The sequence below is a fragment of the Sinohyriopsis cumingii genome, chromosome 1 (assembly GCF_028554795.1).
Source record: "Sinohyriopsis cumingii isolate HCF-2022 chromosome 1, ASM2855479v2, whole genome shotgun sequence".
Lineage (NCBI taxonomy): Eukaryota > Metazoa > Mollusca > Bivalvia > Unionida > Unionidae > Sinohyriopsis > Sinohyriopsis cumingii.
In genome coordinates this window covers 138162113-138305936 of record NC_142961.1, presented here as the reverse complement: position 1 = coordinate 138305936, position 143824 = coordinate 138162113, and the positions used below count along the sequence as shown (strand labels likewise).

Genomic DNA, 143824 nt, shown 5'->3' with positions numbered 1-143824 from the left:
CCATGAGCATCACGTTATAACGGGTTTTACCTGTATATGATATTCTCTGGACTTGATTATCTAATTCAACATCTATCAGAACGTTTTAAATCAAGTTCAGAATGACATCAACTCGTCATGCAATGACAGACGTTTTCACTCGATATCCATTGATGCGAGAGAGAGAGAGAGAGAGAGAGAGAGAGAGAGAGAGAGAGAGAGAATAATATGTTATGGTGCATTTAGGGATGGTCAAGGTGGAAGGAAAATGGATTTCAGGGACCCATTTTTTAACACCTTGCACGGTACCGTCACGATAATTATAATATCGAATTCCTTCATGCAACATAGTAAAGGACAAAATCTTATAGGTGACATACGGTCTATAATGTATAAAATGTTAATAAAAGTGATTTACTTTTTAAAATGACGGGCTAGTAATCTCAAGATTTATGAAAGTTTATTTGCTTAGCTTCCAAATGTTGAAATTTGATACTTAGCTGCACGTTAGATATTGTGCATTACGTTTCTAAGCCCTATTAAGTAACTTTTAATCTCACTGAAAGCTACGTCACACTTCCGGTGCTCTTGAGACCGCAAATGACTGATTATCCGTCTTTTATGAAAGTGCAAAATCTCCGTTCTTTATTCCATGTTTTACAGTGCATGTAACATAAAGCATATTGCATGTAATATAATGCATATTGCATGTTGCGCAAGGCACGGTACACGTAATATAAGGCACAGGGCACGTAATATAATGCACAGGGCACGTAATATAATGCACAGTGCATGTACTATAAGGCACGGTGATGGTAATATAAGGAACAGTGCATGTACTCTAAGGAACAGCGCAAGTACTATAAGGCACAGTGCATGTAACAATGCACAGTGCATGCAATATAAGATACAGTGCACGTAATGTAAGGCACAAAGCATGCACTATAAGGCACAGTACATGCAATATAAGGCACAGTACATGTACTATAAGGTATCACGGTACCAATTGTTTTTCCATATACCTCAGTGCTAATGTTTTGTGAAATAAATATACTTTCTGTCCTACTTGGGCATGCATGTCACACGCTGTCATATAGAACAATGCTAGATTGTCAATTTGACAATGACATAACCAGGTACTCCATTGCATTTAAGAGAGATAACTCTACTGGAACTAGACAGGGGTAAGAGTTATCTAGTCACAACAAGCACATTTTCAGTCATGTGTACCATATTTTAAAAAAATCATAAAAAATACAAAATATGATCTAGATAGAAATTAACACAAACTCACATGTTGCCAAGAGGCTCAACTTTTTTTTAAGCCAAACAGAAAGTACAAGTCTTACATAATGCACCAATCACAGCTAGTTTTGTTCTTTAATTCTGAATACAATGTTCCATACACCTTAAGCTCCGCCCACCTGGACTTGCGCAATTGGTACCGTTATACCTATAGCAAACCTTAATTTTTCCAATAATCTGTGAAATAGTTCGGGACTGTATAAGTAACAAATATACTTAGTCTCACTTGTGAAAAACAATTTGATGAGGTACTAACCTATGTCTTATATGAATGTGTATAGAAATGTCATTGAGCTGTTTGAACTATTGTTTTCATACTTTTGCTTCACCATCAAAATCATCTTTTGAAATAAAATGAATTCTTTCAACTATGAGTTGTATCTTATTCATATCAGCAATTATTGAACTTCACATAGGTGATATGGGATAAATCACATTATATCATATTATGTAATAACTAGGTCAAAGGTCAATGTACCAAATAGTATGCACCTGTCCTACTTCAAAATGTACAATTCACCTAAAAGAAAGGAATTTATATTTGTTTGGTAGGTGCAGAACTTAACATCAGAGACAGGTGGACATGACCCAATCTTATTATAAAGTATAAGCTTTGACCACTTTACACTATCTACAGATACAAGAGGTCACTAACCACCAGTCCTCACACAAAGGTCCACCTACCCATCCTCTTTGTAACACAAATAGTAAGCTTTCCTCCTTTGTAATGTGAATAAAATTGTTTCAATAAGCCAGTCAGTCACCAAATATAGTAAATCGCAGCTTCTAAGTGGTTATGTTTGGATTGGGAGGTGAAATTAGGGGAATAAAATACAGAAAAATGCCAAATATAAACACTAAGTATAGCACATCAAATGGAGTTAAAAACAGGAGGAAAGTGTTTATCTAAAAGGGAGAGGTAGCTTATGATAAAGGAATTAAAGGTGGCAAAATCAGCAATGCGAAAAATGAGAAGTGAAAGTTTGATGACCTTACCTTGGACAAATATATGGGGCAGGGCCCAACAGGTCCAAGGACAGCCCAAAGGCAACTGTGCTATAACATCCCTTACAGGACCCAAATTTCAAGTGAAGTTGTGTTCATTTCCATCTAATATAAAAGGGTGAATAATTTAGATAATATAGATACATATAAAGTATATTTCTTCTACATAAGAATTTAATAATAATTGTCATAAGATAGAGAGAAACTTATCTCAGAGCCAAGCAGAACATACCTTATCAGTTTTTAAACTTGTAAACTTTACTGTGAGAAATTATCAAATTGCTTCTACTTACATTTGCATCAAGATTGAGGGCTAATATAATACTTCACAAATCTTCTCTTTATTTTCATAATCAGTCACTGAAAATGTGAGATTTTATTTCCTTGAAATGTTATGACTGGTGTAAGGGAGATAACTGAATGATATACATAAGGTGTGGTAACCTTGAATACATTATCCATGTAATATAGATGAGTTCATCAACAACCTGTATTAACTTCATTGCAATTAAATTATCTCAAAATACATTACTGACAAAGTGAGAACCTAACATTTAGACTCTTATGTTTAGTGGAGACCTCAAGAGTCATGTAATTTTAATTTCTAAGATGACGCAGCTCTTTCATATCACATAGTTCATATTTTCTACAATGCCGGCATGTAGAGTGCAGCCTTCCATAACCATGCAGATATCATCTCATGCCAATTTGGATTCTTGCGATGGGATGCAAAGTTTCAAGAACAGTGTGGATTTGAATGGAATGAATACGCACTGTGTGACTAAAATGGTTATCATTCTGTAATGTTGGACCAAACATGGAAATTCCACAGGAGCAGCTTGACAGAAAGAAATAGGATTAATTGAAAGTCAATAGTAGATTATAATTGGGCTTATACAAGTGCCAATGGGAAATGCTGACTTAAGGAAACTGTTCTTGTTTGTTGGTATTCACTGCTACTTCAACAAAAGGGAATGCAAGAGAACTGAACTAACTACATGAACAATTTCAAAGCAGGAGAGTGTAAAAAAAAAAGGGACAATTAGAGCAGGACAATTCAAATCAAAATGGGAAGGAATACCAAATCCTTAATAAATTACCTAAAAATTACTCATGCCAGAACATCCCACATGGTACAAGTGATCTATCTACAAGTGTACATAGAATGTTCTCTATCCTGGTTTATGGCATGCCTTACAAGAACAAGATAGTTGTTTTTGTACACATGATTTTTCATCTTTTGCAGGTACAATAGCCAATATTTGGCCAAAATCAACTATATTATGTTTACATAACTTATTTTGTTGCATGCATTCCAATCTAGGAGGTAACAGCACATACATAAAGGCATCAGGTAACACAAGTCTATATCTATCATAGCTATAGTTATCAAAAGTCCCCATCCAAAGCCATCTTGTGCTATTTTCTAAAGATTTCATACATTTTATTCTTAAAGAACTTTCAATATTTGACCAAAAGTGTTCAGCATACATTTGTTTTCCTACATCAAACTAGTATAGTTCATAAATGCCGCCCACATGTATGCGTTTCTATGGAGACACTGTGAGGCTATTCTTTCCTTTAGGTATCACGGTACCAATTGTTTTTCCATATACCTCAATGCTAATGTTTTGTGAAATAAATATACTTTCTGTCCTACTTGGGCATGCATGTCACACGCTGTCATATAGAACAATGCTAGATTGTCAATTTGACAATGACATAACCAGGTACTCCATTGCATTTAAGAGAGATAACTCTACTGGAACTAGACAGGGGTAAGAGTTATCTAGTCACAACAAGCACATTTTCAGTCATGTGTACCATATTTTAAAAAAATCATAAAAAATACAAAATATGATCTAGATAGAAATTAACACAAACTCACATGTTGCCAAGAGGCTCAACTTTTTTTTAAGCCAAACAGAAAGTACAAGTCTTACATAATGCACCAATCACAGCTAGTTTTGTTCTTTAATTCTGAATACAATGTTCCATACACCTTAAGCTCCGCCCACCTGGACTTGCGCAATTGGTACCGTTATACCATAAGGCACACTGCAGGTAACATAAGGCACATTACGTGCGATATAATGCAAAGTGCATATAACATAAAGTACTGGGCATGTTACATAAGGCACAATGCATGTAATATAAGGCACCGTGTGTGTAATATAAGGCACAGTTCATGTACTATAAGGCACAGTGCATGCAATATAAGGCACAGTGCATGCAATATAAAGTACAGTGCATGCAATATAAGGCACAGTACATGTAATATAAAGCACAGTGCACGTAATATAAGGCACAGTGCACGTAATATAAGGCACAGTGCATGCAATATAAGATACAGTGCACGTAATGTAAGGCACAAAGCATGCACTATAAGGCACAGTACATGCAATATAAGGCACAGTACATGTACTATAAGGCACGGTGCTTGCAATATAAGGCATAGTGCATGTACTATAAGGCACAGTGCATGTAACATAAGGCACATTACGTGCAATATAATGCAAAGTGCATATAACATAAAGTACTGGGCATGTTACATAAGGCACAATGCATGTAATATAAGGCACCGTGTGTGTAATATAAGGCACAGTTCATGTACTATAAGGCACAGTTCATGTACTATAAGGCACAGTGCATGCAATATAAAGTACAGTGCATGCAATATAAGGCACAGTACATGTAATATAAAGCACAGTGCACGTAATATAAGGCACAGTGCACGTAATATAAGGCATGGTGCTTGCAATATAAGGCATAGTGCATGTACTATAAGGCACAGTGCATGTAACATAAGGCACATTACGTGCAATATAATGCAAAGTGCATATAACATAAAGTACTGGGCATGTTACATAAGGCACAATGCATGTAATATAAGGCACCGTGTGTGTAATATAAGGCACAGTTCATGTACTATAAGGCACAGTGCATGCAATATAAAGTACAGTGCATGCAATATAAGGCACAGTACATGTAATATAAAGCACAGTGCACGTAATATAAGGCACAGTGCATGTAATATAAGGCACGGTGCTTGCAATATAAGGCATAGTGCATGTACTATAAGGCACAGTGCATGTAACATAAGGCACATTACGTGCAATATAATGCAAAGTGCATATAACATAAAGTACTGGGCATGTTACATAAGGCACAATGCATGTAATATAAGGCACCGTGTGTGTAATATAAGGCACAGTTCATGTACTATAAGGCACAGTGCATGCAATATAAGGCACAGTGCATGCAATATAAAGTACAGTGCATGCAATATAAGGCACAGTACATGTAATATAAAGCACAGTGCATGTAATATAAGGCACAGTGCACGTAATATAAGGCACAGTGCACGTAATATAAGGCACAGTGCACGTAATATAAGGCACAGTTCATGTACTATAAGGCACAGTTCATGTACTATAAGGCACAGTGCATGCAATATAAAGTACAGTGCATGCAATATAAGGCACAGTGCATGTAATATAAAGCACAGTGCATGTAATATAAGGCACAGTGCACGTAATATAAGGCACGGTGCTTGCAATATAAGGCATAGTGCATGTACTATAAGGCACAGTGCATGTAACATAAGGCACAATACATGCAATATAAGGCACGATGCATGCAGTATAAGACACAATGCATGCATTATAAGGCACAGTGCATGTAATATAAGGCTGAGTGCATGTACCATAAGGCAAGAGTGCATGCAATATAAGGCACAGTGCACATAAAATAAGGCACATTACATGCAATATAAGGCACAGTGCATGCAATATAAGGCACATTACATGCAATATAAAGCACAGAGCATGTATCATAAGGCACAGTACGTGCAATATAAGGCACAGTGCATGCAGTATAAGGCGCAGTGCACGTAATATAAGGCACATTACATGCAATATAAAGCACAGTGCATGTATCATAAGGCACAGTACATGTAACATATTGCAACCAATTACATGTAGTACTACCTTTTGTTCAATTTGCGATCGCAATAAAACAATAACAATTTAAAAATAATATCATCCTAGAATTATATCCCATCATTGCAATCAAGTGGTGAATAGATACTGATCGAAAACAAACCGCATAATTTTTACACATTTATTCCTTCCAAGAAAATGAATCTTTACATGAGTTATATGCTGGCGTTACCACTAAGAGGGAAAATCATAGTATCAGTCGGGGAAAAAATTGAAAATCACAAGAAATATCTTGCGCAATAAACTTTTGTGAAAGGATTAAGTAAGAATTTGAAAATTTAGATTTTAACCGAGTGACGAGGTTCTTTTAGGGGTAGGGTGGGGTAGGGGTGGGCGGGTTAGCATGAGTATTACTGTCCGCCAAAAATAACATTCTTAAAATCAGAAGCTGGAAAAGTATCAGTTATAGAGTAATCCAATTTTTCAGATTTTGCTTGTGGCGCTGACTCTGCGAAATGCTTGACATTTACTCAATAACCAATAGGTTCCTGATGGTATGACCACCCCAGTCAGCCAATCAGCTGTTACTGCGTCTTATCATTTCGAGAGCAATAAGTAGACCATTTCAAACTATAGTTCGTAAGCCCTACAGGATTTTGCAACACCATGATGTTCCACGTTCAATAGTTAATTAGTCAGGTATACCGAAAATATTATTTGGCAATTTAAAGGTTTCCATGCCCACGCTCTGAAATATCAATAAAGCATCAAGGGCAAATACCATATACATTTTCAGATAGTAAACAAGATCGTTTACTGGCTTATCTCTCTCTCTCTCTCTCTCTCTCTCTCTCTCTCTCTCTCTCTCTCTCTCTCGCCATATGGGACAAAACTAAATGGAAGTCAGTGGAATGAAAGGGAAAGAAGAAAGAACCGATAGAAACATTGAACTTGAACATGCACCAAGTAACTTAGAAGAACTCGAGTCTTTATAATAGAACTGCATTTTTCTTCAGTGTTCAGTTAAGTCTGCGCACAAAGTACCCGATTTATCGTGATCAATATATTGACTATCTATGTGTCAAGTAAAATTGATGGCTGTGAAGCAACCTGTCAACCTAAAGCACGTCGCGTCATGAGGAAAGCCCCAGCAAAGCCTTTTCAGTGAATATCCACAATAAGACCGGTGGGCTGATCTGGGTTGCTATGATATACGTCTGTTACTTGCAGTTAAGGGCTTAGCGAATAGACCCATGAGGAGCAGTAGACCATCCTTTACTCGAAATAAATCAACTAAATATAACTATTAATTTGCTTTAGAGCGTTGGTTCTTAACCTTTTCGGACGGCGACCCAGATTATGTGTGGTAATATAGCCTTGCCACCCATCAAACGCTAAAACCACTGCTTGGGTAAAACTTCAAATTATTAAGGTTGATCTCGGGGACCCACGCAAAACAGGACGCGATCTATGGGATAATAAAAAAACATCATAGTGTTAGAGGATAACATTAAACGATACTGCTTTAGACTTGAGTGGTCACTTTTAGAGTTCTCTAATTATTGTGCAAGTTTACTTATTGAGGGGTTAATTTTGTGCGCGCGCCCAATTCCTTTTTGCCTTTTGGATCTAATGGAGAGAACTGTCTATAAAGAAACTCAAAGGGACCATACATATGTGCCCATCATAGACGTATGTAGCGTTGCTACTGGTGGTGGTGTTGTGAGGTTATACCTTCTTACAACGTGTCTGCTTTATTTGGCTCTCGTTATCTAGAGGGTGATCGCCCTCGGTATTGTTGCCCGGATCGAGTAAATATTAAAATAAGGTGTGAAACTAATAGATGGAATAAAAAGAGATCTGAGCAGATATATAGAACAGAATGACACGAGTACCCGTACATGGAAAAAAAACAAAATTTAATCAATTACATCAACTTTTTTAAACTGTGATAATACATGACATTAGGAAGATGCACTTCTTTTTTAAATAAATCATATTGGGCGAAATTCAAACACAAATATATTTATATCAATAGCCGATCTGTTTTAAATGATAGAATTAGTTCATCATATAAATGAGTGAATGATCAAAGTTATTGCTTGTACAACTTCATAACCTGCTTATTCCAGACCACTCCAACTTCACTGTGGTGGTTCTTCTAGGTCCTTTCGCTTTTTTCTTTCCCCGGCCTCCCTACTGTCTCGCCTCTTTTCGGCCCTCAAACTTTGTGTTGGTAGGTTGATATGTATGTGTATATGTCAGTGGATACGTCCATGGAGATATTTCCCCTTTCAAAATAAACAGAGAAGCAACCTAAATCTTCTGTCAGTTGTCCAACTGGGAATAGGTAATTACTCCCCTCTTGTTATGTCAGATATAGTCCTATCGGAGTTCCAACAGATACCAAAGGCTATCTGGTCAAGCCAAACATGGCAGACCATAAACGAACCTAGTTTCATAAGATTAATGTATTTCCTAATGGCTATTTCATCAATGACTGAAATTGACAGCACATGAGACATAACAGTTCCGCTCTCGTCTCAATAACATAAATGAATGAATGAAATTCATTATTTGACTTAACTACGTTATTTTCAGCGAATAAACACGTTCAAGTCTTTATCATACGTGAAATCATCTAAGATATATGAATTCACACTTATTCTCGTAATTCATATCAACTAAAGGAATGTATAAAATTCTCTGATTCCTATAACAATCAGAGACATCGCTCACTCCTACCCTATTCCACTCCCTTACCATATTTTATGACCTTGCACAGGATGCAAACGTATGTAAAGAGGATCATTGTGCGAATTCAGATAGATGAACTCAACACAGTTACACTCATATCGAGAATATTGATCTACGAATTTAAACAAACAAATTCATGCAAATATAAGCAAATAAATTCAAGCAAATCATTATATTGGCATCAACGAATTACGTGAGATTGACGCAAATACCTTGTGCTTTCAAGCTTTGTTCGCTTCTACCGCCAGAATTGTGTCCATTAACTTTCCAGAAATACGGTCCCTTTCACAAATGTTTTACGAGAGAATTTCTTCCAAATTCAATCTCGGAGTCCCTTTATATTGTCACTCTTGCAGGAAAAATGCAGACTGACTAGATTTGTTTTCGATAAGGGCAATTTAACCGCAAGAAACTACGACAAGAGATCCTAATTCACCCAATGCGCAGACGAGATTAGTTGAAAATTCAAGATAGATAAAGATGATATATTTTACAAAACCAAAAACGTACATGTGCTAGCTTTAATTATCTATATCACCCACTCACACACCACTCCACTACCCTACCCCGTTGTATGACCCAGGACAGACACTACCCAATGCCACCCCACGCCACCTACCCCGTTGTATTACCCCACAGAGACATCGCTCACTCCTACCCTATTCCACTCCCTTACTATATTTTATGACCTTGCACAGGATACTTGCATGATAAAATGCTGAAGTTATCTCATTCCAGCATGTACCCAATTTCGCTAATGCATGTAGTAAATAATGCACAAGGTAGTAATTGAATTACTGTCCCCAATTTCGGTAATTCCTATCATGAGTGATGTACAAGGCAATACATTCAGTTACAGTCCTTAATTTCGCTAATTAATATCATCAATGATGTATAAGGCAATACATTCAATTACAGTCCCCAATTTCGCTAATTCATATCATCAATGATGTACAAGGCAATACATTAAATTACAGTCCCTAATTTCGCTAATTCGTATCACCAATGATGTACAAGGCAATACAATCAATTACAGTCCCTAATTTCGCTAATTCGTATCATCAATAATGTACAAAGCAATACATTCAATTACCGTCCCCAATTTCGCTAATTCGTATCATCTATGATGTACAAGGCAATACTTTCAATTACAAATAAACGCACATCCAAGAGCAGAGCGGTAGCATTCTAATAGCTGATTCTCTGCGCAAAGCACGAGAATGCAGTAAAAATCAACCGAAAGAACCTTTGTGTTTCGTTAAATTATGCTTTCCAATGTAATCCTAATGCAAATGTACCCTTTATTTTCGTACGCCAAGGCCAGGAGACTTTATTGCAATACACCAAGGCCTGGAGACTTTTATTTATTACACCAAGACCGGGAGACATTTATTGTCCTACACCAAGGCCAGGAGATCTGATTGTCTTACACCAAGACCGGGAGACCTTTATTGTCTTACACCAAAGCCAGGAGACCTTTATTGTCTTACACCAAGACCGAGAGACCTTTATTATAATACACCAAGCCCATGAGACCTTTATTGTCATACACCAAGGGCAGGAAATCTGATTGTCTTATACCAAGACTGGGAGACCTTTGTTGTCTTACACCAAAGCCAGGAGACCTTTAATGTCATGCACCAAGCCCAGGGGACCTTTATTGTTTTACACTATGGCCAGGGGACCTTTATTGTCCTACTCCAAGGCCAGGGGACCTTTATTGTCTTACACCAAGACCAGGGGACCTTTATTGCCTAACACAAAGTCCAGAAAACCTTTATTGTCTTACACCAAAGGGGACATTTATTGTCTTCCACGAAGGCCAAAAAACCTTTATCATCTTACACCAAGTCCAGGGGATCTTTATTCCGTACACCATAGCCAGGGGAGCTTTATTGTCTAACACCAAGGCCAGGGGACCTTTATTGTCTAACACCAAGGCCAGAAAACCTTTATTGTCTTACACCAAAGGGAACCTTTATTCCATACACCAAGGCCAGACGACCTTTAATTATGTTTTCTCATTCAATGTGCTTTGATGGTGATAGTTATAAGTGATTGACAAAGATATTATCCATTGAAAACTCCTTTCTAAATGCTACAAGAAGGCGAAGAACATCCACTAGTTCCCATAGACCCACACAACCGCTGATTGTAAAATGACTTCCAAAGAAAATATGATGGGTCAGGAATTAGATGAGTAGCTGTGTCTTGTAAACTTCAAATGGCAGCTGAAACATTATGAAATAGTTTTAGTTTTCTCATTACAATTTTCTATGAATAAATCGTACTTACAATTAGAATATACCTTTTCTTGTACATAAAATAAAATATGTCAAAAACTACTTGGGAAAAATGTTGAAAATATAAAACAGATCTTGTATTAATGGGCGTTTCTCCATTCATTCATTCATGCATTCATGCATTCACGCATTCGTCCATTCTTTCACTCATTCATTCACGCATTCGTCCATACTTTCACTCATTCATTCATGCATTCGTTCATTTATTCACTCATTCATTGATGCATTAGTTTATCATTCATTCATTTTTTCATTCGTTCGTTCGTTCGTTCGTTCATTCATTCATTCATTCATTCATTCATTCATTCATTCATTCGACCTTTATAAAGACTTTATAAAACATAACTAATGAAGATCCAGCATGAAAACCAAATAACCCTGCTTGCAGTGATTACTTGTATTCTTGACCCTTCCAGATGAACCCCTCTGAATTGAGGGGATGTCAAAATGCTATTACTGTCGTCAAAAGCGATTACATTCGAGTATGACCAAAGTTGAAAATGACATTCACTGTGTCAGTCTTGAAGGCCATAAATACGGACGCATGTACGAATGCAGCAAGGAGCACATGTGTCTAAGTGATTTACATGACGGAATCGCCACCGCAAAGATGAAAGTTTGAATGCAATCAAGACCGGAATGTATTCCTGGGCATGGCATTTTACTCCGACTGCCTTAGTAAGATATATCCGTTAACGTTTGTATGTAATGTTAAGCACCAAAGAAACAAACAGATGCATCACGTAGGAATGTGCAAGATAATTTTCATTCAATAACAACAACACCCCAACCACCAACCCATGAAATTATCCGCAATCAAATAACCTCTGCGTATGTCGATAAAGTTCAATTTTCGTGAATGATTGTATGTAAATATTTCATTGCCTGGCAAAAAATAGGAGGATCGTGTAGTTCGCGTGGAAAAGTTTTTTCGAGATATTGTATACTCTGTGCTATATTTGTGCTATTTTCTGACGGATGGGGGACGCCTTTTGAAGAAAGAAAAATAGAAACTATTTAAAATCATGTAGACCCATTGATTTCATAACATTTTTAACGGACTAGCATATTGTAATTAGCTTACATGTATATGCTTATTTCATAGTTTCAAGAGGAGCCTCTGCGACTCATGTTAACGTGTCGCACTGGATGCGGGTTTGAATCTGGCATCAGATAAGCTTAGGTCGACTATTGTGGGGTGTCCATATTGTGAGGTGTCCCTATTGTGGGGTATTCCTATTGTGCATTGTCCCTATGGCTGAGTGTCGCTTTGCAAGGCACTATATTTTAAGTGCCTTGTCACTAAATAACATCTGCCCCCTCCATTTGTCGGTGTGCCGTAAAACGCCAAACCAACTGCGAAAAGAAAAATGGCATGCCTATACATTTACATATTGTGCATATTTTAACCATGTCTCAGCTGATAAAAATATCTGCAATGTCCCAAAGTTAATAACTGATTAAAAACTGGAGATGCGTCCATTACAAAACGCTGAACAAAAAGACAAAAAAAAAAAAAAAAAAATAAAGAAAAGAAAAGAAATACCATTTGGCTGAATCTTGCACCTGAGCAGTAGCGTACTAACGGTGGATTGGGGCGGACGAGGCGGTTGCCTTGGTCGCCAGAAGTATTGAGGCATCAAAACCACGGGCGTCAGAGGTCTTGAGGCGCCAAACCCCTCTGGGCCATCATCGTCGTCCCGGGCGCCACTTACCCTTAGTACGCCACTGCCCCTGAGGGATGGACGACATACGACATATATAATGGTTGCTTCGTGTCCCTATATCACTTTCGTAACTTTCATGAAATGTGATACATACTGTATAAAAGTAAGATTGGTTTGAGGCCACAAATCAATCGGAATTCCACTCGGCTTTTCGTCTGACCCAAATCTAGCTCTTTCTGGTTTACGGATGGAGACGAGCTATGATAAACCGTACATTTGACATTATTTTCTACATGAAAAATATTGACACCCGCTGTGACTGCCTCAGACAGCTATCCAATAATTTGTCAATCTACAGTGTGTTAATTCCGCCAAGTAAGCCAAGTAAACAAGATAAGTTTTATCGGTCATATTCATGCTAATATATGTGGCATGTGTACTAGTTGCAGTGGGAAAATAATATTTGCTATAGTTTTGTTAATATTATCAACTTGACATAAGGTTTATTCGCAGTGGCTGATACAAACATATTCGGGGGATGGGGTTGGGCGGGCGGAAACAACAATTGAGAGGTCTGAGGAAAGAAGCCAGAGTATGATTTTAACCATCGAACCATCAAGAACACTATTCTGTTGGAAATGGTCTGGCTATTTCGCGATCATTGGTAAGGGCGTGAGGGAACTTCAGATTCCTCCGCCCCCTCCGCCTCTCTCACTGTTTTAATATAATTATATAATTTACAAGAGTACAAATAATTAAACAATGGTTAGAGAAGGATAACAGGGAGAAAATAAAATAAAACAAAATTAGTTTTAAGCAATTATAAGAAATCAGGTATTAGGTCATACATTTTATTTGAAATATGTTTGACCTTTGGCTGCGCTGAACATTTTAGTCGTCTTTCCAAGCATCATTTTGACACATTCTTATTATTATTATTATTATTATTATTATTATTTTTACCAATAATGTGGGCGTTGGATATTTTTCGCATTTTGTTTTTATTTTAGCTAAAACTTCAGAATTCGTTTCTTCATCTCTCTAAATATTATTGAGTCGTGTATTAATGGGTGAATATGCGTTTAAATATTACATATACCTACAACAAATTGTCATTATCAATCATTGTCCGTAAATAAAATAATATCACGATCAAACCAGTTATGGTTTTTTATTCGTAACCCTCATCATCTGAGATTTAGAGCGTAATTGTGTGATAGTATTGATTCCCAGTCCAAGGAAATGGATTGATTGAGGGATCGATAGACCGTGTGTTGAATTTTACACTGAAATGGTGACATTATCGTAATCCTCGGAAACCGTAAATGAGCTTGCGAGGATATAATGACGATTATTTAAACACGTGACTTTTGATCACGAAGGTGATAACTTCTACTGGTGGTATGGCGTTGCATCATAAATGAAACATTTTATCATGGCGCAGTGGTTAGAATGCCGGACTAGATCATATCAATGGGTGGTTGTTGGTTGAAATTATGCCCAGACTACATGGTGTTGGCTGCCGTGGCGTGTCTTACTGTCCTTTGCTTAGCACTTAATAGCCTTTCACGCACTGATATATCGTTAATCGCCTATCTATCAACAGAAAAACCAGGGTTAGGTTTTACTCTTTTGTCGCTAAATTTCTATTCAACTCAGACATTTTGTCCCAAATAGAAAAATAAAGATTGTGATAAAGCTGGTTCAGGACCAGTTGTGTAAATATATCCAGAAGACTGCATAAAGCGAAAAATAGCACCACTAACTGGTTCATAAAAGTTGAACAGTCAGTTCAATTCAAAAAAGCGAGTCGATTTTTTTTAAGTTAGATATCTGTCCGTAGTTCGTTGAGCTTTGAGTCGGCGCTCGCTAATCCGTTATCTTATATATCTGGCTTGATCTGATTACCATAAATTACTCTGATATCAATGGACATCTGCCGAGCATTCGCTCATGTGTATTCGATATCCAGTCTTTTCTTGACGATTTGATTAACGGCTAACAGTGTGGACAACAAACACGAAGATGGCACCAACGTTCTTATCTTAATATTCGGATAAATATTGAATGTTTAATTAAAGGTCTGTGTTTCTGATTAGGCATGTAATGATGCGTCAGGTACACAGTCATTTGTTCAGTCAGATATATCCATCATCAAACAGTTTTCAAATCATCTGAGATAATAATGACAAAGTCCATGAAATAAAATAGGATCATAGTCCATGGACTAATGTGGGTCAAAGTCCATGAACTAATGTGGGGTCAAAGTTCATTATTCTAAACTGGAGTCAACATTTTCTAAAACGAGTTGTAAGTAAAGTGTAAATGATGATAATAACATGTTAGAGGTGTGGGACAAAAATAAACCCCACCAGAAACCAAAGTGGACCCAAATCCATTTTTGTTTCTTCAAATTATTGTATTCAAAAGTCATCATCAATCGGAAATAAGGAAAGACAACAAAGAAAGTAGTGTTCCAAATCCTCACTTTTGAACTTGTTCGATTCCAGTTATATTTGAGATAAACCGATGTCTCTTGTTTGGTGTTTGAGATGTACCAATGTATAATGTTTAGTCAATGTCCATTTGTATTTTGTTCTAAATAAGTGTGTTTATAAGTCATCAGTAGTGCACAAACCTCATTTTGACAGATGACAGTAAATCCAATGTTACAGGGCGGCTGGTCATCCAACTTGTATGATATATTGAAGAGATCTATTCATGTGTTAGTTTTGATCTAAATATGTTAATATTTCTTTTAGTTATAATGCTCACAAACATTTGTTAACGAACGGACGGCAGACAATGGACGACTGACCATCAGATGGGCTCGAATGGCCTCACTGTCAACGAAACTTAACATTGTGCTAAGATGCAACACTTTTATTGTGACTGTTTCATATACCTACTTACAAATGTGCTAGATGTATCCATACACAAACTAAAAATTAACTAGACTGATCAAACTTTGGAGGTATGATACGAGTGGATAGGAGCCAATTTCCATCATCTTAGTAGGAAAAATGTTAGAGACGAAGGTGTGTGCAGGACAACTTGTTATATTAGTTTGGTAAAATATATATGGTATCCATCATTAACTTAGAGTCAGCTTTTCAGCAATGCAAGTTTATATTTAAATATAGAACAGCGTTTAATAATTAATAAATTGTAAAAGCATAAGGTTGTGCAGTTTACATCAACACTGATTATTGCCCTCCAATAGCCATACTGAACGAGTTACATCTTTGCCACCTTTATCCGTCTCGTGTTTGTTTATAAATAATCTGTCTCGCATGTGTTTATGGATGATCTGTCTCGCGTGTGTATGTAGATGATCTGTCTCGCATGTGTTTAATGCGGCAGGTCGTGGGTTCGATCCCCGGCCGAGTCATACCAAAGACTTACAAAAATGGTACTAACAGCTGCCTCGCTTGGCGCTCAGCATTAATAGGTTAGTGTTAGGACTGGTCGGCCTGGTGTCAGTATAATGTGACTGGGTGGGACATCATGCTACATTTCTGCGGCATGATAACCCAGTGCTAGACATCATGTGTTTACAGATTATCTGTCTCGCGTGTGTTTATATATGATCTGTCTCGCATGTATTTATAGATGATCTGTCTCTCACGTGTTTATAGATGATCTGTCTCATATATGTATATAGATGATCTGTTTCGCATGTATTTATAGATGATCTGTCTCGCATGTATTTATAGATGATCTGTCTCTCACGTATTTACAGATGATCTGTCTCGCATGTGTTTACACACGATGTGTCTGGCATTTGTTTATAAAGTATACGTTCAATACGTGGTTATTACTGATCCAAAGTGCAACATCTTCTTGGTGGTACAAATCTGTACACTCTGGGGTTTTATGTTCATTCTTCCACTCATTCTTTCACTCATTCTTTGTCTCATTGTTTCGCATGTCCTCATGTTCAATCTCTCTTCATCAGTACCTTGCTGACAAGTTCGTCAAGTAATTGTTCTTATGCACTTTAGGAAAACCACATTACCAAAACAGGGTTAATTGTGCATATGTACACTGTGATGTTTCGAAACTTGGATGGTAACGTCAGTGGTTTATTCTTAATTGAAGGAATCATACACGTAGCACACGAAGACATGTGAACATATCTAAAATGATACGATACGTGTTCTAAAAAGATAGCCGAGATAATGTTTCTTCTTATATTAATGAACATATTTTAGGAGACGCGTTTTCAAGTTACACTTGCAAATTAGAACATAATTCCACACAAATTCGATAACTTTAGTTACCCTATACAACTAATCTATACCAATGTGAAATTTTTTATATACAATTCCATACAAATATGACAAATATAAATCACACTATTCCATACAAAAGCGATAGAATATAAGGATAAAAAATATATAAAATCAGATGAAATCAAGTTACAGACCCAATCAGGTACTTTTTAGGCATGACAAAAGCTGTCAGTTTTAGACCTTCAAGTGCTTTCAAGTCGCAAGTAGCCGTGCACCAAAAGAACGTTTCTTGCGTCCTAATGGTAATCCCATCTAGTCATTGAAAACCATTTTCTTTACATTTAATGGCAGACTCGAAGTAATAAACTTACGTAAAAGGTATGACATAAGAAAAAACCTTTTATCAATTTCAATTTTATAAGAGCCATTTTCACGAATTCAGTTATAAAAATTACGTGTTCTACGTCTTAATTCTTTGACATCGTAATATTCACTGCGACTTTAAACCAGGAGAAATACTGTGCATACTTATTACAAAGTTATGACCCTTGTTATATTTGAATTTTGTTTTATTTTTAAAATAATACATTTTCAAAAAGTATGTAATTTAAAAAAAAGAGAGTGTACACCAGAGTGTTTCTTTGAGTCATTATCTTTTGTACGCCGGAGCTGTTACTGGAGTAGCACACTTTCTGAGGGTATTGTATAAAAAAAACATCGTCTGTCAATCTGTCAACTGAGTACAGAATGTACTCACGTATACATCGAGTCCAACTTAAATAAAACAAACATAAACCCTGATCTGCGGTCACATAATGAGCCGGCAGATCAGGGTTTGTGTTGTTTGTTCTGCTGATTATTCCCAACAAACTGTATAGATCTAGAAATGACGGCGTATTATACGTTAGCAGATCTGTGTGCTGTTTGCAGTTGGACTTGACTTCTAAGCGAGTATATACGATACATCAAAAATATTTCGCAAATACATTTAGCAGAGTCATTGCAGTGCACATCCACAATAAGATATGTGGCCTTTTACCTGGTTGCTGTGGTACAATACTATTTACAAGGCTTTAAAGCAATCAACTAGACATAACGTCAAGTAGCATCGAACATACAATTTAATAGCCCAAGTGCCTCAGGTAGTTACAGTGTAACTCTGAACCATGCCAATATTTTAGCAATAAAGAAATATGGAGGCGAGGGACAGTTCATTATTTTGATAACAATAAATTAAACAGTATTAGAATAGTTTTCATACATTATCTACAAAACCTAATTGATGCATATGGGAAACAGTTTTTGAAGCTTTATCCTAATTCATTGGTTAGGCAATAGTTACTAGTTTTACAAATTATTACTATTGGCAAATATAACTGAGCCAAAATTTGAATATTTGCATCATTTATTCAGAAGATTTTCTTTCCTGTACTCTTTTTTTGGGTATACTTCGAATTCCAATTAGAATCTTTACCTCTCTTTCTCTACAACCAGTTCTGATCTGATATTAACAGCCATATCGTTAAGTTAGAAAGTGGTCTCATCGAACGTTGACAGTGAGCACGTGTTATCCATGTGGATACTGTTGGCAACGAATCAAAAAATAGTTTAATGTATGACAACATTCCACATTTATCTTGTGGTAACTTACATCAAACAGACCAACCACAATGCACAGTGGTAATAAAACTTTGTTCGAGTCAGTTTATGTTAAGAAAATAGGAAAACAAAATAAAAAGTTAGGTTATAATAATAATACATCGGAATATATGAATAATGTATTTTTATATATAGTAATCAACATGAACAGTAACGATTTTTTTCCCACTCAGTAAATTGATAATGGGGTTGTTGTTGTTTTGTGTTTTTTTTTAAATTTTTTTATCTCTAGTTAGTCAAACATGGAACCGTGGGACCGCATCCACGCAGAAGTCTCAATGTCCAATCAGTGGTTTCAACGCCCAGTCAGCAGTCTCAACGCCCAATCAGCGGTCTCAATGCCCAATCAGCGGTCTCAACGCCCAATCAGCGGTCTCAGTGACCAATCAGCCGTCTCAATGCCCAATCAGCGGTCTCAATGCCCAATCAGCGGTCTCAGTGACCAATCAGCCGTCTCAATGCCCAGTCAGCGGTCTCAATGCCCTATCAGCGGTCTCAGTGACCAGTCAACCGTCTCAATGACCAATCAGCGGTCTCCGTACCCAATCAGTGGTCTCAGTGACCAATCAGCGGTCTCAATGCCCAATCAACGGTCTCAATGCCCAATCAGCGGTCTCAGTGACCAATCAGCCGTCTCAATGCCCAATCAGCGGTCTCAAAGCCCAATCAGCGGTCTCAGTGACCAATCAGCCGTCTCAACGCCCAATCAGCGGTCTCATTGACCAATCAGCCGTCTCAGTGACCAATCAGAGGTCTCAGTAACTAATCAGCGGCATATTTTATGTTTCTCATGAGGCTTTAATAAATAAATAAATAAATAAATAAACAACGCGACACATCGCGTCATGACGTGTACATTAGTTCATTGTTAGTTGCATATTCCGGCATACGCAAATGTTTATGGCCAAATAAAAGTTTCGCCGATATCAACGTCTAAGGATAACATTTTACTAAATTACTGACTTTAAAAAAGATTCATAACGTGAAATCCCAAACACTGTGTATGTTACACATTTTTGCATGTCCAACATTACACTTCTGGCTATTTTAATTGTCTTTCTTTCCGTCGTTGTGTACATTTTACTGAAAACAAATTACGAATTTTTGGTTAGTGATATCACTTGAGGATGCCGTTTTAATGTACGAAACTTTAGTCGATGATAGTACGTGAGGCCATCTTTGTTACTGTACGAATCGTTAGTCGATGATAGTACGTGAGGAAAAAGTTAAGATTTTTGGGGGATAAATTACTGCGCCGACATACATCTGAATCACATTTGTGTATCGCAGATATAATCGAGTTGGTCCGAATGTAAATTTAAAAAATAAAAAAGAGACCCGTGTTCCGATTGAGTGCTTCCCTGGTTGAGTTTTAATTTGAAGAAGTGTAACTCGTTGTAAGGGTTAAAAGCTACAGCACGCATATGATTTGTTTTAGCGGGAGGCTCGGGAAAATGGCTTTATATTTACATAATACGGAAATAGTATGGGCGAAACACTTTCACACACATACACACACACACACACACACACACACACACATATATATATATATATATATATATATATATATATATATATATATATATATATATATATATATATATATATATATATATATATATATATATATATATATATATATATCACATACATACAAGTCTAGAGATTTATCAAGAGCAAAACGGAACCGTCCCAAGTGCCACTTTCATCCTTTTGTTTCCTGTTATCATTATATGTTTACGTACAGTGTCGTCAAGCTATATGTTAATTTCATTAAAACATCCTTCATACCTTATTTCCCCATACAATGGTTGTAATAATCAATATTTGATATTGAGTGTGCTTATGATTTTAATATTTTTTTTTGCAATTGTGATATTAAACTGAGTTTAAGAATATATACTGATTTCACAACATCACTTGGTTTAATACAATATTGGCCTTTGTGTAGGAAAATAACCCACTTATATTTACGCAGTCTCTTGTACCCTGAAAATAGACCCATAGGCGCATTAACTGGGGAATGTTCCCAGTGTGACCCTTGTGCATGTATTTGTATGCTTGCATGTCTCTAAGTCTTGAACTTTTTTTTGTGTTAATCTTTCCCACTCTTTATTCAAGCAAAATCAAAAGCTGTAGAAAACTTAAATATATCTCTTTCACATTAAATGGGGATGGAGGTGGACAGATAGCATGATTCCCATTGCTACAGCATATTAGATAAACATTTATGGTTGGAAATGCTAGCTTGATGAGAAAGCGGGGATAACCAGCAGTTCAAGTGAATCACTCTCTTCCTCTAACTTCGTCAGATGGGGATTCTTGATTTTGCTTACCATCTCGACATAGTGGTGTCGTCACATATTCGTCAGCAAATTAAGATTGAAAATCAGTATTTATTATTTTCAATTTCTCAGGTTAATTATAGTATAAATGACTTGTCTACCCCACCCCCCCCACCCCCACCCCCGCTTTCTACAAGGTTATTGGTGAAAGTAAACCCATATCACGGTCGCTGTTTTTCACATGCATTACAACCAACGTATGGTCATATTTCTGAGCAGTGTAGGTTAATCCCTAACGGTGATAAATTTATACATGCAATAATTAGTGCAATGATATTATTATGATTGCTCCTTGTTATGAATTGTACGATTACTACGAGGGCATTGACACTGCCATTTAGATCCTTCGACTTAAATAAACTTCGAATTGTATGATCACTACGAGGGCATTGGCATTGACACTGCCATTTAGATCCTTCGACTTAAATAAGCTTCGAATTGTATGATTACTACGAAGGCATTGACACAGCCATTTAGATCCTTCGACTTAAATAAACTTCGAATTGTATGATTACTACGAGGGCATCAACACTGCCATTTAGATCCTTCGACTTAAATAAACTTCGAACGATTCTTGCTTAGAACATAATGCCACATTTTTTTCTTTGAACGAGGAATGCGGAACCTCTCTAAGTTTCTTGAGAAGGTAAGATTTGCACGGTACAAATATATTTGTTTTGGACATGTGTCATATTTCAGGAATATAAAGAATTTTACGAAAAATGTAAGGCACACCTTATCCTGGACATTCGAGGGTTATCAGCTACGTGTTACGATGGAGGAAACGTAGCTATCTTCATGATAGAATATATTTGCTATAATTTGATTAGAAGCAGCTGTTTGGGCAATTTGTTGTAAAAGCTACAAAATTGGAACGAGTTTCGGTGTTCCAGTTTTTAGATAGATTTGTTGCAACCTAGAATTATAAGCACATTAATTCTGATTAGTATATACCACTCAGAATTTCGTTCTAAAATTTCGTTCAGGAGGATACAAGAATTTGTTTTAAATCAGACATTTACTAGTCCAATAAGACTTGGATGTTTGGGGATGTGTCTGTTTATAATCTGCAGTAAGACAAGGAATCTGATGTAACTAGTTTACTCCATGTTTCAGTGACCTGTGACCTTTATGCTGACAAGCTGCAGTAAGAGACGAAAGTTGATTTAATAGTTTTCCTAATATTTCAATGACATATCACCTTATGTTGACAACCTGCTTTAAGAGATGAAAGTGGATATAGATATATTGCCTATAGATGACAAAGGAAAACTTACCACATCGTAATACCTATTATTAAGTGTTACAAAGTTTCAGAAACTGATGCATTTTACAAACGCATGCTTTTGAAACTATAAAAAATTGTTCAGACCTCATATTTGATGTGTTCGCATGCCGTATCATGCGCATGCCAGTTTTATTCGTAGAACAACACACATTTCCATTTACAACACACTTCTGTTTCCTTAATATTTGACCTTTGCTATAGGACTCAGGGTACTAATTCAGTTCTCATAGTAAACCTATGCAAACACCATGATATTAAAAATTCAATAATTTAAAATTTCTTAGTGCTCATGATCAAACCTATATTTATCAGTACAGATAAAACCTGAATGTCAGCTTCTGTGTCGAGGAAAGGATATGAGCCGCGGTATTTTATGGACTTGCGTGTGTTTGAAACATGTGCTTTCAATTCTGCACCAAAGAGTAAAGTACTAATTTTAGTAATGAGTGTTCCAAACTCGAGACTCTTAAAGGACTGAAATTCCATCAATAAAAAAAATGTCTCAATTTGTTTCACTTATAACTAGGATAAGCTCTCAAAAGATTGTTTTTCCCAAAAACATAACTTACGTTATTAACCAATCCTGGTCTGCCAAACCCATTTATACTCTATTTTATATTCACCCATTTCCAGGCTGGTTCCTATTTTTCCATACCATTTGTATCGTATAACCTATATCCACCCTTGATTGTCTTGACAGCCCTAGGAATAGTAGTTCAATGCATAAGCAAACAATGTGCATTGTTCTGCTTGTCAAAGATTACATTAGTGAACATTACATTATATTGCAAGTTCACGTTCACCTAAAGAGCAATGGTGCATTTCATGCAACATTTAAATTTTTCAGCTTTCTTTAAGAAAATCAGAAAAAATATTAAAATAAAGCTGTTTAAAAAGAATCATCATTTTAATATAACCATTTCTCGCTCTTCAATTTAATGCTGAAATATATTACCAGCCTTGTCATATTATGTAATTAATGAGTAAAAGATCAAGGTGACAATCTATATGCATATGTATTATTATAGAACATCGCTCGACCGTTTACGTCAAGTCGTGAAATATTTTTGATGTAGGTGTAGGAATACACATCAATTTGATGTGTTTGGTGATTGTCCTCTGGCGGGATGCACCACATATATTACGACAGGCGAGCCTAGATTAATCCGATTGTGACATTGTCATCGCCGTATATTTGCAAGTGAACAAAAGTAGTTCAGAATGTAGTTCTCAATGAGGATGAATTACATCCAAGGTTCTTTATCGACGAGACGAAAAATGCCGATGATGTACTGTATGGACAGACGTATGAAGCGTGGTCTTATGTACCTTTCCTATGTTTGATAAATGTTCCAGCTTGTTAATTAATATGACTGTTATAATTACATCTGCCGCTTACTTTTTACAAAACACTTCTTAAAATGCACACAAAAACTTGCTTTATGAAATATGCTTTATAAAAAGAATAACTGCATGCGGTAGTTGTGGCTAATGTTGGGAATATATGTGCTTGGTTTGCATTTTGGTTTAACGTCATTTTTCAGAACAGGATAGGTTATAAATGGCGGCCATTATATTTTGTGGAGGAAGAACAAGGGGAAGACCCCGGGAGGAACGACAGACCCACCGGAAGCCACTGGTAAGTTTACTCACATACCCACGTTTTCTGAGGTCGAAATTCGAACCTACGTGGAAAGGGGTGGGTGATATGTTAGTGATCAGTAAATGCGAGCTCCTCAAAATTTGCCACCCAGGGCCCGTTCCAAGATATTAGACTAAGGAAGGAACACAAAGTCATTAAATTCCAAATGCAAAAAAGGAGAATTAAGTTACCATTACAGAAAGAATTGCCTTGCCATGCATTTATCAAATGTCCACTCCTACCAGTATATATATATATATATATATATATATATATATATATATATATATATATATATATATATATATATATATATATATATATATATGTCGCATACATGTAGCGTGATGTCCCACCCAGTCACATTATCCTGACACCACTAACCTCGTAATGCTGAGCGCCAAGCGAGGAAGCTGTTAGTATCATTTTTGTAAGTCTTTGGTATGACTCGGCCGGGCATCAAACCCACGACCTCCTGCAACCGAGGCGGACGCTCTAACAACTAAGGCACAGGAGCGGAACTGTATGTATGTATGTATGTCTCTCTCTCTCTCTCTCTCTCTCTCTCTCTCTCTCTCTCTCTCTCTATATATATATATATATATATATATATATATATATATATATATATATATATATATATATATATATATATATTGGCAGGAGTGAGCATCTTTTTTTGTTGTCTCGAAATGAAATAGCTGAAATTCCTAAGAATCGTCAAAGGTAGTAATAAGACCTTTAGTTGAGCCTCCTTTCTTCGTCAGTATATTACATTTATGTAAATATGATGTTTGTTTTGTTCAGCTGATCAGTATATACTAATTGCTTTATCACCGACTCATACCTTATTCACCGACTTATACCTTAATCACTGGCTTACACCTTAGTCACCGATTTAATCAATGACTTATACGTTAATCACTGAATTATAACTTATTACTGACTTGTACCTTAATCACTCACTTATGGATTAATTACTGAAGTATAGTTTTATTACTTAGAATTTGGTTTTCTTAGTTTGTAATTGCTATCATTTATATTTCTTTATTGCATGACAATCGTATTCCTAATGCAAAAACTACAATCATAAGCAACTTTTGGGACATGTGACCTAGAAAAAGTATTCAGAACTAGCCCCTTTATTACCCATATTTTTTCCATAAGCCTTAAAGTACTAGAGATAATAGAACGCGAAATAGAAAAAAGAGCCCCTGCAGTAGGGACGTTACTGAATACATTTTGCAGATATTGAAAGTGCTGAGAATGCAGTTGAAGTGTAAATGCCAGCACTTATGTCAGATCTGGTTGTTCAGCACTTTTCTTTCGCCAAATCGATTTCAACGAAATGCTTTCTTAAGCCACGACAAATTGCTTCACTTTTCCTCTTTCAATATTAAATAAGTTTGCGCATTTAGTTCTTGATCCCAGATTAGCGGTAATCGCCAAAAGCGAATGTCTCTCGATTGTGTTCTTATTGGTTTCCATATTACATGAATTATCGATTGTTTCTCACATCTTCGATATCGAAGATACTGGGTGACAATAATTCCAACATGCGTAGCAGAACAAATTCGTTTGCAGTACATAAACGAATCCTATTCCCTCGATCGTAAGTGGGTTCGACCCATGACCTCATCAGCTGTTGGCAGTTATAAAGGATCTCGTATGATCGAGGAAAAGAGGCTCGTGTTGCAATACAGGCAGCTGCCTCGACAGACCCAGCTTACTTCAAGCAGCGTTAAGGGGTGAGTCATCGCTAATTTATATTATTCAGAGTTCCTCCTTTGTCTAAATTGTCTTTAAAACGTTGTATTTATTCTTGAAATGATTTCGTCAGGGTTTCTATTTGCAGATCAGAGAGTTTACCTTTTTTAATTAACTTTAATTCATTAATGTTATCTTTCTTTTTTTTCACACGCACCCACGCACACACAGAACAAAAAGAAATGCACAATTTTCTTATCCTGCAAGTTATCTGCGTTCAAATATTGTGCTACCCTGTGCATAGTTTTTGAATTCGCTCAAATTCGGCAGTGCTGTCTTTGCGTGTGTTCTTTAGTTAATATTTTAAAGAGACAAACTAGCTAGCAAGATAATTTGCAACCTTTCAATTGCATTCGGTTCATCATTATTTAAATTACTGAATAATTTATGGATCATTATTTAGAAAGATAGATCATTATTGAAAACAAACATAAAAACCAAACCTCAACAAAAAAAAACCTCAACTATCATCTTGATAGTCATTGTGATTGCTGCCGTCGTGAACCACCACTACAAGGGCCAAGAATTTATAGTGGATAGAAATGTCAGTACTAATATTTTGTTAGAATTCTAGAGACGACTGCACTAATAGACTTTCGTTTGGCAACCATTGCCAATATTCAATGAAGTACATACATACAAGGCAACGTAGAAGAGAGCATTCAAGAAAAAGTATCCAGAACTGTATTTTACTTTCCTTACCGTAAATCGATCTATATGAATTGCTTCCGTCGAAATCTCATTAATTTTAATATAGTAGTATAAATATAGATTGTGCAGTTCTTAATATAACAAAACTAGCATAAAAAGCATTCTAGCTCCCTTTGTTGAGTATCCTGAGTAATTTATGAGGCTGAGCATTAGTGCGGTTTTGACTGACAATATGGATTTATGGTCATCGTTTAGTATCGCTGCAGTTGGTTTAAAGATCGTCGGCATACTTGGACTCAGGTCACATTTATCCTCCCTTTATAGTTTCTTCATGTATTCATATGTCCTGTCCAGATCCTAATAAATAGCTGTTTTAAGGGGGATTAAACTAAACAAAAGTACGTGACTGAACCATGTTACTCACCGTGCACTGTAGCCAAAATACACACAGACAACCATACCGTAATGCTCCTATTCTAAAGAATAACAGTTTTCTTTGAATCAATACCAAGAACGCAATAATCTTAGCCAATGATAACCACCAAAAGAAAAGAGGGAAAACAAATCTATAAAATAGATTGGGGCTACATTGAGGGTACTGACCCGGAAGTAATAATGGTGACCTGAGTCTACATTTTACAAGTAGATCTCGATTGTAATCAGATTGATAATGCAATCCCAATTCTGTTATTATGGTAAAGCATTGATCACTTTTACTGAGATGACCATTTAATCGATTACGATATCTTTATTAGAATTTGTTCAAAATTCGGTTATTTGAAAACCTTAAGGGTAAAAACTCATCGATTATTATTATTGAAGAAATTGGCGACAATTTATCCGATCCCAATATAAAAGAAAGTCAGGATGCTTTTATTTGTTTTTTGTTTTTGTTATAAGATCACTGGAAACTCGGTGTTGTGAGTTTAGCGATGAATCACAGCAAATACGATGAAAATGACAGTTAAGTCGATTTGTGAAACTATTTCTAAGTATTTGCATTCCTTTAAATGTATATCATATGTTTTTGTTACTGACTTAAAAATAAAAATATTTTGAAAAATGATTCAACAACCTGATTTCTTATGAGTTATATTTGGCACAATCTCAGCCATGATATATATAAAAATATATATATTTACTCATCTTCAGTGCCTTACGTAAGCATTCACTACTTTGAACAGTTTGATTTTATTTATTTATTTACTGATTGATTGATTGATTGATTGATTGAAAGAGTTATATTACATCCCATGTACCACTCCTAATGAGCTTCCACTATATTCGGACCTTGTCGAAGTATATATAGACGGATGGATGGATTCTGCCTTCCCGATTTTCTTTCTTTATCAAGCAAAAATAAAATAATATTACTTTGGTATCTAAAGAGCGCTTAAGTCATTCATAATCACGCGTTCCTTCAAATTCCAGTCATGCGTTCCTGTTAATTTAAAAAAATAATATTTGCATTATCAGCATGATAGATACGAGGCTGTAAATTGTATGTATACACGAGACTATGGTGTTCATCCCATTACACGAATTTATGAGTTAGAACACACAATTCCGTCGAACTACATGGGCAAGAGTCTATGCAACGCAGAGGGTACCTTCGATGAAAGTAATAAGGAGGGCGTTTTGGAAGAAACATGCAGGCATATATTGTCCCAGAAGTGCTAGAGTATTTAAAGTAACTTTAGCTATTCGGTTGTCGTGGATACAAAAATTGCTGGAATATATGACGGTTGGTATGTATCGTTCTTAAAGCCATAAAATGAAGCTTTATTTGCACGAAATGAAAGGAATTATATCATAAAGTGCTAACAGTAACTGAAGAAAATGGGGTTATATTTTGTGTCCAACATAGTACACTATTACGAACCCTACTTTTATGAATTTGCGAATATAACGAAATCCCCCGTTGGACCGTATATCCAATTTTACATTTTCGAACTTTACCTTATAGCCGCTACTCTGCTGATGTACTGTGAAACGCTTCTATTATTACCTTCATGTAATGACATGTACGAAGTTCTCTGTACGGCAAATTGGCCATTGACTGAAGCGTATAATAATAATAATAATAATAATAATAATAGTCATTCGAATCCGATGAAGACGGGTTCCGTGCAATCATCTTTGGGTTCGTCGATTGCTCTGCAGTCCCAGTCTGTACTTGCATAATCGACGACAGAAGGGACATTGGAAGTCTGTTGTAGTTGCCGGGACGGACAGTGACCTGTGGCGACACTCCGGGATTTTCTGTATCTGGCTTAGGCATTAATTTTCAATGTTAATTGACCCTTTGCGATAAGAGCACGCCAGCTGGTTCGGTCCTTTGTTGTTCTTTCTAGATCCAATGGCTTAAGGCCGCACCACGTTAGGCTGTTTTTCAGTTATTATGTGTTGCTCTTGCGTCGTCGGCCTATGTTTCTTCGATCATGTGCCAGTTCCCAAAGAACATCTGATGACATGTCCTAATCAGCGACGTTGGGCCTTAATCAGTATTGCCTCGACATCTGTTGTCTTGGCTTTATCCATGATTTCGAAGTTGGTAACCTTGTTATCGGATCCCGAGGATAGATGGGAGAGCTCGCATATGGAATTTCTTCAGTTTTGGCTTGATGTGTCTGCGGTATATAGCCGAGGTCTCGCAGCCGTAGAGCAGAGAGGCGAAGACCACTGCGTTATACACCTTCAACTTTGTGGGTATGGAAACCTTGTGATGGTCAAGTAATCTGTTTTAAATCCTTGCGAGTAACTGGCCTGGTTTACTGATTCTTGCGGAGATATCCTTATCAAGCGAAGTATTGTGGGCGATGACACTAGCTAGGTGTTTGAAGCTGTCCACAATTTTCAGTTGAGCGACGTCAATGGTGATGTCTGACTGTGTCGCACTCGTGTTTAGGTCTGGTTGGAAAAGAACTTCAGTCTTCCCAAAGTTAACTGTAAGGCCGACTAACTTGGAGGTTTCTGAAAACTTGTTGAGCATTGTTTGCATGTCACTTATCTTGTGTACCGTGATGGTACAATCATTAGCAAACAGAGCTTCCTGGATGAGAACAGTTTTGCAGTGAGTCGTCACAGGTCGAAGAGTGAACCTCAAGATGGTATCTGATATACACTCCCTCTTGCAGCTCCAGGGTGGATATGTTGAGAATGTATGTAAAGAAGAGGTTGTAGAGGACTGGTGACAGGACACAGTCCTGTTTTCACCAATCGAGATCTCGAAGGGTTCGGATGGGTCGCCATTTGAGAGGACGTGTTCGTTCATGCCATCATGGAAGAGCCAGATGATCTGGACGAAAATTGCGCGGGAGGCCATTTCTGGCTAGTACAGACCAGAAAACAACGATGTTCTTATTGAAGGCCTTGGTGAGGTCGATTTTGCTCAATGCATTTGTCCTGGACCAGTCTGACAGTGAAGATGTTCACCATGCTTCGTTCTGGACGGAAACCACACTGGGTCCCAGGTAGGTGTGCCTCTGACTCAGTAATTATTCGGCTCAAGATGATTCGGGCAAATATCCTGCCAGAGTCGGGGAGGAAGGAGATGCCGCTGTAGTTGCTGACGTCAGCTTTGCTACCTTTATTCTTATATAAATGGTCAAAGTATTACGGAAATCTTCTTGCATTGTTTCCTGTTCCCAGATGCTGTGGATTATATCAAAGAAAACTTAGATTGCACTGGGTCCTGCTGTTTTGTAAACTTCCACTGGGAGTCCACCCTTTCCCAGAGCCCTGTCCGAGTTAATCTGGTGGGTGGACTTCTTTATTTCGTCAACGAAGATAGTTGATTAAGTTCCTTCAGGACTGACTTGAGATAGCTGTTCAAGAGCTTTGGAGATGACAGAGGATGGCATGTTTGGCAGCCCAGTGAAGTGGTCAGACCAGCGATTTTGCAACTGCTTCTGGTCTTTGATCTTCGTCGTTCCATTTGAGAGCAAGGGGGTGGATCCTATTCTTGAAGGCCGTAAAGTTTTCAATGAAATGTAGAACTTTTTAGAGTTGTGAATATCGAAATAGTGCTGTACTTACACAACCTTCTTGTGCCGCTACTTTTCTTTCATCTTGCGCAATTACTTTTGGACCTGTCCCTTGAGGTGTTTGAACTTATGTGCCTTGGAGGTGGAGCTTGGGTCATTTCCCATTCCACATTTGCTTTGTTCTTATCCTTGATAAGCTGAGTGATAAGTTCATTGTTTTCATCAAACCAATCCAAATGCATGCGTGTCTTCGGCTCCAGAATGACATTTCTGTTTCTTTAACACCGTTCTTGAATTTGTACCACTTTTCAGAACTAACATCAGCCAGTGATACTTTGGTCTTAAGATTATTGTCGAGTGCTTCTTTGAATTAGTTTCGATGGTACTGATTATCAGTCTCGCTGTGTTAAACGGTGCTCTAATGATCTCTGTACACATACAAAGAATGGGAGCAATGCTTACGTTAAGAATTGATCTGAACAGTCTGGGGTCGGTCCAACACTCAGCGCCTCGCATAACACATGTGCTTCTCACGTCTTGTAGATCCCTATGTCTGACAATGAAGTCTTCTTTCAGATGCCATTGTTTGGGCCATAATGATTTCAGGTTGTTTTGGACTTGTCATCTTGCAGAAATACAGTGTTGGTGATACACATCATGTCATCAGCACATTTGCTCAAAAAAGCAAACCGTTGGTGCTCATTTTCTCCACTCTGTGTGATCTAAATGAACCTTTCCAGTCACTTTTAGCTTTCCCAACTCTGACGTTGAAGTCGAACAAGGATATTCAGTTTGTCGCTGGTTGGTGAAGCCTAAGTCCTCATATCACTGTTTCTTTGTTTCTTCTGGTCACATATTCAGAGGGAAGCGCAGTTTCACGAGTCGCTCGTTGATGCCAACTGGGAGGGTGGGGATGTCCTTCATAATAATCATGCTGATTGCAAGCCCCATTCATGTGAACTTGATCCAATTCCAACATCACTGCTGCTTGTGTGCTTAGATCCAGTATTGCCTTCACTAACTGATGTTATTAATACCTCTCTCTCATCCGGGGAATTTCCATCATTTTTCAAAACGGCCATTGTAAAGCCTCTGCTGAGGAAACCAACACTCGAGCATAACGATTTAAAGAACTACCGCCCAGTTTATAATGCCCCATTCATATAAAAAAATCTTAGAAAAGGCTGTTCTATCCCAGCTTGTATCTCATCTGAATTCAAACAGTCTTTTTAGCCATGTACAATCTGCATATCGCCCTTGCCACAGTAATGAAACTAAAAGTAGTTCATGTAAAAGTAGTTAACGACATTCTCTCTGCTTTGGATAGCGGAAAGATTAAAGTCCTCACCCTCCTTGATTTGTCTGCAGCATTTGACACAATAGACCATGCTATGTTACTTCACCGTTTCCAACATGTATTTGGCATTCATGATACAACCTTACTGTGGTTCAAGTCCTACTTGGTCAACAGGACACAAATTGTGCCTGCAAATGAAATACATTCCAGCCCAGTTAATCTATGTTGTGGTGTTCTACAGGGGTCTGTTTTTGGATCTGTTATCTTCATTCTATACACTCAGACGCTCTCAAGTGGCATATATCATCATCCAGTGTCTCACCATTTGTACGCTGACGACACCCAAATATACAAATCTAGCCACCCAACTGAAGTTGATGCTACCATCCAATATGTAGAGAGGTGCATTTCTGATGTGAAATCATGGATGACATGTAACAAGCTGCAGATGAATGATGATAAAACTGAGGCCATTCTAATCACAACACAAAGACTTTCTGTCACATCCTTTACCTCAAACAATAAATATCAGTAACACCAGCAAATATCAGTAACACCAACATTGAATTCACATTCAATACGAAAACTGGGTGTCACTCTGGACAGTACTCTCACGTTCCACCATATCTTGAGCTGAGGCGCATCATCTCCATTCGCAAATATCTTTCAGTTGATAGAACTAAAACACTTGTATGTTCATTAGTACTTTCAAGACTGGACTATTGTAACTCAGTTATGTCTGGTTCATTTCAATATCTACTCCAGAAACTTTAAAAAGTTCAAAACACAGCTGCTCGGATCATACTTAGAGTACCACGATGAGAGCACACCTCCCCGCTGCTCTGTACCCTACACTGGCTATCCATTCGATCCAGAATCAAGCACACTCCAGTCCAACATACCTATCCGACCTCACACATATGTACACAACAGCAAGATACTTACGCTCCTCTTCTGACAATCGTATGCTCATTATTCACATTACGAAAACGAAGTCAAATGGACAACGTTCTTTTGCATACCAGGGCCCAGCAACGTGGAATGTATAACCCACTGAACGTAGACACAATGCCACAGTGATCCCATTCAAGAGTGCTCTTAAAACTCACTTATTTCGACTGCAAGAACTAACTTAAAGACCTAATAATGTTCCGTACCTTAAATATTTTCAGCATGTTATTTTATATTTAGGTTTCATGGTGTTTGTTGTTTGTAATAATATTATTATATATGTTTTGTATAATATAGGTGTTGTCTAATGTTGTAAAGAGCTTAGAGCTTCTAAATATTAGGCGCTATACAAAGTCCTCATTATTATTATTATTATTATTATTATTAATAATAATATTATTATTATTGTTATTATTATTATTATCATTATTATTATTATTATTCCGTGCAGCTTTGCCTCGGTTCTAGCTTTTCCATTCCAGAAAAATAGTGTATCATCCTCGGGCTTCCTTCAGCAAACCTTCATCTACGAGCCTTGTTTCACTTATTACAGCAAAATCAATGCGGTAGCGATCCAATGCCTTTGAGAAGAATTTTTCTCTCAGGTTTTGTGGTGGTGTCCCTGTTCAGAAATGTTCGGACGTTCCAAGTCCCGAATAAACCATTTTTTTTTTCTCCATAGTATATATTTGAACGCCGTCGGGATGAAGTACCAGCCACAGTAAGCTGGCCTGATGGTGTAAGGGAGGCATTGTTTGGGGCACCTGTTCTAGCACACTTACTCCTGTGAGGGTGGGCAGTGCTGTCCTCAAGAAGTTGCTAAGTCGCCCTGGATGCTGAAGAAAGCCTCCACTGTCCTGAGTATGATGACGAGCGACCACTACTGCAGGATTGTGATTACGACTGCCAGTGGTCATTTCCAGCTATCGCTTCGTCATGCCGCTTGAGGAAGAAGGAATGATTGCGCCGAAAACATGTACGTGGAAAGATTTTAAGTGGAAACGTCGTTGCACGTGGGCAATCCCACTCGCTTGGCCTCAGAAGCCTGGGTACGATGAAATGTGATGGCTGGAGACCTCCATGGCTGCAGTGGATGGCCATAACGTCTTTTGTGTTTTGTCATGCCCTTCGTTCTCAAGAAACCGGTGTAGAGCTGCATTTCCGGCCTTTGGATAATCCTAGTGACGTCATCCACCCAGTCCGCTGGAACTGTCTTCGCATGCTAGGATAGGCAAGTCTCTAAATCACAGAGGGTTTGAGACCCATAATCGTGTTTTAAATGGCTGTAATGCATAATTTATATGTTAAGAATAAGTAAAACATTCGAGTTAAGATGTGACCTAAATCGTTTTTAATTCGTGAACATTTTCAGGCGGTGATTAAGTTTAGATACTACGCAAAAGAGCGTATAACTTATAAATAATCCATTTTCTGTGCAATGGCAGAGAGCGAAGGAGAAAGTGGGGATTGATGTCATTCTCTTCCCTGATTTCTCTGCATACTTGTCTGTCTTGCCCTCCTCTCTCACTTCCTCCCGTTACTCTTTCTACTAGACAATCCACTTAAAGATATCTTGCCGATAGGTCGTATTCAGATAAACAATGTGTCTGGTTTGTTAAAGCTTAGCATTTTCTCCAGACTAGTTCATAGGGCGTTGGCTAGCTTGTAAGTTTTTGGACTCATGACCAGAAGATGCATTTCAAAAGAGTAACTCGGTCATATTTATCTCTCTTCAGTCAATGAAACTTATACTTACGTGTATCTAAAAGCATTCTAACCATACCAAAATCAAGTCACTGCGATCTAATATAAAAATATTATTTCTGAGCCTTGTGACCCCGTTTCCACACTTTGATAAGAATTACCACTCGAAAAAATCCTGGGGAATGGGAACCACTGGATTTGACGGTAAAGAGTTCGGATCCTATTTCGCTAAGACCAAATCAGCTCTCTCTCTCTCTCTCTCTCTCTCTCTCTCTCTCCAAGGTACTTAACTGATATCGCATGAGCATCAGCGTATCAGTCTATTGTGTTTTATTGGATCTATAATGTGTCGTTGGATCTCTAAACTGGTCGTTGGATCTCTAAATGTGTCGTTTGATCTGTCGTTGGATCCCTTATTTATCGTTGGATCTCTACAGCTGTCGCGGATCTCTCAATATGCCTTTGTTTGAGAGGGGGATTCACAATTGTGAGTCTTAAAATGAATTTAAATGAGAAGACAAAGGTTTTTCCAGTGATAAAGTGTGATGAGAGTATGAATTTATCTCAGAAAAGACAGGGAGCATTTCTGGAATAATAAATAGTGTATCACTTCTTCCGTGAATGGTTGCATTGTTATGGCTTAATGTGTTTTTCCAGTAAGAACTCAGTGTTTCACTTGCGTCGGTCTTTCTATTCTTTTATTTTTGGATTGGTCGTTTGCGCAGAAAGTTCATGTGCGCTGCAAGGTCCTACGTGGTCGGAATGCTTTTATTCACTTTGCTCACTCATCTCTCTTGTATCCATCTATCTATCTATCTATCTATCTATCTATCTATCTATCTATCTATCTGTAGATTCTGCCGTTTGAGATATCAGTTATATGCTTAAGAATTAAAACCGTCTTGCAACAGCAGCAGTGACAGCAATAATAATAATAATAATAACAGTTAAATACAAAACATAACACCATTCGTCAAATTTTCAATCGGAGCACCCTCCTCTACTCCAATCCAAATCAATGATATTATTATTATTATTATTAGTAGTAGTAGTAGTAGTAGTATTTCTTTTCTTCTCATTATTATCATTATTATTGTTGTTGTTGTTAATGTATTTATTTAATTGATTATTTTTATAACGCGTAGCTTAGAATAATTGTATGCACTAATTTGACATCATAATTCATTCTAACTGGTTGATAATTAGGATTTGAGTGTGTATTAATACATACATACACGAGTGATGTTGCTAAGCAGCACTGCATTCTATCCGTACAACGCAATCTCATATACACTCCAGTTCGTCGTGTAGCGTAGTATGCAATTTCATTTCATATGGAAACATTTAAGCCTCATGTTTGCATTTCGCTGATCAAAGGACTGAAAACTTCATTAAAAAATAATAAGTTAATAAGTAATCTCCACTGGTTCCAGGATCATTGCGAGGTAGAGTCAACACATCCCTTAACTACCATGAGAATTTCGTCTTTACTGTTTCAAACTTGTGCTTTTCAGTACCATCCTTTTAGTGCCTAGGTATGAAAATAAGCGCGTTGTACCAAAAGCTCCACTAGTAAAGAAAACACGCGAAAAACTGTGACCTTGATCATCACTGGAACGCATAGTCCGAGTTTCCTCTGACCTCTCCCATCCTATTTTAGAAATTTTTACATTTATATTTGGCAGTGGTGTTAGGAATTTTTTGACGTTTATGTTGCGGTGTTGGGTTCGAATTAATTGCCTATCGAAAAGTTGGCATTCGTCGCCTCCGGTAGTGGCTGCAAAGGTTAGCCGCTTGCTAGTTGACGTGGCAAAGTTAACGGTATGCCTGTTTTCCGCGACTGGCATTTCCGCGACATGCAATTACACGTCCCCGTTCCAGCTAATTGACATTTCCAATCACATGGGCAATATATTATAAAGATAAAAGATCTGTTGACAATCGAAACCTGAAATTTAATCTTAAGAAGGGCAGTAAGAAAGATTTAGAAGTGAAACAAAGAGCGAATGCAAAATTATGACTTAATAAAACTCAGACAAAGATATACAGTTAACATCATTGAATTTAAAGGTGTTATAAAGAAATTATATTTTTTATAATAGTACAAATTTCGAAAAATCAAGCCGCAATTTCCAAACTCAGAGTTAACTGGCCACTTAGAAGTCTGCTTCTTGTACTTCTTAACAGAGATTCATTAGCAATAATTATCAGGAATGTTTTCTGTTTACTTACTTTTAGTCTATTCATACTTTGCTTTATAATGTGACAGTTTTATTATGATGACTTTGATAATAATTATTCTGATGACTTTGATAATAATTATTGCACATTAAAAGGATGACTTTGATAATAATTATTATGATGACTTTGATAATAATTATTGCACATTATAAGGATGATTTTAATAATAATTATTGATGACTTAGATAATGATTATTGATGACTTTGATAATAATTATCATGATGACTTTGATAATAATTATTGCACATTATAGTGATGACTTTGATAATAATTATTGATGACTTTGATAATAATTATCGTAATGACTTTGATAATAATTATTGCACATTCTAAAGATGACATTGATAATAAGTACTGACGACTTTGATAATACTTATAGCACTAATTATAAGGATTTGTTACTTTACTCAATTGTCAAAATCTAGCTTTTATGTTTACGCATAAATTAGCAATGTTTACATTCTGCATTTGCAATATCCTCACACAATTAATCGCTGATTTAGCGGTCTCTGACAAACTTTGTGGACGGGGTAATAAAACAAGCCTATATGCATAAATGGAGCAGCCAGGTGTAATTTCAGCATATTGTCAATAAGTTTGAAATGTTCCATACATATACTGAAAGAAATTAAATAGTAGTCTTTTTAATACCAGAATCGAAGGATTTCAATGTAGAAATATTTGTAAAATGGTGTTTGCTTTTTACATCTGATATTTTCTTTGGATCATCCGCCATATTAGTTATATAATAACCACATCCGTTTTCAGCCTCGTTTTTATTCATAAGCCATATAAGGACATTGTGTTCGTAGTAAGGTTAGCGCAAAGATATCAATATAATTCACCTTGTATAGGCTTAATAAACGTTTTCATTAGACAAGTTTCCTGAAAAGAACAAAAACATAACTCTTACTCAAATCATCTTTTGGTCTTGAACAATAGTTTTATTTTCTCAATTGCAAGGCAAAGGATCACTTCGTAACATCGACACGACATTGTATCTAGGGTCCAATGCTCACGTGATATTAACCAAAAAAAATTCCTTTCCAACGTGGTTGTAGAAAAAGTTAGAAGATATTAAAATGAAGTCACTCAGTGTTTATTTCTTTATATAAAAAAACAACCAAAACCCACAAAAAGACATAATTCTGAACATCATTATTCTAATAACGACAAAGAACCTGTCCCTGTCGCAGCAGCTAGCCGGAAGCTAGATTCATGTAGCAGAGAGGACATGCCAGACGGTAGTCACTTGATACCAACAAAAACATCGTCGACATGTTTGTAGTGTTACAGGATGAAGCTAAATATTGTATACATACTGTTTTCAATATTAATGTCATGTATACGGCAAAATTTAGACTACGTGTTTGAAAACGTGGACCTACGCATTTTTATTTAAAGAATGCAGCTCCTTATTGGAAGGGTTTAATATCAACAACTTACGAGTCTAATGGTTATTTGTTTTAATTGTTTAATTCTGGCTTAGAAGACATCTCGAATATATGCATTTCATAAGGCTGGAGAACAAGCTGGAAGAGCCTACAAAATGAATATAAAGGAATTTATCATGTAATTGTCACACACAGATGATCATTTTTTTGTCGCTTTCCTCACGTGGCAGATTATTTTATTCGCTTTTGCCAGCCAGTGATGCAACTTATCATGTACAATATTTATTCATTTGGAGAAATCGTCTGGGGAAGTGGAAATAATATCCTATCAATATTCCCGCACTATGCTGATCGTCAAATTAGTGCCGATCGATACAAGACATGGCAGACAACATTTGTTTCAAGTTAGACACAACATCCTGCCTATTCCATCGCGTTTGAACGAATCCAACCGAAAGAAAAGATATCGATAACAGACATAACAGACAATAAACCTGTTGTAACCCAGCTTACATGCAGATTCTGTGCTTGGTTATTAAACCGAGTACAACCTTTCTCGCCTCCTTTCCCTCCCCGCTACCCTTCCCCATTGGCACATAACATAATTCTTACATATTAAAGAGTAAAGTTACATACTCGCCTACAAGTAGAGCCAACTGTAAACGGCACAGCCCCCGTTTATGTGGTCGACTAATTCGCCGGCAGATCAGGGTCAACACAATTTGCTGGAGTAATAGACAATATAGATCTAGATATGCTGGCAAATTGTGGGACCTTTGATTGGGATTTACATTGTTTGCAGTTGGCTGGTGATGATAATTACATGTATATAGAGAGATTGGTCTTAAAGTCATCGTATTATTTGTTGAGAAGTGGATTAATGTCATTTTGATCGCATAGCCAAGTGGATGACACATTCTTCCTAATGTTTTATTCCTCTCGCAATTTGTTTATAAAGCGATGATTAAAATTGCTTTATCTGATTGCTTCATGATGCTGCATAAATGTTTTAATTGTTCTTGTTGCAAAACTGGATTAAATCTGAAGATTAGAACCCTAACCCCAACAGTGAAAAACAATAAAAGCAATTATTTCGACACCGATAAAAAGTTGGGAACAATTATCTTTCCATATTGTGCATTGAATCAATATACCAGGACTAATAATAGACATTTTCTTTTTGTATTGTGTGTTAAATCAATGTAACAGGACTAATGATAGACATTTTCTTTTTGTATTGTGCATTGAATCAATATTACAGGACTAGTGACTGACATTTTTTGTATTGTGTATTGAATCAATATTACAGGACTAATGATAGACATTTTCTTTTGGTATTGTGCATTGAATCAATATTACGGGACCAATGATAGACATTTTCTTTTTGTATTGTGCATTGAATCAATATTACAGGACTAACGATTGACATTTTTTGTATTGTGTATTGAATCAATATTACAGGACTAATGATATACATTTTCTTTTGGTATTGTGTATTGAATCAATATAACAGAACTAATGATAGACATTTTCTTTTTGTATTGTGCATTGAATCAATATTACAGGACTAACGATTGACATTTTTTGTATTGTGTTTTGAATCAATATCACAGGACTAATGATATACATTTTCTTTTTGTATTGTGTGTTTAATCAATATTACAGGACTAATGATATACATTTTCTTTTTGTATTTGTGCTGACTCAGTATAAGAGGACTAATGATCGACATTTTTTTTATTGTGCATTGAATCAATATGACATCTTTTGTATTGTGTATTGAATCAATATTACAGGACTAATGATAGACATTTTCTTTTTGTATTGTGTGTTGACTCAATATAACAGGACTAATGATCGACATTTTTTTTTATTGTGCATTGAATCAATATTACGGGACTAATGATATACATTTTTTGTATTGTGTGTTGAATCAATATTACAGGACTAATGATAGACATTTTTTGTATTGTGTGTTGAATCAATATTATAGGACTAATGATAAACATTTTCTTTTTGTATTGTGTGTTGACTCAATATAACAGGACTAATGATAGACATTTTTTATATTGTGCATTGAATCAATATAATAGGACTAATGATAAGACATCTTTCGTATTGTGCATTGAATCAATATAACAGGACTAATGATAGACATTTTTTGTATTGTGCATTTAATCAATATAACAGGACTAATGATATACATTTTCTTTTTGTATTGTGCATTGAATCAATATTACAGGACTAATGATATACATTTTCTTTTGGTATTGTGTGTTGAATCAATATTATAGGACTAATGATAGACATTTTCTTTTTGTATTGTGTGTTGACTCAGTATAACAGGACTAATGATAGACATTTTTTGTATTGTGCATTGAATCAATATAACAGGACTAATGATAAACATTTTCTTTTGGTATGGTGAATCGAATTAATATTACAGGACTAATGATAGACATTTTTTGTATTGTGCATTGAATCAATATAACAGGACTAATGATAGACAATTTTTGTATTGTGCATTGAATCAATATAACAGGACTAATGATAGACATTTTCTTTTGGTATTGTGCATCGAATCAATATTACAGGACTAATGATAGACATTTTCTTTTTGTATTGTGCATTGAATCAATATTACAGGACTAATGATATACATTTTCTTTTGGCATTGTGTGTTGAATCAATATTATAGGACTAATGATATACATTTTTTATATTGTGTGTTGAATCAATATTACAGGACTAATGATAGACATTTTCTTTTGGTATTGTGTGTTGAATCAATATTATAGGACTAATGATAGACATTTTCTTTTTGTATTGTGTGTTGACTCAATATAACAGGACTAATGATAGACATTTTTTGTATTGTGCATTGAATCAATATAACAGGACTAATGATAGACATTTTTTGTATTGTGCATTGAATCAATATTACAGGACTAATGATAGACATTTTCTTTTGGTATTGTGCATCGAATCAATATTACAGGACTAATGATAGACATTTTCTTTTTGTGTTGTGCATTGAATCAATATTACAGGACTAATGATAAACATTTTCTTTTGGTATTGTGCATCGAATCAATATTACAGGACTAATGATAGACATTTTCTTTTTGTATTGTGCATTGAATCAATATTACAGGACTAATGATATACATTTTCTTTTGGTATTGTGTACTGAATCAATATTACAGGACTAATGAGAGACATTTTCTTTTTGCATTGTGTGTTGACTCAATATAACAGGACTAATGATCGACATTTGTTATTGTGCACTGAATCAGTATTACAGGACTAATGATATACATTTTTGTATTGTGTGTTGAATCAGTATTACAGTACTAATGATAGACATTTTCTTTTTGTATTGTGCATTGAATCAATATTACAGGACTAATTATATATATTTTTGTATTGTGTTTTGAATCATATTACAGGACTAATGAGAGACATTTTCTTTTTGTATTGTGCATTGAATCAATATTACAGGACTAACGACAGACATTTTTTTACATTGTGCATTGAATCAATATAACAGGACAAATGAGAGACTTCTTCTATATACTTCACCGGTTAATAACCCATTGTTTTCATTCTTATTAAAAACTTTTGTTATCAACGTTTATCTATAAAAATCAACACTGATTATTATTTTTATCAATAATATCTTAAGTTATTTGGAATGTAAACAGCACGTGTCACGTGCATGCTCTTGAAATCATGATTCCCACGGAGACTCTTGACCATCGATACTCAACCTGTTTATGGTCAAAGCCAAGAGGTGGTACGCATGTACGCATCTGTGGAAAAATACAGCAGTAAAGTCCCAGTACATTATTTAATAATAATAATAATAATAATAATAATAATGGTTTTTAAGGGGATACAATATTAAAGGGATACAATATTTAGTGATAAATGCTGACGTTATGTTTGTCACATGTTCAATTCACATTTAACCTGTATTACACACACACACACACACTGGATAAATAAATCAGAGCAAGATTATGTACCTTTCATGCCAATTGTGCAGCTCAGTAACATTCTGTTTTTAGTCGTAACATGTAAACCAAAATTAGAACATAACCACAACTATAGTCTATGTTGATATCTGCCGTTAAAATGTCTTTTGCATAAGTTGAGCCTTTGCAAACCGTAGATCGATCGTTCAGTTCACGTTATTGTTATACTTGTAAATTTAATTTAAGATACCATCTGTTGAATTCAGTAGAAATTACCAGCTGGATCGTTTTCTTTCTGCCGCATATAATTATTTCTTGAATGGTGCGGGACCCAATTTTACAAAAGTCTACTCCCCCACCCACCAGTAAGATTTTGTGCTTTCTAAGGAGCGATAGTAATGGTAATGCTCTGGGGGATAGTAGGGGGTAGGGTGAGTGTCTACGTTGTAGAGATAGTTGAAAATATTAATTTAAACTTTTAAAATTGCAATTTGTAACTAAAACGTTTTACCTCCGCTGTCCAATACTACTACTACTAATAATAATTTCAGTATTCCGTGAATTTTAAAAATCCTCAAGGTTTATTTAGAGAATATAAAATGATCATTTAAAGAGAAATAAAAAATGTAATCTATAGTTTCTGCTGTTAATTCATTCCAGTTTTTATCGTTGTTAAAAAGTTAGAAAAACTGAGTAGAAAACTTGCAATTCTTAGTGAATGAAAGGGACAGACTGGTCCATTTATGTAGGGATTTTGTTACTGAAATTAGAGACAGGCTGGTCCATTTTTGTCAAATTTCTTGTTAGCTAAATCAGGGACAGCTGGTCCATTTTTGCATTGATTTTGTTTGTGAAATTAGGGACAGAGTGGTCCATTGTTAAATCAGAGATAGGCTGGTTCATTGTTGTAGAGACTTTGTTAGTGAAATGTGGGACATCATGGTCAATTTTTGTAGTGATTTAGCTAGTAAAATCGGGAAAAGGCTGATCCATTGTGAAATTAAGGATATGCTGGCTCATTTTTAATGGGATTTTGGTAAGGAAATTAGGGACAGGCTGGTCCGCTTTTGCTGGAAATTTTTCAGCAATAGCTTTTCATGTAACAAGCTTTCCAGCTTACAGGAATCGCTATTATCTTGCGAAATGGAATAGTTGATCTTCAAGCAATCGACATTGTGTAGGAAGTTTGGCAGAATTTTACGTCTTTGCCCATGAAAATTGACAAGATATATTAAGCAGATCTTGCTTTGTTATATTCCCCGCAAAGATGCATCACACTATTCAAATGCGCATGAGCAACACGTTCTTATGAACGCATCGTCTATTCGATACATCATTATAATAGCTGTATTTCGGAGTACTTTTTAAACAGTGTCCACACAGCCAGGGTCCAATCTGATTAAAGGACAATGGAGATCTGATTTTAATCCGATTGCCCAGGGTCGGACTGTGAGATTTCCTTGGGGCTTCTAAGTGCCTGAAGACAGGTCAGGTATTTCCCTGAGAGTTCCTACATCGCCAGTCTGAACATGCGTGGAGCAATTCACACAGTACCAACGGTTGTTTTTCTTTTATTTTGTTCTTCTTGTTCTTGTCCATCCATCTCATCCTTCTTATTTTCCTCATCCTTTTCTATCTCGTATAATTCTTCACTTGGCTGTTTTGGGTTATTTTTGCGATAGCGCATTTAAAAAGCTTTTTTCAATACACAGTTATAATTTTTTTTTTAAAGTTGATACAAAGGCAAATGGCAAAGGTTTTGTTTTAGACCTATGTTATTACTTATATTAGAAAAGCAGTAGAGTAAGGACACGGTTATGGAATACATTAATACATCATTTACTAAAACTACAATTAAATCTTTCATCAGAAAACGAACTTCAATATGTTGGCCATATTTGCGTCTGCGAGTATGTGTTTTTCACACAACAGGAGTGATGAAATTTATAGTCTTTCCGTAACTTTGATATGTAATGGCATATTTTCCCCTCTTTTTGAAATTATTTTGTGGAAATATTAGAATTAGACATTGCATACTTTGGCCGTTACATACTGTTTACCGAGCAGACCTAACATCCACGTCATCGCTGAACATGAACTCTTCCAGCCACCGGAAAATGAGATTGAAAAGGAACCTTATTTACATTGAATACTTCTTTTTGGTTTTAAACGAGATAATGGCATGTCAGGGACTGCTTGTTCATAATCGAGTTAGAAATTATGAACTAATCAATAAAATGAGTAAGTTCTGTGCACTTTTTAAATCTTTGATGCTTTTGGATTTTATAATCGGTGTGGGGGATACAAGGTGCCATATTCAAAGTCAAAGAAAGGATTCGAAATACAATCCAAGAAAACTGCAGATGTCAAAGAGATGAAGTGTCATAGATTAATACTGGTGAAGGGATCTGTCGCAAATATCCACATTTTAGGGAAACGCAAATATCGACTTTGTTTTCTTTGCGAGGTTAGCTTGGATAATGTTGATTTCAGCCTTCAACCCCCAAATACGCGCCCAACACCCCAGCATCCATGCCATTCAGGAATTAAAACCCATGTCATATAATCATTCTTATAAAAGAATAAAGATTGCCCGTTCTCATTCGGTGTAGAGAATACTGATAGTTTGCAAAAGAACAACCTGACGTACGCATTATTCAGATTACATTATACTGGAAAAACTGCCTTACAAAATCGGTGTATGTTCGCATCGGCTTGACTTGCGTTGCCATTATTTCAGCATCTTTGGATACCGAGGGTTGCCCAACTACGATGCCCTACAGTCCTGCATATATTAGCTGGCAAAACCTCGATATGTATGAAAATCCAAGAAAGAACATGGAAAATGAATTGGCCAATCAGATTGTGCGCAGGAAACTCAACGATATTTGTTCATTGCTATAAGAAAAATGTTGCCGTGGTGTGTCTCAAAAGGAATCATAAATATATAAACGTACAAGTTAATGTTATTGTTTCATTTGCATTTATTTGCTAAATTCCTTTGGTGGTTCTCTTCATACTTCGGACAGGTCATTAGGAAGTTTAAACAATTCTTCTACATGCTCTCTCAACATTGTAACATTGGGGTTAAGGTATCATATTTGTGAACAATGCTTAGTGGGCCATGGCCTTCCTGTTTCAGTAATTGGAACCAAACAAATTAGAAGTTGAGATTTTCAAAGTTTATATGTTTTTCGAGCTCCACTTTATTCTCCTAAGTCAGGAATATGTCACAAGAATCTATATTGAACCATGATAAATTATCATTTTGGCTTAAGTTTCTTTGTGAACAGTAATAACGCAGCCATCTTCACAGAATGTCCTATGATATTGCCAAGTACATCGTCAGTCGGAGTTCTTATGGTCTGGCGCATCATTTTTTACAAAACTTTTTTTCTTGCCAAACAAAACAATGTTTTCTATTTCAAGTATACGATCCCACCCAGCTGCAGTGGAATCCTGTAGGAATTTTTGGCAAAGTAAAACCGTGTATAAAAAATCAATGCTTATATCTGCGCCTGTGGAGCTTTTATTTTCTTAATTATGTGTATGTATTGCGATCCTTATTTTCTGCCATACAGTTTAGATAGAATTTTCGAAGTTTGAATTGTGATAATCGTTCTTTTAACTTACTATTTAACGATCACATTAACGTGCCTTTTATTAAATCCTGTTGTAGTTTGCCTGACGTCTGGTGTGCTGCAATTTTTTTTGAAGAAAAAACCAAAAATTTATGACTTCAAAAATTTTCAAACTTGATCTCGAGAACTTTTATTCAAGGACACTGGAAGGTCTTTGGGCATGCGCACACTGAATCAAATATTACAGTTAATAACTAGCAGTACACATATACATGAGCACCAGCACATACTGGTAAGTATGTGTATGTGTGTGTGGGGGGTGAGGGGCGCATTTGCCCTATTCCCCCCGATTTCACCTCAAAACAAGTGCTGGCAACTACACATTTGTCATCTCCCTAAAAATAAAAAATAAAAAGTCAGCGGGCCCCCTGCAACGATGCAAAATTATTTGCAGTGTAAACAATGAGATTAACTCGAATGATTTGCTTGAGAATGATTTTTTTTCACGAGTACTTAGGTCATATATTTTATTTTCTGCACCATAAAAATGAACACATATTCACAGTTCAAACAATTTGAGTATGTTGATAGCAGTAACTAATTTATATGCGATCTACAAAAAAAAATACCTTTCGCTTAGTTACTTTCTGTGTGCCATTTTCCATTCAGATCTACAATAATCTGATATGCACTAACTTGGGTAGTCTTTGATAGCTGGTTTCGGCTTCCGAACAAAACGTGAACAGAAAATCTACTTGTAGAAGACAACGGTTGCAACAAATCACTCTGAGGGTTGTACACACGTGTACTCATGTACGGCAGAAAAAATACTGTGTCTTACTAATCTATGCTGGTGGACGACTGTTGAATGAATTTTTGTTTTATCAGCAAGTTAACCTTGTGTAGTCGTCCCATTTTGCATCATTCTCCACAGAAACTCTTGTTGATTGAGGAAGTTTATTGCCACTAATTAGTGGAAAGCGAGATTAGAGGAAGTTGATTGCCACTAATTAGTAGAAAGCGAGACACAGCAGAGCAGCCACTTTTCCCCATCATTGCCATCATCAGCAATTCACAAGATTTCGGTTAAAGTTGTCTCATTTTGCATTCTTCTTATCATCTCTAGCCATGGGTCGTCTATCCCATTCGCTCCACATCGACCCATAGCATATGTAACTTGCCGAAACAGTATATAGCGCATTTCTATATAATTGGATTCCACCGAAAGAAGCTGACCCAGTCCTATTGCACGTTACGTTTAATGAGGACGATAATGTAGTTCGGAAAATTCGTATGCACCCTATACACAACAATAGTCTCTCAAGTAAATTTCTCCAATTAAACATTTCACACGCAAGCTTTTCCTTCGACCCAAGGCGTAATGGCATCATGGAAATTGGCATGCTCGAATAACTACCAGAAAGACCTCGTGGAAGTCGGCATACTTGACTTATTACAAGCAAGGGCATCATGGACGTCGGTATACTTGAATAGCTATCAGTAATGAAATCATCATATTCGCTAGCCAAGGTTTGGATACTATATGATAACTCTATATAGTACGCCTTGTCGTATCGAGCAGATATTTCTGTGCAAGCCACCGCATCCATTCAAAATTATGTTTTTCAAATATGAACACTGTTCCTACATGATCGAGACGAGGGGAGCCCACAACTTGAATGAACTGATAGTGCCGGTCTGTGTTTGTACAAATACATTGCACTCAAATATACGTCTAATGGCTTCCCTCTGGTACATAGTCATGCTAAAATGTTAAACTTACAAAGTATCCCGTTTAAGTTAATTGCTTCCACAATGCACCTCTTTTTCACGCTGTTGGTTAGCTGGCATTACATACTAAGGAAGGCAACTCGTAAATCCAGTAGATGTCGCAAGGACAAAGCACTAAAATATCTGTTCGATCCGCCAAGGTGTAGATAGGGTTATCATATTAGAACCTAGGCTACAGAAGATGGGACATCATGGAAGTCGGCTTTCTTGAATAACTATCAGTAAGGACATAACGGAAGTCGGCATACTAGACTAATTACATGTAGGGACATCATGGAAGTCGGCATACTTGACTAATTACCAGTAGGGACATCATGGAAATCAGCATACTTGACTAATTACATGTAGGGACATCATGGAAGTCGGCATACTTGACTAATTACCAGTAGGGACATCATGGAAATCAGCATACTTGACTAATTACCAGTAGGGACATCATGGAAGTCAGCATACTTGACTAATTACCAGTAAGGACATCATGGAAGTCGGCATACTTGAATAACTATCTTGTAACGTTAACAGTTATCTTATTGCATGATACTCGCAGTAACTATTTTATCCGCTAGAGGGCATTAGTGGATCGACAGTTCTTGGCTAGCAAAATAATTTCCCTTGCTAGATTCTCGTCATACTTGACATGAATTACGAGCTTAAACAATTCTTTCAACTTCACGCTTCACCTTTGGGTCAAGGTTACAGTCATGAAAAAAGTGCGTTAATCGTTTGAATACATATTCATTTTCTTATAATTTGTTGAATCCCTTGATGGAGTCCTTACATTCTTTGGATGAGTTTTTATGAAGCTAAAAACAAATTATGTGCAGCATCAAAGATGACATCAAGTGACAAGTTTAAACAAAAGCACTGTAATAATTTAATAATTACGTAATATATAGATGTAATCTACAGTGTTTGAGTAGATATATGGAACTGAAGTTAAAGAACATCAATATAAACAGTCGTCTTTTTAATCCGTCTATAAAACTTTATTTAGAAATTATATCGTCCTTAATAGCTTGCGAAAAATCTGCTTACAAACCAGATGCCGTCTTTTATCTGTTATAATTTGAATACATAGAGTCAATGATAACTTTTGCTTTCTTACTCATGCTTTGCATGATAAACGCTCGCTTATTGACCTATATATCGACAGCAGAATTAAATACTGCACGATCAACAGTTATCACCTCCAATAGATTTGTATTGTTCCGCCTTGTTGTTTTAACTGTATTATTCTGATTCTTCTCATTGATTGTATTTTTCCACCTTGTTTTGGTAATCGTATAATTTTGATTTTTTGAGTATCTTTGTAATGTAATTTTTAAACTGTTAGTTGTTACACCTTATAATGTACATCCGAGTGTGTTATGTCAACTTACTATATGCAAAGAAACAAAGCTATTAAGTTTTGAAGTATGTCACTTGATGTGATATGTATGAATAGTTTGTTCATAGAAGTCATACACCATACACCCTATAATAGAAAACCCTTTCGACATCCATTCATTTGCTGTTGAATATATCGGCATTCCAAACTTACTGTAACCTCTTCTGCCTTTATAAAAAGTTAATATATAATTAGATATCATAAACGTGGGGTTACTAATGTAAAACACATAAGTCCGGATATAACGATATGTTATCATGCACAGAAACATTTTTTTTTGTTTCAGAGTAGCCCATTTCATACCGAATTTAAATGAGTTGCTCCGTAATTATCCGAATAACCTCCCGAGTTACTTTATACTCCAGCCAATCAAACGCTGGTGGGCACATGTACATAACAAAATGGCATCCATAACAAAATGGCGTCCATTGTTGTTTAGAAATATTTTTGAAATAAAATTAATTAAATGATTGAAATTTATATGCAAATTATCCACAGACTTTCAAAAACAAATCTGATAAACTCATATGAAACGCATTTTATTATAGTGACGTTTCGGATGCACAAAAATAGTTTGAACAACTTGATCTTTGCCTGTCAGGATTAAATTTGTTTACTTCGACACCGTTTCCTTACTTACATGTACATGTCCAGATGTAAACAGCTGAAAGCTACTCTCTCGTATGGGTTTGAAATCCGCCCTGGTTTCCAGAAAATAAGACAGGATGGTTCCAATATTAAATTTCGTCAATATCTGCGACAGCATCGCTGTTGAATATGCATTTTTCAACTCGATAAACGATGTTAAAGTAGTTACAGAAGTTGATGCTGATGCTGAAGCGTCCGCTATATTTTGCCCACCACCTATCGAGTGCCTATTACGGTCAGCTGACCACCCGCCACGTGATCAATATTCCAAGCAAATTACGAAGTTCACCGAAGTCTGCATGAAATGGGCTGTTCAAGGCTCAAACCATTGTTATTCCTTCTATGGCACTGGCACACGCGAAAATCATACATCTCTGAGAAGACTTATGGCAACAACACAGTGTGTCCCGATTTAGCAATGAAAAATGAAATGTATTGGAAAACAGCTAAGTGCGGCCCTCTATATTATCTTTCGTGGTCGAAAAACGGCCAGTAATGGGAAATTATGACCTCGTATATAATATTTTAAACCTAACCCTACAATGACTATAATAATAATAATGAGGACTTTGTATAGCGCCTAATCTCTAGAAGCTCTAAGCGCTTTACAACATTAGACAACACCTGTAAGATAAAAAACATATAATGATATGATTACAAAAACAAACACCATAAAATTAGAAAACATAAAAGACATACTGAGAATATTTAAGGTAGGAAACATTATTAGGTCTTTAAATTTGTTATTGCAGTCGAAATAAGTGAGTTTTGAGAGCACTCTTGAATGGGATCACTGTGTCTTTGTGACTAAGTTCAGTGGGCAATCCATTCCACATTGCTGGGCCCTGGTATGCAAAAGAACGTTGTCCATATGACTTTGTTTTCATAGTGGGAAAAATGAGTATACAATTGTCAGAAGAGGAGCGTAATTATCTTGCTGGTGTATACACATGGGTGAGGTTGGATAGGTATGTTGGGCTAGAGTCCGTCATTGAAACGTAGCACAAAGAACAACTTTTGTGTTTGATTCTGGATCGAATGGATAGCAAGTGTAGGGTGCAGAGCAACGGAGAGGTGTGCTCTGATCATGGTACTCTAAGTATGATCCGAGCAGCTGTGTTTTGAAGTTTCTGGAGTAGATATTGAGATGAACCAGACAGAAATGAGTTAAAATGGTCTAATCTTGAAAGTACGTATGAAGACACAAGTGTTTTAGTGACTTCAGCTGAAAGATATTTGCGAATTGAGCTGATGCGTCTCAGGTCAAGATATGCAGCCTTGCATATGTTCATGACATGTTGGTGCAATGTGAGAGTACTGTCCAGAGTAACACCTAGGTTTCGTACTGATTGTGTGAATTTAATGTTGGTTTTGCTGATATTTATTGTTTGAAGTAAAGGATGTGAATGAGAAACTCTTTGCATCCCTACCTCTTTTTGCGCCCATTTGTAGACATGTAAACGCAGATTGCCATCCTTGTTATATTTTGCAATCTTCCGCTTGTTAGAAACAAAACTGAATTTAAACTTATTTTCAAAGAGTATGATAATGAGTCTCATATCTTTATAACACTGATATGATATGTTACACATAAAAAAACAATTTTTACATGCTATTTTATTAAAATGTAACAATGAAAGACATAACAAAAGAAAAATGAATTACCTGGTAAGAAAACATACAGGTGTCAAGCCTTGTGGAGTGTTTATATAACAGCATACAATGCATGCACTTTGCAGCTGTGAAGTCTTACGGAGAAATCGTACAGTTATAATACCGTGTCCGGTTATTACTTGAGGCACAGCACCATCGTTCGTAAGGTATTTTAGATGTAAATAATCTATTATGTGGACTGACATGGGCATCCTGTTCCGAATGCTCAACTCGGGTTCTCTTTAAATTTAATTTAACTTAAATAGGAGTATTGTAACATAAATAAATAGAGGATAATTGCTTTTAAAAGGTGGAATAACGGATATCTTTCATCGAGTGGGTGAAAAACTGTATTTTCACGAGTCGCAAAGGAATGTGTGAAAAAAATTTCACCCCCGAGATAAAATGTATTTGTTGTTCACACACAGAAGCAAATTTTATTTTTTTATGCTCAAATGTTTCGGATAGCAATAGATTCCGTATAACAGGTTAAGTATCAGACTTCTTACCGAATCCCAGACGATGTCACCGACTTACCGTGTATGTTCTCCTGTGTTCTGTTATTATTCACACAAAATATTTAAACAGCTAAACAATCCTCCTTCTCAATTCAAATTAAAATAGCACATTAAGAGAAGAAAAAAATCACGCCTTACTGGATTTGAACTTCGAGTCGTATTTAATGGAAGGAGTCAATATTGACCAATCCGCCACGTAAGCGACAAAGAATAACTTCGAATTTAGAGCTATTTTGTTATCGACCCGTCGGTCAAATTATCTAACGTATATCACTCCAATGAATAAGTATTTTACGCAGAAAATCCAGTTATGCACAGCCTAGCACAAAATAAGGCAAGTAATTATTAGTAGCAAATTAGTCATATTCTATGCATACTAATTAGTAACAAATTAGTCATATTCTACGCATACTAATTGGTAACAAATTCGTCATATTCTAGGTATCAATCATGCTTTAACTGCCATTTGTTATCGGTATAGATGCGCAATAATGGAGGTAGGTGGGAGGGTGGGTGAATGGGTATGAATGTATCGGTTTCAGTGTATATAAATATAAATTTCAAATTATTTTGTATAAAGGTTTTATTTTTCATCGTGTCAAGCTTTCTTCCTTTTGCAGCAAACAAAACTTTCGACTCACGAGTCGTTTAATTCACCACCATCTAAATCGCATGCTGTGGTAATTGGTGATATAATCTGTCTGAAAGCTAGAAATGTTTATCTATTAAAAACGAAATGGGTTTTCAAAGGGCAACAATTGGGAATTTCACTGGCTATGTTTAATCTTTGTCTCTCACACAAGCTTGCTTCATGCATTCAGTAAATTTGTGATATTACGAAATGCTTATTCTTGCAGGCTATTTAAGTTGCTTGAACGGTTGTCATTTTATCCTATTAGCTGTTTCGACCCTTTCGAGCCTCACGTGTCACTTAATTTCTTTTTTGCTGATTTATTATATACTCGATTTAGGTCATGTGACACGAGCAGTAGAGATATGTAAAGTTAGGGATATGCAAAGCCAGGTGTGAAACGATTCACTTTTCTTTACATCACATTGCCTAGCCCTGAATAATATTTGTTAACTTTCTTTGATCTTCGTACGGCATTAACGTTGCAACTTTGTTTTGAGGTGGCTCCTCTGACTGATTGGTCGTAACACAGCCAATATATCCCAGCGTTGTTTTGATTGTTCGTAACACAGCCAATGCATCACAGCGTTGTTTTGATTGTTCGTAACACAGCCAATGCATCACAGCGTTGTTTTGATTGGTCGTAACACATCCAATGTATCCCAGCGTTGAAGAGTTATGTTGATGAAACGGCCCTATCAACAACGGTCAATCAGTTGCTACTTCTAGGTGATGCCACTTAATGCTTAACATTATTACTCAGCTGACCAGATGCAAACTGTCAGATCTGATAATGCGCTTGGCCAATCAGCGCATGTTTAAGCGTCACACATCCAGCCGCTTGACGATGTGTCATTTTCCTCCTACAATATTTTGGTATACAGTACGTGGATTTATGTTTTTTTTTTTTTGTTTTTTTTTTTTACCGCGTTTTCAACGAGAAGAACGTTACAGAACAGAACAAAACTTGAATTAGTGAAAGCAAATCTCAGGCCACACATCGGTGGCACAGGAGAATGCCACAACTGCTACAATACTGTAAGGTGACATCACTAACAGATGGGCACACAAATCACATAATAAGTCAACATCATTGCAAGACTAGTCATTCGGTCATAATGTGAGATCATATGGTTACATAAATATAACATTGTTTTGGCAGAGCCCACAAAATTACATCATTGCGAAGTATGGTTAATTTACGCTTCCACGGGTAGCATAATGTTTATATATTGTTTTATTATTACAGCAATACATTAGGCAAAATTTGGAGAAATTTGCTATTAATGGTGGCAAATAAGGTTTGTAACTTTCAAAAACATGGTTTGCGGTAATAGAACGGTGTCATAATCATACCCCTTTCTTTGTGAAATTTGGGACAAATAAAAAGATAATGGTACTCGTACCCGAGACAGTGTTTATCCAATTATTCATTTTCGTTCCTCAAACGGGGTATTGTCCCAAGGACCGATAACTTGTGCAAATGACACAAATATGACTCGTCAGCCTTTGTCATGCAGGCTCCACAGACTGTATTGTTGCTGGTGTGAAATTTATTGCTGTCCCCAAACATCGCCTAATCACTGATTTGGATCAAAGCTTGCGGTTGTTCCCGTGATCATTTGTTTGTATTTACGAATAATCCATTCAAAACAACAGAGAACAATGTACTTAAAATAAAGCTCTATACGTGCATTTTTTTATACTTAATAAGTACGATTTATTTAATCCATTAGTTTGTTTGGTGTTTAGCAACAAAACTAGAAATCAGCAAATAAAAGAGGTGAAAAATGCATCATTTGTATACAAGTGGCGGCGTGAGGGGTGGGTGTGGTTGGGCCGGGATAATGGGGCGCCGTCGGGAGCTTTTCTTGACAGTTTTAATTTTCAGTGCATTTCACCTTCATGCTAGTGGAGGGGTATGGGAGAGGGAGGTTGGCAACAGGTGTGAATTTTTTTTTTTTCTGTAGCAAAATAGCGGCGACACTAAAGAAAATTGCTCGCATGCGCAGGCCGGCCCTAGGGCAAGGCGAACCAGGCAATCACCTTGGGCCCCCGGTATTTCAGGAAATCAACTCCGCAATGCAATATTTTTTGCCTAGGGCCCGGCGCTTATGGCTTGCTGCTTTTGGGCCGCACATCATGCGCCTCGAACCCTTGCGCCGTCAATGTCTGATATTACGAATAAGAATTACAAAATCGTGGGCAATGTTTTCCAAAAGGGCAATGACAAAATCAGTATTTGATGGTAAGGTAAACACGCACACAGAATTTATCAACAAGATGGCATCAAAACTGGAGGGGGGGGGAGGTGATCTCGTCAAATGTAAACATAAATCTTATCTCAGACTTCAATAAATTATAGAATTAAAGACAGACATATACAGTAAGCTATTGTCACTGTTGCTACTCAATGCTTGCACTGTAATATGTACTCTATTTCGCTCCTAGGACTTGCGCTGACTGCGATATATTTTGGTAGAAATATCGACTTTATTTTCTCTAACTTCAGAAACGTTCGCAGTATACTTATTTTCTAACACGTTTCGTTTCTGGCGCTCTTGATGGGAAAATAGCTCCAACGAGCAAATGTTTCTTGTTATGTAATGAAATTCCGATCCTAATCACAAGTTGTCTTTGACTTGGTGAGGATGATGAAAACCTTTTGTTTTAGACCTGGCGAAGGGTGGCTTTGTCACAAAGGTAGTCGAGTATCTTGTCTGAGGTTTTAATTGAGAGGAATCACGTGGGGGGTGGGGCGGACTTATCTTTCGCTTTGCGTTTGTTAAGTTTTCTCTCTATCGCTCGTTTCTTTTATATAAAAGAATACAAACATGCGCATATACAGGGGAAACAAATACATATAAACACTTTAATTATTTTTGGAAATGGGGAGGGGCATCTGTCTTGTGCCCCATCCCCCCCCCAAAAAAAAAAGTAAGTTTGCCCTAGTCCTGCTTGTTAAGCTGGCAGCTGAACAACTTATACCATGTAAGTGATATTGAATTATGGATGCATATTTTCACACAAATTCTGATATACTAATGTGCAGGTTGAATATGGGGTTTATCAGACTGTCTGTGTGTCTGTCTATGTGCGTGTGTGTGTATGTGTGTGATTTGGATTTTTAACGTAACTTTAAAAAAATTCCAGTTATCTCACTACGATGTCTGAAGTTTGGCAGTTTATAGTGATGTCTAGCACTAGGGCATCATGCCACAGACATGTAGTTACATTATCCTGACACCAGGCTGACCAGTCTTAACGCTAACCTCTTAATGCTGAGTGCCAAACAAGGCAGCTGCTAGTACCATTTTATATGTCTTTGATATGTTTCGGTCGGGGTTCGAACCCATGACATCCCGCATCCGAGGTGGACGCTCTAGCCATCTAGGCCATCTGAGTCGTTTTATACGACTGTTTATATGTACGACAAGCACGAAGGTTTCCTTGTAACTGTTTTTGAAATTCGCATATTTGTTTGCGATAATCTAACCTTTTTCGCTGTTATTAACGCTGCAAGGAAATTTTCTTTTATTGCTGCCTTTTAGAACGCACACATTGCAACAATTAGAATATATTCTTTCTCGTTTCCTATAGAGACATTCCAAATTAGAAGATATCACATTTGAGAACTTTTGTCTCTACTGTTGTGCCGTTTCGTCTTTTCTGTCTCAAAGATTTTAAAATACACACGCATGTTAACCAGTGGCGTCGCCCAAGCAAACCCCTCGGCTGCAAGGGGACAAATATCCAATAAGGGCACAAAAATTCCCATCAAATAATATTTCTATTGGGAACGGGGCTCTGAATTAAGTTTTGCCGGGAAGGGAAGGCCCGGAATTTCCTCATACGATGCAATCTAAACGCACATATTGTCATGCGTTAAAAATACGACACGAAGCTCACCACCATTTTGATCAAAAATTACATTTTTTTCCTAAAAACCTCGTGTACAAGAAGTTGTACAAAGTGTTACATGTACACATTCCCGGTTCACTCATAAACCGTTGACTTTCGGGTATCGCTGAATTTTTGTATTTAAGTCCTGAGGCGAGACTTCAAAACGACCAAGCCATGGTGAATTTAGACATTTGTACCACCATGTCGGCCATTTCTGCGCATCGGGTAATTCTGCGCAACGATACGTCATTTCTATAAACACTGGATCACGTGTTGTTTTGGGTCGAAAATCCATTTTGTATCAAGAAAGAACGATCGCAAATTTAATTAAGAAAAGTGATATTCATAAAGTGTACAAAAATATCAGGCATTTCGACTCGAAATTCATATGCAAACGTGATTTTTAAATGTCAACATGAAGACCCACTCCATAACCTTCTTGAACCGGTAACCCAGAAAATCCGATTTACTATGCATCTTTTAGAATCATAGAAATAAATACATTATATAAACGATGGAAATTTCTACCTTAAAACAATACTGCAACAAGTTTCCATTTTTGCAAGAAGTTGTCCCACACGTGCAAAATCGTCTGCTACCCAACGTGTCAACTTGCCGCTACAATATAAATTCTCAGGAAATTCACCGGCTTATTGTCCGTTGCAAAATTCTTAAGTAATTTTTCCCCATCAGCAATACGTTGTAAACACATTACATCCTATTCATTGTTGTTTCTCTTCCACATAATAGATTATTTTATTTATAAAATGTTGAACTTTACTAACTTTTTTATAATATCGGTTTTGTTTGCTTAATATATCTTGCCATTTATTGGCATTATTACGATGAGTTTTGTAATGCTAACTATAAACCTGACCTAATTACTCGGCTGAAATGCTGACAGAAAAAGTCCATAATGATGCGTTTAATTTCTATTGCCCGATTAATAAATATTTTCAACGCTGTGTACAGAATAGGTCGACATATCGCGAGTAAAAAACACGAGGGGAGGGGGTATCCCCAGTGTCCAAAATTGATATTATTTTTAACAAAATATTCTGGTGACAATTGCCTCTTTTCAAATAGTAAACATTGCTGTATTTTATTTTCGTCGATCCGTCGAATTCGGTATGCGTTTTGCTTCAATATTGGAGACGGAAACCTTACGTGCGCAGAAATGCCCGACAGCATTGTATATGATTTTGTGCCTATAATGATGGATCGCAACTTTCTTATCATCAGAGCGCGTGTTTTGGCAGCCTGGCTAAACGAAGCGGTTCTGACATATTTCGTTTTTGTTTCCGAACGACAACAACCCTCGTCAAATCAGACAGAAAATATATAGAGGATATTTTCTTTTTCTACGTTAATACCAGATATATTTCATCGTGTGGCACCAAAAGTATATTTTAACGAATAGCGAATTCACCCCACTTTCCTCCCGATCATATAAGTATACGTGACGTAAGAAAGCAGTAGGACTTGGCTGACCTAATCTGTCGCAGTAAATTATGTTTTTGTAATTTGGTATACCATTTGACCCTATCTGACAACAATGCAAGTATGATTCAGCAATGCATCACAACGGGTTTGTAGTTGTCGTCACGGAAACAAGGGGACATAACTTCAGAGAGACGCGAACGGTGTCTGGTCATATTAATTCATCTAATATTAATTTCTATGTGTTCAATGTAAGGCAGTTTTTTATTTATCTGTACTAGCACACAAAGTACTTGTTTTTGTTGTTGAATATATTATGTTTGTAGGCACACACAATCGAGCGTCTCAAAGAATGATGAGAAATCTTATATTTTGACATGTGAAAATATAAAGATATATTTTTTACATGTGAAAATATATGAATAAAACTATGAAACTTATTTCCCTAATAAGTCTCTAAATTTTACAATTAGGTATACAATTTATATGGTTACATATATTACGTCAATTACTCTGAGTTTCAAACATCAAATAAATTGCATTATTCGTGGGTTTTGGCAATCTCATCAAAGTCAAATCTCTGCTGTCCTATGTGGAGATCTGACGATGATCAGTTAAGGATCATGCTCTGGTGATCTTTGAACTAACCAATAGAAATGCAGCTTAAAAAATCTGAAAGTGAATCAGATCGTTCGGTATATATGTATGCTCGTCATCCATACTGCTCAGTCTCCAAACGCGGAGATACAAGACTTCATCTGATTGGTTGATAAAACTAGCCATTATGGTAATGACATAGGCTTCCAGAACATGACCCCTAAGTGGTCGCTGTCAGATCTTTATGTTAGTCCTACAACGTAAGACACATCACCCGATATTTTTGTTCTGGGGGGTGATGGGTCTTACTGCCTAACTAATGGCGCTGTGTAGCGTGTTTTGATGTCGACTAACAGTATTACGAAAGTCAAATTTTCAAAAATATCAAAACGCTATCCTATAAAGTAAAGTTATAATAATGTTTTTTTGTAAGATTTTACTTACCCTGGTGTCTTTTCTCTAATAAATTCAAATTCTCACCAAAGAAATGGATCTGTTTTAAAGTTTCGTTGGCCTACATTTCAGTTGGCTGGAAAGCGATGAAAGCCAGGAATGCCGAAATCGGATTAAATTGAAATATTATTCTTTACCGAAATGAATAAAATTATATTATGCCTACCGGAACTGTAAAAGCAACGTTTCGTTTCGTTCAAGAGATATATCTGCCATATGAACCTACTTAAACATACATCGGCATACCTTGACTACCATCGCATTGCAACAAATTCACATGTATGTCAACGGAACATGAAAATGCGTCCATACTAGTGTTATATTTTCATTCCGCCAGGATAAAGACAGCACAGTAAGCATATTAACTACACATAAATTAGTGGAAGAGTGTCGATATGTGCTGCCATAGTACCGGTTTGCATTCGGATAGTCTTGGATTTCACCATTGATCGAAAGGTAAGATCCGAACAACCGCAAGTCCGCAGTAAATATCGTTAATGTACATTGTGATGCGTTTTAATTTTGGTGGCAAAACAAATATTGATTTTGGTAAATTTGGTGCTGATTGCTGGTTACATTGTTGCACAGTGCAATGTTAACTCCTGAAACATACTTATTGTTGAACTACAGACTCGAGGTTGTTCGGATCTTACCTTTCGGTCAATGGTGAAATCCGAGACTATCCGAATGCAAAACGCACTTCTAGACGATATTTGTCTCAACGTCCAAATCGGCGAACAATTATTGCATTTTCTCCATTATGTCACAAACTGAACTAAGTGCGTCGAGCTGTTTTGAAAATTGAACTATTCTTGATTACGACTGGCTTAAGTTGGAAATTAGCAGACGTAGTTAGGATAAACTAGCAGTGTTGGAACTACCGAGGGGTGCGGATTGGTGTCTTCCCTTGTGTTATATTGTTACAGGTTAGAACCCCCATCCCTTGATTCAAGGACGGATACTCCAAATTTTCTTTGTAACGAGCCCCTGTGTATGCTGCGAAATGTGTGAGATATTCCTGAAACCTTAACTACTCGATCCGATGTAAACGACATCGGAATACGCTATACAAGCCCGTTATTTTGATAGTAAGATATAGCACTTAAACAAAAACAGCATGTGCTATGTCTTACGTTGTATGACTATTCTTTATGTATGGCAGTGGGAGATCTGTATTTAATATGATTTCGGTTTGGCCAACATGATTGCTGCTTCAGTTCCAGAGACTTTCACCCACTTGTCACGTTTTACAGCTAAGGTCAATGTCCATTTACATTTGGTCCAAAGAACTGCGTCATTTGTTCATGACGAAGGTGGCTTTGACCTGTTGGGGATTTACCGGTGGCAGTGCCTTGTTTTACGTTAACACTGGCTAGGTACATACGGTAAATAACAAATGATACTTTCATCCACATCTGGTCACAGTGTATCGTGGCTTTGACCTGGAGAGATGATGCGCTATATATTAATATACGTATATGACACGTTTAACCTAATGGGCCGAATATATTTTTGCGACAGATTTCAGAGATCACCTAATTTTCTGGATTATCTGAGCAGTGGGGCGAAAATTTTAAATATTTATAGACTAAAAGCCGCGAGAAACAAGTTTACCACAATCTATACATACGTCAGGACTTTAACTGTCACAACAAGCAAATAAAGAAAATTAAGAGGTTAGTGTTAGGACTGGTCAGAATGGTGTCAGGAAAATGTGACGGGGTGTGGGCATCATGCTACATGTCTGCGGCATGATACCCTAGTTCCAGACATCACTATAAACTGCCGCACTGCAGACATCGTGGCGATATGACTGAAAAATTGTTAAAGCTACGTTAAAAATCCGAATCTCGTACACACACACACACACACACACACCAAATAATAATAACAATAATAATAATAATAACGGCAGCAAGAAGAAGAACAACAAGATCGAAATCATTTCGTGGGGAGTCTGAGTGATCAGAGCATGAAAGCGTAATCTTATCTAGCCATGGGTCATCAATCTACTTCGTTCACGTTGATGTGAGTAGACGTTTGCTAGCATAGATGAAAAGGTTGTTTTTCTTTTCAAGTTCGCACACTGAAGTATTACAAATGTTTTAAATTAACATTTTTACTTCGATTATCACAATATGTTACAACTGATGATGCCCCAGGCCACCAATATTTAAACTGTGTAATCTACTTCCTCAGAGAAATGCAATCTAATTTTTGCGGTGGACAAAGCTCAACGGAGGTTACATAGTTTGTGGCTCGGACTGGCGAAGTTTTCGAGGTTTTAGTTTCGAAAATGGTCCTGGGAACGCAACCTTCCAATTTTGTCCTGTAACTGGTGTGTGTGTGTGTGTGTGTGTGTGTGTGTGTGTGAAAAGCAAAGCTCCGTTTCCATCGTTCATGTACATTTTTATATCTGTCGTATCAACCTTTAATACACCCCTCACTAAACAGTCAGAACGTAGATTCAGATCCACCGCCGTAAAATTAACACGGGGGAGGGGGTTTACACTGTTCATTCTTTGTAAGATTTCAAACAAACAGCGCACACCATTACTTCCAAGTGTATTGAGCGACAGTAGATCTGAGTGTTATGTTCGCAGTGTGTAATATATATGTTTGCTGGAGCGCTAGGAAGTGTGTATACGTTACTTAGCCCGCCCCACCCCAGTATCGCATAGCGTTCCAAACTTCAAGAGGCTGTACAGTATGCGTGTTGAAAATGCGTACAAATGTGTAAAAGCGCTGGTTTAAATATGTAGTCTCTAAAATTATTTCAGAGATTTACTTCAGTCCCATTTCTCATTTTCCTTTCTGCCAAAGCTTTGTGTACTCTCTCTCTCTCTCTCTCTCTCTCTCTCTCTTACACAAGGGTCACACGTGGATACAGCTTCTCATGCGCCAGTATCTACTTGGAACACATGTGCTCTCAGTTCAGTTCAAAGAGTCTAAGCACAATGAGAGCTTGATATCTATAGGACGACTAAGGTGGCGTGATACTGCATGTAGAGAGAAATTAACCCAGTTTGTGAAGTCAGCTTATTTATTCATAGAGAAATATCCCCTGGAAGACCCATGCATCGATGGCAGTTTGTAGCAAGGTAGGTTGAATATGAGAGAGAGAGAGAGAGAGAGAGAGAGAGAGAGAGAGATATAAGATATGACATCGTTGTACTTGTATATGTTTGTACAATTAGGCTTACAAAATGCGTGGCTCTGGTTACCAGATCGATCCTACTTTTTTCCTGTGAACCCAACATTTTTATTCGAAAACGTTTGGAAAAAAAATGTGAAAAATAGGTATCTAATGTCGAAGTTAAATTCAAGATGCTAATAGGGCTTACTAGTTTATCTTCCTTTAAATCAATCCGGACACGAACCAATGGAGAATATCCCCTGCCCGACAGACCTAGCTGTTGCAGTGAATTAATGTTATATTTGTATTGGTGTACAGATGCCTTTTGAAAGTATTGTTTTCAGCTTTTAAGTGCGAATGTTTTGCCTTTGTATGCTCTATAGGCAGAGAGAGAGAGAGAGAGAGAGAGAGAGATGTACAATTCTAAGTTTCTGGTGTAAGTCGGGAGGTTTTTATGTATTTCTTTTTGTTGTATTTTTCAGATTGTAATGAAAGACAATTTCTTCTTTGCATTTAAATCTATGTTATCATAAGGAAACAACATCTTGTGTATTTCTGCGTTAAAAAGTAAGGAAGTGTTTTATGTGCCATGTTTGTTTCATCTCTTAGTTCAAACTCTATCCGCGGGAGTGAAAAGATTTCTGGCATCCCTTTTGTTTTGTTTCGTTTTCATCTTGAAATGATAGACAATGCTACGAGCGCGACAACAAGCTTTATAAACTAACACATCTCGGAATAAATAATACCATCGGATTGCATTATTGAATTGCCATGTTATCCAGCTGTGTGACAACAGCTGTTAAGCCGATGGTAGAGACTAAATGGATTATGAAATATCTTAGATTTCCAAATAGTAGTCCACCTTGTAGTATATATTCTTATAAATTGGTGGTTCCCAAGCCCCAGGTCGCGACCAAAATCAAATTTGTATTTGTTAAAAATTAATCTTTAATATTACAAATAAAATTATATGTATGACCCTTTAACCACGTTTGGGACGCGTCACATATCGCAGCGCGGTGGCCATGTGGGATGCTGTGAAAGATATTTGGGCAAAGTCGAAAAATTCGGATTGAGAGAAATAAGAAATCAGTTTTTAATTATTCATTTATTTACTAGATTTTCAGGAAAGCGCTTATTTTTTATTTGAATATTGCGCAATTAATGAAGACCATTAAACATGTTGGATTTTCACTCAGTCTGATTAAAATAAGCTCTACACTGTCCTACGTGAGGATATGACTGCGACCGCTCAGGGGTCATATTCTGGTGACCTATGTTATTACCATAATCGCTAATTTTATCAAGCAGTCAGATGATGTCTTTAACCTTCGCGATTGGGAGACTGGGTTGTATGGCTGAAGAGCATGAGTATGTGCCGAATAATCTGATTGATTTTCAAATTTCTGAAAGTTGCATTTCAATTGGATAATTCAAAGGTCACAAACACGACCCCTGTGGGGTCGCTGTCAGATATTCACTTAGGAGAGTGGAGTCCTGATCTTAATCAGGTTGGCTTTTCCATTCAACGTTTCTCTGCCTATTATAGCAATAGTGCAACTAGTAAGCTGTTTGGTTCATTGTCAATACTTTCTATTTTATCAACAAGTTCTTTTATATCGGCACAATGTCGATCACGATGTTTCTGCGATAGTGTAAGCTTAATTACCCCCTTTTAGTTACAGCTTTTAGATTACAACTGCTACAACTATTTACATACGCATAGCAAATATATTTTTCTTGTTCAGGTAATGTAATGGATATAATTTGCATTTTGTTTAAAAATATAAATCCGCAGAAGGTATTTTCATCAGTTTTTACAGACTCTTAATCTCCATAGTAGGATAGGGAATATTAGATAAGACCACGCAGAATGTAAATTAAATGCGAGAAAACTTACAAAAGAATGCAATAATCGAATGAATTAGCACACATCGTATTAGATATATTGATGAAACCATCTTTCCTGTTGTTAATCTTTTCGTCCTTAATTCGTCTTTCAAATTAATAACTCCTTTCTTCTGGAATCGTTCTGAAATTATAATGCTAATTTCATGCGTGTGTATGTGTGTGTCTGTCTCATTTTTTCATTCGTTAGCAGATTGATTATGTAACGTAGCCCTCTTAGTAAAAGGGCTGGTTAATTGGATTTGGCTGTCGTTATCTAGAAAAGACCTCCCTCGATATTATAGCCCAGCGGAAGTGAAAAAAGAATAGAATTTCAACAGAGAACTGAGCGAGAATACTGGGAAGAAATACAGCAATACAAAACTCCTTTGACAAGAAAATAACTAATTTAATCAGAACAAATTAATAAAGGCAATTCCAATTCAAGTTAGATTATGTCAGTAGCATTTAAGAGGTATGTCTAATTTGGATTTATTTCATCATCATAACGAGAGGTGAAAAGAGCGCAATGTCCCGATTGATGTGCATCACCTTCCTTCCTTTTGACCGTATATCAACATCTCCTAGTTCATCCTTTTAAAGCTCTGTGCTTTGCTCCTTCTTGGACTTCCTGGTCCTTTTCTTCTGACTTCGTCCTTCTTTTCTTCGGACATCTGTCTTCAGACTGTCTCGTCTCTCTTCCAAAAAGCTGTTCATTATTGCTGTTCTCTTTCAAAACGTGTGCGTCCTCGCACTAAAACCTGTCTTTCATTTTACAAGACGGACACCTGGTGCCTTTCTTTTTTAACGAGGAAATCACTATTCTCTTTACGCTTTCCACGGAGTAAAGACTCTTTCCTCTTTCAGGAGATTTCAGACTAAAGAATTTCGACTAAGGTCGTCACTTTAAAGTCAGATTGGTTCTTAAAGTAAGTTTAAGCGAAAAATATTAATGCATACAGATAATTTCAACAAAGCAGAAAATATTGAGGCATCAAGATAATTTCAACAAAGCATGAAATGTTAATGCATCAAGATAATTTCAAAAAACATGACATGTTAATGTTTTTTTTAGATTTTTATTGCGTTCGTGAATATAATGTTTAGGTTACTGTACTTACTATAAGAACAAGCCTCATATATCTGCTTTAAGGATAAATACATGTTACGCACATACCATAGAGTTGTTTTTAAGGATAAATACATACTTATTACGCACATACCACAGAGTTCTTTTCATGGATAAATACATACTTGTTACGCACATACCATATAGTTGTATTAAGGATAAAGCATACTTGTTACGCACATACCACAGAGTTGTTATTATGAATAAATCATACTTGTTATGCGCATACCATATAGTTGTTTTTAAGGATAAATCATACTAATTACGCACATACCAGAGTTGTTATTTAAGAATAAATCATACTTGCTGGGCACATACCAATGAGTTGTTTTTAAGAATAAATGCAAACTTGTTACGCACATATCCCAGAGTTGCTATTAAGGATAAATCATACTTGTTACGCACATACCATAGAGTTGTTTTAAGGATAATTCATACTTGTTACGCACATACTACAGAGTTGTTTTTAAGGATAAATCATACTTGTTACGCACATACCACAGAGTTGTTTTTAAGGATAAATCATACTTGTTACGCACATAACAGAGTTGTTTTAAGGATAAATCAAAGTTGTTACGCACATACAACAGAGTTGTTTTTATGGATAAATACAATCTTTTTACTTACGCATATACCATAGAGCTGTTTAAGAATAAATACAAACATTTTTCACATATATCCCAGAGTTGTTTTTTATGGATAAATATTTTTAAAAAAACTTCTTTCTTACGCATATACCAACCATATAGTTGTTTAAGAATAAATACATATATTTTACACACATACCATAGACTTGTTTTAAGGATAAAAAATTTCATACTTTTTATGCACATACGAAAGAGTTGTTAAGGATAAATACGTACTTGTTTTGTACATACCATATGATTTTTTATACATACGTCTTACGCACATACCATAAACGTTGTTTTAAGGATAAATACAAACTTGTTATGCACATTCCATAGGTTTTTTTTAAAAAGGAAAATACATACTTTTTACATAAATATAGAGGTGTTTTTGAGGATAAATGCATACTTGGTACACTCATAGCATAGAGTTGTTTTAAAGATAAATACACACTCATACAATCGAGTTGTTTTTAAGGATAAATACGTGCATTTTATATTCATGCCATAGAGTTGTTTTGATGATAAATTCACACTTGTTATACACATACCGCAGGGTCATTTTAAGGATAAATACATCCTTTTTACGCAATTACCATGAGTTGTTTTTGAGGACAAATACATCCTTTTTACGCAAATACCATGATTTATTTTTAAGGATAAATACACCCTTTTTAAGCAAATACCATGAGTTGTTTTTAAGGATAAATACATACATTTTACTGACACACAATTAGTTGTTTTTAAGGATAAATACATTTTACGCACATACCATGGGTTGTTTTTAAGGATAAATACATACATTTTGCGCAAATACCATGAGTCGTTTTTAAGGATAAATGCATATATTTGACGCACGTACCAGAACTGATTTTAACGATAAATACGTACATTGTACGCACATACAAGAACTGTTTTTAACGATCAATACATACTTTTTACACACATACCAGAACTGTTTTTAAGGAAAACAAAATACTGCATCACATTACGTGTTTCCATTTAAATTTTGAAATCTCACCAGGGCCAACGGGGGCTATCAAGGGTTCTTCCTTCACTAGTTGTACTGGCCCGGAAACCCACAGCTGTTCATACTAAATCAAGTTATGTAACAATATGTAACAACTACTCACATTAGACCTGTCTACTATCCCTCCCATTTCGCCATAAGTAATGAGCCAAGGTATCGTTTGATTGACATACCTGACTTGATCGACATAACTGAGGTGTGTAGATCGTATCGTCTAATTTATCACTTGCCATCACTTTGTTATCCTGCGAATACGGCCCTGAGTTAACTTCCACCCAAACCATGTCAAGAATGACAAATTATTGAATATCGAGGTCCCTGCCAATTTATAATTTTAGAAATATGCGCTTTGTATTTATCTGCTACATTGCGACATATAGTAAAATTCAAATTTAAATTCTTTATTAAAAATGACCTGTTTTATACCATCATCTAGAAATACATGTACATAAAAATAGGAGGCTAATATTACATAAATTTTAAAAGAAAAAAATCACATGACTCATCCAGTAAGTCACGATGGTACAATACTGTAATAATTATTTTGGTAACAGGCCACCCCAACCCCTTCATTTAGTGAAAAAAAAACACTAGGATAATGTAGGCTACAGTGAACTGTAACAGTTTTATAGTATTCCCGTTCAGTTCAGTTCGCATAAGAACAACAATTAAATACATCTGCACATCTCTCTCTCTCTCTCTCTCTCTCTCTCTCTCTCTCTCTCTCTCTTATGAATTCTTTCATTTAGACGCTTAAGTCCATAAATATGTAAAAATATGTGTTAATAAACAAAATTGAAGTATTATATGAAATGCTTAAAGTTTGAAATTGAACATGTCTTGAGTGTTCTGGTCAACACTAAAACAAGTTTTATATACTACAGGTATAAAGTAGTTGATGACTATTTGTTATGATTTTTCAGCCTCTGTCTGTCTGTCTCATCTAAACTCATTTTATCTCATCTCTTCATCTTATTTTATCTTATCACAGCCAAATTATGTACTTAATCAAAATGTCAATTTATTGTTGGGAAGTATAATATGTATTCGTCCTGAGACGATATGTATACATACATACACACACACACACACACACACACACACATATATATATATATATATATATATATATATATATATATATATATATATATATATATATATATATATATATATATATATATATATATATATATATATATATATATATATGTGTGTGTGTGTGTGTGTGTGTTTAAGACTATACTGAAGGAGGGTCTTGATATTGGGTTCCTTTGTATACTTCCATCATGCCAACCATCAGCTAGAGTTTAGACTAGTAGAAGTTCATCGAATAATTTTGTCCACTGATCTTCTGTATTGGAAGCCAAGTTCTTTATTGATTTATGAGAGTTTATTCTAAGAGCTGATGACAGAACGGTTACCTTATACCACCAAATACTTCCGCTAAATTCTTCCAGAAAAATGATAGGTTTTATTGTACGACCAAACAATTCATAAAACGATTAGCCTACCATGCCCATGTACATGGAAATAGAGGCCGACCATTACATAGAGGTTAAACTGTACACGACGTGGCACTTTAGCACATATACGTCATCAGTAAGCATCTGAACAAATGACCGCATAAAATGTACTATCACTGAGGAAAACAAAACCGGACATGTATCTGTGCTTATACATTTATAGTGTATGCCGGTTGTATGGAGTGTTTGTGTGTTTATAGCGTATGTTCGCTGTATGGAGTGTTTGTGTGTTTATAGCGTATGTTCGCTGTATGGAGTGTTTGTGTGTTTATAGCGTATGTTCGATGTATGGAGTGGTTGTACATTTATAGCGTATGCTCACTGAAACGAGTGGTTGTACATTTATATAGTATGCTTGCTGTATAGTAAGTGCAGACTTAATTCAAATTAAATCAAGAATTTTTAAGTAATTCTCTTGTTATGCATGTGTATCTAGGAAAGATGTACATATTTAAATTGAACAAGTGTTAAGGATCATAAATGGTCTTCTTGAAACATGACCTTCATCAATTTTGGGTCTACTTGAAACGGGGCCTTCATCACTTTAGAGCATACATATACTTGAAACAGGGCCTTGAACACTCTTGAAACTACTTTAAACGTAGGACATCAACACTTTCGAGTCTCACTGGATCAGGGCCGTCCTCAGTATTGAGTCTACTTGAAACATGGCCGTCATTACTTTAGAGTCTACGTGAAACAGGGCCTTCACAGTTTTTTAGTTTACTTGAAACATGACATTCATTAATTTTAGGTCTACTTGAAACGGGACCTTCATCATACTTGAAACAGGGCCTTGAACACTATTGAAACTACTTGAAACATAGGGCCTCATAGGGTCTTCGTCACCTTTTATTAACTGGTTGAAAAAGAGGGCCTTCATCTCTTTTGATCTATATTTCCTATATTTGTGTGTATTCTTTTTTTCAGGAAATTTTTTATTTTTATTTTTATTTTTTTTTAGAATCGCATCAAAATTAAACATGGGATCATATTCAGAATGAGTTGTACAATAAGATACACAAAAGTGCTGAGTGACTTCAACTTGAAGTTCAAGCCAGGCCACGGGATCCATAGGATCCATAGCTTTTAAAATCTAATTGGGAAAAGATCGCGAAACTTACCTGTGGTTCCCTCGATTTCTCGTATCCAGTGCGAGATTTTTTATTTATTTAAAAATAAGTTGATCAGATCATGTCTTTTTCCTATTCTCCATGATCTCAATTAATCCTACATCAGTGGAGAAACTTTTTTCTATATTGGAGTATTGCAGAAACTATGTAGGTACTCCGATTGAATTGGTTCCAGGTGGGGTACAGTAATTTTATCGATCCATCAGCTATTGGGGACAATTTCTAAAGCATGACAATAATGTGTCATTTTGAAACAAAAGCTAACTGTTCTATTTTGGAAAGACAGCGAAAGAGAAAGATAATCCGTTATGGATGAAAATAATATCGCATGTTTTGCTGCTAACAGAACATGTCGTACAAAAATTTTTTTTTGATGTTGGCTACGGTTTGGGCATTGTAGAAAATATGGTATATAGATAGACAAAAATATCTAAGGAACACCATGCGTAAATTGTGACAAATATTTTGGATTTATATTGCCGTAACAGCTGCGGTTCTAACTTTATAAAAAGGTGATTGTAATTGTCTTTTGTTCTCAAAGCAAAATTCACACTGAGAGGAATAAGATAACCACATACCGTGAATGGGTTCTTTTTAAAAATAATTTTATTGTGAAAGAACAGTTATTATTTTGAAATAGTTGTTTAAATTTTGTAGGAAAAAAGTTTATACTGAACTATTATTGTGTGTGTATGTGTGTGTGTTTTACTTCTAAGATCCCAGCAATAGGTACGAACAATCATCAGTCACTGGAATGTCAGGGAAAAATCGAAACTATATATATATATATATATATATATATATATATATATATATATATATATATATATATATATATATATATATATATAATTAACATTTTGACATTTTTTTTCTCTCGGGTACTCCGACATTACTACAGTGATAGAGTTGAAAGGTCTGTGGGTCTAACATCTGGATCAGTAAATAAACTGATGACCAAATAGATGTGTGTGTGTGGATGTGGATGTGTGGATGTGTGTGTGTGTGCGTGTGTGGATGTGGATATGTATGTGTGGATGTGTATGTGTGGATGTGTATTTGTGGGTGCGTATGTGTGGTCCAAGCAATGAAGTTCAGCATTCAAAAGTTTTTTGACTGGGGTGATAAGAAACAAAGAAGAATATTTGCCAGCTGAGCAACAATTAGGAAATCCGATGAGGTATACATATAATGTTCAAGAAGAAATACAAAATCATTAGAATGTTTGTTTTAAATTAGGCTTCTCTACACCTTATATTAATGGCGTCGCTCATCAGCTACTGTTAGGTATAGTTTACCCCCCACGTACTCTGATGATTCCCTCCCTCCCCACCAGGTAGGTGTGGGGGACCTCCCCCTCTTAAGAAAAATTATGGCAGCTTCTCTGATTGCTGCAGGCATTACTGTTTCTCAGCAGCTGCTCTTAATAAAGTCTGCTTTAGAAATTTTCCAATTAGCCTCGTTCTGGCGATGTAATCAGTTGCGTGTATATAATTTTAGAGGGGAATATTCTTCTAGACACTAAAATGATAATTTTCGCAGCGACGTCAAAATTTTGTTAAACGGCATTCCCGTGAACAACAAAAGGATTCGTATCAAGGGTACCCACAATATACTTTGTTTGTCTTGATTGTCTCAGTGGCACTAGCCACATGCGATGGTGACTATTGATGTAACGGCCAAACATCAATAAACCTGTCTTCGCTTGCCACGGTTCCAATATGATAACCCTATCTACACCTTAGCGGATCGAACAGATATACTGGTGCTTTGTCCTAGCGACATCTGTTGGATTTCATGAGTTGCCTCCCTTATTATGCAATGCCAACTAACCAATAGCGTGTAACAGTGGTGCATTGTGCATCAGCCGAAAATGGTGGAAGCAATTGCCCTAAAAAAGATACTGTGTAAATGTATCATCGAAGGTATGATTACATATCAGACGGAAGTCATTACAGGTATATTTGAGTGAACGGTATTTGTACAAACATTGACCGGCAGTGAAAATTGCTTATTTGTCAGTCCATTGAAGTTGTGGGCTCAGATTGTCTAGATCATGTATAAAGAGTGTTCAAATTTGAACAACTTAACTTTGATTGGATGCAGTGGCTTGCCGCCGCGTCCAATGAAATTTATAGATCCGAAGCACAGAAATATTTGCTCGATACGCCAAGGTGTAGATAGGATAATCATATCGGAACCTTGGCTAACGAAGATGCAACAAACTATGAAATGTGATATCTCATGGAAATGAGGATTAGACCGCACTGACAACTTGGAGGTCAGTCATACGGATCATATCTTGAATGTACTCTGTTTGCTGCCATGGAAACCACCCTGGCTATTTACGAAACAAGAATTGACCGAGAAGTTAAGAATGCATTGAATTATTTTTTAATTAGTAACTTCTCGGTCAATCATAGAGTTAGTCAGATCGTAGATATTGCCGAGATGGTTTGAATAAATCTGGGGTCTGTGTTTCGCGGAGAGATTTCTGGTGAACAAAATTTTCAAAACTGTCCCCTGCCACCTGAGCCGGTTCTGTTTTCACCATTAATATAACGTAGGACGAGCGCATTCGACTATCACATATTTGATCATTGTCTTTCTCTGTGATAGAGGTATCTAATTTTGTGAACGATATATAGGTTTACAGCGTATGGATGCATACGGTAAAGTATTACGCGCTAATGTATCTCCTGATATACAGGTTTGGCTTCCGGATCGTTGGCACAGAGTAATGTACTATATCTACCAACTATCATTGCTGTACTGTTGTCATCTCACTTTCAGGCGAGCCAGGAGACATTTAGGAGACTATAATAGTGTCTTGAAACGGTCGAGGACATACATCTGAAAGCACCGATTAGAAGGTACATTGGCACTCTCTCTCTCTCTCTCTCTCTCTCTCTCACACACACACTTCATATCTGTAAAGAAAATACACTCGTACCGAGATACTTTCGCCAAGTAAACATCTTAATTAGAATGTTCTTTATTCAATGGATGGATTATTCGATCAAGATGGACATATCAATGTGTGCAAATTCGTGTAATGAAAACGGCATATGTGTACGAAATATGAAATTTGGTAAGACTTAGACCAAATGTCCACTTTTTTAAATAAACTTTTATTTTTATTTTTTATTAATGTGCATTTAATATTTCTGTGCGAATTTAGACCCCCAAAAATACAACGAGAATTTCATGAAGCAGGAAACGAGATCCATGGAAATTTAATCGCTTAAATCTACACGTTGTCTCTTTCACTTGACATTGGACTTGACCATTATTTGTAATCTAATAGCGCACCATCGTCGCAAGCCATGGGCGACAGTAGATTGTCGCGGCTGGCTACGTTGGTAGCAACCATATCAGAGTAAGTAGACCTTTTCGAATTTTGCTCCAAACCCGGCCCATGCTTATTCAAACGTAAGAAAATAATTCGTAAATAACACAATAAATTGACATTTTATGGACTCTATAAGCTAAATAAAAGTAAGAAAAATATAAAATTTAAGAAATAAAAAAGTAATAGTTTATGAACACAACCAATTAGTTCAGATAGTATTTGGTATATTTTGATTTAATTTGTGGAAGTTACTGTCATATGTTGTCCCAGATTATGGAACATTATATGCCTACTCGCACCAGGCTTATAGATTATAGCGCTCTAGTTATTAGAAGTAATGCGGCAAGAAGCTGTATAGTAGTGCTGATTGGCGTGTCCGTAAATATGTTCTACTTTTTAATGTCCTGTTATAAAGACCTTCCACGACCCTCGAATTATAAATAGATCTCCAGCATGACCGAATTCTGATGGACACCAAGACCATGTTGACCTTTCACCCCCATTCATATTATAACTTTGACATTGATGAAACAGCAAAACGTAATTTGGAACATACAGTTTCTAACTATAAGTCTCTATGACACGAAATGTAATGGTCGCTAGAAATAAGTGGACCAGGAATTCTAAAGGTCGCTTAAACATTTATCTGTAGCTGTGGAATCTACTAGTACTGACTATACGTAGATTAAATTTTAATCTACTAGTACCGACTATAAGTAGATTAGATTTTAATCAGATTACTTTCCATGTAACAGATTCGTCTGGGGCATGTTTCCGTTTAACTAAACTCTCTCGTGACCTTTCTTTGGAGAGATATATACCAGGTTTTCATGCTGTCAATTTCCTGCAGGTTTCAGAGCGATAACCCGAGTTCAGCCCTCGACAGCGTCCTCATATTTTGTTCTCTTTGTTAAATAAAGAAATCATTCCTGGCTAAACGAAAATCATTTGGAAGGAATGCAAAATGGATCTGTACACAGAAAGACATGGACGAACACCCGCCATATTTGCTAAACAATTCGCTCTTACAGAGTGTTCCTTTCACATTTGTATGAAATAAATCTAACCAGTAAATTTCGTTGTATATGATTGGGTTGTCACAGGTTTTTACCGCGGAATGAAGCTGTAAAAATGATGTCGTAGAACAGAAAGAGGAACGAAGATTTACAGCAGGCAAACGAGATACATGTCATTTTCCTCCTCTCATTGGTCTAAGAGTGTGCCGAAAAGTCGTAGCGTAAAATACTGAATATTTTCGACCAATGCGAGCCGGCGATTCCATTCCTTGCAACCAGGCACCTTTTGTACACTTCCGTTCCCCCTGTCTGTTTTCAGACAACACATGACTTTCACGGTATAAAAGAGGTGTTTAGTGAATGGGGCGAGCTTTTAAAGGCCGAGTACTGGTTAAAATTTTACAAGATTAATGTGAAATAAATCCCCAGGCAGGGAGTAGTATTGGACTGTATGATCCTACCGTAGCGAAGCAAAGATTTAGGGTATCAGTCCTTGTCTTTTAATATTTTTAGAAAAAAATAGATGATACGATACAGGATTAAAAAAAAAAACATACATTGTATATTGTCGATCTCCTTGAGTGAGAGAGCACAATACCAAGCAAGGGATAAATTTCGCGAATTCAAGTGACAATTTTAAAATGAAAGAAGCTAATATGTTGCCGAATTTTAAAGTGACTTCTTGAGGTGCTGACGACAGATCACAAAACAGTTTGCCAATCTTTTGTATTGAAAGCTTGCATTCACTAAACATACATTTTAGTTCACTTTTTGCTCCAATATTTTTTTTGTTCTAGTTTCATGCGAACGCAAATTCTCAACTTTCGATTGGCCATAATACGCTTTGCCAAATGTATATAAAGGTTACACGAGGGTGCAAATTTGTGTAAATTTATTAAATTACAATAAATCGAAAACACATAAATATACATGTATATCGTGCATATTTTTTCTATATAGGTGTAAAACAGCTGACTCGTACAGAAAAAGTGCCGTCAAAATTTGTCTCTAGCAACCTTTAATAAGTGGTAACTTACAAACCAATAATAATTAGCTTGAATTAATTATTTTTGCAATTATTGTAATATGCACTCGTATTTTATCCGCGGGTAATATTACGAAAACAGTAAGAGTCACGTTTGAAGATATGTTAAACCTTTTCGAAGTATACATCGATGCGGATAGTTAACATCGAGTAATGTACTATTTACCATGTAGTAGAAAGGTAATCTTACCATCTCACTTTCAGCAGAGCCAGGGGACTCTTGGGAAAAATCATTTCTGTCTGCAGACCATCAACAGCGCCTGAGTGGTAGGTACATTGATTCTTACTCTCAACACACACACACGCACACACACACAGGCACGCACACGCGCACGCGCGCGTTCGTTGCGGGGAGAATTGCACTCATTGTATCTAAACACTTCGTGAATGAAAGCTTCAAATATTATACGGTGAAAAACACGTACGAATGTTCGACGAGTAAAAGATTTGCATATGGGTTTTGTTTTCTTTCTTCATCCCAGACTAAAGGCGTGAGAGATATAACAATCGCAACGTCCGTCCATCTATCTGTATGTAGACATGGTGATTTCAACAGCTTTTGGCTGCTTTTTTCCCTCGCAATTCTCGTATGTGGCTGACCGAGGGGTAGGCGCATAAGCCTTTAGATTTAGGCGCAGTTTGGTTCAAGGTTAAGTTCAGAGGAGACTAAAATGTGAGTTTCCTTTCTGAATTAAATGTAAACTTAGCTTAACAGTCAAAAGATTTCAAAGAGTGACAACGCACGGGCAGGCGAAGATTGACTAAAGCTGTCATTGCAATTCGTTTTTGGTTTCCACTTCACAAGTTATGTTTCACGGACCCGATTTTCAGCAAATTTATGTTTTCACATGGGCAAATTAGTTCTTGAGCTCAGAGATCAAAGCTCGTATAGAAATTACATTTTTTTTTATTTTGGGTTCCATCTGATAAGACCACCATGAAATGCTCGCCCCTAATTTTTGTCAACGTTACAGGTTCATTACACTTGAGACAGGACAGCTACCTATCAAGTGTCCGATCGATAGGTCAGAGTTCAAGATCGCTGATTCGCTGTTTGTGTAATTGCAAAAGTATGTTCATTTAACATTTTTGTTTTAAATGTACGAGCTTTTCGAGTTGAGATACATGTCTATGTATTTGAAATGTCACCCGCAGCAGGAACATTTTTATTAAAGCCATGTAACAGAATTTCCTGAAATATTTGATGTTGTTTCACCCTCTTGTAACCTGTATGTATATGTGTGTCTTACTGTGTCCGTATGTCTATCAACTTATCCTTCTCTTTAACTTTATTGTATTTGGTCCTTTTCGGTATCTGTCAGTCTGTTATGGTTTATGTTCCCACTTTAGTAATTACACCATATATGTTGACCATGTGACTTGAAAAGACCATAACATAAAATATGCATTGTAATTAATTTTAATTGATAGTAGTACTTAAATTACATTATGGCTATTGCTAGTAGTACCTAAATTACATTATTACATCATGGTTATTGTTAGTAGTACCTAAATTACATTATGGTTATTGTTAGTAGTACCTAAATTACATTATGGTTATTGCTAGAAGTACCTACATTACAGTATGGTTATTGCTAATAGTACTTAAACTACATTATAGTTATTGCTAGTTGTACCTAAATTAAATTATTACGTTATAGTTATTGCTAGATGTACCTAAATTACGTTATTACATTATGGCTATTGCCAGTAGTACTTAATGACATTATGGTTATTACTAGTAGTACCTAGATTACATTATTACATTATGTTTATTGCTAGTAGTACCTACATTACATTATGGTTATTGCTAGAAGTACCTAAATTACATTATAGTTATTGCAAGTAGTACTTAAATTACATCATAGTTATTGCTAGTAGGACTTAAATTACATTATTACATTATGGTTGTTGCTAGAAGTACCTAAATTACATTATTACAGTATGGTTATTGCCAGTAGTACTTAAAATACATTATGGTTATTACTAGTTGGACCTAAATTACATTATTACATTATGGCTATTGCTAGTAGTGCATATGTTACATTATGGTATTCTCTGTCTGCGGCGGTTCGAGTCTAAGATTCAGCCAATGTGGGCATGTGAGAAAGCTTGCCAGTAGCTTCTCGTGGGTCGGTGGTTCTTTCCGGGGTTTTCCGGGTTCTTCCTCCACCATTAATACTGGCCGCCATGTATAGCCTATCGTGCTGAAAAATGGCGTTAAAGCCCACAACAACATTATGGTGTTCCTAGTAGTACTTAAATTACATTATGGTTATTGCTAGCAGTACCTAAATTACATTATGATAACTGCTAGTAGTACCTAAATTACATTTTGATAACTGCTGGTAGTACCCAAATTACATTTTGATAACTGCTGGTAGTACCCAAATTACATTATGATAATTGCTAGTAGTACCTAAATTACATTATTATAATTGCTGGTAGTACCTTAATTGTGTTATGGTCATTGCTACTAGTACCTAAATTACATTATGATAACTGATGGTAGTGCCAAAATTACATTATCATAATTGCTGGTAGTACCTTAATTATTTTATGGTAATTGCCGATACTACCTAAATTACATTATAATTGCTGGTAGTACCTTAATTATGTTATGGTAGTTGCTCGTAGTACCTAAATTACATTATTAGAATTGCTGGTAGTACCTAAATTACATTATTAGAATTGCTGGTAGTACCTAAATTACATTATGATAATTGCTGGTAGTACCTAAATTACATTATTATAATTGCTAGTAGTACCTAAATTACATTATGATAATTGCTGGTAGTACCTAAATTACATTATTATAATTGCTGGTAGTATCCTAGTTACATTATGATAATTGCTGGTAGTACCTAAATTATTATTATAATTGCTAGTAGTACCTAAATTACATTATTATAATTGCTAGTAGTACCTACATTACATTTTCATAACTGATGGTAGTACCTAAACTACATTATCATAATTGATGGAAGTACCTAAATTACGTTATGGTCATTGATCTAACTCTCATTATTGTGATTGCTATTAAGTAAAACTATTTAATAAACTACCACTAAAAGAAACACTTTTTTGTTAGTTTATAAAACTTTACACAACAATGACTTAGTTCGCAACATTTAAAATTTAATTTTAATATAACCTCAAAACATGTGTACTATTGTTATACCTAGAATGGTGAAATTTAATGAGGGATGCATCCAGATAAGTACTACATACAAATAGCAAAAGACGTCTCTGTTACCTATATTTCATGCTTGATTAACCTAGTTTAAAATTTGCGTTTAAAGTAGATTTATTTTGATCTTTTCATATTAGAATCACCCTTACATCCAAAGACCACTATGTTGTACTAACTTGGGTTATGTATATGTGTTGAGCTCATCACTACATAGATTTTTGAAAGCCATTTAAAGCCTAGCCTACACAGAAGGCCCTTTCTAACCATTGCATATAAAAGTTGGAATAAGTGTGTTTATTCAGTTTATACTAAAAACTTGATATTTTATATTCACTACATTGTGATAGGTTAATCTGCTCCATATGGGGCGTCTTGGGGGTGTGTGGGGGGAGCGATTGGTCTGAGCCGCTAGCCTTTACAGATCACGCACACATCTCACCTCTGTCCACTTCAGTCCGAGTGAGTTAACGCCAACAAAACAAAATACATCCACAGGTTAACTAGTATTGTACATGCGAATGTGTAGATTTTTAATGGGTAGACTAAATGTGTTTAATGCGAGGCCTCAGTTGTAGTGGTTAATCATGGTGATCACTGATGCATGTAATAGATGTCATACTGGCTATCACTTCAAGGTTACATAAAACCTGTGACTTCCACCAAGTAAAGGCTGGAGTCTAGAAGTGGACAATGTTACACTGCTTGTCATGCAGATTTTCATTTGTGTTTATCTGATCATTATAACACCTCTATTTCCATAATCTTAAAATAAAATGTTCTTTTCATTGTTTTATGTCTGTATCACATGAGCCAACATTTGGTAGGTCAAGGTAAGGTCACTTTAGTGTAAATTTATGAAGGCCGTTGGAGGTTTCAACGTAGACGCGAACTCTGTACGCCTTGATTACAGTTTGGTTTTCTTTGTCATTTCTGATAATCAGCTTTTCTTGTTCACTTAGTCTTAGTGTTCCTTTGTCTGCATTGCTCTCATTCTTTCATCTAACTTGAGCTCATTTTAGTTTCTTTAACTCTTTTCATTCATTCATTCATTCATTCATTCATTCATTCATTCATTCTCGATTTATTGATAGACTATATTTTCTTGTGTACGTATCGAGCCTTCTGGACATTGCATAATCGACATAAGCAGCACACGTGCATTATATTTTTGTCGGAAACATATTAATCACTTAGGCACCATTGTGTGTGACCGCCGGTACGTCAGTTAATCCGTCTGTCCGTCCATACCCTAGATTAAACTCAACGCTGATGTTTCTCACCGTTTTAAATCGGTAACATTTTAAGCCATATTCTTCAGATTTTGGAATATAGCTCGGGGTGTAGATGTGATATTTTCTATGGTTAATCAGATCGCTTTCTCCATTAAAATTTTTGTCTACCATCTTTTATCAGAAACATGCTATTATTGCTGGCGCTTAGATAGCGGTGTTCCAATTGCCGTGAAAATTAACCATGACAAGAAAAGCTTCAGTAACGCGAGATTACTTTTTTTTTTTAAAAAAAGAACGTATTGCGAAACTGGCCTATTGACTCTTTCTACTAACACTGTCTCTTTGGGTAAATTCAGCCGTCAATCAGGGTAGAAATATATTTTTTTATATTCATATCTGTCATTGAAATTATTCAAGCCAAAAATGCAACAAAAGTAGATGAAGTTTTATTTAACACCTAAAATCTGCATTATTTACACATTTAACGGTCAATATTCCGTATATCTGCAGACTGTTTACTCCAAATGACCTCTGGTCATTGGAGCTCTTCAGTGCGTAAAAAAAGCCCATAGCGAATGATGTGTAAATCAACTATCGTAAACCACACAAAAACAAACTTTCTTGCCAGTTTAAAAAAAAAATACATGTACTTGAAGCGCAGAGACGATAGTGTGTTTACCTTTGTTGCATGGACGCACACAGAGTGCAGAAACCAATGATATGGTCAGTTTGCTTCAGAGTAACAGCAAACAGGACCCGTGGTGTATACATATTGACGGTTGACATTAAGAACCAACTGTTTCACTTCCTTCGTGCGTATTTGTTTGGGGTGGGGTATCTGGGATTCTTTAATAACATTTCCTTTCCACACACCCCTAAAGAAAGTTTGAAGCAAATTCTTTTACTCTGATCCTTTGATAAAGATCTTATTCTATTCATAGTTTTTGTTTAAAATATATCTTGTGATAAAGGAAACAAACAATATCCTAGTGGGAGGGAAAATGCCAACCACCTCACCCCCCCCCCCAAACAATTTTGTTAAAAATATGGTCAGACCCACAGGTGCTCGACGCGAGCATGATGTTGAGAAAAAAAAAATAATAATCTGAAGGAAAAAAAATCATACAGTGACAAAAATACCTTAGATTCCCCACATGACCCGTTCTGACATAGGACCCTCTCTATCATACTATATAAGAGAGAAGGTACGTAATTTCCAAATACTTCGTTCCACGCATGACCCTCGATTTCATTCTACTCTTCCCGTCTTTAAAGGCACACGACCATACTAAATGGGTTGTTTTACTCCTGAGGTATTTCTTCTATTCATCAAGCCATCATTGACTTTTCTGCATTGTACCAAACTGAAGTTACGGGCTCAGAAACGTGCGATTTTCCTGAAGTTTTACTGCTGAGACAAGTTCGAGATCATGTGACAGTAAGTATAACCTTTGAGCCAATCATATTTCGGCGTTGACGTGTGTACCGCGTAGTTTACCTATGTTGGAAATATTCGTATGTATACGATGTATGTGTAGTGAAGAAGACAATGTCTAATTCTTGCATGGAACAGGATTTCTTAAGTTGAATCGAGTTAACGGTAAGTAAAAACGTACTTTTGCATCTACCACTGTTTGAAATTCAAGAAGGGATGTATCGTAGAGTCGCAAACATGGTACACTTGTTCCATAAGACAAAATTCGCGAAAATCGCACGGTTCGGAGCCCGTAACTTCAGTTTGGTACAACGCAAAAAAGTCAATTATGGCTTGATGAATATAAAAATATCCCAGGGGTAAAACAAGCCATATAGTATGGTCGTGTACCTTTAAAGACGGAAATAGCAGAATAAAATCAAGGGTCGTGGGTAAAACGAAGTATTTGGAAATTACGTACCTTCTCTCATATATAGTATGCTAGAGAGGGTCCTCTGTCAGAACGGGTCATGGAGATAATCTAAGGTATTTTTGTCACTCTATGATTTTTTCCCTTTAGATTATTGTTTTTATTTTCTGCTCTTTTTCTCAGTACCATGCTTGCGTTGAGCACATGTGATCAGACCGTTATAGTCCTTCGAGGTATAGTTTCTCGCAAGACGTCATACTATAATGTTCCATTTCCGTCCTGTACTGTCACTTCGCTTCATGCTTCGTTTCTTTCAGCAGATCGTCGTATGTGATACAACGTTGCCGCGTACAGATATAATTGACTTCCGTTCAAAGAAGAACAAAATTCTTTTCTACTTCCGTGTAAAACCCCACGCTTTTTGTACCACACCCGAAAGCAATAAAATATGACAAATCAAAGCAATAAAATATGACAAGTCAAAGCTTCCGACATTAAGACGAACCATTTCATGCTTTTTTAAAAATTTTTATGTTCAAATACACACCTGAAGAAAGATGAGTTATGAATTAGTTGACAAGAGGGCAGACTAACTGTGAGATGAATAGTTGTATAAATAATAATAATAATAATAATAATAATAAAAATAAAAATAAAAATATTAATGATAGATGGATGGGTGGGTGGGTGGATATATATATGGATAGAGAGATAAGAGTACCGTACTGTGTGCATTTTGGTTTCCGGATGATAACTTAGCTTCTGTAAAGATTTCGTGACAGCTTGGTCCAAGTGTTCCCCTGATCCCAAAGAAGAAGCCAATGGTTTGGGGTGGGTGGGTGTAGGTACAAAGTCAAACTCGATGTAAATGAAAGATTTTGTATATTCACTGCATTTCCAGATGATACTTTTAGTTCAGGTGAACAGATTTCAACTTATATATTGTCCTTAGCATAAACTTGATGATGGTAGCTCTCAAGTCAAGGTTGCTGTCGCTGAAAATATATTTGACTATTGTATTTCATTTTTGGGTGATAACTTAAGTTTTCGGTAAAGTAATTTATTTAGTACATTTATTTCCCACTGCCCAGTAACTCACAGATTTAGGAGTCAGCAACCCCAAGACCAAAGTCGATATCACCGGAGAAAGATTTGGCTATTGCGTTTTTATTTTGTTCTTGTTTTTTTATCACTGGACAATACTTTAATCTACAGAACACGTTTTCCAAAACGTTGAAAGTTTGTACCTGTCCTCCCCTTTGTCCACGAAACAATCATAAAATCTTTGGAGGTGACCGCTTCGGTGGCTTCGTGGTTAGAGCGTCCGTCTCAGATGCGAGAGGACGTGGGTTCGATCCCCTGCTGAGTCATAGCAGAGACTTATAAAAATGGTACTAACAGCTACCTCGCTTGGCGCTCAGCATTAAGAGGTTAGTGTTAGGACTGGTCGGCCTGGTGTCAGGATAATGTGACTGGGTGGGACATCATTCTACATGTCTGCAGCATGATGCCACAGTGCTAGACATTACCATAAAGCATAAACTGTCACACTGCAGACATCGTAGTGATATGACTGAAAACTTGTTAAAGCTGTGTTAAAAATCCAAATCACTCGCGCGCAAGCGCGCACACACACACATACACACACACACACACACATCTTTGGAGGTGTGCACATTCAGGGTCAATGTTGCTGTTGCTAAAATTACATCTGACTTTAGCATTTCATTTCTAAACAAACGCTTCGGTGGTCTAAGTTGGTAGAGCGTCCGCCTCGGATGAGGGAGTTCTCGGGTCGAACCACGGCTGAGTCATACCAAAAACTGATAAAAATCATACAGCAGCAGCCGTGCTTGGCGGTCAGCATTAAGAGGTTTGTGTTAGGGCTGGTCGGCCAGGTGCCAGGATAATGTGACTAGGTGGGACATGATGCTAGATGTCTATATCATGATGTCCCAGTGCTAGACATCACTATAAACTGCTACACTGCAGACATCATAGCGATATAACTAGAAAATTGTTAAAGCTGTGTTAAATATCCAAATCACACACACACACTCATTCACAACCTGATTGTCTGTTTATGTGCCCGTTTTTTGTCATTACATCGTGTATTTTGGCCACACGACTCCAGCATGGGCACATCAGAAAGTATGCATTGTATTTAATTCGAACTTATTGCAGCACCTGCATACTGAAAAATCTAAACATACAGAGGACAAAAACGTTAATCGATTGCCACTAGAACAAGCAATTACATTATTTTTGTTAACAAAACTTCACAAAAAATTGAAAAAGTCCAAAACTTTTGAAAGAACACCCGTAATTGTACGTGAGATCACATGCAAAGATGTCTTCACTCCATAGTGGTCATCTATTCAAATCATAGTGGTCCTTGATTCAAACGACATTAGTCACTGATGTACGGGTTGAACAACATCAACGTTTTACTACATGTTTGAGGGGTTAATTCAAAATGAATCTGAATTGTTTACATTTCAAACTGTTGTTTGGTGATGTTTTGTAAGAAACAGAAAACAAAAATAATTTACATGTTCTTGTTGTAATTTAGTTTGTCTTTAACCCCCCCCCCCCCATAACTATAATTTTATAATCTAGGTACTTCTATCAGTTAGAATCTATTATAATATGTTGTTTCTGTCGTGCTAGTCCGATAAATCACCCCCCCCCCCCATGTGTCGATACTGATGGACGATATGTGGGTTTGATTTCAGATGGTTATTAAATGTGCAGTTTGCTGCATGCACATCTTACCGGTATTTAGTAATAATCATATCGAGCGCGAAATTAAAAATGCCCACAGGGCAGAGGGTTGTGCTATTCCACCTGGATTTATAAGTCGCCAAACATAATATTTGATCCTAAACATATCATGTACATATCGCCAAATGAACCCTTCGGCGACGGTAGTTTAACAGCCGTGAGAAATACCGGTGAGTGTATACAATTTACACTGATGTATGCAGACAAGATGGCTAATATGTTTTAATAAATAGGCGATAGCAGTCCCTAAAATCAGCAGTCAATATCATTATACCTGGGGTACTGATTTATCGGCCTACTGTCATGAAGCAATATAGTCAAAATCCATAGATTAAATACATGGAGTAATTACCCAAAATTGAAAAATAAACTTGAATCGATTTCAGCAAAACAGTACATGTAGTTTAATCTTTTTACCCCCCCCCCCCCCCCCAAGAACCGGTAGCTTGAAGTACAAGATCAATAATGGTACAACTATATTTAACTCTTACGTTTCTGGCATCAGTTTGTCTGTGACCGAATATACATTATGTTTCCCTATGCTATACAAAGAATCTTGTGGATTTCAGAGTTTGTAGCTTGAAATTCAAGGACACTATTACTGAAGATTATGTCACTACATTTAATTTCCGGACATACATCAGTTTATTTGTTTAGGGTTGATGTGGGTGGGATGGATTTAGCTGGGAGTAATCATCGAGCTGAAATACAGTTTAATTTCCTTCCCTATCCAACTTATATTGCTTTTGTCTAAGTAACTATGGGCATATGGACCCAAGGGAGCGGAGGTGTACTTTTGTCCAACATTAGGGTCCATAGGATTTATTTAAGGTATATGTACAACTCTGGTCATATGACTTTCAGTTAGCACAGGAAAAATTATACATTGTAATTAATTTCAGATGATAGCTTTACTACAGGTACATTTATTCAATTAGCTGTCACCAAATCATGCAATTAGTGTTGTGTCACTAGAGCCAGAAAATGAAAAGTTGAAAGCATTTTACAACAATTTTAACGCAACCCCAGTGACTGTATCTGAAAGCACTTGTATGTAAAAATCATTCCTTTAATCAATTCAGTCCGTAGTGGTCCCTGACTTTACATATGGGTAACCCCAACTTTACAACTACACGTTTAGGGGGGTTAATCTCCACTCCAGGTCTTGACTTCATAAACGCTTGTGAAGATTTTAAACAAAATTAAGAAAGAAATAACGTGTTCTTTTGGCGTTTGCTAGCTATTTATGTTATTTGCAATTACAATAATGATATCTAGATATTCCCTTCTGTTAGAATTAATTACAGTGTATCGTTTACACTTCTTTTTGGAAATCATGTAACCAAAATACATGATATAATTACAAACACGGAAGAGCCCATTAAACGTTACTGAATCCAGTGCCCCATTCCATCTTTCCTGAGATAAAATGGTAAAAGACTTAACTATTCAATTACAAATGGTATGAACTTCTACAGCTTTGTGGATTTAGCTTTAAGAATGCTAACATGGTTAAAAGAAATATACCGCAGAAACAATGTACTTAAAAGACACTTTAACCTCCAAATTTTTTAATTTTTTATTTGACTTCGGTTTGCGAAAAACCTCAGTTCTGCGACAGCTGAATTCCTTATTTTGGATAATTTCTAAACATATCAGCTAAATGTCAGCTTTCTGTACATATCAGCTAATTTCTGTACATGTCAGCTAATTACCAGCTTTCTGTACATATCAGCTAACTTCTCTACATATCAGCAAATTACCAGCTTTCTGTTAATATCTAACTGCCACCCTTATGTACATATCAGCATATTTCTATACATACCATTTTATTGCCAGCTTTCTGTACATATCAGCTAATTACCAGCTTTATGTACATATCAGATAATTACCAGTTTCCTGTACATATCAGATAATTGCCAGGTTTCTATACATATCAGCTAATTACCAGCTTTCTGTACATATCAGCTAATTGCCAGCTTTCTGTATCTATATCAGCTAATTACCAGCTTTCTGTACTTATCTGCTAATTGCCAGCTTTCTATACATATCAACTAATTGCCACCTTTCTGTACATATCAGCTAATTACCAGCTTTCTGTACATATCAGCTAATTGCCAGCTTTCTTTACATATCAACTACTTGTCAGATTTCTGTACATATCAGCTAATTACCAGCTTTCTGTACATATCAGCTAATTGCCAGCTTTCTATATATATCAACTAATTGCCAGATTTCTGTACATATCAACTAATTACCAGCTTTCTGTACATATCAACTAATTGCCAGCTTTCTGTACATATCAGCTAATTACCAGCTTTCTGTACATGTCAGCTAATTGCCAGCTTTCTATACATATCAACTAATTGCCAGCTTTCTGTAAATATCAGCTAATTGCCAGCTTTCTACACATATCAGCTAATTGCCATCTCTCTCTCTCTCTCTCTCTCATATATATATATATATATATATATATATATATATATATATATATATATATATATATATATATATATATATATATATATATATATATATAAATCAGCTATTACCAGCTTTCTGTATCTATGTCAGCTATTTACCAGCTTTCTGTACGTATCAGCCAATTGCCAGCTTTCTGTACATATCAATTAATTGCCAGCTTTCTGTACATATCAGCTAATTACCAGCCTTCTGTACATATCAGCTAATTACCATCCTTCTGTACATATCAGCTAATTGCCAGCCAACTCAGTAAGGAACAAAGTGGGGTGGACCGTTTTGTCTAAATCGATTGCCGTAAAATATGGGAGCTGAAAGCGGCTTTCATCAGGAACCTGCCTGACGAATGCATGCAGCTTTTATTGGATTCGGTTCTAATGATTCACTCTCATTATACATTTGAAAGTTAATTATTTGGAGAAAGACCAGTAATTGTCTGAGTATTTCATTTGGAATTACTAGTTTACATCCGCCCTTCGGGAAGTTGGGCAGATGATATTATTACCACATACCACGAAGTTTATGCGTTCAAGGGGAACTGTATATTAGATGAGCTGAGAATATACATGGTGATATACCATTTAATGACAAGTCCAGATATACACTTTTCATATTCGTTGAATAAAGAAGTATTCTTTTAGGTTGATATCTTTACATAAAGTCATCCAATTGGTGCAAAAAAGAATACTGGTTTTGTACATGAAGGGTTGGCACTAGAAGTCAGCTGTGAAAAGGGGGCATTGGATCTCCGATAACGGTTTTAATATAGCATGTGCTTTCATAGAGTACGTGAACTGTTCCTGAAATTAATTCCACTCAGTAACCGAACTCGATTCCATTTCGACGTCTAGTTTACTGTTGATTCCTCCAAACATCGCACTAAATTTCCGCTATGATCGCGCTAAATTTCCGCTAGGACGTCTGTTGGTTACCCTATGAGTACTTCCTAGTTTTTTTTTTTTGCAATCTCTTTTTCCCATAAAATTCAATTTGTTGCTTTAAAAATTAAACAATTAATTTTAAATACTAATAGAATATTAATTTTCCGAGTGTGGTAATATGTATATTTGTATATATATGTATACGTGCGTGTGTGTGCATGCATGCATGCATGTATGTATAGGAGCACGTCAGCACAATAATGGATATATGGTGCTGCTTGAAAATCAAGTTAAAACCGTAGACAAAATGAAATGCACAACAGTCTCTAGAACGATGAACTGAAAATGTAAATATGAAGTACTACAAGATAGAACGTAAAATTTTTAACATTCTGTACAAATATTTGTGAATATATATATATATATATATATATATATATATATATATATATATATATATATATATATATATATATATATATATATATATATATATATATATATATATATATTCGATAATGGACATTTTAATTATTCATTTGCCAAACTTCAGAATCCATTCTTATTCCTCCCGAAGTTGTAGAAAGCGATTACGTGGCACTGTTTGTTTATAAGAAATGTTTGTTGACAGGTTAAACCAGCCAAGCCAGCTTGGCATAACAGTTCAGGTGTAACTTACCTTAATTGTATTATCGTAATAATAGAGGATGAAAATAAATATCGTGAAATCACACTACATTTACCTCATCTATGGACCTAATCTGGCTATCCATTCGATCCAGAATCAAACACAAAATTTGTTCTTTGTGCTACGTTTCACTGACGGACTCCAGTCCAACAAACCTATCCGACCTCACCCATGTGTACACACCAGCAAGATACTTACGCTCCTCTTCTGACAATCGTATGCTCATTATTCCCACTACGAAAACGAAGTCATATGGACAACGTTCTTTTGCATACCAGGGCCCAACAACGTGGAATGAATTGCCCACTGAACGTAGACACAAAGACACAGTGATCCCATTCAAGAGTGCCCTTAAAACTCACTTATTTCGACTGCAAGAACAAACTTAAAGACCTAACAATGTTTCCTACCTTAAATATTTACATGTTTTTATATTTTCTAATTTCATTGTGTATGTTTTCTGTAATAATATCATTATATGTGGTTTTTTATGTTATAGGTGTTGTCTTATGTTGTAAAGTGCTTAGAGCTTCTAAAGACTAGGCGCTATACAAAGTCCTCATTATTATTATGTTCACCAGTATATTATAGGTTCAACCATGCATTTAGTAGAGATATAGTTATATACTTAAGATATGTGAGGAATCAAAAGTTGCACCATTTATACATGTTCGGTTTCTTTATACGTATATCGTTTGTTTGTTTGTTGCGGTTGGTTTGTGTGTGTGTGTCTGTCTGTCTGTCTGTGTGCACATATCTTGGGAAGTATTTGCACATACATTGTTATGCATATATTGCATAAGCCTACCTACGTCCCAACCAATGTATACATATATACATCTAAGATCTACCTCCCTACTTGCATCCCTACCATTGTATGTCTCGGTTGTTAATGCATTTCGAAACATTACCAATGCTATATGCAACACTTTGTTAAACAGTTATCACTAGCATCGAGACACTACGAAGTATTCAATTCTGTATGAAAGATATGTTCTGTAAAACAGTAATCACTAGCACCTAGACACTACGAATTATTTAATTATGTATGAAAGATATGTTTTGTAAAACAGTAATCACTAGCACCTAGACGCTACGAAGTCTCTAATTCTTTATGAAAGATATGTTTTGTAAAACAGTAATCACTAGCACCTAGACACTACGAAGTATTTAATTCTGTATGAAAGATATCTTTTGTAAAACAGTAATCACTAGCACCTAGACACTACGAAGTATTTAATTATGTATGAAAGATATCTTTTGTAAAGCAGTAATCACTAGCACCTAGACACTACGAAGTATTTAATTCTGTATGAAAGATATGTTTTGTAAAACAGTAATCACTAGCACATATACACTACGAAGTGTCTAATTCTGTATGAAAGATATGTTTTGTAAAACAGTAATCACTAGCACATATACACTACGAAGTCTCTAATTCTATATGAAAGATATGTTTTGTAAAACAGTAATCACTAGCACCTGGACACTACGAAGTATTTAATTATGTATGAAAGATATCTTTTGTAAAGCAGTACTCACTAGCACCTAGACACTACGAAGTATTTAATTATGTATGAAAGATATCTTTTGTAAAACAGTAATCACTAGCACCTAGACACTACGAAGTCTCTAATTCTGCATGAAAGATATGTTTTGTAAAACAGTAATCACTAGCACATATACACTACGAAGTCTCTAATTCTATATGAAAGATATGTTTTGTAAAACAGTAATCACTAGCACCTGGACACTACGAAGTATTTAATTCTGTATGAAAGATATCTTTTGTAAAACAGTAATCACTAGCACCTAGACACTACGAAGTATTTAATTATGTATGAAAGATATCTTTTGTGAAACAGTAATCACTTGCACATAGACACTCCGAAGTCTCTTATTCTATATGAAAGATATCTTTTGTAAAAGAGTTCACTAGCACCTAGCCACTGCAAAGTCTTTAATTCTTTATGAAAGATATGTTTTGTAAAACAATAATCACTAGCACATAGACACTACGAAGTCTCTAATTCTATATGAAAGATATGTTTTGTAAAATACTAATCACTAGCAGCTAGGCACTACGAAGTATTCAATTCTGTATGAAAGATATGTTTTGTAAAAAAACTAATCACTAGCACCTAGGCACTACGAAGTCTGCTTTGGTTAATAGTAATCGCTTGTAACATGAAACGACAGAGTCTTTCAGTTTGTATGCAGTAGTTGTCAAACAGTAATCACTAGGTCAGTAGTCACTACGAAGCTTTACAGTCTATATGCAACACTTGCTTGTTAATCAGTAATCACTAGCACCTAGACAATACGAAGTCTCTAATTCTATATGAAAGATCTTTTGTAAAACTAATCACTAGCACCTAGACACTGCGAAGTCTTTAATTCTGTATGAAAGATATGTTTTGTTAAACAGTAATCACTAGCACCCAGACACTACGAAGTCTTCAATTCTGTATGAAAGATACGTTTTGTATAGCAGTAAGCACTAGCACTTAGACACTGCGAAGTCTTTAATAATATATATGTATCAAAGTAGTCCTAGGAATAGGCTTCGAGACGGGTTTTTTTAAAATAAGTTTTACACAAGCCCATGGATATATCTGTTTGATTTCAAAATATAAGATTCAAACCCCCGTACCTCAGTAGCTGTTAATGAATGTCTTAATTGAAAATTCTCATTACACCATATTGTGTAGAGTAATGAAAAGCGCAGTAATGGTCTTCTGGACCACGTTTTCTGAAACGTTGGAGTGAACATGGATACACTAGCCTTTGCATGGAGACAGGGACAGTTGGTTTAAAGAGACTTATATTTGAAAGAATTGAATAATTTTCAAGTAGATATTAGTCTTATTTTATTACTTGTAGACAGGATACCAGCCGCATAGGCTCCAAGAGAAAACCACAGTCGTAATTTGCCCATTTTACAGCACAACACTTATTTAACTTCAGTTTATATTTAATGCCTAATCTGAAAGTGTGCACAACAGGATTCCTATTATATTGGACATCTTTCATTATACGGACTCCAGCACCGTTTCCGGTAAATACACTTGCTTCGCGTGGCTGTTATCGTGCATCCTTCCTGATGCTCTCTAGTGCAGTAGAATATTGAATATATCTTGAAAACTCTGGTAACGTATTTGGAATTCATTTAACATGCTATTTGCGTTGCATATTTAGTCCCGAAACAAAATTTACTTAGATGGACAAAACAAAGAGTAAATCACATCATCAGATGAGCAAGTGAATGCAAATAGCAGTTTCTGATTGGTTGTATGTAAGTAATGACGTATAGCGCAGTTATAAAGTTTAGAAGACTGTACCTTTGTACGAATAATAAGCGAATTTGTTTTAACGCTGGTGAGCAGAAACGTTCAGCCTAAGGTACAACTCGCATGTTTTGGTGATCTCGATTTAGCTGATTCTTTAGTTAAATCGATTTCTTTTTTTTATTTCTGAACACGGAAGTCATCAGCACATCTGAACAATCGTTAAAGAAAAAAAAAAGAACTATATGGTCACAAGACCAAAACCCATCCCAGCTTTCGTTAAAGACTGTAATCAGCAGTCTCGGAGAAAATAAAGCTTGGAAGAGAAAAACTGAAAATTGGACAACTAAATGATCCCAAGTCCTCACTTGACATTATTTCTCACTGAAAGCTTGGAAGCGAAAAACTAAAAATTGGACAACTAAAGGATCCCAAGTCCCCACTTGACTTTATTTCTCGCTGAATGAGACTATTCTGATTTGTTTCTGGACTAGAATAGAATCAAGGCAAATCTGTTGGGTGCGAAGGAAACCAACTTTCGTATACCAACCTGTAACACGAATAATGTCATCAGACAATACAACTTTAGAAACACATTATCATATCTATAGCTTCTTATGTGGATTCAAGACAGCTTTGTAACAGTTGTTCGCAACCAGAAACTAGATAATTTCTCTTTTTTCCCGAAAGATTGGTGTAGCAGTGGGTATATTGTTTTCCGCACAGGTTTGGCTTGAAATAGGTTCCTGCTGTTTGGTATATAGTTTCTTTGTAACGAAAATGAAGTAGATGACATCAGTGTGGTGACGAGCTTTCAGATTATAGTTAAAATGAAACGCCATGCATGACACGAATTATTTGATATTTAAAACATACGTTTGGTAATATAAAATGCCAAAATTACAGCTTGTGTCTGTTCTTTTTTCTTTCCAGATTCAAAATGGCGACAAAGCGTGCTGTAGCCATAGGATCACGTAATGGAGGTGGTGTAGGGGCCAGTGATGTTACAACGAACATGACTGGTCAGGATGTCCTTGCAAATGGCTTCAATCGTTACAAAGAAGGCTACGAAACGATTGAAAAAAGCGAGTTCGGTCAACAGTTCCGAAAGCTCTTCCATTATGTATTGTTTCCATTGAGTGTCCTCGTACTCATGCCAAATCTGGTGATGCTTCTTTGGTACGCCATGTCAAAATGTGGTGGAAGTTATTCACACCTTTTGTCTCGTTTCTACGATCGATCCATCATTGATGTGTTGCTGGAAGTTTGGAGTTCTGTTCCAATATGTAGCCTATTTTCTATCGGCGTCATAGGCGGGTACTTTGCTTGGGCCCTATTCTGGATGAAGGTCTTGCCAGGGAGACGCGTAGAAGGCCCCATCACTCCAAACGGAAACGTTCCGTTGTACAAAGATAACGGATTCCTACATTACACGGTCACCATGGTGGGATTTATTGTATTGACAGTCATCTTGAAATACTTCGAAATGTCGCCCAGTATTGTGTACGACCGATTAGGGGAACTCCTTGCCACGATTATCATATTTAGCATATTTTTCTGTTTTTTCTTGTATCTCAAAGGACTCTATGCACCTTCCTCCACTGATTGTGGAAAATCTGGATACTTCATCTTTGACTATTATTGGGGCACTGAACTCTATCCTCGTGTATTTGGAATAGATATAAAGGTATTTACCAACTGTCGATTTGGAATGACGGTGTGGCCTCTTCTTGTATGCTGCTACGCTATCAAGAGTTACGAACTCTGGGGCTTCGTAGACAGCATGTTCGTTTCGACTGTATTACAGCTGGTTTACATCACGAAGTTCTTTATCTGGGAGGCTGGATATATGCAATCACTAGACATTATACTGGACAGAGCCGGATTTTACATTTGCTGGGGATGTCTTTGTTATCTACCCGCTTTATACCCGGCTACAAGCTTCTTTCTAGTCGAACACCCGGTGGTTCTCGGAAATTTCTGGGCCTCGATTATTTTTGGTTTTGGAATAGGTTCCATTGCAATCAACTATTTGGCGGATGCCCAGAGGCAAATGGTACGCGGAGCTAATGGAGAATGCTTAGTTTGGGGCCGGAAACCAGAAATCATTCGTGCCAAGTATAGGCTAGAAAGCGGGGAGATCAAAGAGAGTATCCTGCTTGCATCTGGTTGGTGGGGACTCTCCCGCCACTTTCATTACGTACCGGAAATTTTGCTCGCCTTTTGGTGGTCCGTTCCAGCGCTTTTTACTTATCTGATGCCCTACACTTATGTAACTTTCCTAACCTTTCTTCTGATTCACAGAAGCTACAGAGATGATCACAAATGTGGGAAGAAATATGGGGAATTTTGGCACGAGTACCGCAGACGTGTTCCGCATAGAATCGTACCATACTTGTTCTAGATACTAGTTGTATAACATTGTAGTATTTTCTCAACTTTGCAAGTCTGTAATGTAATATAGTATGGAACTGTAATGTAGATGCCTTTCATGCCCGTACTTATACTGACAAGGAAGAAAGAAAATTAAATTATCCGAATATTCAGATGATGACGTAAGATCAATTTAACATGGAATCTCCTAAAATACCGATTCCAGTGTAAGGTTTGCTATAATATTTTCCAACATATGGAGACTTGAAATCCCTATTGATTAATACGTTGGGATTTCGTTATGCTGTTGGCTTTCTTTTAATTCAGCTGACCGTCTGTCGACAATCCCTTGTTACCACTCTGCAGTCCATATTTGTGATCCGACTATTATCAAAAAGAATATGGGTTTATATTATCACAATTATGGACGCTTTCGATAATGAGCGAAATCCTTGCATACAAAATAAGATGATCTTGCATCGAATTGGTTAACATTAGTATCACTATGTCGGCCACATTTATGATCCGATTTTGATGAAATTTGGCACATTTGTTTATATCATTAAGGTTTTGAACGAGTTTGATAATGAATGAGATTCATGCATATTAATGCGATGATTCCGATCCGAGTTTGATGAAACTTGGAATGTGTGCTAATATCATCAAGATCTCGGATTATTTCAGTAATGAGAGAGATCCACGCATACTAATCAAGTTATCTTTCATCGGATTGGCTGAGCTGGTTACGCCTCTTAAGACTACATTTCTGATCTGATTTTTATCAACAACTTTGGCTTGTATCTGTATAATCTTGGATCGATTCAATAATGAACAAAATTCAAAGGATACTAATGGTGTCATCGTAGATCTTATTGGCTGAACACGTTGCCACTCTTGAAGCCATATATCCGTTTTAATGAAACGTTGAATGCATCCTTACATCATCAAATTCTTGGATTCGGTGCTAGCGCGAGCCATTCCTATATTTTGAAGTGATCTTGCATATGAAGGTCTGAGTATATAACCAGTGTCCAAGCAATCATTCTCATCCGATTGTGATCAGATTTGGAATATGGACTGATGTCATCAAAATCTTTTTCGAAATTAAATCAGAGGTGACTTTGCTTTGGATTGGTTGACATTGTCACCACTCATGCTGCAATATTTTTTCAGTCTTTTAGATTTTGTTTACCATCAAGATCTAGATTACAATTTGGGAGATAGTTTATAGAGGATGTTTGTTACAATACAGCGTGAACCTGCTTAGAGTAATGATCAGCTGTTATGTTATTTAAGTATGGTAAGCGGTTTCATATCCGCTTAAGCCTCTGGTTTTAAGTTCGATCCAGCTGCAAACTTCATAAACCCCGATCTGTCGTCGATTAATACACGGGCAGACCAGGGTCTATGTAGTGTGTGAAATTTTACCCGATGGTAAGTTAAAGATATTATTATTGTGATCATTTATAAAACAAATACACGGACTTGCAGCGATTGTTATTCTTGAAATTCAAAGGTTATTTCTTGGCTAGGAAAGTAAATTACCTCTGGTTATTATTAGAAGAAACGTGCCAGTATATAATTTATATTTAAACTCAAACTTTGTAACAGTATTGAGATATTTGATTTATCTTTTTAATTTTTATTTTTGTTGTATTATACATTCTTTGTTTTAGGTTTCATAAATGTGTAGTCTTTGAATTATTTGATCATAAACACAGCTGTTATTGATACCTTTAGTTCACAAGTTTTAATTATTCATGTCACATTGAATATGAAATTAAAATTATTGTTCACGATCCGCATGCGTGAAATTTTTAGACAACTGTTGAAATATCATACAAAAAATGAATTTATTTTAAGGTGTATAATCATATCACGGTGTAGTTATAATAGTTTTATTCCTTAAAATACAAATATATATAAAATTAATTTGATTTCATTCAACTTATTCGAACAAATTACAATAATATGAATGTAGTTTTACTTTGCAAATTGCAGCGCAAGGAAAGGGAATGGATACATATTGATTGTATTCTTTATGTTGTTTTGTATACGGTGTGTTTAATTAAGTTGCATTTTTCTTGCCTGGGTGTAATAATTATTTAACAAGGCAAACAAAATTTAAAAGACCCGGACTATGATGTGCATAGAAGACGGAAGAAAGAAAACTTGAGCCAAATTAAATTTGCCAGCTGTACATTGTGAAGACACCTTTTTGGTCACATGTTACCAAATATAAACTGACTTTATTGTTTGGATTCATGAAGCATGGATATCTGTAGCCTTCTCGGATTGGCGTATACCAAATTTATTGATTGTTTTTCCCGAATTTCCTTTCAGATGCTCTTACTGATTATTTAGGTCGATTGCAAACGAAATGTTGTAAGTCACAGTGGCGTTGGAGCCCATGGGGGCAGGATTATCAACTTGTTGCCTTTTTTAGTTTATTGTTTGGGTAAAAGCCAGCATTTGCAATAACATATCCAGATCTCATAATTTACGGTGAAGAATATTGACAAGGAGAGAAATTATTAACGTTGTCGTTTTAACATAAAATAGTCACAGTGGCGTAAGATTCCCCCCACCCACCCAACTTAGTTTTGGGACCCCTCTCCAATTGAAAAAAAAAAAACGTTTGATGGAAGATTTAGGCGGCCCCACGCCTCAGCTGTTGTGGAGATTGCTTGGGCAATTGTTACGCCACTGGGTAGTCTGATCCCGAGTCTGGTTAATTACAGTGAAATCAAGTAAACTCTGGTTTGATCAAAGTGACGTCATTAACAAACCGCGTTAAGGAGACGATTCTGGCAGATGAGATTTTTATGTACATAATAACCACACTGACTAGCATATTGGTATATATGCAGTTATAATCGTAGTAAAAGAATATGGTATATAGGAATGGATGTGTACATATACGGTATATGGGACCTGATGGGTACGAATATGGTATATGGGACTGGATGGGTACAAAAAAGTTATATGTACTGGATGGGTACAGCTACGGTATATGGGACTGGAAGGGTACAAATAATGTTTATGGGACTGAATGGGTACAAATATGGTATATGGGGCTGGATGGGTACAGAACCGGTATATTGGACTGGATGGTTGCAAATACGATATGTGGGAACTGATGGAGTGAGTGGGTGGGTGGGGTGTCCTTTAATGGTAGTTGCTATTAGTCGTTTTTACTTAAATTATCATATGACAAAAGATCTGTGGGTTTGGAGCTATTTAGAAGTTTAAAAAAAGGTTTAGTTTACAAAAAGAAGGCTTTAAAACGCTGAATTTGCTGAACACTCCACATCATAAGGATATTGTAACAGTGAGGCTGACGGTTGTTCTTTCGGTCAAATATGTCCTTTAGCACTTGTTAATACGTACAAATAATATCAAGTGCCATGCGTACGGACTTCTGTGAAGTCTGATGCCATTCATGCGGACTTGAGGGGAGCTAGATAATTTCCATTATGTCATGGCATTTTTAACTCAGGCATTCTTTCATTGGACCAGCCTTCCAGGATAAATAGAAGGTTGAAAGAAGAACTTAAAAATATTATCAACTTAACGCATGTTTATGGTGTATGCATCTTTGGGAAACGAATGACGAATACACTTCTCATACTTTGCATTTTATAAATATGTTACAAATACCATACGAACAGTTTTATTAGCACGAGTGACCGAAATCTAAAACAATTTCAATAATATATATTCCCGGTAATGTCTGTACTAGTTTTGCTCAATTATAATCCATATCTAGTCCATATTCAACGAGATGAATACGTTATAATATTCCTTATTCCAGCAATGTTACTATTTATAAGCTTGCCCTGTTTTTCTTAGTCAGCAGATTGTTAGAGAAACGTGCAACAGGAATCGATTTCATTGGTCTGCTTGGTATTTGTGGGCGGAGTTTTCTATAGGTCAGTTGATAATAAAAGCCTTTTATATTGGTAACTTTGTGTGTCTTTAATTGGAGGATACAAATTATGTACGGACCTTAAAATAGACAAGTAAGATGGTTGTGAGTAACGCACAAATGTTCATACATGCTTTTTGTGTAAAATGTGTGTGTTCGTTTTAGATGATAGGTCAGATGACTGTTGTAATAAGAGGTTATCTTATTCGGTGCTGTCAGATGTTTGATACATATATGAGCGATACTAGTCCAATAACAAACCTGTATAACTGCAGTCATTTGTTAATGAAATGTTACATCATTGGCCAAATTCTTGTCTTATTTATTCAGATTTTGTTTTAGTTTGCACTTAGTCATTTTTGTTACTAAGAATTACAAATACTCATTTGTGTTTTATGACGATTATAAAATATATAAGATTCAGAAGAATAAAGCCAAAATCAGAAAATGTCCAAACTTTTAGTTTTGTCCTTTATTAAGGCTATCTATCCTTTCATCTATCACTCTATCTTTATTCAGTCTATATGGCAGAGAACATTCTGGTAGAAAAGCCACATAATTTTGTACAAATGAAGCCTATCTGCCATCAAATATGTCCGCTGGTAATAGAAAATGTTCCAAGACATTTATTAAAAAAAATACCTGTTGAACAAAGTTTAACAACATTTGACAAAAATCATTTTGACATTGAATGCCTTTTAAATTTATGCAAATAAGCCGACCTGCCTTTGAATAATTTCTATATTACTAAAAACTAGAGAAATAAAATAAACTTTTAAGAGTTTATTTCCAGAAACTGCCTTATAGTTGTCACCTTGTGTAGTCTTTGCTTTCAGATATGAGACAAACAGAACTTTAAATGACATCTGTAAAGTAACTTAACGGAACTTCACCAAATTAGTTGTCTATTTCCTATATGATTATTGACGAGATCTCGTGATTGTTTGGAAAATTTAAATTGATTCTGTGGCCAAAAGGTTAAAATTCAAGGTTACCGTCCGTAGTAGATGTGTCGACAAAGAACTGCATTAAAAGCTAAAAATACAAGGAATTGAAAATTTTAGAAACCCGATGCTACAGAGTTGCATTTGAGCCTAAAGCAATGTTATTAACCATGCTTTATTGAGTTCAATATACAGTCAGAATCTTTTGCGCGATTATGACGCCATGACTTGTTGACGACGTTGTACCATGAACATTGCCATTGTTTGACAGATCTTTGCAAGTCTGCTTCAGAAAAAGAATGGTCGATCTGTTTTAAAATTTGCATGCGTTTATCAGTGGCTACAATGTCTGAAATTTGACAGTTTATCGATTACACCATTCCATAAACTAAAAATGTTGAGTTTTCATTTGCTTACGGATAGGTTTAAATACAGAATGATGGAAACAATTATTCATATAACTGTAGTTTAATTGTTTATAAACGCCTCCATATCCTCCGAGCTCTTGGTCCACAGGCTTTGAATTTTAATTAACAGAAAATGACATTGACAATATATTAATTAACGGACAATGACATTGACAATATATTAATTAACGGACAATGACATTGACAATATGTTAATTTGATATTACTCAGATGTAAAACAACAGTAAAGTTGCAAATAAAACCTACAATACTAGACACTATTAAGTTCACACAATTTTCAATTGAGTTCATTTATTTGCAACTTTTTCCATTGCGTCTGTCATTCTAAAACGCCATAACACTCCTCCAAGAGTCTCGCGCGAATTAGTTATTAAACTCAATACGATCACTTGATATGAGTGAAAGCATAACAAGTTAAAGAAAATGCTTGAATGGAATTATTTGATTTCCAGCATTTTACTCATGTTCCTCCAGAGAGAGAGAGAGAGAGAGACTGTTTACTCTTCTGTTAAAAGTTAACATAATGCAAATTCCAACACTAATAGCCATAACTTCAAAGTTTTCCATGCAATTTCCATTAAATATTCGGTACATGCATAACATTTAAATAAATTTGTATGGATATAAAAGTCTAAGGCTTTATATCAATGGTCACAACCAAGTGTAAGCGTGACCATTGAATCAAGTGTAAGCATGGCCATCTAATCAAGTATAAGCGGACATCCACTGAAGTGTAAGAGTGACCATCCAATCAAGTGTAAGCGTGGTCATCCAACCAAGTGTAAGCGGACATCCAATGAAGTGTAAGAGTGACCATCCAATGAAGTGTAAGCGTGGTCATCCAATGAAGTGTAAGCGTGGCCTTCGAATCAAGTGTAAGCATAACCATCGAATGAAGTGTAAGCGTGGCCATCCAATCAAGAGTAAGCATAACCATCGAATCAGTGTTAGCGTGGCCATCCAATAAAGTGTAAGCGGACATCCAGTAAAGTGTAAGTGTGGCCATCCAATCAAGTGTAAGGGTGGTCATCCGATCAAGTGTAAGCGGACATCCATCAAGTGTAAGCGTGGTCATCTGATCACGTGTAAGCGTGGACATCTAGATCTGATTGTAAAAAGTAAAAATCTAAGTTTATTCAACCCCATCTTTTGTCTCTGCAATAATACAAGGTGTACACCATTTTGCGATTATCACATTCGACCGCGACGGTAACATCTATATTCGACGCGATACCATTTGGTCGAATGCGGCAAGGCACGTAATCGATCGATCGTGTGTAATACACAACGTACGCCGGAAATTACGATTGAACTGACTGTAGAACTGATGGAGATGCTACGAATGAAAAAATAGTTCGACGTATTTACAATTTCTAGGTCAATCTTTGTTTCTTAAATGCCGAGGTTGTCCGACTGGTAGTTACTGGCATACATTCGATTCACAATCCGTACGATTGAAATTACGAATGGGGATCAACCTGTTGCCATTTGGAAGTAGTACGTGATCCAAGCACACAACTAACCAAAATAGCATCTCCCATGTGTTCAAAATATCATCCTGAATTAGTCTAAAGTACACTATTTTTTGCAGTTATTGAAATACGGAAAATGAATTTTGCCGGACTAGACAATAATAGCTTCTTTTAATACAATAAATGAATTACAAAATATGTATTAAAAAATGTTATCGGTTCTTTTTTTATACAATTTTCGTTTGAAATCCAGGAAGTGAAAATGAGCAAGTGAAACTTGCAGTTGTTTTCGGTGCACATCCAAAATAAAGCCATATTGCATGCTTTTTATCTGCTTAACAACATTAGAAATATACTCAAGACGAAAGTTCCGGCGAACAAAATGTATGATTTTTCTGTAAATTAATTATTGAGCCAACAAACATCTGGTTCGAGTGGCGTACCTGCCTGACTACACGTACGCACTGACAATCTTCCTGTACATTTGTCCGAGCGAGGTTAGAAAAGTAAAAAATTCAGAGGAATTGACCTGAAAATTGTGTCACATTATAGTGACTAGGAAGGCAATGTGATGCAGTTGAATATAGTCTTTTGCGAATAAACATATTACAGCAGGTTCTTTGTGATATTTAAATTTAGATTGGCCCCCAGTGGGAGTGCCGGTATCATTCACAGGCATCAGTCTTGTATGTTAGTCCAGATGTCCATTATTTCTGACAACAGTTTATGTCGTATATCGTTTAAACGATAAGGTAGCACGTGCCGATATCTGTAACACTGTTCAAGTCAACATATCGAGGAGTGTATGCAAAATCACCGTATGTAAACAATCTTTCGGGGAAACCTTGTCTTTCATATAGCATTATCCCTAGATAGCACGCTTAAGGATTGTGTGAGTTTGGTTTTTACGGCACATCAACACATGAAAGGCTATTAGTATTGAGACAATTTCGGTAATGTTCCTTGCCAATGCACACACCATATTAGACAACATGTACTGACCCATGTTTAAGATTCGATTCCGCGCCCATGTGACCCCCTGCGGCTCCTGGGGTATGGGAACGGAGGTGTTTGTAGATTGTATTGTAATGTGTTGGTGTTACTGCTTTTGCTGTCGTTTGTAACACTGTTTTGTGAAACGTTTCCAATTTGGAGGTAGACTCACGACAAATGTATACCTTTAACTAAGGCCACGTGCATCTAGCATATACCAAAGACTGGCACTAATTGCATCAAGAAATGCGTACGTAGACTCAGATCACAATTATGTTTCCTATATAGTCCTTACATAACGATTCTAGATCTCTATAGTCCCTACATAACGCTTCATGATCTGTATAGTCCCTACATAACGCTTCATGATCTGTTTAGTCCCTACAAAACGCTTCTAGATCTGTATAGTCCCTACATAACTCTTCATGATCTGTATAGTCCCTACATAACTCTTCATGATCTGTATAGTCCCTACATATCGCTTCATGATCTTTAAAGTCCCTACATAACTCTTCATGATATGTACAGTCCCTACATAATGCCTCATGATCTATATATTCCCTACATAACGCTTCATGATCTGTATAGTCCCTACATAATGCATCATGATCTGTATAGTCCCTACATAACGCTTCATGATCTGTATAGTCCCTACATAAAGCTTCATGATCTGTATAGTCCTTACAGAACGCTTCATGAGCTATATAGTCCGTACATAATGCTGCATGATCTGTAAAGTCCCTACATAACTCTTCATGATCTGTACGGTCCGTACATAATGCTCCATGAACTATATAGTCCCTACATAGCTCTTTATAATATGTATAGTTCCTACATAATGCTTCATGATCTGTATAGTCCCTACATAACGCTGCATGATCTATATAGTCCTTACATAACTCTTCATGATCTGTATAGTCCCTACATAACTCTTCATGATCTGTACAGTCCATACATAACGCTTCATGATCTGTACAGTCCATACATAAGGCTTCATGATGTGTATAGTCCCTACATAATGCTTCATGATCTGTACAGTCCCTACATAAGGCTTCATGATCTGTATAGTCCCTACATAATTCTTCATGATCTGTATAGTCCCTACATAATGCTTCATGATCTGTATAGTCCATACACAACTCTTCATGATCTGTACAGTCCATACATATCGCTTCAAGATCTGTACAGTCCATACATAACGCTTCATGATCTGTATAGTCCCTACATAACTCTTCATGATCTGTACAGTCCGTACATAATGCTTCATGATCTGTATAGTCCATACACAACTCTTCATGATCTGTACAGTCCATACATATCGCTTCAAGATCTGTACAGTCCATACATAACGCTTCATGATCTGTACAGTCCGTACATAATGCTTCATGATCTGTACAGTCCGTACATAATGCTTCATGATCTGTACAGTCCGTACATAATGCTTCATGATCTGTACAGTCCGTACATAATGCTTCATGATCTGTATTTATAATGGAAGAGCTTTTGGATAATATTATTTAGTTTATTCATTTTTTTCCAATATCTCGCTTTAAAAAGCGTCTGATTTTATTAACCATAAGGGATTAAATGTTACAATCTAAACACTAAGTGACTCGTTCTCATTGTAGATTGGATTACATATTGAACCTTGGAGAGACACAATTAGCCCGTTTCTGTTTCATCTTTCTTGTTCTAAAAGTAAATACTAAAATAGTTTTACCAAAGTCTATTGATTCCTGGTTGTTGAGTGAGCTGTACGTTATCACCACAAGCATCCACATGAAATGTATCCACTACTATGAACTTTTACAATGGCGGACTGGCACTAACTGTATCAAGAAATGCTGACGTGGACTCAGATCACAATTATTTTTCCTGTATCGTCCCTAAATTTGTTTGTCAGAACTGAAGCTTGCTTTGAGTCCAAATCTTAATAAATCACGTGTTAATCTAAACGATCTTCAAAGGTGAAAGCACGGCGATTGTCTTGTCATAGGTTATTCAGCTTCTTTTGAGATGCAGGGTTGTATATACAACAACATGCAGCGGGTCACACATATCACTTCTATACCAGCAACAATACATCATTACTCGTTGTGCACTGTCATAAAATTAAAAACTAACAACAACATCATAATGCTTATATTCTAAAGATTAAATAAATACTTTTACATCAATAACAAGAAACTAATTATTGTAACACCACAAAATGAGATGAAAAGTGCTATGGAATAGATTCGGACTACATTAATAGGTAATGACCTGGAAGGAATATCGTGACCTGAGTCCTATCAGGTCATTGTGACATCTTTTTTAGTTTTACTCACGAAGTGGCGTGTGTGTGTGTGTGCGTGTGTGTGAGATTTGGATTTTTAACGTAGCTTTTTCAGTCATACCGCTACGATGTCTGCAGTGAGGAAGTTTATAGTGGTGTCTAGCACTGGGGCATCATGCCGCAGACATGTAACATGATGTCCCACCCAGTCACATTATCCTGACACCAGGCCGACCAGTCCTAACATTAACCTCATAATGCTGAGCCCCAAGCGAGGCAGTTGTTAGTACCATTTTAATAAGTCTTTGGTATGACTCGGCCGGGGAGCGAACCCACGACTTCCCGCATCCGATGCGGACGCTCTAACCGCTAGGCCACCGGAGTGGTCAAGAAGTCTTTTGATTTTCGTAGCAAACAATGTGTGGCAGCTGACATAAAGTGTGTAATTGTGGTGTTCCACGGGGCGCACATTATGGAGCAAGTAAGTCTGAGACGACAAAACCTAATTTGCTATATCTTCTTTAATGAAAGAAATGTTTGAATACCATTAATACTTAATTGTAATGCAGTATAATTTCTATAAAATAAGTTCGAAATATAAAACATGAATTAATCAATTTTTTAACAGCATCTGACAGAAAGATGTAAATTAAAAAAAAAAAAAATTTGAGAAAATATTAAATTTTCATGAAAATTTAAGAAGTGAAACTCACAAATTTTTGACAGCAAAGTTGATCAAGAGGTTATCCGGCAGTTTGTTTATCAGACTGGAGTGTTGAAAAAACAACAAAAAAATATTTATTAAAAAAAACACAAAAAAATATATAAAAAAATTATATTTCACTTCTGGACCAGCAACACAACCTCATTTCTTACAGTGTCCTATGTATAAACTATATAAAGACATTAGTATTTTAATGCTCATTTTCTAAAAAATAAACAATGTCCTTAAATTAATACCAAACATGCTCAAATGTAAATCTGAGAGAATAGAAAAGGCACTAAGTATTTACTGAGGCTTTAATCGTTGACCCGGAAGTAATAATTGTGACCTTAGTCAACGTGGAGTCTCATCATTCCCAGTGCAGGTGGTAATTTAAATATTTTCGAATAGCATCGCTTTCATTGTGACATCATAGCGCGACGTTCAATCTGACATACACTGGATATCATGTCTCAAGTAAAGTATAACACCTGAATTTTGTCCACAAAAATAGGCATGGTTGGATGTGATTTATTAAATGATTATGTTATTTATTTACTATGACATAACAGAAAAGAAAAGAAAATTACACATAACTTTATCTGTCAGTACCACATGCCTTTATCTACAGAGTCGGGTCGGCTGCCACAGTGCTTGATCAGCAAGGAGACACAAGTTGAGCAATTCAATGTCTAAAAACTATCGCAAGATTATAAAATTTTATTTGAGTATCTATAAATAAATGTATATAGGATTTGACATCACATCATCATAAATCTGGCAAAGGATATACAAATAAAGCCGATATTACAAAAGATATATATATATATATATATATATATATATATATATATATATATATATATATATATATATATATATATATATATATATGTATAAACATAAAGCCCATATGGCAAATTATACAAAGATAAAGCCCACATGGGTAAAATGTTTAAAATATAAAGTCCAATTTTAGATATAAACTGCATGCTTTTAAAAAGTCAAAAACGTTCTTAAACCTTATCATGGAACACGTCCAGTGCCAGAGTTTGCATTCCTTAGACGCTTCTTATGACAATGGAAGGCGCGTCGGGCCCATTCAGCATCACCGAGCCCACAAGGAAAGATTTAATTGAAAACTTTGATTTTCTGGCTATTATCATGATTTTATTTGTTCAACCTGTTTTTAAATGTTCTTGCTAATTACTTACAGGAGGTTTTCCTTCTTGTAGTAGTATATCTAAAAATAACGAAACATAAACATTATCGGTAAGTGAACTTTCACAGTTTACATGGACCTCTGTTGTCGTGAGTTTAACCATTTACAACATGTATACGGTCACTTAATCCAACCTCTCTCTCTCTCTCTCTCTCTCTCTCTCTCTCTCTCTCTCTCTCTCTCTCTCTTGTCAAAGACAGGAGACGAAATCAGCTATTCCCGGTCTGTCCTTTACGGGCCATTGCTAATACGAACAGACCAAATGCTTGGTATAAAACATAATAAGTGGAAATGCTACATTATTTGCTTTTAACAAATGTCAATGGAATGTGATGGCACAACCTGTTTTGCAGAAAAGCTACATATTAGAACTAAGATAGGTTAATTTGATATTGTGTTTTACGTGTAAAAAAAGAACGACATACATACAGAACTGAGCTTTTATATTGTAATTATCGTGTTGAATAAAAACTAAACAAGATGAAACGAGTGTTACATTTTGCTTACACATGGGGTCATCACGATGCAGTGTAACGAAGGCTGCCAGACTGGTATTCTTCCAGTCAGTACAACCCCACGATTGAGAGTTATATGAAAAGCATATCTGTATTACCCGCATATCTTTAACCTGGTGGATATCAAAGTTTCCATAAAGAAAATGCATTTGTGGTTGGCAATGTTAATAGCGAAGAAAATTTAGAAACGTGTGAACTTTATACTAGAACTATGCTATTCAACTGTTTACATTTTACTTGCTTGTCCCTATAAATTTACTGCATATAGTTCTGTAAATATTTATCCGCCTAACTTGTTATTTTCCAGTATTATCATTTGTTCTTCTTAACACCAGTCCAAAGATTTTAAAAACTACGTTAAAATTCCTAATAATCGTAAATATGCATTATATTTCTTCATAAACATTGCATACCTTGAATTTGCTTGTAACTATGAGAACTAGTGTGGTTGTAGGATGTGTTTCTGCTAGTGTTCCACAAGGCACTTACAGAAGGCATAAATGTGGTTCAGTTGAAGAAATAAATGAAAATAAATAAATAAATAAATAAATAATCCTGTAAGATATATGAGAAACTGCATATTTTATAAGAGTCGTCCCGTCAAATCCGTTTGTATTTCACTAATCGAAAATTTAAACGTGGCCAGAGAAGGAGAGTTTGACATGTATACATGTTTAAGACCTAATGTTCTTATGAAATAGAATTTACGGTGTATCAATTAGGGAAAGAATTGAAGCTTGTTTTTTCCATTTACTTATACATACATTGGTGATGTTTTATTGACATTCATATTAAGTAAGCATCGATTAGTTTTGTGTTGGGTGTGACATTTGAAGACTTTGGGTATGTTACGGGGTACAAAAGTTGCAAACAATAACGTCCAACACAAAGTAGATTCCCAACTAAGTGTTAATGGTTTAGTTTTAATTCTTATTATGTTTATGTTTGGCTTAACAGGAATCACATACACAAAGTTATAGAGTATATGCAATTTACAGCTAGTCTACTCAGCCATAATATTGATCCTTGTGCTGTTTCAATGTTACTGTCAAATAGTCCCACAACTTTGCTACCTTGCCGCTGCCACCAAAATTGTTACTGGGTACAAAAGTTGCAAACAATAACATCCAATACAAAGTAGATTCCCAACCAGTTTTTAATGTTCACCCAAGCTAGGGCTCAAGCCGACTGCTCTTTACACAGAACAGATTGGTAGTTTTACACCGGGGTGATAGTTTATCAAAACTACATAACAGAGACAAAGTCGGGGTTCATTAGCATTATAAAATCTTGCTTTTACAGTGATGACAAATACAGACCCCAAGTCCTACGTGTCAGAATGTTTATCAGTATCATATGTGTGAACTATGTAGAGTTTGGTTCTAATATTACCATATCTAACCGCTTAAAATCCTTTAAACTAAAACTACCAGATACACCATCGCCACTTTTTTTAAAGATAACCAATACTGATATAAAAGATAGGAAGGAATTGTTAAGCATTATCATGACGGCAACAGGGTAGGTCAGGTTGTATTGTGTTTGCAGTGTAGTCAGTTGCAGTGGCATTGTGTGATAAAAAAATTATATTTAATGCCACTAGTGGTCGATATAATCGCAAATATATGCAAGCCATTAGGAAACCGTATTATTCAAGAGAAGAGAAGGTGTAATAGTATCACAGCGTATTTCATGTCAGTAGATAGAGATGAAAGTGATATCCATTGAAGGTAAAATTACTAATATTTTTGTTCACCGTATTTCTTTCAGCATGATAGGAAGGTGTGTGTGTGTGTGTGTGTGTGTGTGTGTGTGTGATAAACCAAGAATGAAAGAGCACACGATTGACATTTCAGCACACGCTGCTTTATGTAAGGGAGCTCAAAAGACAGCGTGTGCAGCAAAACAGATTATGTTCAATTCCCAAACCTTTTAACAAATTCAACTTCATGATACTCAATGAATTAATGACAAGTGTAGGCCACATTTTTATTTCATTGCATGCAAATTCCATATCGATGTAAACTGCAATCGTCAACAAGGTACGTGATTTCCTTTTACTGTGAGCTAGTATTTCACAAACTCACTGCTAAGTGTTACAGGATACTGTATTGAAAGAAAGAGAACATTCACATAAAGATGTCTAGCCATTTCTACCATCACCCACCTGAAATGTGCATTACAAATAGCCCTTAATATTATTAAGGTAACACCTGTCACTGATTGACACTTATTGATAAAATTATGATACAGATCTGAGTCATGCCGAGTCGTGGGAGTAAACATCGGATTTCGATGATACATTTAAACTGGCATATCTTACATATTTGAATATTTACATATTTTTTTACTAATCCTTTGTAAAAAGTATTTCATTTGGTTAAGTCGCATCATGGGATGCAAAAAAAAGCAGGAAGTGTTTTTATAGCAAGATCAGAAAAGAACTTATTATGTATTTGTGCATCCTTTTTGTGTGTTTTGACGAGATTTGTGAACACTGACTAAAGTACAATTCCGTATTTCTCGAGTTTTGTTCTTCTATTTACAGCTATCTGCAATTATAAGAACTGAACATCATATTTTACAGGATTTATGAAGTATAACGCTTGATGATCGATTACACACAATGCACGAAAAGCGCTTGGCTACGACCGCGCACAGAGCTCGTAATCACTTTTTAAGCTTCATGACTTCGTGAATTCTATGTTCCGCTCCATTGTTATTAAGTATTTAAAAAAGAGGGACAGGTATGAGGTAATGATGTGTGCATTTGTAACATACAAAGAAGAGAATGTCAACATACCTCGATGCGCTTTTCATGTACTTTTAATGCAGTTTCTTTCTATGTATTATTAGGGAAACTACGCACCGTATAAAGTACACTGATGATTAAAATGGCTGTTTTCATGTGTTTGAGAAATGAACTTGAACTAGTCCAAAGTACACTGACGTTCGCATTTTTTACAAACAGGAAAAATGAATAATGCCAGAGTAGACAATACAAACATTTGAATTGTAAAATATAATAGAACAAAAAATGTTATCAGCTAGTTTTTTCTCCCATTCTAGTTTTGAAGTCCGTGAATCGAAAATGACCAGGCGGAGCTAGCAGTCTGTCGAGAGAAACACATCTAACATAAAGCCAAAACTGTATACTCTTCAACCCAAAATTACACCCATAAATCGTACACCAAAATGAAGGAAAAGTAGCTCTTTTAACAATATTAACATGTATTTATTTTTATATTAAATAAATAAAATGGATTATCAGAGTAGAAAATCTACTTATTTCTTTTTGAAAATTAACCCCCTGAAAAATAACGATAATGAAACTTAAAATCTTATGAGCATAGAAATGGAAATTAAAAGGGAAATGGAAATTTAAAGGTCATGAGTAGGAAAATGGAAATTTAAAGTACATGAATTAAAGGATAGGAAAGCTGATTGCTTGTCAAGTACTGACAGCAAAAGTGGTGCGGTGATCGCATGGGTCGGAGGTTACTTAACAACTTCCCATACCTGGCGTCTCACACTTTCTCTTATGACAAATGATTTTCACTAAAACTCATATTTGCAATAAATGGTCGACAAGTAACAGTTGGATTGTTTTATTTTTTAAATGATCCAAAAAGAGTGCGTTTGTTGACTTTAACCGGACTTTTAACTCACTATAGGCTATATCTGAGTGCCTTCATCAGGGAAACATCGAGGCAGCCAACCTGGGATAGCATTCACACGCATCTAACGATCGACCCTTCGATTACGAGATTAACGATCTACCAACCAAGCTACTGCGGCTACCCCGTCAACTAATAGGAATTGTCATTATCGGTAGCTCTTCATTTTGTTATGTGTAACTAAATTGTGTGGTTAGCCATTGTCCATGATTGTACTTGAAGCTAATGGTCATTTGTAAATTATATGTTTAGACAGTTTACTTTTGTCCATGATTGTAAGTCGTCAATAAGAGGTTAACGTAGCTTTTCGAGTTGAAAATATTCTGCAAACAATTTGATGGAATTTTATAATTAGACATAACTCACATCTAGGGATTCCAGACCATTGTATTATTTCTTAGTTCAAGTGAAATTTATATATGTAGGGCATTTGTTGAAAAATATTCATTCTTATCCCATTCCCGTCATGTCATCATTTATGGAATAATTTGTAATTGTGTTCCGTTATAATTCGACAGGACTTATTTAAACCATTCATTGGAATTGCTAAAGTGCTCATTGAATTGATTGACACATTATTTTGGATTACTGAGGACTCATTCAAAGACATTTCTGGATTATCTATCAATGAGGTACAATAGGACATTCAAGACCATTGGAATTCAAGCGGAACATTCTGCACTTTTTTGGACTTGTGATAAGATTTAAGATTATTTGGGATTTAATTCACAAAACTGTGTTTCTTATACTTTCACTTTTTAACTAAGAAAAATAAATAACTAGCTGATTTTTCTCAAATTGTTGGTTTCACTTTCTTTCTGTTACTGATTTTAAGTCCTAGAGTCGTAAAAATTTTCAAAGACAGAATGTGTATCATAAATTCGACCAGTATACAATCAGCATGCACAATCAGTATGCAATCAGTATGCAATCAGTAAGGAAAACAAGTCACCCAAATTAGTCTGTATATATCAGGTGATTTCATCTATTTTGAAATTATACGGAATACGTATTTTTTTTTTTGTGACTATCCGGAATATGTATATTATTTTTGTCTATCAGGAATATGTATTTTTAATTTTTATTTATACATCGTTTGCATTATAAAGAAAAAAGCTTTCAAGAAATTTTAAGGACGTGTATATATAATGCAGTGTGATATATTTCAACCCATCGAGAGTGAGAATAAATAAATATTGAGTTCATTTTATCGCAGGGAAACCATTCGTCCTAATTTATCTCCCCGCACCTTCCTCAAGGTGGCACCTGTTACTGGATAATATACTTTTTATTTATGGAAATCAATAATGACAAAAGAAGGCTAGTGTTGCATTTAGCTGATTCGATAAATATAAAAAGTACACAAGGAAATATAAAATCCTTTCTAACATATGATGGATGCAAAATAAACTGATACGTATACAGCCAATGTATACAGTGGAGTGTGAGTATACATCTATATTATACTGCGTAATGTAAAGTAGGTTTCTAGTCACGTTGCCGTAATGAAACGCAATTTTCTAACCAATTTACTACATGACTGCAACACAATCACAGGTAACGAAGAATATCTAAAGTCCTTATTGTGTATACATTATTTCTTTAAACAACTGTATCTTAAGGCAAGCTAACTCGCCAAGTAATTACAATTTGTGGGGGTGGGGGTGGGGGTGTTTGTGTGTGTGTTAGCATGCATCTCGAACAGTATATATTTCTCGCTGAGCGCATTCAATAATGTGCCGATGGTTATGCTATTTTTGCGATAAGGAATCTGGAGAAGAACCGAACGGATGACTCCATTTGTATAAGATATCCTCACAGTCCCCGCTTGACAAGAGTGTCTCTACACTGACATGGCAAGCAGAAAACAGTGCTTCCATTAATTGTTGACAATCGCACGACTCCTGCTAGCATGTGTAGCCTATAAAAATGAAACTCTTTATACGTTTTATATTCACATGGTGCGTTTGTAGACCCTGACATATCTGTGTTTGCAGGAGATTCTTCTTTTAAAATATTTTTGTACAAAAACATTGTACGGTTCGGCTGGATCCAAATGATCTTCAGGCAGTGGTGTCACGACGGGGTGGACGTGGGTGGGTGCGTGTTGAATTGCCAGACGAAAGAGGCGCCGTCTGAGTTTTTTTCTGCAGCTGAAATTTTCAGCTTTTCACCGTCATCTTAGTCGAACAGGTGCAATTCTTTATACAATATTTTATGGGGGAGGTTGGCTACTAACATAAAAAAATTGTTCTCTGTAGTCAAATAGGGGCGCATATGAACCTATTAACCTATTCAACGAGAAAACGGGGGGAGGGGGGCGGCCTGTCACTCATTTCTGGGTTGCTATACCTATTCATATGTTTATTAGATGAGACTTGCATTGTACTGGATATAACTATTTCTGAATGTCATAACTGTTGTTTTTAAATTTACTTAAAATAATATTTTAAATCAGAAAGTGCCAGGCAGAACGTACTTGGTTTCGTGAAGTTGATCATTCATAAATAGTAATGGGTCAAACCAAACTTGACTTTTCTTTGTATGGGATACAATATTTATTGTCAATTGACCATTTTTGGAGGTGTACTAATCATTTTTTATTTTGTGGTTACCACAAACCGTGCATTTGAAGACCTAACGAACGATGATCCTTGTCTTAAAACGATAGAATCATATCCTCAGTATTCACATGTACGTAGATGTTATATTTAGTAAATGTAGGATCCACGCGGAAATAAACGATTTCACAATAACTGCAACCATTCTGGTGTTATTTATTTGTTCTTATATTTATGTATTCATTTTTAATTCTCGGTAGATAGATCTAACAAACTTGTGAGAACATTAAACTCGACATCACATGCTGTACATGTCGATTTGTTAGGTCCAAACCAACCGAGAACAGATTGGTATTGGCAATGTCTGGGCGATAAGCGATTTGCCTGACACAGATTGAAAGGGTTGCTTTGCACGCAGAGAGTGTGTGATGCTTGGTCTGATAGAACATTCTTGGAGGTCGAGTCATATACATTCATAACGCACAATTTAATACAAATCTCTGAAAACCAACACTAGGGTTATAAAATTGTACTTACTAACTGTCGAGCAATGCCATTATTGGAACCTCTCTGCATCGTACGCAAAGGGAAATCTTTGTGGTTATTGAATATAAACTACGTTAAGAAAATCGCTGCGACAATTACAAGCTGCTTTTCTTTGTTTCTTCATTGTTGTTTTGTATCAAAGAATGTTGACACATCATGGGGTTTGCTATCAGGAAGATAAACAGGATTATCACCAGTAGAATAGCATTAAAATGGAGGTCTTTATCAGTTTTCTTATTTTGAGTATACTCACTTGTGTACTCTACTTACTTATACAATCAAACAAACAAACACAATGTCCCAGATATGAACAAGTTAAGTTTGTAGGAGCAGCAGAGGGAAGGAAGGGGGAAAGGGGACATTCGCAACTTCGAGGTCAATCCCATGGATCATGCGTCGAATATACGCTAGTTTCTCCCATGATAACCACCTGTGCTATTTACGAAAGATGGATTGACAGGAGTTTCGAGAAATTTCTAATGCAGTGAACTATTTTTTTTTATTCGTAACTTCTCGGTCAGTAGTTGAATCAATACAATCGTAGAAATAGCCGAGGTTATCCGAATAGATTGGGGTTTCGTTTTTGAGCAGAAATTTTTCTGCAAAGAACTGCGCCGACATACATCCGAGATATATTGTTCTCTCGCAGACACAGCAGAGGTTATTCCGAATGGGGAGGGGCGTAAGTGGAAAAGAATCCACTCACGGTTCTTTGTAACAAAACCATTTCTGAAATTGACAGGTTATCAATCATAGTTTTGTTCTTTATTCAACCTTCATCCTATGTAATAAATCTGAATCCGACTGGAAGATGGAAAAAGAGGGGCGGTCGTCACAAACTCTTATACTTCACCGTCTTAGCTATGAGCGTACCTACCGGTATTTTCTTTTTTTTCGTTTCACAATTTTAATTATTAAAATAATGCGCTCTCTGTAATACCACCAGAATTATTTCTTTAACGACACACACACACACACAATAACATACCACCACCACCACCACCACCATCAGCAAGAACAACAACAATAACAACAGCGGCATGTGCGAGGTCGGTCTACTGATCAATGTATTAATTACATTGCATTAAATGCGTGCTTTCATTTTCCACTACGTCTCATCTTGTCAAGGTCCTAGGAGATCTTTTAGGATCACCTCCACCAACCACATTCTTTTTCCTTGGTTAACACGTGCTCTGCGACAAATTATTACTTGTGTACTCGCTTATCACTATATATCGTCAATGACAATATGTAGTGTTTGATCAGGGCTTCATTGAAAGGTAAGTGTAAATTAAAATATATGATGTTTGTCCAAGTGTCCAATTTTGTAGGGTAAATCTCAATAATTTATATAATGGGATTTTTCTTTTAATTTTCCCATTTGCGGCTCTCAAATAGCTGAAAAATATCTTGTTCTGAATTAAAGCAAAATAACAATATATTATATTTATTATATTATATCTATTATATTATTTTAAACAAATGCAATTATCTTCAGACAAAATAAACTAAAATATCTCGGTTGGAAAGAAAATCGCAGCCACCACCGACTAGTCAGTACCTCACACAATTAACACAGAGATAGCAAATTGATCTACTGTAGTAAATGAGTTTGCTATGTCTATGTTAATTGTTGTATAAAATGTAAAAAATGTTACTAAAGTTGGATAAATAAACGTACGCTATAGCTGACAAACTGTAAAAGGCATCGTAATAACATAATATAGCCTGCTATAATTGGCAGAGGAACTTTTGAGCGGGATGCTAACACCCGGGACAACGTGTTCAGCAGGGAACCAGAAAACATAAAATACGCCAAATCGACAAGCGAGACTTAGCGGACTAGAGACATTACATACAATCTTAGGATAGCCCTCGGTCTTACAAAGGAATGCATGTACTTAACACAAACACAAAAGTATATACTAATAAATAACGTGAAAATAACTTGAAAAACATATAATCCGAAAATTGTCTAAAAGTTACAAAATCACTTTTAGCTGCCATGTAAGTATATTTGACACTTGTCAAAACTAGAGAAGCGTCCATGATGTGGCGACGATAATTACAATGGGTGTGGAAAAATATGCCTTGAATAAAGACAGATTTTAAAATTTATTTCGTAAAATAATATAAATATTAACTTGGAATTGTTAAGTACACAGAACCTGTATAATTTTGATTTATTTAAATTTAATTTAACCTCATTTAATCTATATTTGATTTTATTTTTATTTTAACTTCTTATTTCAATTAACGTAACCTTTCGTGTACTTTTCTTGTTCACCTCTGAAAACAACACATAAACCCATGGGCTTACAAATATTTTACTTAGCAGGGATAAAATGAAACCACAAACCCATGAACTAACAAATATTACACTTAGAATGGATACAATAACCCCATAATGCCATGAACTAATACATATTTCAATTAGCAGGGATACAAAGACGCCATAAACCCATGGACTGACAAATGTTTCACTTAGAAGAGATAAAAGACAGCAATAAATTGAAAATGTTTAATTTTCTCACATTTTTGTCAAACGAGTTAAGTCAAGTCTAATAATGTTTATGTCAAATTTTAGAAACATTTTAAACACAACTTATTTTAATATTATACTGCCATCTATTTAACATCATTAATAATTAAATTAACATTTTGATTATTCATACAACACATGTATGCACTCAGTCTAGATGTACAAACAGTATATCATGTATATATAAACATACATTTTATATAATAAACATCACATGTATGTACATACATATAATTTACATAATAAACATCGCATGTATATACAAACACATAATTTACATAATAAACATCACATGTATATACATACACATAATTTACATAATAAACATCGCATGTAAATTTAGGAATAATTTAAAGCAACAAAAATGAAACAATTAAGTAACAAATACCGAGAAACAGCTAAACCAATAAAAATAATTTTAAAAAACCATCTACAGAGAAAGAGCTAAATATTCTCAGTCAACTATGAAAGGCATTCACAAAAATCATCACAGCTTATTTAAGAATGGGATAAAACGTATTCGCACATTGCATTTTTACACTTAATGACCTTTCAATATTTGATAAATTTCTTAAAATGGTTAAAGAATCACACTAATATTGAAGCTAATTAAAACTGATTTTACCATAGTAATATTGAAGCTAATTAAAACTGATTTACCATAGTAATATTGAAGCTAATTAAACTGATTTACCATAGTAATATTGAAACTAATTAAAACTGATTTTACCATACTAATATTGAAGCTAGTTAAAACTGCGTTTGCTATACCTGACTGTGTTTGATCTTTGAATTTCTAGCATACATGAAAGGATACAGAGCCTTGAATTCTACAAGATCATGGAGAATACCGCCATTGGATTTTTTTTAAAAAGTCTTAATATCTAAATGTCTAAACATATTAAAACAGAGTACATGAGTCTGTCTTTGTTAAAACAGAGTTCATGAGTTTGCCTTTGTTAAAATAGAGTACATGAGTTTGCCTTTGTTAAAACAGAGTTCAGGTGTTTGCCTTTGTTCAAACTAGAGTACATGAGCTTACCTTTGTTCAAATAGAGTACATGAGTTTGCATTTGTTGAAATAGTGTTCAGGAGTTTGCCTTTGTTAAAATAGGGTACATAAGTTTGTCGTTGTTCAACTAGAGTATATAAGTTTGCCTTTGTTCAAATATAGTACACGAGTTTGCCTTTGTTCAAATAGAATACACGAGTTTGCCTTTGTTCAGATAGAGTACATAAGTTTGCCTTTGTTCAGCTAGAGTACGTGAGTTTGCCTTTGTTCAACTACAGTACATGAGTTTGCCTTTGTTCCAATAGAGTACATGAGTTTGCCTTTGTTCCAATAGGGTACATGAGTTTGCCATTATTCAACTACAGTACAGGAGTTTGCCTTTGTTCAAATAGAGTACATGAGTTTGCCTTTGTTCCAATAGTGTACATGAGTTTGCCTTTGTTCAAATAGGGTATATGAGTTTGCCATTATTCAACTACAGTACATGAGTTTGCCTTTGTTCAAATAGAGTACATGAGTTTGCCTTTGTTCCAATAGGGTACATGAGTTTGCCTTTGTTCAAATAGAGTATATAAGTTTGCCTTTGTTCAAATAGAGTACATGTGTTTGCCTTTGTTCCAATAGTGTACATGAGTTTGCCTTTGTTCAAATAGGGTATATGAGTTTGCCATTATTCAGATAGAGTACATGAGTTTGCCTTTGTTCATATAGAGTAAATGAGTTTGCCTTTGTTCAAATATAGTAAATGAGTTTGCCTTCGTTCAAACAGAGTACATGAATTTGCCTTCATTCAAATAGTGTACATGAGTTTGCGTTTGTTCAAATGAGTACATGAGTTTGCCTTTGTTCAAATAGGGTACATGAGTTTGCCTTTGTTCAAATAGAGTACATGAGTTTGCCTTTTGTCAAATAGAGTACATGAGTTTGTCTTCGTTTAAACAGAGTACTTGAGTTTGCCTTTGTTGAAATAGTGCACATGAGTATTCCTTTGTTCAACTAGAGTACATGAGTTTGCCTTTGTTCAAATAGACTACATGAGTTTGCCTTTGTTCAAATAGAGTACATAAGTTTGCCTTTGTTCAACTAGAGTACATGAAAGTATATGGTTTCGGTACCCTCTAGTTTAAAGTAAAGTTCAATCCGTTTCAGGATACGCTTTAAAGCTTCCAGGCAGATCACAGAGTAACAAAGAAGAAACAAACGAAAACAAAGCCCAGACAAACAATATGAAATCAGATGCTTAACATTTAGTAATATAACAGTATATTCAAAGAAACATTATTGCCACTTTCATTGTTCTGGCTGAATTCAATATTGTAAAACACACTGACTATACCTTTTGGCGACAGCAATATGTGTGTGCCCTCAAGTGCTTGATTGTGTTACTGGATTCAGTGACACAGTGCTCTCTTTGGCTGAGAATGGCTACCATAGTATAGTATGTCCATGGGCAGGGCACTTTTCTCTGTTTATCGCAGCGCGATATAACCTTCATGGTCATGATGTGTCTTAAAAACACAACCAAAAAAAAAACAACAACATCGGGATGAATTACTAAAGTTTCAGTAGTCAACAACAACAACAACAACAACAACATACACACACACACACACACACACACACACACACTCAGGTATATAAACTATATGTAGTGTATATTTGATACAAAACCTAATATTGAGCTCTGGATAATAATCATTCCTTTATACCGAGCGTCTTTGGGCTTCGTGAATATCCTTTATCATCCACTTATATTGTATTTGTGTGTCTGTGTGTGCACGCGCGCGCGTGTGTGTGTGTCTGCGTGTCGTATAATGCTCATCATTAATAGAGGAAATATTCAACATAAGGAAAACTTGCCACAAATTTTGTGTGTCTTTAATAGTGCAAATTAATGATATTCCTGTCTGTTTAAAGTGGTACTGAGCCAGACACAAAACACAATGGGAATCAGATTTTCGCTATGTGTGTGTGTGTATGTGTTTGTGATATGATCGTCATCAGTCTTCCGCGAAAATGGTAAATTCGTGAATATTTGATAAAATGTAAATAACATTAAAGCAAGTAAATAATGCCTGACGCACAGCAGTGCAAAATGAAAATACTATGAAAACATTGGTATATAATAGCAAATATCGGCAAAGATAAGAGTAAAGCACCATGAAGCACATAGTGCAGGGGAGATAAATAGTAAAATCCTGCATATTGATCCGTAAAATCTACCTCCCCTAAATTAGTTTACCGGATACCGTAAAGATCAGGCCGCATAGCTCATACCAGGTAACAGCTCCCCACACGAAACAAAGAAATTTAATTAAAAAAAAACAACCAGAATTCTGATTATGTGAATACCCTTTAAAGTATGTTTCGTATATCGTGTTCGTACTACGCTAAATTTCATCGCTTTTGATTGATCATGTTTTCTGATCGTCCTGCCAAGGTGAATTTGTGTTCTGATTGTCCTGACAAGTCGATTTACTGACATTATTAATAGACATTATTAATAGACATTAATAATGTGCAATTAAATAAAATTTTACTGTGGTAATATCTTTTCTCAGAGTAATAGTCTCACGAGAGAGAGAGAGAGAGAGATCTTTACTGTCTTTGTTCTTGGTATGTATTCTCACCGATGCATATATGTATATGTGCAGCACGAAATGTGAATTCAGATATTACATACGATTCGGTTGTAAAATGTAGAAGTGTCCAGAACGAACTTTTCTTAAACAACAAAACAAAAATTACATTGTAAAAAACAACGGGTTGGTGGAAGGTAGAGGGGTGTGTGTGTGTGTGTGTGTGTGTGTCTGTGTGTGTGCTGCGGTATTCTCATGCTTTTTTCTACATATTCTGAACAGAGCTTTTCTCCTCTCGTTAAACCAGCTATGCCCACCGTTGAAACCACTATCCACTCCACAAACACTGTAAAGAAGACCAGCGTAGGTCATGAAACAGGCCGTCTAAGTCAGAGGAACGGAAACCATATCGGCGTTGGAAAGGCTGCCGGAACACATCTGTGCAGCCCCGACAAAGACGCCCCCCCCTCCCCCGTACAAGTCAAGAATGTTTACAGAGCGAACCGCAAAATTTAACGAGCAGGGGCGCCAACATATCCGGGATAAGGGCAACGTGGTTGTCGTGGCTATGATATAAAAATTTGGTGTCGGCATGCGGTAGCCGCTTATTAGCCGGCCCAGCAGACTTGAACAACCTTTCATCGAGATACACCTGCATGAAATCGGTAGGAATATGCTCTATTTTCTCAAAAATCGTGAGCATACCATTCATTATGTCTTTAATCCGCTGACAGACGAGACGAAAGTACGTCGTTGCTTTGGAAATTTATTTATTGTCGATTTCACGTGACTATATGACCTCTGATGTCATTGACATGTTGGTTGTGAGATTTGTATAGTCATGTGACTCGGGATGCAAATGTCCAGATCCAGGTCGAATTTCAGCAACGACGTACTTTAGTCTCGAGAAAATAGAGCATATTCCTATCAATTTCATGCAGGCATATCTCGATGAAAGGTGGTTCAAGTTTGCTGGCCGGCTAGTAAGCGGCTACCCTATGCTGACACCAAATGGTGTTACACCCTGAGCTCATATTCTCAAGAATAAACAATTACCTTTAAATTCCTACCAAAAATGCATAAATCTAACTCTTCTATCACCACCAAAATGAGAGAGGAAAAATGTTATAAAATAGACTAGAACTACATTCGTGGGTACTGAACCGGAACATTTAATTATGACCTGATTCCATTTACTCCAGATGTGCATCTTTCTAAAACTGCTAGCTCCGCTTGGTCATTTTCTCTTCCTGGACTTCAGAGGTAAATTGTTAAAAAAAGAGCCGATAACATTTTATAAATTCTATATATGTAGTAATTCATCCATTGCACTTTCAGAAGCTGCTGTTGTCTAGCTGGGAAAAATTCATTTTTACTATTTTTATAGCTGATAAAGATATTGTACTCTAGATATTAGCATCAGGGAGCAGTCATTTTAGTTACCAGTGTGTTTAGATCATGTACAATTTCCATAAGTACAATATTCAAAGAAATCTCAGCCACATTACATCAGAGTAGCATAGAGGTATGCCAACATTATCTCCACTGTGCATGTTTCAAATGCAAACAACTTCATATTACATACGTCACTCTCAAAAGTACATAAGAACTGGTGAGCGCCCCCTTACGTTCGTAATACACAAACACTCGCCAGTCAACCAATGATGAAACATTTCAGGTTCCATTATCCTTAGAAGGGCTATGATGTAAATAAAATTGATAGAGGCTATGTCTATCGGTTAGCGTAAAAGCAGCATGCTGTTAAATGCTTTTACATAAACAGAAGAAAATAATTATGATCTGTTATAAGGTATGAGACAATTGATGCATTGGTACATAAGGGACGTAACTATCCCAGTTGTTGTTCGTTTACTGACAAATATGGGGTTATTGTTCACATTTTTGTTGTTGTCTCGTTATGAGTCAGATTTTCAGCTTTCACTTTCTATTTATGTCACCCAGTACATTACCAGCTTGGATATCTTAACACTAAATTGCGGGAATATCTCTTTTATGAATTATTGAAAGAATAGTCGAGAATGTTTGTTTTATGAATTATTCAAACACATATTGGGAATGTCTCTTTTATGAATTATTCAAACAAATATTGGAACGTCTCTTTTATACATGATTGAAGCAAATAGTATAGTAAAGGTCACACAGGTCATGTACGCACTGAACACCAACTGTTTCAGTAATGGGTGTCAATTTTTAGAACTTGATTCTACATTCCTTTATGTGGAATGTATTTATTTTATTTTGATTCTTATGCATCCACATTCCTTTGGAAGGTCATTATTTTATACGCCTGAGAGGTGCATACGGCAAAATCAATGTAAAAATAAATATACATATTTGGATGAAATGAACCCAAAGGTGTGATCATCCAGTACAACCAGGATTGAATGTCGCGCGCTTTGATGTCACAATGAAAGTTATGCATATTGATAAACAAATTCGTACTACCGTATATTGTTTTATTCGACTTGACGTGCTCTTTTCTTGGCCTAAACTTAGTATACGACACCGTTGTAAAACACCGTAGACATCAATAATTTTCGTCTGGAAGTTTCTTGATGACAGCTAAGGTAAAGATCATGCAATAATCAGGATTGAATAGGCTTTAGTTAAAGAAAATTAGTATTAAATTTTAAATGAACAACTTATATTTAATTTAAAACGAATAAATGCGCATACATGACCGTGTGAATTTTACTATAGGAACGTCTCTTTCTATGAATTATTAAAACACTTATTGGGAATGTCTCTTTTTTGAATTCGAACAAATATTGGGAATGACTCTTTTGAATTATTCAAACAAATATTGCGAATGTCTCTTTTATGGATAATTCAATCAAATGTTGGAAAAGTGAGCTCATATCAAAACATACTTTAGTTTAACATATGATTTATTAGGATTTAGATAATGTTGACAGTTCAGTACTGACAAACAAATGTAGAGATTATAAAAAAAATAAATATGATCCGAGTCGATTTGGTGGAGGAAGAACCCAGTCAAGCTCTAGCAAGAACCACGGAAGGTTATCCGAAGGCTTTCTCACATATCCACGTTGGCCAAGCCCGGGACTCGAACCCAAGCGGACAGAGGTGAGATGTCAGTGATCTGTAAAGGCGAGCGCCTTAGTAGCCTTCCCTCTATACTTATGGATCCAACCTGAGATGTTCTAGATGAAAATAACCGTACCACTATGTATCTTTGATCACATATATGGTAATCTGCATCTGCCATTTACATTAGTTTTTGTGTTTGCTATAAACAATGTATTTCAGGTGAAAGAAGAGTTATTGACTGATAGTTTCTCATGCAAAAGGTTTCACTATCACTTATGTAAGGATATTCCTACCGAATGCTGTTCTTCTGTTCTTCGTACCGAATGCAGTACTTCGTACCTACAACCGAATGCTATTCTTCTGTTCTTCGTACCGAATGCAGTACTTCGTACCTACATCCGAATGCTGTTCTTCTGTTCTTCGTACCGAATGCAGTACTTCGTACGTACAATCAAATGCTATACTTCTGTTCTTCGTTCCGAATGCAGTACTTCGTACCTACAACCGAATACTATTCTTCTGTTCTTCGTACCGAATACAGTACTTCGTACCTACAACCGAATGCTATTCTTCTGTTCTTCATACCGAATGCAGTACTTCGTACGTACAACCAAATGCTGTTCTTCTGTTCTTCGTACCGAATGCAGTACTTCGTACCTACAACCGAATGATGTTCTTCTGTTCTTCGTACCGAATGCAGTACTTCGTACGTACAACCAAATGCTATACTTCTGTTTTTCGTACCGAATGCAGTACTTCGTACGTACAACCAAATGCTGTTCTTCTGTTCTTCGTACCGAATGCAGTACTTCGTATGTACAACCAAATGCTGTTCTTCTGTTCTTCGTACCGAATGCAGTACTTCGTACGTACAACCAAATACTATACTTCTGTTCTTCTTTCCGAATGCAGTACTTTGTACCTACAACCGAATGATGTTCTTCTGTTTTTCGTACCGAATGCAGTACTTCGTACCTACAGCCGAATGCTATTCTTCTGTTCTTCGTACCGAATGCAGTACTTCGTACCTACAGCCGAATGCTATTCTTCTGTTCTTCGTACCGAACGCAGTACTTCGTATATACAACCGAATGCTATACTTCTGTTCTTCGTACCGAATGCAGTACTTCGTACCTACAACCAAATGCTGTTCTTCTGACCTACTACCGAATGCTGTTCTTTTGACCTACTACCGAATGCTGTTCTTCTGACCTACTTCCGAATGCTGTTCTTTTGACCTTCTACAGCATGCTGTTCTTCTGACCTACTACCGAATGCTGTACTTTGTACCTACTACCGAATCTTGTTCTTCGTACCTACTACCGAATGCTGTTCTTTTAACCTACTACTGAATGCTGTACTTCGTACCTACTACCTAATGTTGTTCTTCTGACCTACTACCGAATGCTGTTCTTCTGAGCTACTACAGAATGCCCTTCCTGTTAAAGGCTACCGAATGCTGTTCTTCTGAGCTTCTACCGAATGCTGATCTTCTGACCTACTACCAAATGCTGTTCTTCTGACCTAGTACAAAATGCTGTTCTTATGACCTACTACCGAATGCCATCCTGTTACAGGCTACCGAATGCTGTTCTTGCTACCGACTACCGAATGCTATTTTTTCTGCTGACTACCAAAGAAGAAACAGCGACTTATCCACTGGAGCATTTCAAAATTTCAGGTATACAATAATTTAAGCCCCTTAAATATTTAACGCTTATTAAGTTATTTATATTCTGTTTAATTTTCACAATTAATAATATTAACATAAGATACAGATTCTGTGAGCCCCCGGGAACTGTAATTAATGTATTGTTATGAATGTTTTTGCAGTATGTTATCTGCACTCAGAACAAATTAGACTCTTCAGGGTCATTATTCTTATAGGATTTTCCGGTCAAGTTTAGGGAAGCACATTTTAGTATTAGGGAGTGTTTCCCTTTTCATTTAGCGTTTCTCGTGCATCTTTTTCGTTGGTAGGGATTATGAGTTTATTGCCCTGATTTTGTTTTGTATTGATGTTTCGTAAGGGCCCATCCATTTAGTACGTACGCAAAAATCAACCCCCTTCCTGTACACATGCGTACTTTTTTTACACCCCACCCCCCGCGTACGTACGCTTGACCCCCCCCCCCCCCGCAGAAACGATCACGGATTAATAAGTTTAACGTGTTTAATAAAACAGATAGTCCACCGACGTTGAATGTTTGGCTGCATCAAAGGAATAAGCTGAGTAACTTTAAAAGGTTTGTCTAGTGTCGAACAGGTTACATATTAGACAACTTATTATGCAGGTTCCACCTCCCCCCCCTTCCCCCCCACCCCGTTTCCTATGCGTACGTACATTATCATGAGACCCAACCATATGCAAGCGTATGCATTTGGGTTAACCTCCCTCCCCCCTCCATGAATACGTACTAGATGGACGGCCCCTTAAGCCACATAATAGTTTTCTTTACTAATTGATCAACATCATTAACTTTTCTTATTTGTTTCCATCGATGGGATAGTCACGGGTAAGGCAGTACTCTCTATGCTACCTTATAAGCCGAGTCTAACTGCAAACTGCCCAGACCTAGATCAGTCATTGCATAATGTGCCAGCAGATTTGGGTCTATGCAGTTTGGTAGGGATAATCAGCGGAGCAAAGATATATACCCTTATAAACAGGCGCATTATGCGACCTGTGTCTATGTTGTTTGCTCTCTAATCCGTCTTATATGCAATTACATACGGTAATTCTCCGTCCTGTGTCATTTTTCCCCTTTTGGATGCTGACGCAATTGATGGACCGTCACGTTGATGACTTACTGTATATTCAGAAAGAACCAATGAAAATGGCCTCGACACGATCTGTAATATCAGATACCGTATACATTCTAATGTATTAATGTACGTAAATATGAAAATTATAATCTTTTTATTATTTTTCCCTCCATAATTCGCGATTATTACTGGAGGTTATATCAATTAGTAACGTTGTATCACATATAGGCTAACCTTATCGCTTGGTTAAGTGAAGCTCCTCTAAAGTCAAGGTTGTTACAGTATATAACAAACCACGGCACATGTACCAACGCTCGCCTAAATTATCCAGAAGATGCTTAACGTTATCAAGAAGTATTTTTTTTTTTTTCGTTTTTGCAGTAGTCAAGAACTATCTTGCGTCATGAATACGTCCTAGACTAAACATTTCTGTTGTGCCTTTTTGCGAAAATAAATATAATTACACGCAGATGTCTGCATTTGTAGAAACGACGTACATATAATCCACACACTTACCCAGTAGGAAGGACCGTGAAGAACTGATGGACTGACGGGTCTATCTATATGTCTGTCTGTCTGTCTATGAGAGAGAGACAGAGAGAGACAGACCGACAGACAGAAACCGGATTGTGCATGCATATTTCCCCATCTCGTATGCATCGATTGACAATTGACATTCTATATGCAATTGCTGTCTGTCCCAATGCTTATTTATGCATATGTACGCATACCACTTATGTATTTGTTTGGATTACGTTTAGAAGTCTGGGCACGAAATGTTCTTTCATACACCCTAGGACGTCGTGGCCTGGATGTTGGCATTTGTATCCGTCTGATGATACAATCGAACGTTTAATCACTAATACAAACGTAACCTGTGACTGGAGGACATGAAAACCAAATGATTTCTCCACTTATTGTTCAACATTTCCAGGACCTAATCATTTAGAAATAAAAGTATTGTTATTGCATGACAGGTTGAAACATATGTCGACGAAAAGTCAGATGGTCGAAGTTACTCTAGTGGCATTGGATAGAAACGAGGACGTTTCTGAGTGATGTCAAAAGGAGCCACTTTAAACTGCCATGGTGGCTATTTTTAACTGCCATTGAGCCTGTGGCTGTGTTTACCTCATAATAATTTTATTGATGTAAAATGAATTGATGGCGTATTATCTGTAATAGCACGTAACCATATTTCTTCAATTTGTTTCATTCGAAGGTTGCTAGAATAGCATTCTAACTTTAAAGTGCTGATATTTTGTTGGTGATTGAAACGTGAATTGTTTTATTTTCAACGTTGATCTTTTTTTTTTTTTACGACGATCTTTTCTTTGCACGTCTAGTTTGATGCATCGCTTTGATTACCCCGAGTCTCTCTATGGGCTTCGGAGTTATTTGGCACGCACTGGAAAGCGACGATGATGTTCCAAATGGTTGTCTATAGCAGAGTGGGATGTGTCTAAAGTGTATGTCACTGTGGTCAGGTATGCGTATTTATTCACATTAAAAAATTTAATTTTTGTTCTAAAATGTTAGAGTTTAACCAAAGCCTGGTGAAAATTATTCATCGCTATGGACTTTTGCAATGGTAGCCAGGTACTAAACTTTGTCTAGAAAAGAGGAAATCTGTCTATCATACAACTGACAAAGTACTACGAACTTGTTTTCAACACGCACTACTATCATTGTGATTTCACGGTGGGCGACATTCAATCCGGGTTGTACTGGATCACACCTTTACGTTGACCTCGTCTAAAAATGTCTACCTAATTTAACCTTGATTTTGCCGTATATTCTATGCGGGACGTGTAGATAATGACTTTCCCAAAGTAGGATGAGGATCCAACTAAAGTGAATAATTGCCATTGAAAGGTATGTGTCATCAAAGTCTAAAATATGACACTCCTTACTGAAATAGTTTGTTCCGAACGCATACATGACCTGTATGACTTTTGGTGCTGAAATAATACATCTGAGGACTACTTTAGGTTTTCAGTGTAGCTACTCAAAAATATAACCTATTTCTACGCACTGCTTCTCATAATTGTATTACAAACTGAGTAAGCAGGTTAGTATCCTGCTATTAATCGTGGATCCTCTAATCAAATTCCAGACACATCCGAGGTTTCCATGTAGACAGCTGAGGAATTCCGAGTGACTAAACGTTACGTGTTTTCTTTGCAGATTTGTCAAGGAGATTATAGAACATGGTTGGGTAAAATAGTGTCTGTGTTCCATGTTCGGTGAATTTGAAAATCGTAGCTGTCTCTTTCGATATATTAGATTAAAGTAACTGGTGAAATAGTAGATATACCAAATTAAGGTCTCGGATCAGCTGATTAAAGTAATTGGCGAAACATTAGTTATTCCAAAACAAGGTCTTTGATCAGTAATTGGTGAAACAGATAATCCAAAATAAGGTCATAGATGAGTAATTGGTGAAACAGATATACTAATATAAGGTCTTAGAGTAGTAATTGGTGAAAAAAGCAGATATATATAACAAATAAGGTCTTACATCAGTTGATTGCCATAAGGATAAAGGCAATTATTTTCTCACTTCAATCCCATGAAAGGTCGGTTCAAATTTCAAGGCAGTACATTTTTTCACTGACGTCATTCTGGTTGTTAATCAATAAGGAATAAGTTCGAAGCTAGAATGATAACCTGTTCACGACAGGGAGTTCTCTGCCGCCTGGCGAGGGTTGCATTCTCGTAGAGAAGATTGTTGATGGTCTCCCAAAATCCGTAAAGCTTGTCTGCAGAGGGTAATGTGATTATCGAGCTCTGTACGCTTCAAGAGCCATGTCTGAGCGCTGTTTTTTTTTTTTTTTTTTTTTGCTTCTTCGGATCTAGACACAGCGAGTAGCGCATTATCAATCAGCTTCTTTCGGACAGGATTTCTTCTTGAGCGGCCGCGAACTTTTATCGTGTTTCAGCCAGTACCTTATCCTCTTTTAACTATATTGTTTGGAGAAAATGAGCCCACGCCTCTTAATATGAATAGGGACAAGAATTTACTCATGCTGCTTCTTTATGTTAGTCAAATCCAGTTTGCATCCATCCAGCCCCCTAAACTGAAGGTGCACCAAAACTAATTTGTTCGATGGTGCATTTTTTCTCCTTCAGAAAACCACATTGTTTCACACTACGCATCGAACTCGACTAGGCGTTGTTAGAGTCCCCTTACTGTGGATATTAGTTTCTTGCTTCTACTAAACTGACGCTTCATCGCCGCTGGCCCACGTCTGTGGTTCTTCTGCTTCATTGGCTTCGTTGGTAAGTGTGGTTTCATCGTCCTTCACGATCACCAAGGCAGCTCTTTTGAAAATCTTCAGCCATGTTTTGCTATTAAGCACATCACTAGTGCGACAAAATCGTATTAACTGTAGGAATCGAGAGCTCAAATAGCGCTAAAGTCGTTAAAATACGCTTAAGCTCAACATGGATCAATAGGAAATAACTCGAACCATTGCTCTACCTCCGTCGTTCGCTTGGTGTAAGAGGAAATCCGAAGTACCGTGAGTAATATATAATCCAAATACCTTAGACCCAAATCAATACCTTATTGTCAGATTTTTAAACCTCACCAGCAAAGATGCTATTACGGCATGCAATACTAGGCTGGCATTTACACTTGCTTTGAGTGGCCCCTAAACAGCACTGATTGATGCCAACCGTACAATAATAAAACTATCAGCCATACCATTGTCAAACAGATTAGCGTAAAGCTTGAGGAAACGAAACGACGTGTATTAGCCATGTCAATGTCTGTCGCGTCAACACCTATACCTTTCCTACTAATGAAACCTATCAGGGGATGCACAACACCAACTCTTCTGAAGTACGTGTAAGCGCTGCAAATGCCGTCTCTGATACTCATTCCGATGCATCTATCATTGTCGCGTTTGTAAACTGCTTCTTTTTCTTCCATTCTACGAGTCCGGCCTTTGAAACCACTTCACCTTCGAGCTGACGTTTAACGAATACGACAGGGTGATCCGGAACACTGGTAAGGGGACCTAGGTCCCTGGAAACCTTTTTTATCATTGAGAAGTACTCTGCGGTCTTGTAGTTGCGAAATCGATAATTCCAGAACGCTTGTTAAAATGAATCCGGCCAACATTGTCGCCTAAACTTCGAAGACACAGCAAACCATCACAACGTTGAACCTTTGAACTCAGGACATGATAATTAATATATGCTCCTGCAACACTAATATCAATAAATCTGTAGAATTGCGACAGTCGCAGTGATAGTCGGTGAGGCGCCGGTTGGTGGGCGAAGAGCTGAACGTTGTGTACCCTGACATTCAATTACCTCGGGATCGGGTCCTCCGACGACAGGGCAGCCCCTCTTTCCCGGTTGCACCCAAACTGGACAACCTCGCATTGTTCTTCGAGTGTCGCTGGGCGTTGTCCAGTCTGCTTACACTGAACGGCTGCGTGCCTGTTGGTTCGTAGGGTAAGATCATTTCGATGTTACTGGCAGTACATCAATTTTGCTTTACGGTGGAGCCCGTTGTCGACCTTGAGTTTGCCTGTTCGGGTTACAACGTGACCACGGGTCGTGTCCTATTGCTTACTTGCGACAATAATCTTTTGGACAAACTTGAAGATTTCATGCACGGCATGTGTATACTTAACCTCATCCCCTCAGGCGGTGATGGAGCGACACGCTTGAGTTGAGACAGGTACTACATGCGAGGCACAGCCAGATACGAGAGACTGGACCATTGGAGGTAGTCGTCAACAATCCATTGCTTGCGCGGTTTTTCGATTTTAAATCAATGGAATCGTGTATTGTAATGCATAGCCAAAATGCCAGTCTGTGTTTTTATAGAAAGTACAGCGTGACCGGTGACAAGTATTCAAAAATTTAGTTTAGCACAAGCTCCCACCGTTCATTTATCTTTGAAATGTTAACACTACTCTGGAAATAAACTTTATCCACGACATGCGGGAAGGACCTTGCGCATCTCATGGCACCAGACAATGTCAGATTAAAAAAGCATTCACTTCTTTCAGGCTTTTAATGGTCACTTCCGTGGCAAGGTAGTCTTCTTCAACCTCTTCGGAGTGGTCGACATACTAGCGTAGCCAGTCATGGGTAGCTTGAACGTCCTACGGTTCTAGCACCCTCATCGTTCTCCGTATCATCCCCATTATCCTGAGCGAAAGCACAGAAGAACACAAAAAAAAAAATCAATACACAAACGATTTACATAGCACACATTAGGATATAAGAAAGGTTTATAGATATAAAATAAAAATGAATTAATAGAATCGAATTTTATGGGTTAAATTTATGTAGTGGTCCAACTATCTGTTTTTGTTTTTCATCACTGAACGAAATGTCGATATTTTCAGGAATGATAACATTATTAATAACGTTTATTTATTGACTTTAAATGTAAGAAACAATTTTTATTATGCATTTCATAACGAGATATTGAAATATGTAAGTGTGAGAAAAATGATATCGCGAATGTAATTTTTTGAACTTTTTTTCCCCATTTAGTAAATATATATGACGTTATGTGTGCTATTCAAACCTGTATTTTCATATTTAGGTCTAATTTACTTTTTATTCTTCTGCTCCTCCTCCTCCTCCCCCCATGAGGATGAAAATATATTAAAATGGGTGAAGACTGTAGACCCTCTAGTGCACATTTATTTTATCAAAAAGTAGGCACCATAAGAATTGCGTAAAATGAACTGCAAACAGTAGGCACCATAAGAAATGCGTAAAATGAACTAAAAATAAAGGCACCATAAGAAATGCGTAAAACTGAAGTCAACAAGTAGGCACCATGAGAAATGCGTAAAATGAACTTCAAAATATTGGCACCATATGAAATGCGTAAAATGAACTACAAGAAGTAGGCACCATAAGAAATGCTCAAAATGAACTTCAAAATGTAGGCACCATAAGAAATGCGTAAAATGAACTTCAAACAACAGAAAGTAAGCTTCAAGTATTCAGTTTTTTTAATTAGCTTTGTATATGAATACTGTAAAGTATTAGTGACTGAACCTATATGAACTGTAGCTATTTGATATTCTGTCACTCATACACCTTGGTATGCCTTTTACACTCTACAATAAACGAACATATTTGTAAGAAAAATGCTTGGTTAAATATAGTAATTAGTGTGTTACAGTAGCGATTCTAAAGCAAAGTATACAGAAGACGGGGAGCAAACTCATCATGGACTAATTTTAATTTGCTAAAACTTAGGATTTTTGATATAGTTACACCATATATAATTTTTCAGCTCAGAAACTTTGTGGAATAGCATCTCACCTTCTTGTCCAGCCATCGTAGCTTTCAGATCGTAAACTTTTTTTTCTCAATATTTCAATTTAAAGTTTCTGTCCGTGATTCTTCAGCGCTGTCCTTACAAAACAATCGATTCACTTAACTGTGAATTTAATTTGCTAAAAACCTGTAAGGCCTCAGAAAGCAGCAAATTACAGAACTGAAGAACTTCCCAGACATAATATCAAAATGAGACGATCTATGCATTCTTATATACGTCATTCAACTAAATAGCCAATGCTAATTTTCACACGCGGAATACGTTATTAGCAAATGCACATGGGGGAACTAATTTGTAATGCTTCAGACGTAATTGATTGATTGGTTATTAAAGACTCGCAAACATATATCAATTCTGCGACAGTTGCGATGATGATGAACTTTCATAAACACGATATAAAAACGCCATTTGTTGACGTGATCCTTCCTCTTTTCCGTCCATGCGCGCATTTTGCCGAGCACTTCTACACTTTTCAGAGAGAAAGCTCCGAGACAAAATAGTGATCCATTTTTGGATGGACCTGATGGCTTAAAATATTCACTGGTGCAGAGGTTTGTTTTCGTACTTTTTAGAACAGCAATTGCCCATTCTTTAACGCTTCAAAAGGTACATTCAGTACTGTATGGGTGTGCTTCACAGATATTACCTACTTCTGACAGAGTGACAGGTGTAAGGTGAAGCAGTCTGAAATTTATTTATATGTTGTTGTTGTAGGGTTTAAAGCCATTTTTCAGCACACGATAGGCTATACATGGCGGCCAGTATTAATGGTGGAGGAAGAACCCGGAAAAACCCCGGAAAGAACCACCGACCCATGAGAAGCTACTGGCAAGCTTTGTCACATACCCACATTAGCCGAATCCGAGACTCGAACCCACTATTTATATGTTGTATTTGTGGATATCTTGCATGATCTAAGCACATATCTAATCAAAATGGTTTCCCCATGTCCTTGAAAATCAGCCTGAACTAGTAAAAGGTACATTAACTTTACCAGGTAGTTAATTAGGGAAACTAAATTTGACAGAGTTCTGAAAGTGCAATGAATGATTTACCAAAGATATAAAATTTAAAATAAAATGTTATCGGCTCTTTTTTCTATAATTTACCTTTGAAGTCCCGGAAGTGAAAATGAACCAAATGTAGCTAGTAGATTTTTTAATATATAAGTGTACATCTGAATTCCAAACTATAGTCTGTAACCCAAAATTATACCCGTCAATCATACACCAAATTAAATAGAATTAAATGTTCTTGAAAAATACCTGATATACAAGGTATGTTGAAATAGCTAGGTTAACCACTAAGAAAAAACTGGAAAATTGTTTTCCTTTAAAAATTAAACCTAGTGCGAAGTACAAAACTGTAAAGCATCACCTTAAGGTCAGTTCTACGGCTCTTACATCGACAGCATGCCAATAGCTACCATTTATACCAGCTCGACTATTTATGAAGCAGGAATTCACCGCGAAGTCGCAAAATACATTAAGCTATTTTTATTGGTCAATCCTCGGGCAATCCAAATCGTAGAAATAGCCTAGGTGGTCAGAATCAACTACGGATTCTATTTTGCGAAGAAATTTCATGCGAACAAAGTGTATGATAATTTTGCAAACTACTTCGTCAACATACATTCCATGCATATTTTGTCTCGCAGAAATAGCCGAGATGGTCTCAATGCAAAATTGAGGTAATAAAACATTTCATGAACAAAACAAAATGTAAACACCTCCTGCAATATGTAATTACCTTCGACAATATGTAATTACCTTCGACAATATGTAATTACCTTCGACAATATGTAAATTAAAGCAAAATTGTAGACTGTGTAATGCAAATGCATCATTGTACTGGTGATAGATAGGTTTTAGGTTGTTCTTTTTTATATACCTGACCCATACAAATAATTAAACAGCGCAGATGACATATCAGTTGCTTGCAATGCACGTGCTCATTAAAAACAGGACAACAATGTCGTTAGATTTAAAAAAAAACACCGCCATAAGCTTCGAGTTACATGTGGCATTTAGTTGAAATACAAGCAAACAACAGATTATGTAGGACCTATCTCCTTAGAGATGAATGTACTGTTGTGTGATTTAACACTTGAGATTTGGCATCGCTTATAAGAGTATGTGGAACCATGCTCAGTTAACTTGCAATAGAAAACAAATTGCTTCCAAAGTCTGAGAAAGTTTTTCAGACTGGTTGGAAATTGAGTTTTTAGTTTAATTTAAAAATATTATCCACTTTCAAGGTTGCCGCACATGCTAATGTCTTAGTTCAAATCCTCTTTGTTAGCTTATATCATTATAAATATGCCGTTGCATTTCAATCAATCAAAAATATAAAGCTAAAATATGGCATATTAAACGTCGAATAATTTAAGGGCGTGCAGATATAATTACAATGTAAACAATCGGCTGAGATCGGAGAACAATAATAATTAAAAATACATATTTCTATCAATCTTACTAACAATCACATCGCTAAGCAGGTAAAAGATTGCAACCGTTTATGGCAATTATTTGCTTTTTATTCATTATCAATTTAAACAAAACTTAATCTAGCCTACAAATGCATTTTTAACACATCAGAAAATATCCTCTAGAAGAAAGGGAGGCGAGGAAATATATCAACGTCAAAAGATAACACAGTTGGGCCTTGAAAGAGACTGGATCATTTTTAAATCTTATTAGAAACACTTAGAATAACAACACACAAACTCAAGAAAGCCTGAGCCTAAGAATTGTCTAATACAAAGCAAATAGAGTCTGTACAACTATAAAAAAAATCATAATTTTCTGTAAGTTGTTTTGTTCTCGCCAATTCTTTAGTACAAGATAATCCTGGTAGCTCGTTAATTTTGTTCTGCTTTGAGATCTCTTCATGATTTCTGGCTGGTAGATTTAATGAAATACTGATTTTTTTTAAAAATATCCATTTCCATATTATCATCGATAAAATGGACTTTGACAGAAATAATGAATAATAAATATTGGTACGGGCCAGTGAAAATCACGTTTAAGGCCAAGATTTCGCGATGGAACCACGGCAAGCACGTTTTCAACTCAAGAAACATGACACATTTTACTGTGTGACCCTTTAATGACACACACGAGCTTGATGTATGATAATGTTGACTTTTTCTTAATGTTACCCCGTATAGAATAAAGACAAGGATAGATAGCAGCCATCTTTTGCTTCTCTATATGACTATACTTCTCCTCAATTAATGTCGCTTTCACATTTCTCCTTTTTAAGGCCAACGAGTACACAAAACAAATGAATCCGTTTTCACGGCTAAATTCTGACGTGAAAACATGTATCGTCGTCTTGAGAAGAGAATGGATAACAGACGTTTACCTATGCATTGGATTCCCCTGACCTAATCGGATCTATTCCCAGTCGTAAGTTATTTGTAACAATGACGTAATCACCACTGACACGAGGGCGGTTCAGAATCCTCCCTATTTATGGTCTTTTTCTACCATGCGACGAAAAAGGTCGAGGACGTTCTCATTACAATGAAATCAGGCTAATGCTCACGTGATCAACTAGGACACACAGTACACCTAAACAGTATTGAAACATCTATCCTTCGATATGGAAACGTTAGTATTTACAGCGCTCAGGTGTCTGACTGAATATAGTCACTTTTGAAGCATAAGTTTTCATTCTTTCTTGACTCTTAGACTCTCGTTCAATGTGACTCTCGAAGATATTATAATTGAAATTACAACGCATTTTATGGCTATACTTGACGCTATCATATTGCCAGGTTACTCGTTATTTACAACTAGTTCAGCATGCATTAATTGATTAATCCCATCTGTTGTTTACACCGGCATCAAGTTTTTATGAGATGATTTATATTCATTGACCAAATAAATAGAAATTATTTAGATACAGAATTTGTTTAGAAGAATTAAACCTTGACCTTGACAAAACGAATGTAAAAACATTGTAATAAAAAACGAGGGCTAATTTATTTCAATTACTTGAAAGATTAAGTAAACTTTGACACGTACGTCTGATAACCTACAGACTCATATCGCTTGCACCTGTTTCCAAAGATGCAAAATATGTAAAACGGTAATTGTTTTTTTGCAGCAAAGAATGTTATCTGGATTGTCGAAGGCTTTTAAGACCAGATAATGAAATGGCCGTTGGATTAGATGTATTCTTAGGTTTGAGTGGTCTTCTAATTTGTTATATTATCTTTTTGAACGAAATGATGCTGCAGTAAATCATTCTGTATCAGACCAGTTGTTCTTGCAGATTATTAGTGTGCCGGCTTTAAAGAAAACAGTTTCAGCATTTCAGCGATATCTGCGATCATTATTTTCAACGGAATGCCTGAGTGGTAAATGAACTGCCAGCAAAAAATTAAATAAATGATCTGCAATATTCTGAGCTGCGTAAACACAGTATGAAGGTTCTAGATGAAAATTTCCATTCATGCACAAATTTTGCCCACTAGCCTGCTTTCTGCTATGTCTGCCGCTGGAATCCGGTGAATAATTTTATGAGTGAACGTTTATTGTTTCAAAACATTTTATTATTCCCTATACAGATTAGTAATGGGATCAGACCATATGTTATCATAACACTGCAGACTTCGCCCTTACAAGTATCACATAGTATTACATATACATAGTATAGACCACATATATTCAAAATAGTATATCTAGTCACATATAATTCCATGTTGTGAAAAATAAAGAAATGAAGATTGGAGAGAGAGAGAGAGACAGAGACAGAGAGACAGAGACAGAGAGAGACAGAGAGAATATTGAGTAAATGGTTGTGTTCTAGTCTATACATATCTCTAAGTTTGTGTATATAGAGTATAATACGAAAATTTAGCAATGCTTGAAAAGAAGTATTGGTTTCCACTGTTCTCAGATTTTGGTGAAACTTGAAACTTTTCTGACGGCTTTGATTCCAATGTATTTTTCTAATATATACTCATCTGTAAGTACACTTTTTAAGGCCCTTTAATGTAGGTAGATCTCCGTCCGTGTTTTATGTGTTTATGTAGTACTTGGTTGGAAGAAGAATAAAATATAAAGGTTTTTCATTCAATTGCTCTTCATCTATTTCTCCGAATAAAACCATTTTGACGTTTGGAGGAAGTAGTACTGAAGTACGTTTCGAATCCATTGAGATAAATTACTCCATAATCTATTAATCACACTACAAACCCGAAACAAATACACAAAGAGGTAATAATCGTTAGAATTCTATGTATTACACAATATCAAAACCACTGTGATGTTCATATTTTATTGCCTTGAATACTTTAGAATATATATTTGGCCAATAATCACTCCAAAAAGTTAAAATTCTGTTGCCGTGTTTTTATCAGGTTAGTGTGACATTCGAGTTCAAAAGTGATATCTGTACCTGCATTCAATTGTAAGTTTAATTTTCTACAAAATGATCTTATAGTCTAAGTGACACCATGAAGGGCAAGAAAATTTTCATTGATGTTTATTTTTCTTTAAAGCTTTCAAATTTAAGAAAACTTCCCTGGTAAGTGAGCATATCGCTAATATAAAAATATTTATGTTTAGTCCATTTCTTGTACATGGTGGAAAGTCCATTTCTTGTACATGGTGGAAAGTCCATTTCTTGTACATGGTGAATAATCCATTTCTTGTACATGGTGAATAATCCATTTCTTGTACATGGTGAATAATCCATTTCCTGTACATGGTGGGTAGTCCATTTCTTGTACATGGTGGGTAGTCCATTTCTTGTACATGGTGGGTAATCCATTTCTTGTACATGGTGGGTAGTCCATTTCTTGTACATGGTGAATAATCCATTTCTTGTACATGGTGAATAATCCATTTCTTGTACATGGTGAATAATCCATTTCTTGTACATGGTGAATAATCCATTTCTTGTAGCTGACGGGTAATTCCATTTCTTGTACATGGTGAATAATCCATTTCTTGTACATGGTGGGTAGTCCATTTCTTGTACATGGTGGGTAGTCCATTTCTTGTACATGGTGGGTAGTCCATTTCTTGTACATGGTGGGTAATCCATTTCTTGTACATGGTGGGTAATCCATTTCTTGTACATGGTGGGTAATCCATTTCTTGTACATGGTGGGTAGTCCATTTCTTGTACATGGTGGGTAATCCATTTCTTGTACATGGTGGGTAGTCCATTTCTTGTACATGGTGAATAATCCATTTCTTGTACATGGTGAATAATCCATTTCTTGTACATGGTGGGTAGTCCATTTCTTGTACATGGTGGGTAGTCCATTTCTTGTACATGGTGGGTAGTCCATTTCTTGTACATGGTGGGTAATCCATTTCTTGTACATGGTGGGTAATCCATTTCTTGTACATGGTGGGTAGTCCATTTCTTGTACATGGTGGGTAGTCCATTTCTTGTACATGGTGGGTAATCCATTTCTTGTACATGGTGGGTAGTCCATTTCTTGTACATGGTGGGTAGTCCATTTCTTGTACATGGTGAATAATCCATTTCTTGTACATGGTGAATAATCCATTTCTTGTACATGGTGGGTAGTCCATTTCTTGTACATGGTGGGTAGTCCATTTCTTGTACATGGTGGGTAATCCATTTCTTGTACATGGTGGGTAATCCATTTCTTGTACATGGTGGGTAGTCCATTTCTTGTACATGGTGGGTAATCCATTTCTTGTACATGGTGGGTAATCCATTTCTTGTACATGGTGAATAATCCATTTCTTGTACATGGTGGGTAGTCCATTTCTTGTACATGGTGAATAATCCATTTCTTGTACATGGTGAATAATCCATTTCTTGTACATGGTGGAAAGTCCATTTCTTGTACATGGTGAATAATCCATTTCTTGTACATGGTGAATAATCCATTTCTTGTACATGGTGAATAATCCATTTCTTGTACATGGTGAATAATCCATTTCTTGTACATGGTGAATAATCCATTTCTTGTACATGGTGAATAATCCATTTCTTGTACATGGTGAATAATCCATTTCTTGTACATGGTGGGTAATCCATTTCTTGTACATGGTGAGTAATCCATTTCTTGTACATGGTGAATAATCCATTTCTTGTACATGGTGAATAATCCATTTCTTGTACATGGTGAATAATCCATTTCTTGTACATGGTGGGTAATCCATTTCTTGTACATGGTGGGTAGTCCATTTCTTGTACATGATGAATAATCCATTTCTTGTACATGGTGGGTAATCCATTTCTTGTACATGGTGGGTAGTCCATTTCTTGTACATGGTGAATAATCCATTTCTTGTACATGGTGGGTAGTCCATTTCTTGTACATGGTGAATAGTCCATTTCTTGTACATGGTGGGTAATCCATTTCTTGTACATGGTGGGTAGTCCATTTCTTGTACATGGTGGAAAGTCCATTTCTTGTACATGGTGAATAATCCATTTCTTGTACATGGTGAATAATCCATTTCTTGTACATGGTGAATAATCCATTTCTTGTACATGGTGGGTAGTCCATTTCTTGTACATGGTGGGTAGTCCATTTCTTGTACATGGTGGGTAGTCCATTTCTTGTACATGGTGAATAATCCATTTCTTGTACATGGTGAATAATCCATTTCTTGTAGATGGTGGGTAATCCATTTCTTGTACATGGTGAATAATTCATTTCCTGTACATGGTGAATAATCCATTTCTTGTACATGGTGAATAATCCATTTCTTGTCCATGGTGAATAATCCATTTCTTGTACATGATGGGTAATCCATTTCTTGTACATGGTGAATAATCCATTTCTTGTAGCTGACGGGTAATCCATTTCTTGTACATGGTGAATAATCCATTTCTTGTAGCTGACGGGTAATCCATTTCTTGTACATGGTGAATAATCCATTTCTTGTACATGGTGAATAATCCATTTCTTGTACATGGTGAATAATCCATTTCTTGTACATGATGGGTAATCCATTTCTTGTACATGGTGAATAATCCATTTCTTGTAGCTGACGGGTAATCAATTTCTTGTACATGGTGAATAATCCATTTCTTGTACATGGTGAATAATCCATTTCTTGTACATGGTGAATAATCCATTTCTTGTACATGGTGAATAATCCATTTCTTGTAGCTGACGGGTAATCCATTTCTTGTACATGGTGGGTAGTCCATTTCTTGTACATGGTGGGTGATCCATTTCTTGTACATGGTGAATAATCCATTTCTTGTAGCTGACGGGTAATCCATTTCTTGTACATGGTGGTTACTCCATTTCTTGTACATGGTGGGTAATCCATTTCTTGTACATGGTGAATAATCCATTTCTTGTAGATGATGGGTAATCCATTTCTTGTACATGGTTAATAATCCAATTCTTGTAGATGATGGGTAATCCATTTCTTGTACATGGTGGGTAGTCCATTTCCTGTACATGATGGGTAATCCATTTCTTGTACATGGTGAATAATCCATTTCTTGTACATGGTGGGTAATCCATTTCTTGTACATGGTGAATAATCCATTTCTTGTACATGGTGAATAATCCATTTCTTGTACATGGTGAATAATCCATTTCTTGTACATGGTGAATAATCCATTTCTTGTACATGGTGAATAATCCATTTCTTGTACATGGTGAATAATCCATTTCTTGTACATGGTGAATAATCCATTTCTTGTAGATGATGGGTAATCCATTTCTTGTACATGGTGAATAATCCATTTCTTGTAGATGATGGGTAATCCATTTCTTGTACATGGTGGGTAGTCCATTTCCTGTACATGACGGGTAATCCATTTCTTGTACATGGTGAATAATCCATTTCTTGTACATGGTGAATAATCCATTTCTTGTAGATGATGGGTAATCCATTTCTTGTACATGGTGAATAATCCATTTCTTGTAGATGATGGGTAATCCATTTCTTGTACATGGTGGGTAGTCCATTTCCTGTACATGATGGGTAATCCATTTCTTGTACATGGTGGGTAATCCATTTCTTGTACATGGTGGGTAGTCCATTTCTTGTACATGGTGAATAATCCATTTCTTGTAGATGATGGGTAATCCATTTCTTGTACATGGTGGGTAGTCCATTTCTTGTACATGGTGGGTAGTCCATTTCTTGTACATGGTGGGTAGTCCATTTCTTGTACATGGTGGAAAGTCCATTTCTTGTACATGGTGAATAATCCATTTCTTGTACATGGTGAATAATCCATTTCTTGTACATGGTGAATAATCCATTTCTTGTACATGGTGGGTAGTCCCTTTCTTGTACATGGTGGGTAGTCCATTTCTTGTACATGGTGGGTAGTCCATTTCTTGTACATGGTGAATAATCCATTTCTTGTACATGGTGAATAATCCATTTCTTGTAGATGGTGGGTAATCCATTTCTTGTACATGGTGAATAATTCATTTCCTGTACATGGTGAATAATCCATTTCTTGTACATGGTGAATAATCCATTTCTTGTACATGGTGAATAATCCATTTCTTGTACATGATGGGTAATCCATTTCTTGTACATGGTGAATAATCCATTTCTTGTAGCTGACGGGTAATCCATTTCTTGTACATGGTGAATAATCCATTTCTTGTACATGGTGAATAATCCATTTCTTGTACATGGTGAATAATCCATTTCTTGTACATGATGGGTAATCCATTTCTTGTACATGGTGAATAATCCATTTCTTGTAGCTGACGGGTAATCCATTTCTTGTACATGGTGAATAATCCATTTCTTGTAGCTGACGGGTAATCCATTTCTTGTACATGGTGAATAATCCATTTCTTGTACATGGTGAATAATCCATTTCTTGTACATGGTGAATAATCCATTTCTTGTAGCTGACGGGTAATCCATTTCTTGTACATGGTGGGTAGTCCATTTCTTGTACATGGTGGGTAATCCATTTCTTGTACATGGTGAATAATCCATTTCTTGTAGCTGACGGGTAATCCATTTCTTGTACATGGTGGTTACTCCATTTCTTGTACATGGTGGGTAATCCATTTCTTGTACATGGTGAATAATCCATTTCTTGTAGATGATGGGTAATCCATTTCTTGTACATGGTGAATAATCCATTTCTTGTAGATGATGGGTAATCCATTTCTTGTACATGGTGGGTAGTCCATTTCCTGTACATGATGGGTAATCCATTTCTTGTACATGGTGAATAATCCATTTCTTGTACATGGTGGGTAATTCATTTCTTGTACATGGTGAATAATCCATTTCTTGTACATGGTGAATAATCCATTTCTTGTACATGGTGAATAATCCATTTCTTGTACATGGTGAATAATCCATTTCTTGTAGATGATGGGTAATCCATTTCTTGTACATGGTGAATAATCCATTTCTTGTAGATGATGGGTAATCCATTTCTTGTACATGGTGGGTAGTCCATTTCCTGTACATGACGGGTAATCCATTTCTTGTACATGGTGAATAATCCATTTCTTGTACATGGTGAATAATCCATTTCTTGTAGATGATGGGTAATCCATTTCTTGTACATGGTGAATAATCCATTTCTTGTAGATGATGGGTAATCCATTTCTTGTACATGGTGGGTAGTCCATTTCCTGTACATGATGGGTAATCCATTTCTTGTACATGGTGGGTAATCCATTTCTTGTACATGGTGGGTAGTCCATTTCTTGTACATGGTGAATAATCCATTTCTTGTAGATGATGGGTAATCCATTTCTTGTACATGGTGGGTAGTCCATTTCCTGTACATGATGGGTAATCCATTTCCTGTACATGATGGGTAATCCATTTCTTGTACATGGTGGGTAGTCCATTTCTTGTACATGGTGAATAATCCATTTCTTGTAGCTGACGGGTAATCCATTTCTTGTACATGGTGAATAATCCATTTCTTGTAGCTGACGGGTAATCCATTTCTTGTACATGGTGGTTTGTCCATTTCTTGTACATGGTGAATAATCCATTTCTTGTAGATGATGGGTAATCCATTTCCTGTACATGGTGGGTAGTCCATTTCCTGTACATGATGGATAATCCATTTCTTGTACATGGTGGGTAATCCATTTCTTGTACATGGTGGTTACTCCATTTCTTGTACTAGGTGGAAAGTCCATTTATTGTACATGGTGGTTACTCCATTTTTTGTACATGGTGGAAAGTCCATTTCTTGTACATGGTGGTTACTCCATTTCTTGTACTAGGTAGAAAGTCCATTTATTGTACATGGTGGTTACTCCATTTTTTGTACATGGTGGAAAGTCCATTTATTATACATGGTGGGTAGTCCATTTCTTGTACATGGTGGTTTGTCCATTTATTGTACATGGTGGGTAATCCATTTCTTGTACATGGTGGGTAGTCCATTTCTTGTACATGGTGGGTAGTCCATTTCTTGTACATGGTGGGTAATCCATTTCTTGTACATGGTGGGTAGTCCATTTCTTGTACATGGTGGGTAATCCATTTCTTGTACATGGTGGGTAGTCCATGTATTGTACATGATGGGTAATCGATTTCTTGTACATGGTGGGTAATTTATTTCATTTACATGATGAGTAATTAATTTCTTGTACGTGATGGGTAATCCATTTCTTGTACATGATGGGTAGTCCATTTCTTGTACATGATGGGTGATCCATTTCCTGTAATGGTGGGTAATTCATTTATTGTACAGAATGGGTAGTTCATTTGTTGTATATGGTGGGTAGTCCATTTCTTGTACATGATGGGTAATTCATTTCCTGTACATGGTGAGTAATTCATTTCTTGTACATGGTGGGTAATTCATTTCTTGTACATGATGGATACTTTGTTTACTCTTATCAATGTTCATCCACAAGTTCATGGTCATTAAACGGTCACCTGTTTGAGGCATACTTCTTTGCATTGAAAGATTATAAGCTAATAAAACATCAGGCAGAAACGTATTTTTGTCTCCTTTGATACTTTACATGTATATTAATCTCCTAATATGAAAAGGTTTTGATCTATCATATTTCGTATTCAAACAAGTGAACAATTTTATTTTGTTGTAAGAAGTCTTCGAAACCAAATTTTTACGAGCTAATATAAATGTTTTAATATCTATCTCTGTTAAACCTCCTTTACAGATGCTCTGGAACATACTATCTATTTTAGTTCCATCTACTTTTGATTTCCATATAAATATGAAAATATTTTATATTTTATTCCATTTGCTTGTCAAATTTTGTAGAGGGTTTGGTACGGAGATACAAAGTGTTTAATGTTGAAATTACTATACTTTTCAAAACCGTTTTTGATCACTTGGTGTTAGGGTTCGTTTTGCCTAATTCTAATTTTTGTAATAACGTATTTGTTCTTGGTGACCAAAGCATCTTGTTGGTTTCTGGTCCTCCTCCATCCATTTTGCTTTTGACTGGATGAGAATTCCTTGAAGTTTGCATTGTCTTTTGTTTTCCAATTCGTTCATTTTTATTCTAATAGTTCTAAAACAGTATTGTCAGCAGAAGTGCTCTTCTCTAAAGACCGTATTTATTGCACGAGTTCTTGTTCTTGTTTTTTTTTAGATTTTTCAATATGAAGCATTTTAAATGGTTTTACCACGAATTTCCATCAAAAGAGAAATAACAACTAGTCCGATATATTTAGTTATGTATCCTTGTTTTTTATATTTATCAATATTTTCATCATATTCTAATGAAGCAAATTGTAATTTTATTCTTTGGATGCAATTTTTAATTTCATTTACATTTTAATGTTGTCTAGTTTCCACAAACCCTTAGCTAAACTAAACTCGTCTCAGCATAGGTTTAATATTATCATTGAGTGGTCAGATCTATAGCTTGGGTCTGTTGTTACTTATTCTACTTTTTAACATTAAGTTCAAATTTCATTTTGAAGTGTGATTTATAAAAGACGATGCAAATGCAAACATTCCTGTAAC

The 143824-nt window shown here is 36.2% G+C and overlaps 1 protein-coding gene across 4 annotated transcripts; it reads left to right on the top strand.

Annotated features, from left to right (window-relative positions):
* Nucleotides 1-25747: 25747 nt before the first annotated feature.
* LOC149807939 (uncharacterized) lies at nt 25748-97727 on the top strand. Of its 4 annotated transcripts, none has more exons than XM_089972177.1 (4): nt 25748-25877; nt 71961-72040; nt 74788-74847; nt 91904-97727. In XM_089972177.1, the coding sequence occupies exon 4, from the start codon at nt 91911-91913 to the stop codon at nt 93372-93374; it is 1464 nt and encodes a 487-aa protein (XP_089828303.1). In that variant the 5' UTR covers nt 25748-25877; nt 71961-72040; nt 74788-74847; nt 91904-91910; the 3' UTR covers nt 93375-97727. The 4 variants fall into 4 exon arrangements, with proteins under 4 accessions (XP_089828303.1, XP_089828290.1, XP_089828296.1 ...); XM_089972164.1 differs by having other exon boundaries at nt 25749-25877; nt 74785-74847; XM_089972170.1 differs by lacking the exon at nt 25748-25877 and adding an exon at nt 61646-61801.
* Nucleotides 97728-143824: the final 46097 nt, after the last annotated feature.

What these genes read in the sequence shown, in the direction of transcription:
- LOC149807939 (XM_089972177.1), top strand. Translation starts at nt 91,911, where the DNA reads ATGGCGACAAAGCGTGCTGTAGCCATAGGATCACGTAATGGAGGTGGT.